General features: G+C 42.5%; 1 protein-coding gene across 4 annotated transcripts; it reads right to left on the bottom strand.

Annotated features, from left to right (window-relative positions):
- Positions 1-69,039: 69,039 nt before the first annotated feature.
- On the bottom strand, positions 69,040-129,309 carry UPP1 (uridine phosphorylase 1). Of its 4 annotated transcripts, none has more exons than XM_033930473.1 (8): positions 129,199-129,309; positions 122,231-122,291; positions 107,899-108,016; positions 96,648-96,806; positions 95,962-96,076; positions 86,875-87,084; positions 73,517-73,663; positions 69,040-70,786 (listed from the first exon to the last, which is right to left on the bottom strand). In XM_033930473.1, exons 2-8 carry the CDS (start codon positions 122,281-122,283, stop codon positions 70,638-70,640), a joined length of 951 nt encoding a protein of 316 aa, XP_033786364.1. In that variant the 5' UTR covers positions 122,284-122,291; positions 129,199-129,309; the 3' UTR covers positions 69,040-70,637. The 4 variants fall into 4 exon arrangements, with proteins under 4 accessions (XP_033786364.1, XP_033786365.1, XP_033786367.1 ...); XM_033930474.1 differs by lacking the exon at positions 129,199-129,309 and adding an exon at positions 113,106-113,107 and having other exon boundaries at positions 122,231-122,247; XM_033930476.1 differs by lacking the exons at positions 122,231-122,291; positions 129,199-129,309 and adding an exon at positions 117,841-117,859.
- Between the last annotated feature and the right edge of the window lie 14,870 nt (positions 129,310-144,179).

Raw genomic sequence — 144,179 nt, 5'->3', positions numbered from 1 at the left:
ATCAAATAATTCATATTATTATGATTTTTCTGTACATATCTCATTTCCCTTAAATTAATATGTGAAATATAATACCTATTTTTCCCATACATCCCCTTCTCAAATCCCCCTCCCTCCTTTGATCCCTTAAATATTCTTTTCTAAGATCCCAAAAACCCTTCCTAATTCCCTCCCATACCCCCCCCCCTTCTTCTATTACAATAACTTGAAGACATAAAATCAGACTGGTAGCCCCTACCCACCCCCAAGCATCTTACTTCAATATTTCCTCTAAACTATAAAAATTGATCAATCTATATAATTAAAAAAATTTATCCCTAAATATATAATCTTATTTAAGAAATATAAACCCTTTAATTCCCCCTTTAATATGACATTTTATCAATTTTGATTCTTATTAATCTGAATAATTCATAAGTCTAAGAAATATATTATCCCCCTGTTCATGAAATATAATTATCACCCCTTATATAATAATATTTTATAAATATTTTAGTTTTATCTATTCATATAGAAAGGCTAAATAAATAAAAACTATTACATTAGTAATTAAATAATCAATTGTCTGAGAAATACATCCAATTCATATTTATCTTCATCATATCTTCACCATATATATTAAATTAATGAAATATTAGAGATTTAAAATGAAATAAATAAGGATTCAGCACAGAGACAGTCCTAGGCTCTATCCTCAACCACCTATACGATCTCTTTAGTAAAGGTACCAGCGCTCTGATCTTACAACTAGATTTTAGCAGCGCATTTGACCTAGTGGATCATGAAATAATGCTGAATTGCCAAGACGCAATAGGTTTCTCGGGAAGAGTTTGGAACTGGTTCCAGGGCTTTTTAACCAAACGATCTTATCAAGTGGTCTACGATGGGAAATACTCTAATTCTTGGAAAAGCCCTTCAGGAGTACCTCAGGGTTCCCCTCTATCTCCCACCTTGTTTAATATTTACACTTCATCTTTAGGTCACCTAATACAAAAGCTAAACCTAAAATACTATCATATATGCTGATGACATCTCTGTCCTAATTCCTCTGACCAACGTGACCAATGAAACGACTATAAATTTTAAATTGAAACTAAACACAGAAAAGACAAAAATTTTCTTGGCAAGCCCAAAGGACAAAATCACCATAACATCAATACACCTAAATGGTCACGATCACCCAATATCAAAAACTATAAAAATATTAGGAGTCACCTTAGACACCCACTTGACCTTGATTGAACACACGAACTCGGTGACAAAAAAGTGCTTCTCCACACTTTGGAAATTAAAAACCATCAAAAAATATTTTGACCCTCAATCTTTCAGGCTAGTGGTACAGTCATTGATTCTATCCACCCTAGACTATTGCAACATCATTTATGTGGGTATACCTAAAAAAAACGTGAGAAAATTAAGAATAGTGCAAACACGGCTGTCCGCTTAATATTCGGACTAAAGAAAAGCGATCATATTAGTCCCTACTACAAACTGCTACACTGGTTGCCAATAGAGGCACAAATTTTATTAAAGTTCTCTTGCTTCTGCTATAAACTGGTGTGGGGAATGGCCCCCACCTATCTCTTACCTCACTTCGAACTATACACCCCCACAAGGACAACCAGAAATTGCAACCTCTTTGCCTATCCGAAGATCACTGATTGCAAATACAGGACCTTTCTGGACAGAACTTTTAAGTTTCAAGCTGGTAGACAGCAAACCTGGCTAGGCAATTTCATCGATAGAGCCAGGTCAACCTATGGCGCTTTTTGGAAAGAAATTAAGACCACTCTGTTCAATAGATTTATTTCCTAGTCAGACAACTCCCACCCCCCCCCCCTTTTTTTAAAAACTATTACTCAACATGTTGATACTGCGTATTCTCACTAATTGTATTCTGTATTCACTGACTGTTCAGTGACTTCTTCACCATTTGTATTCTGAAATTCGCTGGCTATCCTGCCCCCTTCACTGTAACATGTTAATATTATATTGTAACATATTAATATTATATTTCTTACTAATTTGTACTCTGTAATCACTGACTGCTCAATGACATCTTCCCTATTTGTACGCTGTAATTCGCTGATTGCACAGCTCTCTTCACTGTGAACCGCCTAGAAGTCGCAAGATTATGACGATATAGAAAAAAATAAAGTTATTATTAGTTAAGTTATTCATTAGTTTCTTTCCTTTTTTCCTTTCTTTATAATTATGACATCAGGAATTGTAATGTATTTCATATCATATATAGAAAAATATCAATATTTTATTTTATATTTACTATGACATATATCCATTTTCTTTTTTTTCTTTTTTTTTTTGGTTGGCTAATCTGGAAATTTTATTTTATTTTTTTAATTCTTTATTCATTTTTAAACTTTCAACAAGTGTACAATATAAGTAATACATAGATTTACTAACATCACTTGATAAATCTATCAAGATAATAACAAATGTATATATATTTAAACCCTTCTCCCTCCCCTCCCTTTCCATACAATTATTTAATTGAATCAATCTTTGTCATATTTCTTTTTTACATTTTCTTTTCATTTATATAAACCCTCCCCTTTCCCCTCCAATCATTAATTATGTTAAGAAAATGGTGTTTATTCATTACAAAACAATGTCAATGGCCCCTATATTTCATTAAACCTTTTATAATTTCCATTTTGTATTGCTATTGAATGTTCCATTCTATATATGTGACATAGTGAATTCCACCAGAAATTAAAATTAAGTCTTGTGTGATCTTTCCAATTTGTAGTAATATGTTGCATGGCAACTCCTGTCATAATTAATAAAAGTTTGTTATTACTTGCCGATATCTGACTCTTTTTTCTCATAGACATGCCAAATATCACAGTATCATAAGTTAATGCTACAGGATTATCTAATAAAGAATTTATTTGATCCCAGATCGAATTCCAAAATGCTAATATAAAGGGACAGAAAAATAAAAGATGATCCAAAGTCCCTACATCAAGCTTACAATGCCAGCATCTATTAGACAATGAACTATTTAATTTTTGTAATCTAACAGGGGTCCAAAATGCTCTATGCAAAAGAAAAAACCAAGTTTGTCTCATAGATGCTGACAAAGTACATCTTATTCTCCAAGACCAAATTTGTGGCCATTGAGATGCCAAAATTTGATGCTTAATCTCAATGCTCCAAATATCCCTAAGACCATTTTTAGGTTTTTTATTAACCAATTCACTAATAACTTTATACCACTGTGCGGCCTGGTGACCCAGAAAATCTGCCTGGAAGCATAAAAATTCCATGCTATATTGAGAATTTAAAGTTTTCCATTCAGGGAACCCTGCCTGAATGGCCTGCTTCAATTGCAACCATTTATAAAATTGTGATTTATTTAGTCCAAATTTATTTTGCAATTGTGTAAACTCAAGCATTTTTCCATTTGAAATAACATCATTTAAAGTTCGTATTCCTGCATTTAACCAATGCCTCCAGACAATCTTAGTTCTGCCAATTTGAATCTTGGAGTTTAGCCATATAGATTGATTTGTCGATTTAAAGGAATTTCAGTTAAATTACTTACATACCTCAGAGTTTTCCATGTATCTAATAAAAGTTTATTTTCTTTATACAATCTGGGCATCTTGATACTGAGTATGTGACAAAGATGTAAAAGAGACAGGAGTCGCCATTCCAAGTATAACCAATCTGGAGTGTATTCAATGAGATCTGGGAGGACCCAATACATACATTGACGTAAAATATAGGCCTGATGATACCTATAGAAATTTGGAAAATTTACCCCACCCTCCTTAATTGATTTCTGTAAAGATACCAAAGCAATTCTAGGTGTTTTGCCAAGCCAAACAAACTTAATAATTATTGCATTCAATTTTTTATAAAAAGAGTTCTGAAAAAATACCGGAATCATACACATTTGATAGCAAACCACAGGCAATATCATCATTTTTATGGTTTGAACTCTCCCCCACCAAGATATATGTAACGGATTCCATTGTTCACATAATTCCGAAACCTTTTTTAATAAAAATTTTTCATTTTCTTTTATTGTATCCTCTATTGAATTTTTAATCCAAATTCCTAAATATTTTAATCCATCCTCTTTCCAAACAAAAGGAAATGAATCAAACATAGATTTTATGCAATGCACATTAAGCGAAAGAGTTTCAGATTTATTCCAATTAATTTTATATCCTGAAAACATTCCAAACCTTTCAATCAATTCTAACAAACATGGTATAGTTGAACCTGGATTACGCAAATATAATAAAATATCATCCGCATAAGCAGATAATTTGTATTCCCATTCTTTCAGGGGAATACCCTGTATCCCCTTTGTCTGATTAATAGCTATCAATAAGGGTTCTAAAACAATATCAAACAGCAAAGGAGATAATGGACATCCTTGTCTAACTCCTCTATGTAATTTAAAACTTTCAGATAAATTATTATTAATATATAGTCTTGCCATAGGGGAGCTATACAATGTTTTAATTATTTGAATAAAACCAGGACCTATACCAAACCAATCCAAAGCCTGAAACATGAATGACCATTCTACCCTATCAAAAGCTTTTTCTGCATCTAATGAAAGAGCAAAAGCTGGTTCATTCATCATTTTAGTTAAATTTAAAGTATGAAATGTCAATCTTGTATTGTTAGAAGAATGTTTGTTAGCAACGAAACCCGTTTGATGTACATCAATTATGTAAGGGAGAGCCTTTGCCAATCTTAATGCTAGAGCCTTAGCCAATAATTTTCCATCCACATTAATTAATGATATTGGCCTGTAATTTGAAACCATAGTGGGGTCTTTATTTGGCTTTGGCAAAACAATCACCACAGATTCTGCCATAGTACTTTTAATACAACCTTTATTAAGTTGAAATTGATATAAATTTAGTAAATAGGGTAATAAAGAATTTTGAAATGTTTTATAGAATTCCACAGTAAAACCATCCCCACCTGGAGCGGATCCAACTCTAAGAGACTTCAATGCTGTTTCTAATTCTTTTAATGATATAGGTTCTTCTAAACTTCTTTTTATATGATCAGGAAGTTTTGGACCCTCAAGAAGATTTAAAAATTCCATACCTTTTTGAACTTTATCATCAGAAGACTCGGAAGAATACAACTCTTTGTAAAAAGCCAAAAATTGATTTAAAATACTACTAGTTTGATTATGCATATTTCCTTTCTCATCTTTTATTGCAATTATTTTTATTCTTCTCTTTTTTGCTTTAAGATAATTTGCAAGTAAATTTCCTGCCTTATTAGATTTTCCATAATATAAGGTTTGTTGAGAAAACAAATCTTTCCTTGCCATTTTTGAAGAAATTTCATTATATTTACCTTTAGCCTTTAATAAAGTTTGCAAATTTTCATGATTCCATTCATCTATTAGTTTGGATTCCAGTAATTTAATTTCTTTTTCCAAATCTGAAAATTGTTTAATAAGTTGTTTTTTAATATATGCAGAATAAGAAATAATATTACCTCTTATAGTAGCTTTAAATGCATCCCATAAAATTTCCGCATTAATATCTGTTGAAGTATTTATTTGGAAAAATTCCAAAATTTTTAATTTAATTTCTTCAAAAAAAATTGAATCCGAAACCAATGCATTATCAAACCTCCATAATGATCTATTATATTCATTATTATCTAGTGTAAGTGTAATCCACACTCCTCCATGATCAGACAAAATAATTGGATCAATGGAAGCTTGTGTCACTTGTTGCACTATGGAATTTGATACCAATAAGTAATCAATTCTTGAAAAAGATTTATGAACTGGTGAGCAAAAAAAGAATTCCTGATCATTAAAATGAAGAATACGCCATATATCTTTCAAATTACAAGTTTTCAACAAATTATCTATCCCTAATGATTTTATATTTTTGCTTGGTTTTTTATCCAAAAAAGGATCCATAACAGCATTAAAATCTCCAGCTACTATTAAATTAGAAGCAGCCAGTGGGAGTATTAATTTTTGTACATTGGTAAAAAAATCATTTTGATTCGAATTTGGGGCATAGATATTTAGTAAAGTCAAAGTATTATTTCCCATTCTCATTTCCACTTGTATCCATTTCCCTAAAGGATCAAAATCTATCATTTTAAATGAAGCTAAACATTTTTTGTTCACTAATATAGCCACTCCAGCCTTTTTCCCTACTGCAGGAGCGAAAAAACAGTATTTCACCCAATTATCTTCTAGCTTTCTGGATTTAACCACTGACAAATGTGTCTCTTGAATATAGTACACATCAGCCTGTTGCCTCTTTAAAAATGCTAACATTTTTTTCCTCTTTACTGGATGATTAAGGCCATTAACATTGAGTGAAAAGATTTTAATCTCCATCAATCCAAATAATTTTTACAAAATCTCTTCCAATTATTATAACTAAACCAAAGTCTGAAATCACTTGAAATGAAGAAACACCATTTTCATCTGTAACCCACCCCATAAGATCTCTATCCCAATTCTCATATTCCCTTATACCCCATCCCAACCCTCCCTTTCCCCCTCTTAATATAGACTGATATAACCTGAAACTGCACATATAAGACTAAGTAAAGCAAATAAAGCTCTATACAGACCTCAATTATAAACACTAATGTCTGTAATAATCATATATACGTTCTCATACATTAAATGTGAATTCTTTAAATATGGAAATCAAAATAAAAACCAAAATAGAGGACTTCCATTTTCAGTATAATAATAAAAGATGATGTCAATCTCAAATATATTTGTTAAAGAATTAGATTTATAATAAACCCTTAAATAAAAATTAAATATTACTAATGTATTTTCATTTTTTTTTCCACATTAGTATCTTATCTTTATAAATAAAGTTTTCTAATAATATCTTTATAAGATATATAAAGGATATGAAAATAATTTTAGCTTAACAGCCATTTTTTAAGAACAAGATATTAAAGGCTCTCAGAGAAATAAACTGTCATCTGCTTCAGTGTTCCATTGTACCGTTATCATTACCATTCAAATAAAACATAGTCAAACTGTCAATATAAAGAATCTCCATTAAATCAAGGATAAATAAACAAATAAATTCAAAGATAATGAAAGAGAATCCTTTTCATGAAGGGAATAGGTTCACTTAAACTGGCATTGGCTGTTCTCTTTGATTTAGATACATCTCCAACTTCACAGGCTCATCAAAGCTCATAGATTTATTGTCAATAGTTATTTTCATAATCGCAGGGTATATCAGCCCGAATCTAGCTCCGATGTCTCTCAGTTTCGGCCTCATGTCCAAAATTTTTTTCCTTTTATCTGCCGTTGTTTTAGCAAAGTCAGGAACAATGTGTACTTTGGCATCCTGACATTTTAAATTTGCATGCTCTTTAGCCATTCGTAACACCTCTAAAACTTGTTGGTGCCTTAGTAACTTGAATATTATGGGGCGAGGACCTGTTAAAGTATCAGGTCTTCTCATTGGTATGCGATGTGCACGCTCAATTTCTATCGGGTATTTAGATTTGAGAGGCAGGACTTTCATCAAAAAGTTTTCAACGAATGAGACAGGGTTGTTTTTCTCCACCCCTTCCGGTACACCCAAAAGTCTCAGGTTACTCCGCCTCATGCGATTCTGGCAGTCCTCCACCTCCCTGGTGAGTGTAAAGATTTTATCTCTATCCAGTTTATATTGCCTTCTTTCATTTTCAAAACTGTCCATTCGCATTTCTAATTTTGTTGTTTTAATTTCCAGCACTTCGGTTCTTTTATTTAAAGTTGTTACTTCCTCTTGTATACCATCCAGTTTTTTAGCATTTTTCAAAAGAATATCTTTTATTTCTTGTAGTTCTTTCCATAAATCGATGTCGTTTTTTTCCCTTGACAACGGACATTTCGACGGTGTCGCCGGTTCTGGCTTAGATCTCTTGACACTGCCGGTATTTGAAACCACTAAATCGGATTTACTCTGTTTTCCTGAAACCATCTCGTTGTTAATTTCTTCTTTTTATACTTTAATTGAAATTTTTATTTTCGTATTTTATGTCAATAATGTCTGTTAATACGGAGCCTCTGCCTTACCCGTCCATTCTCGCGCACTCTCAAGCCACGCCCCCCCATATATCCATTTTCTACAAAAGCATAACTCAACCATATACCTCTATATAAATGGATATAAAGATACTGCACGAAAAGTTGTATACCACTCTCTACACCAACTTTTGTCATTTCTGCTGATTACTTTCATCTGCATTAGAAGTAAGGTCACATGCATTATCGCTGCAACTTTGAGTGTGTCCCACCTTTCTAGTCTTGATAGGTTTCCTCATCTCTACCTTTGGTCTGCTTCTGTCGGAGCTGTGACACTTATTTCTGAGCCAGTATTACACACATTTTCCTAGAGAAATGGCTTTTGATAAAACTTCTCATTTGCAAATACTTGTACCCAGAGTCTTTAGAGATACTAGTTGGGGAGGCAGGTAGATTTTCATTTCTCTGAAAAAGCTACCCACATATCCCAGCAGATGTAATAAATCTATGTGGGTAGCTTTCAAAGGGAAAGCTCCTGTATACTTTATGCCTACCACACTCCACCGCACTGTAGAATGTCACAGCACACTGCGAGCATGCACCCTCCGCTAGCTGCACACAACTGTATCCAGCTTTGATGTGAGCAGCAAGGAGATGAGCGGGCTTGGTGTCTGTAGCCCGAGTCCCTCCTTATTGCCATATGCAGAAGATGGCCGGCTTGTTTTCTGTGTCACTAGTTCTACCGTGATCCAGACAACTAGGGAGCTGCAGGACTTGGCTGAGAGCATCTCATGGATAGGTTCAAACCTGATATCCCAGAGGGCATTGTGCAGCTGTAAGCCATTGAAGTAAAGGCCATGTTTTGGGACAAGCATTGAAAGGAGACCTCGCTGAATGATCTGAGCCTGGATACCAGAGAATCTCGGAGAGCGGGGGAACTCGAAAGCCTTGAGCATGCACAGATGCTCAAGGCCCAGCAAAAAGAAGACGGCAGATCTTCGGGCACTGGCACAGGCATGTCCTGTGTGTTGGTACCGGTGCCGGTGCCGGTGCCAGATGGGGTAAGCAATGTGTTCGGGTGGGTGGATGGGTGTGTGGGGGATGTCAGATCGTGACAGGGGAGGGGCAACGCGAGCGGGGAGATGCCGGATCATGGAGGGGGGGGTGCCGGATCACGGGGGGGCTCTCGTAAATTGAGGCAAGCTCGGTTTCCAAGGCGCTGATTTTGCAAATGTTTTGCTCGTCTTGCAAAGCACTTGCAAACCGGTGCACTCGTAAACCGAGGTACCACTGTATAAGCAACTCTACAATCTATTGACCTCGACCACAGACTACAGAACCTTCAAAAAAGAAATAAAACCCCTTCTATTCAAAAAACACATAAAACCAAACTAACAGTCAGAATGGTCCCAAGCATCACCTGCAACTACTCCTTATGTACCTCTAATTCTAATATCATGACAATTCAGATGTAATCCTTAGAAACTTAAAAAAATGTACAAACAACTCCTTATACACTTCTAATGTCCTGACAATTCATTTGTAATCTGCCTTGAACTGCAAGGAAATGGCAGAATAGAAATCACTAATGTAATGTAATGTAATGCAAATACAGACTTTCTTTTTTTTTTTAAGAACTGTGACTATATAAAATTTAAGGGAGACAGGAGAATAGGAAATGTTATGCGGAAAAGGATTTTATGTATGAAAAGATGGGTCCTAAGTATCTTTTTACATTTCTGTAATGTAGGTAGATTCTTGATGTAAAGAGCGAGTTCATTCTATAATTTTGGATCGACCTAATAGAAAGCAGAGAATCTAGAGCAGGGTTCTCAACCCTGTCCAAGGGGACCCCACAGCCAGTTGGGTTTTCAAGATATCCCTAATGAATATTCATTTTATAAACCATGGAGAGCACCTTAACAGTTGCAACACATTTAATCATTTAAAATTTATTTCTCAAGTGTAATTTCAACCACACCTATCACAAATTTATATGAACCTCACTAGCACCATTGATTAATCACATAAATATTTCTAATAAATATATCTAATAAATAAATGTGAACCCTTCCCCTCCAATAAAAGTTCATGTCAAACTTTCATCATTGTCCATATACTGGATTTCAATATCTTCAAATACTTTACAAACTTTTCTTTATCCTCGGTTTATTTATCCATTAGATTGTTACTCCATACTCCATGCAACAATGCTCTTCACAATTGAACCACTGTGCCCAACACAAGACTGTGTTTCGCCCATCAGCGTCGTCAGGGGCTGAATAATTCCCAGCTTCAATTAGATTCTGTATTCTGTAATATACAATATATATTTCACTATCCTAATACAAACAAACCTATTCTTATTCCCATTTATCATATATAAACAGCATAATCTCAATTAAAAGTTCATACCTTCTCATTCATTATACAATGTATGTTAGCCTCACACCGTTGGGAGCATTCCAAACCATGATCTCTCTCCATCTAAAGCCAAACCGGAACTGAAAGCTTATGGGATATCTTAGTCCAGTGGTTCCCAAACCTGTCCTGGGGGACCCCCAGCCAGTCAGGTTTTCAAGATATCCCTAATGAACATGCATGAGAGAGATTTGCATACCTGTCACTTCCATTATATGCAAACCTCTCTCATGCATATTCATTAGGGATATCTTGAAAACCTGACTGGCTGGGGGTCCCCCAGGACAGGTTTGGGAACCACTGTCTTAGTCCCTGCCCACTTATAACCATTGTAACCAGCTGTCAGTCATTATAGTGAATGCCATTCAACTTATTTATTTAAACCATAAGGTTCTACAGTACCCCAGGAATATATCAATCTTTGTTCTTTCTTTAATAAAATGTCTGAAACATTCCATCCACATTCTAACTGAACAGTGATTTATACTATAAACAAGTAAAGGGTGTAGCTATGGGTGCCACCATAGCGCTATCTGTTGCCTGTTTATATATGGCATGATTTGAGCAATTGTTTGTTTAGACCAGCCAACATTGGAATAATGTTATAGCTTAGAAGAGGTTTATAGACAACATTCTGTTAATCTGGTCAGCTGATAAAAGAACCCGACACTGGCCATGTTTCGGCTAAAAACATCTTCCTCGGGGATTCAAGATATAATAAACCAACTATGACAATTGTGTAAAAAAGCCTTGTCAGGTCCTTTTATGATATATGTGGTTTAGTCTGTATCATTATTACTGCTTTTAACAAGGAAATTCTTGAATAAATTATATCCAAAAATCCAAGAACATTGTGTTTCCACAGTTTTGTTTGTTTGAACTTGTTCTTCTTTACCTGTGGAAATTTGGGTCTCCTCATTTTTGTTTTCTCAGTGATTACTATCCAGAACTCACTATCAGATAAGGACCAGAATATTAGTCTGAGAATATTTATCATACTTGACTTATTCTGTGTTATTTTTCCTGTTCTCTTAACAATTTGCTTTTCAATGAAAGACAGCCAAAATGGTAAAGGCCACTGCAGCATGCTTAAGAAAATGGCATGTGTTTTGTTTTGTTTTTTCTTCAGGGTGCCCCTTTTCCTTTTCTCCTTCTGACAAGAGTCACACATAACCTTTTCAGAAATGCTGTCTGGACTATTTCACCTCATTATTCCTGGCATGTTATTGAATAGATTTACAATACATACACAACATATCAACTTACAAGGCACTGAAAAAGGGCAAATTACTACGAGCAGTATATTGATGCTTTTCACATTTCTTTGAGGCCTGTGTGCAATGTGGTTAAAAAAAAAAAAAAAGCAAGCAGGATGCTAGGAATTTCAGTATTAGGAAAGGGATGGTAAACAAGATCGAGAATATTACGAGGAGCCACTGAAATGTTCTCAGCCCAACCAAGAAGAAAATGGTGTGGAACCATGAAGCTTGCAAGTTATTCCACATTTTTCTTGACACTTTTTGTTTCATTTCATATCATAGAAATGAAAAGTATCAAAAAAAGTGTGGAATAACTTGTAAGTTTCATGGGTCCACATCATTCTCTCTTGGTTTAGCTGAGAACTTTTCAGTGGCCCCTCATTTTGTGATGTCAGCTCAGCGGCCCCTATTCGGAACTTATATCTGTTTTGACGACTGGGCAAACTCGTTAAACTTTTGGTTATACTTGCTGTACGACTATGTCTAGGTCAGCCTACCACCCACCCTTTCCCCTCCTCCAAAAATTCCTCTTTTCGCTCTAGGTGTTCAGAGGCAGGGGAAAGGCTTAAGCTGGTTTTAGAAACATCTAAAAACAGCTTTGATTATCGATACTTGGACGATCTGTCTTTTTGATCATCCAAGTACCGATTTAGGCCAGTTTTTAGATGTGCTTTTCTTATTATGAGCCCCATACTGTTCATGCTTGGACCCCAGCCTTCCCTCTGATGTACTCCTACCAATGCAGAAACAGGAAGTTGCATCAGAAGGAAGGTTCGGGGGCCAACGCAAGCAGTGTGTATCAGTCGTTGCCAGCGAAGATCTGCTATTTAAAGAGATATATGTGAAGGAGAGTTGTTGGGAATTTTCAGCTAGCGGGCTTGGGTGTTCCCCCCAGCCACATTATATGGCTAGGCCTGGGCCTCCCATGGTTAAGTCACTGCTATGCAGCTGCATTTATTTATTTAAAGACTGACCTATCTCTAGAGGTCTTAAGAAGAATACACTAAAATATTTGCCATATAAATCACATAAAACAGCATTAAAAAAAACAACATTCAAGACATAACAATACAAATATCCATAAAAGCTTCCAAATGAAGCACATAGACTGAGGGAGCACACTTCAACCTAGCAACTATACTGTATAAAGCAACTAGTGTGTATTTTAGTTCGGCTCTTTTTTATTTCTGGCAACACCAGCCAATGATAGTTTTCTGTGCTCTAGAAAAGCATCGTTCATTTGGGCAGTTGTCCTGCTCTCTATGAGGGTCTTTTTGTTAAGGCACGCTAACTGATTTAGCGCGCGATAAATGCTAAAGTTTGTTGAGTCTTTGAGGCTGTTTTTCTATATTGTTATAAATATATAAAACACCCTCAGCATTAAAGGAAAATAATAAAATACACATTAGTTGCTTTAAATAAACATGAAGCCCCATTTTAGACAGAATATAGGAATTGGAATTGAAACATCCTTGTCAGCCTGTTTATTTATTCTAACATTTTTATAGCCCGTCCTCCCCAGGAGCCCAGAACGGGTTACAGTAGTAGGCATTAGGTGCTTAAAACTTCCCAATCTGTCTAAAAAAGGCTCACAGTCTAACTAAAGCATCATATTAAACATTTATTAGCATATTAAACATATTAATATAACCAAATAAATGAATTAAAAAAGAAAAACATATAAATAAAATGAATTAAAAAATAAGAAAAACAAATGTAATAAGAAAAGAAAAATTAAATAAAACAGGTAGAAAAAAGTAATTCTTTCAGAGAAAGAGAAAAATAAAGACTTAGTTCAGACTATGTAAAGTGACTATCATACAATCTCCGAGGATGGGAGAGCAGGTTGGCCACAGATGACCTCCCAATGCCAAGCTCATCATTCCAATAATATTACTAGAGCCTAATCTAAAGTACATGCAGGATTGGACATATATATACACACCACTTATGTGTGTCAGCAGCATTCATTTTACAAAATGTGGATAACATCAGTGGAGGAAACACAGCTACAGAAACCCATCTCTGTATACAAGCAATTATGCAGCAGCAAAGCTTCTACTGGGAGGAAGCTTTAGTGATCGGGTTAGCCCTCTACTGGTAAAGCTTCATTTGTTACCAGTAAGGGTGAGAATTCATTTTAAAGTACTGTACTAATGTTTGTTTTCAAGATTTTTTATGGCCTGGCTCCCGATTATTGCCATGGAATGATCTAATCTTACTTGGCTCCAAGGAAGCTAAAGTCTGAACAGGAAATTAGATTAATTATCCCTTCTGTAACCACCTTTTACAAAAGAAATTCCAGTTGTCAGTCATTAATTGGCATAAGACCCTATGGGATAGATTCACTAACCTGACTTCCGTGGCCGATTCCAGCAGGCCTGACCAATTCACAACAGCAAAAAATTCAAATGAGGGCGATCGTAGGAACGCCCCTCTCTGACCGCACGGATCGTTAGTGTGTGATCCTGACACATGCTTTCTCTGCAGATGGTCTGCGCATGCGTTTTGCGTCCATTTTTTTTTTCCTGGGGGGCGGGTTTCCGGGCCCCGGCAATCCTGCTCTACCTGATCAGTCTGTCAAATCCTTCCTGGGCTTCACCGAGCACAGTGCAAAGAGGGCTCCCCTGTGCCATCTCCTGGGCTGGAGGCTGAATGGGCAAGTATCTGGGGCTTGCAACTGCCTCTTTAGACTTGCACCCAGGGGCGAAATCTTCACTGTTTCTCTCGGCTTGAGACCTAACGAGTTCCCATTGTTTGGGAAAGATTGTGGCAGATCCTGCTTTCTCCTGTCAGCCTGTCAAACCGCATAGTTTTGATGTGGTATATAAATTTTTTAATAAATAAATAAAGAGTTTTACCTCATGCAAAATTGTCATTTCTTTACTAAGACATTAACTATTTTTTTCTGAGGCCCTCCAAGTACCTACAAATCCAAAATGTGGCCTTGCAAAGGATTTGAGTTTGAGACCACTGGGTTAGATAGACCATTGTTCTGACCCAGTATGGCTATTGTTATGTTCTGTTCCCATGCAGTGGCATAGCGAGGGTGAGAGACACCTGGGGCGGTGATGCCCTCCCCCGCCCTCTTCTTCTCCATCACCACCACCTCTACATGCTCCTTCCCCACCCCCTCCTGCCATGCATACACTGCTTCCCTTCCCCTGTACCTCTGTAACATTCCTGATATGAGCAGCAACTCCCAAGCCGCTGTCACGCCAACGTCGGCTCATCCTCTGATGTCACTTCCTAGGCACGGGTCCAGGAAGTGGCATCAGAGGAAAAGCCGACGCTGGCGCGACAGCAGCTTGGGGGTTACTGCTCACTCCAGGAATGTTACAGAGGTATGGGGGAAAGAAAGCGGCACGCACGTGCGGAAGTGGGGGATGAGGAAGGAGCGATGGGGCAGATAGGAGGACAGGGGCCTGTGCCCTCACCAAAATGGTGCCTGGGGTGCTCCCCTCCCCCACTACGCCACTGATCAAGTGTAAAGTCTGTGTATAGCGCCTACTGAAACTGAAAACTCTCCAGGATGGTGAGGTTCTTGTCTGCTTGCAAGATCACAGGAAGATGGTCTCTGAGCCTTACTGAGGAGTCAAGATTTTCACTCAATCTTTGATTTTTAAGTTTTCTCAACTTTGGAATGATCTCCCGCTCCTTTTAAGGAGTTCCGGTTCGCTTCATCTATTTCGTAAATCTTTAAAAACCATTTTATTTGCTAAACACTTTGAAAATTAATCTCCCGAAACTCATGTTTTTTATTTGTTAAGTTAACTATTGTAAACTGAGTCGAGCTTTCTTGGACTGATGTCTTGGTATATAAAGCCAAGCCTTAGATTAGATTAGATCACATTCAACAGAGTGTTCAGGGAAAGTGAGTTTCAGACAGGATCTTCACTTTACAAAAGGGAAAAAAACCTATGACCATAAAACAAACTGACAAGACAAGATTTATTCTCTGTCACCCACAGAGCTCTGAGGAGGTGCTATGAGCAGAGAACATGAATCAATTTCTCCTTGGAAAAAGCCAGAAAACACTCAAGGGTCCTATTGACTAAATTGCAGGAACACTAATGCAGACATTTATGCACATTACACGCTTGTTACCACTTAATGAACATTAAAGCAGAATTAACAGGAACACTTTTGTTTCCATCAGTGCGGGAGCTTTGCATTAAAACTGAAATGAGCTGATCAAAATGCAAAATGATTCTAATCAGCCAATTTTGATGTCATGCGGATGGTGTTAACATAACAGTCTGTGTTCATGCCTCTGTGAGGCTTGCAGAGATTGGACATTAAAAGTACACAGTAACAACTTTTTTTTCCATCAACAGCCAGGACTTGAGTTAGGCACACAAGTGGGGTGATGTCATCTGATGTCGCCAGGAAGGAACCACTCTCCCAGAGCTCAGAATTTTAAAATCTCCTCATCTCCTCAGTAATGTTTTTTTTTCTACTCAGCTTAACAGAGGTAAAGGTTCTCCCCTCCTATTGTTTTTTTTTTTTTTCTACCCTGTTTCCTCATATTTATTCTTTGTAAAAGACAGAAGGCCATCGGGATGATTCTATAACTTGAGGCCTCAAGATAGGTGCCTCAGTGTCGTGTGCTGCGTGCCAGTTCCATAATGTCATTTCTGAATATGCTGATTTTATTATTGTCCCACATTTAGGTGTGAGTCAAACTAGAGAAAACACAAAGAAAAAGAACCAACCAAATCTGCAGTGGGAGATACGAAAGCAAAACAAAAAAAAACTGCAGAAACACGTACAATGATGCAAAAGCGGTAAAAACAACATCTTAAAACACACCAGGGGACCCGACACGGTCCGTGTTTCGGAAAACATGCCTTCATCAGGGGTCCCAGATAAAATGGAAAACTGGAAATCAATAGAAACCACCAATAAACTGTAGCCTGTGGAAATGACGAACGCCAAAGGGCAATCTGTATATTGCCTGCATCATTGTACATGTTTCTGCAGGTTTTTTTGTACACATATAGGCGTGACCATTTACACAAGATCTATGGCTGGTGTAAGTTGGTGCACCCAAATGAGCCAAGATCTTATAATATTCTCTAATCCCCCTTTTACGAAGCCTCATTAGCTTTCTTATCACCGGCCGTGGTGGTATTAGCTCCAACGCTCATACAACCCCATATCTAATGAGTACCCTGACAGTTGGTAGTTTAGCTACGGGTAGCTCTCTGCCTGATCCCACCAAATGATGTAAATGAGTCCAAAACTGCAGTCTTGTTTTTCTTTTGGCCATTTTCAATATTAGATTATCACTATGATGATGCTATGTTGAAAACCTGTGAAAGGAAATGAAACTGTGTGTTAATATGGGAAAATAAGATAAATTGATAATTGATGCACAAAAGCCATTAATATGCAATGCAAACATATTTTTAAAAACTATTATCAGAGCATTTACACATATTTCAGTAATTTGCATATTTTTGCATAACTTCCTAGAAATTCCAGGTAGTTAAATTATACATTACACAAAATGTAAAGCTAATAGTTCTGCGTTTGTATTTCCGTCATATTAATGACAAGTTTTTGGGCTCTAATGTGCAAATTTTTCCTGATTTAGCCCAAAAAACCCAGAGACGTAGAAAAGAATTCTTGGCTTTAAAACCAAGAATTCTCGCTCTAGGTGCTACGTTTCTTGTTAAATTTCCTGCAAATGCTATGTATTATTTCAAAATAAGAATTTTCTATTTTTTGAGCCCTAACAGCTTTTAGAATTTATTGGTTCTAAAGGTTTGGTAACCATGACTAATGAGGTATGACCTTCCATCTTGCTGTGGGATCTGATGTCTTTACTCTAATATAGGGCTGCCCAAGTCCGATCCTCGAGATCTACTGGCAGACCAGGTTTTCAGGTTATCCACAATGAATATGCATGAGAGAGATTTGCCTGCACTGCCTTCTTGGTTTGCAAATCTCTCTCATGCATGTTCATTGTGGAATTCCTGAAAACCTGGCCTGCCAGTAGATCTCGAGGACCAGACTTGGGCAGCCCTGCTCTAATATAATTTACAAGTTGATTTGAAGTTTATTTCCTCTCTTGAGCTCATCTATTGTGGGCTAAATAAGAGCAAATATTACTCATTTATATATTGTTTTTCTTTTGTTAATGTTAAATGTTTTTACTAGTGCATTTCAAAATTATGTTCTCTCTAAAATTTACACACCCTAGTAAGAGAGGCATATGGGATCTCTTAGGGGAAGAGATAGTGGATGATATGGATGGGCAGACTAGATGGCCCATATGGTATCTGCCATCATTTTCTATATTTCTCTGTTTCGTCTATGTTAGATTATAATTATTTGATAAAATTATTACAATTTTAAACATGAATATTAATGAGTTGCCCATGTCATATAAATCAATCATATTGTGTTCCTCTAATCCAGATATACCAATACCACTGTTATATAAAAAAATATTTTATTTCATGATTGCCTTAGCTATCCACCATATTGTTTCCAATTGGAAAGACAATTCTAGGTTTAATTTTTACGAATGGTGGAATCACCTTTGTGTCATCAGAAAGTATGAGGAAATAATAACATTCAAACAAAATAACATAGCCAGATTCACAAAAATTTGGGCCCCTCTTGATGAATATGTAAGGACTCATGTATATCCTAATTAACTTTACTTTGTATATTAACTATATTATATTTTGCATATTATTAGGTATATTTTGGTATCTGCAGCTTATTGTTTTGTTTTATTCTTATACTTTTGTATTTGTAAAATTTCAATAAAATTTCAATTTAAAAAAATTATTATTATTATTATTGGAATGATAGTTATTAGTTGAATGATGGGGAGTGTGTGATACAGTTAAAGCTACAGCCTCAGCACCCTGGGGTTGTGGGTTCAAATCCTGCACTGCTCCTTGTGATCCTGGGCAAGTCACTTAATCCAAAAACACAGGCTCTGTGCAGGAAACCAACAAATCAATAACAAAAAATACTCTCTGCACACACAATCTTTTTATATTTATACCCTGTTGTAGCTTGAACATAGGTATAACAGTGCAATTGCTGTATTGGAAGGAAAACCTCAAGCCCCCGTTTGCCGCTAGCTATTTTGATTTAGCTTGCAAACTATAATGAGACAAACATCATTGGTTTAAACCTGCCCCAACCATTTAAATTATAGCTCTTAGCTTCTAGACTTCTGAATTCTTTAAAAAATATATATATCATACAATTTTGGTACTTAGCTTTAGCTTTCGTGTCGGGCTATTGCCCTTGTTATAAAGTTAGTGCTTTTTAGTCAGCTGTTTGTTGCTGATAAAGGCCGCCCATGTTTCGCTCTGCTGCGTCAGGGCTCCAGACAGAACCAGCTAACTAAAACAAAAAACAGAGAAAATAACATTGAATCTCTGTTTCATGAAAGCTATGTTAAAGTGCTATCTCTAAGTAAAAGATACTTACTTCAAACTGGCAGTTATTCTTCTCTGCTCATTCCGTGATGACCGTTGGTTAAAGTTGCCTCATTATGAACTAGAGATCCACTTAACTTTATTGACTATGACAAGTGTACACTGCTACTTAGATACTACTATAGAATCCTTCTCTGTTCCTACGGTGCTATTTCATATAAAACTTTAAAGAATTTTAATATTTATGTGTACTCTATCGTTTTTGATCGTTTTTATAAATGTTTTTATGATTTTAAAATATTTTTAAAAACTTTTTATAAACTAATTCATGTTCTAAACCCATATCCTCTTTAAAAGCTTTCATGTTTTGTAGTGTAGTAATATAATAAACCTCCCTATGTGATGTCCATATTTAAATGTATCCATAACCCCACCCATACTATGCTTATTTCATTATGCTGCTCTTTCAAATACATAATAAAATTTAATCAGAAAAAATGTTTTTTGCATTGAAATTGGTTTTGCTAAAACAACCTCAAAGATAAGACTTTAAAGAAAAAACTTTAGATTGCTCAATAAAACAGGTGTCATTCAATTTTAAGGTTTAAATCATTAGGTTCTCTTTACAAAAACACAAGTTTTCTATCACCTCCTCTAGTACTAAATGGCATTTGGTCAATAACCCAACACTTCAAAGTTGAAAATTGATGATCATTTTGTATGCAGTGTTGTACTAATGGTTCATCAGTTTTCTGGCAAGAGATGCTGCTTCTGTGCTCACCAAAGGGTCTCGTTGTTTGTCCTACATATGCTTTTTCACACAGACATTTAATGAGATATACCACATATGACGTATCACATGAGGTATTATGCTTCAATCTAAACTTCTTTCGAGTTTGTGAATCCACAAAACTCTCAATCTGTTCTTCTGTTGAGCTACTTGTTTTACCCTTCCCACATTTTGAATGACTACCTTGTACATCATTTCTTGTATAAACTTGCGTTGTGTTAGCTAGACATAAAGGGCTCCTTTTACTAAGCCACATTAGGGCTTTAACGCTCAAAATTGCGTGCACTAGACCTTAATGCCAGCATTGAGCTGGCATTAGTTCTAGAAGCGTAGCACGTGGTGTAGTGTACAGTAATTTCCTGCGTGCGCTAAAAAGGCTAGCACACCTTAGTAAAAGGAGCCCAAAATTTCCTTGAAATTTTGGCTTCTCGTATATGCTATCCTTAGATGTTTGTCTGTAAGCATAGGCATTAACTGCATTACTGACTGTTTATCACGCAAAATCTTTGCAATTCTTCCAATCCCACTTCCAAATCTCAGAACACAAGTTGGGTTCCATTCTCCTTATGTTCTTTCCATATTCCCAAACAGTAGATCACTATTTATGCATTTTGCTCTAGTGTATGAATCTCTCACCACATGCGTGGGATATCCCTATTCAACAATTTAACTTTCAATTCTTTAGCTTGCTTCCTATAAGCTTCTATAGTAGAACAAATCCGCCTATATCTCAGGAATTGGGAGAAAGGAAGGCTCTCTTTTAACATCTTTGGATGACAGCTTTTGAAATGTAGGAAAGTGTTACGGTCTATTGCTTTATGATACACCCGAGTTTCAAACCTATCCTCATGTTTTTCAATTATCAAATCCAGAAAAGCTATCTTCTGAGCATTACTTTCTTTGTTAAACTGTATGTTGGGATGTCTCGTGTTCAACCACAATGTGAACTCCTCTAGTTCATTCTCTGTCCCCATCCACAATACGAAGATGTCGTCAATGAACCTAACCCAAATTTTGATGTTCAACTGGGTAAGATCTTTAAAGATCCATTGGTCTTCAAACGCTTTCATAAAGATGTTTGCCACCGAGGGTGCCATTGTTGCCCCCATGGCAACCCCGATACACGTTTAAAAATCTGATTACTCTATTGAAAATAATTATTTTTCATGGCAATCTCTAAGAGTTGTAATAACCTACAATAGGGACCCTTGGTGTCTCTTCATCAGTTAACATAGCCATCTCATGCTTGATGACCATCAATGCCTCGTCTTGCGGAATAACTGTGTACAATGATTTCACATCAAAAGTGACAAGCAACATGACTTCTGAAATATTTGTGATCTGTAATAGTTTGAAAATCAAATCTGCTGAATCTTTCAAATATGAGAGCCCTTTGCTGATTAATGGGTTAAAAAAAAATCTGCAAAGAGTGATAGGGGTTCTAAAAGGGAACCCCAACTCGAGGCTATTAGTCTACCTGGTGGATTTACCAAAGGCTTATGAATTTTTGGTAACAGGTATATCACGGAAACTTTAGGAGAAGATACATTCAAAAATTGTATATCACGTTTGTGAGGATCCCTTTTTCAAAAGTTCTGTTGTGTATGTTTTTATATGTTGTTGTAATTCTGTTGTGGGATCTTCCGTTAACTCTTTATAATCTGATTCTTACAATAACTACCTGAACATTTCCTTCTCATAATCTTGTCGATTAAGAACCACAATGGTTCCACCTTTGTCTGCCCAGCGAGCAATGATAGTCTTCAAGCATGGAATTCCTCTTCCGAGATGTTGCTGGTTCATTTGTGATTGATATTTCTCCTTTCACTCTCCTCGATCGCTTGTAGAACTAATTGCTTAAAAGTGGATAAAACCGGTCCCATGGGGACTGGTGGGACCCATTTAGACTTAAGGCTTTAGACTTTAGACTTTACTAAGCTGCGCTAGCATTTTTAGCGTGCTCTGAAGATTAACACGTGCTAGCCCCCACGCTACAAGGAAAATACTAACGCCAGCTCTATGGAGACGTTAGCGTGTAGTGTACACAGCAATGTAGCGTGCACTAAACCCGCTAGCGCAGCTTAGTAAAAGGAGCCCTTAATCTTTATTTTGCTCTTTTGGTCTTCTTGGATGGTGTCTAGAGTAGCTGTTCCAAAATATTCCTTTAAATGGAGCACACGAAAAAACTTTTCCAAATCTGTTCTTATTTGAAATTCAGTAACCTGTCTAAAGGGGACAAAATAGGGTCCTCTTTGCAATACTTGAACTTCTGCTTTAGAGAGATTGTGTTGTGACAAATTAATTACTGTTGAGGCGGCATTGCTTGAGACCTTATCGCCAGTCTGCCTTGATACACATCGTTCCTTGTTCATCCTCTCCCCCTTCTGGGTTTTCTTTGATTTCCTCTTCCTAAAAAACTATCTCTAGAACCTGAAGTATCTGTTGAATTTGAAGTAGTGTCAAAATCCAATCTCCTCCCTCGATTAGTATTCTTCTGTAGTGTAACATATTCAGGATTCAACCACGGATATACTAATACTAATATACCTTCATCTCGCTTGAATTTTTTGACCTTTTTTGATCTAGAAGCTAAGAGCTATAATTTAAATGGTAAGGGGAAGTTTAAACCAATGATGTTTGTCCCATTATAGTTTGCAAGCTAAATCGAAATAGCTAACAGCAAATGGGGGCCTATGGTTTTCCTTCCAATATAGCAATTGCACTGTTATACCTATGTTCAAGCTACAACAGGGTATAAATATAAAAAGATTGTGTGTGCAGAGAGTATTTTTTTGTTATCAAGTCACTTAATCCCTCAATGCCCCAGGTACATTAGTGTGAGGCCACTGGGACAGATAGGGAAAAAATGCTTGAGTACCTGAATAATTTGTAATCCACATAGAATTGTGAGATATAAATAATTAAATAAATAAATAAATTTCTAATGGTAGTTGCCCTGGAGACTTATATTGAGAAAGTTGGTAGGCGCAAATGACACAGGGCTAACCCTGGCTTTGGAGATACCTATTAATCCAGAGAATCAGAGAGTTTCCACTGATCTAGCCAAGGAACCAATGCTTGCAGCGAGTGCAGGATAATGATGTCACTCAAGAAAAGAAATAAGAAACAGTGCCCATTTTGGCAGGGACTTTGAGAAGGGAGAACTACGTTTTATTTTCCAGGTTCTGACCTACCTAATCTCAGAGCCTCTGATGTTGGTTTTACCACATGTGGGTGTGCCAGCTGCTGTGGAAAAATATGTCCTTTTCATTTGGAGGAATCTGCAGTATTTTTCATGGAAGTCATCTGGCTGGCAGTTGATGAATTGAGTCCTTAGCTGAACAGTTTTCACTAATATTGCAGAACAGAGAAAGGATAATCAATAAGAACAGTATCAGGATATAACCCAAATTGACTTCTGCATTCAAATCTACACAATGTCTGGAAAAAAAGGACTCACAAAGTTTTTCCAAATAACCCAAAATCAAACCTATTATTATTTTTTAAAAATTCTACTATCATTGGCAGGTTTTACTGCAAAATGCTATAAAAATTGGTTGATCCCTGTTTTCAAAATGACATCATTTAGGAATTGACCATTAAGATCAATTTTAGGAAAATGGTGTTTAGCAAAGCAACTAAACTTGCAATTGCATTTTTACGACATAATAAGGCATACAGAGCAAAGCTCAGGCAGTCTCTTAATAAAGGTTGGATTTATGTATTTTCAAAAGTCATACTAAGGAGCCCTTTTGATAAGCTGTGGGAAAAACTAGTGCATATATGGAGCGTTCAGGTTAATCAGTTATTGCAGTTATATTGCCATGTGCTAATGGATTAGCATGTGGTTAGCGCAGGAGCCCTTACTGCCTGCAAAATAGGTAGCGGCAAAGACTCGCCTGATAAGGAAATTAGAGTGTGGCCATTAATAGGAAATGCAGACATTTTACACCTACACTAACTCCCTCGTCTACGAAACTGTGCTAGCGGTTTTTAGCGCAGAGAGCCACGCTGAATGGCAACTGCTTCCGACGCACAGTTTCGAAGAAGAGGGGTAAAAGTGACCTCAGCCCTGCGTTAATAACAGCACAGGCCATTTTTTAGCATATCTTAATAAAAGGGCCTCTAAGGGTTGAATTCCTATGTGATGTATCATGCACCAAACACTAAGGGTTAGATTCACGAACCTTCCCGATCGGGACCGACCCATGCCTGGTCCGGGCAACTCCGATGGATTCTTTAAAGTTCAATATACAGATGGGGGCGATCGGAGGACCGCCCCCCCCCCCCCCCATCTGCAGGCACGGATCACTGTTATGTGATCCCCACGCATGCGCAGACCATCTGTAGATGGTCTGCGCATGCCCGTCCGAGCCACGACTTTTTAAAAACTTTTACCTTTTTTATTAGTTTATAGCCCAGCGAGACAATGGTTTTAACCCGCTGGTAAAAACTACGGGCTCACAAGGAGGAGAAGGGCAGGAGAAAACCGGGGCGGTGATGCGGCGATTCAGGGCGAGCAGGCAGGAGAGATCTGGGCAGAGCAGGGCGGCAATGCGGCGATTCAGGGCAGAGCAGGCAGGAGAGATCTGGGCAGAGCAGGGCGGCAATATGGCGATTCAGGGCAGAGCAGGCAGGAGAAATCTGGGCAGAGCAGGCAGGAGAAATCTGGGCAGAGCAGGCAGGAGAGATCCGGGGAAGAGCATCAGGGCGGCAGGCAGGGAGCAGAGCAGAGAGCAAGGCTTCTATGGAGCTGGAGAGTCGGAAAGACATTTTTGACTGGTCCCCAGCAGTCGCTTCTTGGGTTGATTGGCCAGCCCAGTCGGTTTGAAAAATTTGGTTGGTGAATCGAATCCCTGTCCACTTTGCATTCGTTTCTCCTCATTTGCATGCACGGATTCGAAGCGGATCGCAGGAGAGGTTAATGAATAGTGCCGGAGGGAAATCTGGTCGCATAGGGGTCGCAAACTGATCGGTACACAATCGGTTTGCTTTGTGAATCTAGCCGTAAGACACCCATAAGAATATAATAGTCATCTTAGCATGTAGTGCACGCTAACATGGTTAGCACACATTATATTGCTTAGCACCAGTTGATGAATTCCCCCTCCTTGCAATTATTTTTGAAGTTTTCTAAGGGGTCTCATTTTTTTCTGGACACCATGTAATATGGACCTATTGGAAAAGGGTAATCTTATTACACACTAAATTGAAAAGTACTATAGAGAATATTTTAAGGTGGAGAAAAGTGAAACTGATACTCTTAAGTCTGATAGAATTTCGACGGCAGATAGGTTTAAAAGCATCTTTTAGAAAAGCTGAAATTTCCTCTGGAGGCAACTTTGGCAATATCTAGAGCCTACTACAATGTTTGTAAATTTGTCAGATAGCTTTGTCTTGACTGCCGTTCTTGAGACTTCTGCCTTGGGGAAAATTAGACATGCAACTTTAGCTCTGAATGTATTCTTGGACGTTGCTAGAGACTGGATCCTCTAGCTCTTTATCAAACACATGAAATAGCATTTTTGGTCAGAAACTCTGATTTTTCTTGATGTAATGAGAGCAACCCCAAAAAATCAGTGAGCATTTTTACTTCTTCACCCAAGAATGCTTTAGATTAGTGCCTTTTCCCCTAAATGTACAGATAATTATTCTACTACTAATCGTGTTCTTTATTTCTTCCTAATTAACACTTGGTTACTTTTACTAAGGTGGCTAATGGATTTAGCACTCATTAACAATTAGCTTGTGCTAAATGGATGTTAAGTCACTCTATCCACAGCTACACTCAGCCCATTATTCTGATCTACCCATTAGGCTTATAATTAACCAACAGGAAGACAGAGCAAACCATATCAAGGTAATCTCAAACAACGGAAGACATCAACATACCCCCAAAAATAAAAGGATAAGGGAAGTAAAACCTACCAGAACCACTACGTCCACCAAACCTATCACATCTACTTCCATTCCCTGTGCATATCTTAACACCAGATCTGTCAGGAACAAAGCATTTTTAATTAAAGATTGGATCATCAACAAGCAAATAGCCTATCTTTTCCTAACGGAAACATGGCTACTGTCTGAAGATGACCCAATAATAAATGATCTTCTACCAGATAATTTTAAAATTCACATGCTAAATCATGATGGAAGAAGAGGGGGAGGATTAGCAATTGTCGCCAAGGAAGGATTTGTAGTTGAACTATTGGATTCCAAAATGACCAACCAATTAGAAATATTAGCCTGTAAAACTAGCAATAATAATAATAACAGCTTATATACCGCAGTCCGTGAAGTTCTATGCGGTTTACAAAAGATTAAGCAAAGGTACAAATTGACTGACTTCAAGAGGGGTAGAAGAAAGAGAATTAATAGGACAGGAAATTCTTTGTTGAGGAAAAAGTGATCAATAGGACAAGTTAATCGCTATTGAGGGGAGAGAGATGAGTGGATCAGTTGTCTAGATGCTGTAGGAACAGGTGTGTTTTTAGACGTTTCCTAAATTCCTCATAAGTAGTGGGCGAAAGTAATTGTTTTAGGTCTTTACCCCATGATGCTGCTTGGTGTGAGAGAAGGTGTTCATGGTGTTTTTTCAGTTTGTAACCTCTCACTGGGGGGCAACGAAGTTGGAATGAGAGCTTCTCTTGTGTCTGTTGGCTGAGAAGGAGAAAAGATCAGAAATGTATTTAGGGGCAAGTCCGTATAATGCTTTAAAGCAAAAACAGGCGAATTTGAACTTTACGCGTGCCTCCATCGGCAGCCAATGCAGCTGCCGGTAGTAAGGTGTCACGTGGTCAAATTTCTTTAGTCCAAAGATCAGTCTAACTGCTGCATTTTGCATCAGTTGTAGGCATCACATATTCTTTTGGGAAATTGCTAAATAGGCGATGTTACAGTAGTCAAGTAGACTCAGTACGAGGGATTGGACTAGGGTTCTGAAAGCCGATGTATCAAAATAAGCTTTAATGGATCTGAGTTTCCAGAGAGTAAAGAATCCCTTTCTGATTAAGGAGTCTACCTTATAAGGAACTAGAAGATTCCCTTTCTTGTATATTATTCTATGTTCTGCCGAAAAGCTGGCCAAAAGCTAAAGAGGACTTCTGCAAATTTGTCCTACATAACTCCAATCACTTCATCACATAATCTAATTGTGGGAGACATAAACTTACATCTAGATGAAATAGACAATCTAGAAGCGAAAGATTTTAAAAACTTTCTTTCTTTACTCAATTACAATCTCCCTTCACCCACTCAAATACATGAAAAAGGCCATCATTTAGACGTGGTAGCGATGTCCATAAAGGAGATCATAAATACTCTCATCTCTCTTTCGGACGGTACTTGGTGTCATGATATCTGGTCTGACCATTTCACTTATTATTTCAATCTATTCTGGTCTCAGCTAAAATCTAAGACACGCCCACGGACAAAAAGAGAACACCTCACAAGAGGCCATATCAACCCAGAGGAATATTGATCACAATATGATCTACAAGCGAAGATAGAAGAAGGAGTTGATTTCTATGATCACTGGATGAAAACTAGCACATCCATTTTAGATAATATTGCTCCTAAACAAAATAGTAAAAGCTGCTCAAACAAATACAACAAATGGTTTGACATCGAACTCCTAACAATGAAACAATCAGTAAGATGATTAGAAAGAATCTGGAAAAAAAACGGGAAAGATATCAGACCGGGATAACTGGAGATCCAACATAAAACTCTACAAACAACAGATAAAAGAAAAACATAAAACATTTTACTCATCCAAAATTAACTCATCAAACACTACTAGCTCAAAAGGAACTAATACTAAAGAACTGTTCAACATAATTATGAATTTATTTGACACCACACGCTACACTCAACCCATGCATAACATCAAATTACCCTCAGCAAATGATCTAGCACAACATTTTGATTCAAAAATTAAAAACCTAAGAAATAACTACTCAATAATTGCCGAATAAGAACATCAATCAACTGATATACAAAGAAATGAAATACCAGCAGACATGATTTGGAGTTCCTTCCACAATTTAGAATGGAATAACTACATCAAGTTATATAACAAATACTCTAAATCATATTGTGAGTATTTGTTATATACTGGACTCATGTCCCCAGAAATTATGAAAGCAGCTCCATTAGACTTTAAACTATCTCTATTGAATTACCTAACCAATAACCTAAACAATGGAAAATTCCTCACTAATAATGGTCATATTATAATAACCCAGATTCCAAAAAATCATAAAGAATCACCAACCTCAGTAATCAACTATAGACCAGTAGTATCCATCCCATTTATTGTAAAAATCATGGAAGGAATGGTACACATCCAACTGATGGAATATCTCGACCAGTTCTCTCTCTTGCACAAAACTCAATCTCGTTTTAGGTCTCTGTTTAGCACTGAGACAGTAATTGCGGCTATCCTGGACAATGTGCGCCACTTGTTTAGTAAGGTCCTCAATGCCCTAATCATGCAATTTGACATGAGCTCTGTCTTCGACTTGGTGGACCATGGGAAACTATTACAATGCTCAGACGCTATTGGAATCAGAGGAGAGGTATTAAACTGGTTTCAAGGTTTCCTTATATCACGCACCTACCAAGTCCATTTTAATTACGATCTCTCCAACACATGGAGCAATCTATCTGGCATGCCACAGGGATCACCATTATCCCCACTGCTCTTCAATGTTTACATGGCCGCATTGGATGCGCAATTGTCCCAACTGGGGATAAAACTATTTAGCTATGCTGATGACTTCACGATAATTATCCCATTTACTACCTCTGTCTCAGAAGTCACCCCCAAAGCAACAGAAGCACTAAATCGGATGGAGCAATGGATGACTGAATTCAGACTAAAGCTAAATTCAGAGAAAACAAAATTTTTTATAGCATCACCATGCCCACTTGACACTAAAGCATCATTTTGCATCAATAACCTTAGTTATCCCATTCAACCCACTATGAAGATATTGGGAGTAACACTGGACCAGAGCATGACCATGAAATACCAGGTAGACTCCCTGATTAGAAAGATCTTTCTCACCCTCTGGAAGCTTCAGTCCATCAGAGCTTACTTCGATGTCTCATCATTTAGAATTCTGGTACAATCCCTCATACTGAGTCAACTCGTTTATTGTAACATCGCCTACTTGGCACTCTCCCAGAAGAACATGCGGCGATTGCAACTGGTACAAAATGCAGCGGTTAGGTTACTTTGTGGACTGAAGAAGTTTGATCACGTGACACCTTCCTATCGACTTCTGCACTGGCTGCCGATGGAGGCACGTGTGAAATTCAAGTTCAGTTGTTTTTGCTTCAAGGTACTTTACGACTTAGCCCCTAAATATATAACAGACCTTTTCTCCTTCACAACCAACAGATTCAGGAGAACCTCACATCCGAACTTTGTTTCTCCACCGGTTAGAGGTTGTAAATTTAAAAGTCATCACCAACATCTTTTCTCACATCAAACAGCATTATGGGGTAAAGACCTGGAACAACTGCTCGTACCTACTACTTATAGGGAATTCAGGAAACACCTAAAAACACATCTGTTCCTGAAGTACTTAGGTAACTGACATATACAATCTTAGTCCTCAACAAATGATCTTTAGAACTGTTATTCTCTAACTCTGAATTTTGTTCATTCCACTCGATCTGTAATACCTTTTAATCATTGAAAACCGCATAGAACTTCACGGTCCTGCGGTATATAAACTGTTATTATTATTATTATTAAATTATTATCATCTTTTCCTATGTTCTTCCTTTCCATTAGTGTACCTTAGCAAAGAGAGGCTATTATTTGTAACTGATATGTGCGTATTGAATTCTAAAGAAGATATTAGTTTGAGATCAGGAGCTGAGCAACCGTCTGTTGAACAATTAATTCTCTCCATTAAAAGAGAAATGCCATGTCTGGCATATTCATCTATTTTTTTTTCTTCTTTGTTTAAATATTACTAGTTTCCAGATAGCTCCCTCCCTCCCCCCCCCCCTCTCTTTCTGTGAGCTTTGATATGGACTTTTTAGGTTCAGTTCTTTGATTTCTTTTCTCTCTTGAGATGAAGGGTTCTTTAGACTGATATTTTGTTTTGTATGACCTATTTTCATTATCACTAAAGATGTACATCTTTTGAATTTATGGCAACATCTATATATATAAAATCGGAGGTATGTATGTGTGTATGTATGTATGTGCCGCGATCACGCAAAAACGGCTTGACCGATTTGAACGAAACTTGGTATGCAGATCCCTCACTACCTGGGATGATATGTTCTGGGGGTCTCGCGGCCCACCTGCACACGTGGGCGGAGTTACAAACAGAAAATCAGATTTCACCCATTCATGTCAATGGAAAAAATGTAAAAAGCTGCCATTCTCACAGTAATTCAACGATTTGAACGAAACTTGGTATGCAGATCCCTCACTACCTGGGGTGATATGTTCTGGGGGTCTCGCGGCCCACCTGCACACGTGGGCGGAGCTACAAACAGAACATCAGATTTCACCCATTCATGTCAACGGAAAAAATGTAAAAAGCTGCCATTCTCACAGTAATTCAAAAACGGCTTGACCGCTTTGAACGAAACTTGGTATGCAGATCCCTCACTACCTGGGGTGATATGTTCTGGGGGTCTCGCGGCCCACCTGCACACGTGGGCGGAGCTACAAACAGAAAATCAGATTTCACCCATTCATGTCAATGGAAAAAATGTAAAAAAACTGCCATTCTCACAGTAATTCCAACTACCTGGGGTGATATGTTCTGGGGGTCTCGCGGCCCACCTGCACACGTGGGCGGAGCTACAAACAGAACATCAGATTTCACCCATTCATGTCAATGGAAAAAATGTAAAAAGCTGCCATTCTCACAGTAATTCAAAAACGGCTTGACCGATTACAACGAAACTTGGTATGCTGATCCCTCACTACCTGGGGTGATATGTTCTGGGGGTCTCGCGGCCCACCTGCACACGTGGGCGGAGCTACAAACAGAAACTGAGATTTCACCCATTCATGTCAATGGAAAAAATGTAAAAAGCTGCCATTCTCACAGTAATTCCAACTATAAAACACTTTCTATGACACTATAACCACTAGAGACATCGTTTCTATTCTACCACGGACACCATACATATAGAGTTTGTATGTTCTAACTGTGTTTGTAACTGTTTCCTTCATGCACCCCAGTTCATAATGTTATTACATTACATGAGTACTCACATATGCTGAACTAGGAACACAGGTTCCATTCTGAACCGGGAAAAAACTGCATGCAGTTTCTTTTCAACCTGAGTTTCCACATATTGAGTTGTTTAAATCAATACTGAAACTTTTGGATGCCACTTATTCCAACAGATCTTCCTTTTCAGTTTAAGAGATTGCAAATTCCAGTGAGACTTGCATTCTCTATCACAATCAACAAATCGCAGGGACAGACTATTACATACTGTGGAGTGGATTTAAGATCCCCCTGTTTTTCCCATGGACAACTCTATGTTGCTTGAATTTATATGTTCTTGCTCTTGGAGGTGAAACTAAAAATTTTGTTTATAATCAAGTTTTGTGTTAGTTGTATTGTATTCATTTTGTCAAATATTTCACATTATAATTTGAATATTGTACTTTTTATAAAGCTGTTAAAAATAATTTCATTCACCACTATAAAGTATCTTTATTTGAATCCATTTACAGTGTTATTGCTATAATTAAATACCCGTGCAACGCCGGGGCATCAGCTAGTTATACGTAAAATGTATGCAAGTGCACTTCTAGAGTAAGCATGCTTAGGAAATACATTTGGATGTATTGTGGGTGGCATCATAATTTATGCATGAACTTAATAAAATCCATGCTAACAAAATGTGGGTACTCACAATCTAAGTTCTATCTCTGCATATTAGGTACTAATATTTATAAAGACACCTACCCCCTTGAACAAAACTGCGCTAGTGGCTGCTGCGCAGCAAAAGCCCCAAAGCCCTTTAAATCTCTTTGAGCTTCAGGGCTTTGGGACTATAAATCCCTGCCTGTGCTATCAGCTTTTGTTAAAAAAAAAAAAAAGGGGGGGTGGTAGGTGCCTATGGTACTCATTTTTGAAGCAGATGAACATTTTGAAAGGGCCAAAAAATGTCTATCTGCCCTAAACATCTAAATAGCAATTTTGGAAAAGCAGAAATAGAATGTTCTACACTCCAGCACATCCAAATAGCAAAAGGGCATGTTGGAGGCGTGTTTTGGGTGGGACTAGGGCAGAGCCCAAATTAAAATGTCCAACAACGATCATGATATAGGAAAAAACATCCACAAGGGGAAAAAAGGACATTTTTATCTAGACCTGTTTCAGTCTTGTCGCCGTACATGAAGAAGGACACGGTACTACTCGAAAGGGTCCAGAGAAGAGCGACTAAAATGGTTAAGGGACTGGAGGAGTACAGTAAGAGATTAGAGAAAATGGGCCTCTTCTCCCTTGAAAAGAGGAGACTGAGAGGGGACATGATCAAAACATTCAAGATACTGAAGGGAATAGACTTAGTAGATAAAGAAAGATTGTTCACCCTCTCCAAGGTAGGGAGAACGAGAGGGCACTCTCTAAAGTTGAAAGGGGATAGATTCAGTACAAACGTAAGGAAGTTCTTCTTCATCCAGAGAGTGGTAGAAAATTGGAACACTCTTCTGGAGTCTGTTATAGGGGAAAACACCCTCCAGGGATTCAAGACAAAGTTGGACAAGTTTCTGCTGAACTGGAACGTACGCAGGTGAGGCTGGATTCATTTAGAGCACTGGTCTTTGACCTGGGGGCTGCCGCGTGAGCAGACTGCCGGGCTGGATGGACCACTGGTCTGACCCAGCAGCGGCAATTCTTATGTTCTTATGATTGAGCAGTAGATCACTAGATGGATTAAAGTGTGGCTCACATTTCTACCCAACGATACTATAAATAGAATGGGATTTGGACCTTGTCCCCTTTTATATAGTTCACTGCATTGACCACTAGGCTAATCCTGGAATCTGCTTGCTACTTTGTTGGGTATACTCATGTTACCTGAAGCTGTCATAAAGCCTGCTATCCCCTTTCAGTTTCACTTCTTGGGGGGGGGGGGAACAGCATCAATTCTTTTTAACATTTTTATAAGTGATATTGCTGAAGGGCTATCGGGTAAGATTTGCCTCTGTGCGGATGATGCTAACATCTTTAATAGACACCCAGGATGGTGTGAATAAAATGAAGAAAGACCTAGGGCTCCTTTTACAAGGATACATACACAGAGTTTTCAGGAACAGAGATACGTATGTTATAGAGTCAATAACATGCTGCAAGATCAAGCTACAGAATCAATAACTTAGAACTTATAGAGAATGTGACTAAGAAACACATGCTTTGCAGAGTCTAAGAAAATAAAACCATAGAGTCATGAATGGGTATTAACATATCTGCAGATATTATTTTTTAGTATAAGAAGCAAGTTTGGGGGTAGAGAATAGGCATGCCCTGTTCTCAGTTGATTAGTAAAGGGTGGAGGTGGGCAGACCACCCTAAGCACCTTCTTGGTAGGGGCACCGGCACCTCTCCACCTCTCCCCCATGCCATGCTCATGCCCTCCTTACCCCGCACCTCTTTAAATGTTCACCAGCAGCACCACCTTCTCCGCCCTGCTGCTCACACCGGCCTGGCTCCCCTCTGAAATCACTTCCAGGTCGCAGGGCCAGGAAGTGACGTCAGAGGCAAAGCCAGCGCTGGTGCGAGCAGCAGGCCAAATAAGTTGCTCATGCTGGTGAAGATTTAAAGACGTACAAGGGGACACGAGAGCGCAAGTGTTGCATGGGGGGCTTCAAAATACATGCCATGATGTGTTAGGACATCACTTGACTGAAAGTAATTTCAGTTTTGTTAATGATAGCTGTCATTTACTATAAATATTTTTTCCTAAAACTATATTTAAATTTTAAGGCCCCCTTTTATGAAGCTGTGTTAGGGTGGTTTTTGTTTTTTTTAATTGCTTGCTGCTGTGGTATAAGCTCCAAAGCTCATAGAATTCCTATAAGCATCAGACACATCAGACCACAGCGGCTGGTGATTAAAAAAAAAAAAACAAGCCCCTAACGCAACTTCATAGAAGGGGGGCCTAACTAATACTGTCTAATACTGAACTAATACTGTCAAAAGTCACCTGCCACATAAATCTCATCTTGTATTTATCTTTCTTTCCTGCCAATTACTTCCTGCTTCTTTACACTTCTAGTTTAATCTGAAACAGACCTGAGATTTGCCTCCATGAGCCTTCAATCACAAGCACCCATGGATTTCCCCCTCATTTTATATCTCTCCTCACCTCCCATTATGTAGTCTGGTCACCTGTTGTGTCAGCCCTGAGCAGAGGGATATGCACCAGGTTCATTCCAAGAGTATGCAATTACATGTCAAGGCCCCTCCATTTGGAATTCTTTGCCACTGTTTTTGAAAACAGAATCCTGTCATTCAGCTTTTAAATTATAGTTTATTATTTGCAATACGTCCGTATCCAGAGTGAACAGTTAAATATACATAATAAAAATATAATACACTGAAACAACACATTTCAGACATACTGTGTATTAAACAAATACTCCAGCAGGCTGCCTTACAATAGTCCAGCACAGTTTCCAAAACAAACGTCAATCAGTTCTATGCAAAAGTCTCACGTAGCAGTCATCAAATCCCTGATCTAGCCTGAGTATCCCTCCTGCCGGTGATCTATGGAGGGGTAGTGGGGTTGCCGGGCAGGACAGACTGGGCATCCCTCCTGCCGCGATCGTTACTGTTATAATAATCAAGACTGCCAAAAAATCATGGTTGAAAATCAGACATTGAAATTAGAGGTTTCAATCTTCTCAACAACTGAAGCTTGAAAAAAGGAACTTTGAAATAAGCCCTGGATCTGTGGTTGAAAACTAAAATTAGAATCTAGTATAATACTCAAATTCCTCACTTGCTGTGTAATTAGCATTAAAAACATTTTTATTCTGTGATGCATTTTCCGATTAGTCTATGTCCCTTATTAAGAAGAGTAGTTGTCCCTAGCTGTGCGTCCTGGAGATCAGGTTGAGATTTGCCATCATAATTACACCTGGATTGTCCCTAAATATTTTAAATTCTCTTGTTCTTGAAAACTGTATTTGTAACAACCTGTTGACTAAGGTCTACTGGTATCTCTGCTTATGCTTTATCTATTCTGTCCAAGACTAACCCCCTCTTTCACTAAGGTGTGCTAACATTTTTAGCGCATTCTGCAGATTTGCGCGCACTGCTACGCGCCAAAAACTAACGCCAGTTCAATGGGCTCCTTTTACTAAGCTGCGCTAGCAGTTTTAGCGCACGCTTAGTGCATGCTGAATTGTAGCATGCATTAGACGCTAACGCCACCATTGAGCTGGCATTAGATTTTGGCGCCTAGCGCTGGGGGCAGCGCGCGCTAATCTGCAGCGCGGCTAAAAACGCTAGTGCACCTTAGTAATATAAGCTGTGCTAGTGATTTTAGCACACGCTGAATTGCCACACGCACTAGACGCTAACGCCACCATTGAGTTGGCGTTAGTTTTTGGCACGTAGCGCGGGGGGCAGCATGTGCTAATCTGCTATGTGCGATAAAAACGCTAGCGCATCTTAGTAAAAGAGGGGGTAAACCTGATCTATTCTTGAGAATTGTAGTCCCTTTTCTATGGCTTATGGTATATTTTATTTAATATACCACCCTTCCTTATACAATAACAGAGCAATTTACAAAATTTATAAAACATACAATAAAATTATCTGTTTCTCAAAACAGAGCAAAAGAAAAAAAATTACAGAAAAATTGAAATAAAGTTAAGATTAACACTCAAAAAAAATTCCTACTTCTTATTACATTATAAATTTATTTGTAAACCGCTCAGATAGTTCACTCATGAGTGATATATCAAAAAATAAATCAACCTGAAACTGGTCATCCTTATGCAATGAGTGTGACTCCTTTTCTACTGCATCCCAGGGCTTGTGAAAGGTGCCTCTACAGCAGTGGTTCCCAGCCCTGTCCTGGAGGACTCCCAGCTGTTCAGGTTTTCAGGATAACCCTAATGAATATGCATGGGGCAGATTTGCATGGCTGTCACCTCCAGCATATGTGAATCTCTCTCATGCATAGTCATTAGGGCTATTCCGAAAAGCCGACTGGCAGGACAGGGTTGAGAACCACTGCTCTACAGCAATGGTTCTCAAACATGTCAAATTTTCAGGAAATTCACAATGAATATGCATGAAAAAAAATTTGCATATCATGGAGAGAGTAAGCATGCAGATCTGTCTCCATTCTATGTTTCTTTTATGTACAGGTACACCACTGACTTTCCGGCACCCCCAGTTCCAAACCTTTGCTGGATTAACGGTTTTGCCAAAGGTGATCACCTTCAAAACATGCTCTAACCTTGGCACCTCTCTTCCTCTTCCTCCCCCATATACCTCTTTAAGTCTTCACCGGTGGCGACCAGCAACTGCAACCTGATGCTCACACCAGCCTCGGCTGTCCCTTTAATGTCACTTCCTGGAAATAGAGGGAGAGCCAAGGCTGGCGCAAACAGCAGGTTGCAGATGCTGCTTGCTGCCGAGCCATCCATTGCCAGAAAATCAGTGGCGTACCTGTATTTTCATTAAGGATATCCTAAACTTCTATTTATTATGATAGGGGTTGCCATTCAGCTTATTTTAAGGAACTGGAAAAACTGGGATAGACTGAACTATACCTTTTGGTGGGCGTCTATATGTCATATTTTTAAGATTAAACGGAGTATGGCTATACATCAGGGACATTATAAGAAGTTTCTGAAGATTTGGGAGCCAGTGACAAAATTTTGCAAAGAGTGATTGGTGATTATGCCCTTTGGTCATACACGTCAAAGGTGGGTTGGAATGTATTTTTCAATTTCTCAATTTGAGTGTATTTTTTTCAATATAATGGGGGGGGGGTGATATATCTATTTATATGATTGTATTATATCCTGCACTTAATCATGGCTTTAAAATGAATAAAGAAATTTTTTTTTTTAAAAAAAAAAAGGATATCCTGGTGGCATCCCAAGTCAGATTTTTGAACCACTGCTCTACATTTCCTCAGTCCCTGCCAACCCAGGGACATTCCATATGGCAGTGAACAGAAATCACCTCCTTAGCTGACCCCATTCTTTGCTTTTTCAACATTTAGAAGTGTCAATACTGGAAGTATTTTTTGTCTCCTCATGAGTATCCCATAAGCATGCATGACAACTGTGAAATATCAGCTGATATCATTAACTTTATGCATCCCTGGAAGACATAAAAATATGCAGCAATCACAAAGACTTATTATCCAACCCATTGATTCTCAACACAGTCATCGGAACACACCAAACCTGTCAGGGTTTCAGGGTATCCAAAGTGAATATGCATGAGGTAGTATGTATCCATTTTATTCAAACCCCTGATCTAGCCTATCTAATTTGTGGATTCAAAATACTATTATGATTTTTTTTTAAGTGGCAAAGTTGAGTTCTTTTTCAGCTTCCAGTTACTTCTATAATTGTCAAATTCATTTTTTATGTTCATTTCATTTAAATTACATCATCATAAAGTAGGTATTCCCTGCATCTTAATCAGAGGCAGTCTGGCTTAAGGCTCAGACCAGCAAACAAATGTCTCATACAAAAGTCAATAAAAATAAAACAGTAAAATCCATATATCCATATTTTTTAGACTAGCAAAGTTAATTACCAAGAACTGTTGCTTTCAATACCAAAACAGCTGCATCTCACTAGAAGCAATCAATAACTTCAGCCCAAAGAAATTATTTTTAATCTCTCCTTCACAAGGATCTGAACCCTTCTCACCTCTTCAAGATTCTTTGACAGGTCACCGTTTCCTCACAGGGTCAATTTTCAGCCTTGATTGTGAATGATCTTGCATTTGTTTTTCACAAGAAAATTTCATATATTAAGGCTTCTATTGTCCCTCCTCCTTTGCATTCACCTCTATTTTTGCAATCTGAAAATGATGCTGTTCCCTGCAGGGCTTTTTTTTTTTTTTTCTCTCTTTCAATTACTATCACAACTTGAAGTTTCTAATTTAATCTCTTCTTTGAGCTCCTTACTGACCCTATTCCCAATTACTTTTTGAATCAGGATTTGTGATTCTTACATTTCTTACCTTCATGCTATGGTTACTACTAGTCTCAGTTCTCCTTTGTATCCAAACTTACAGAATAAAATATGACCCAGTAACTTATATCCTTTCTTGAACAGACAAATGCCTTATATCCCTGCCAGAGTTTCATCAACACTTCTTCACTGAACATGTCTTAATAGCTCTTTTTGATTATGTTCATCATACTGAAGGTAGCAGAGCAAACAATACAATGGGCCTCCAGATGAAGGTAATCAACGTTTTATTGAGAAAAGACCTGACACGGGCCGTTTTGGCATCTCTGCCTGCATCAGGGGTCTGTTAGATCTATAAAATCAATGCTAATGTTTCACACAAAAAAACATCAAGTTTCAAGTTTATTAATATTTTGATATACCGACCATCACAAGTATCTGGTCAGTTTACAATAATAAGAAATAAAAATTATAAAAAAGTTATATATAAAAAACAAAATAAAAATAAGGGGGATAAGGTCGATACAAAGACTTGATTACGAAAGATATGAGACAAAAGGGGAGGAAAGGGAAGGGAAAGTTTATAAATTACATGAAAAAATTGCAGCTATACTCACTCGAGGAACGCAGAGAGAGGGGGGACATGATCGAGACGTTCAAATATCTCACGGGCCGTATCGAGGTGGAGGAGGACATCTTCTTTTTCAAAGGCCCCACGGCAACAAGAGGGCACCCGTGGAAAATCAGGGGCGGGAAACTACACGGTGACACCAGGAAATACTTCTTCACCGAGAGGGTGGTTGATCACTGGAATAATCTTCCACTGCAGGTGGTCGAGGCCAGGAGCGTGCCTGATTTTAAGTCAAAATGGGATCGCCACGTGGGATCTCTTCACAGAGAAAGGTAGGGGAGGGTTATTGGGGTGGGCAGACTTGGTGGGCCGTGGCCCTTATCTGCCGTCTATTTCTATGTTTCTATGTATAAATAAAAATAAAATGAGGAGGGGAGGGGAGGATAAAACGAGAGGAAAAAATGGGGCATCGCTTCCTGGAAGCGTTTTTGTTGTCCCTTTTTTATTTGGGAACTCAGTTGGAATTTCGATAAGCGTCTTTAAAGACAAATGTCTTAAGGAGTGTTTTGAACTTGTTTAAGGAATTTTCAGAACAAAGATTTGATGGCATTGCATTCCAAAGGAAGGGCGCGACTACAGAAAAAAATTGTGTTTCTGGTATAGTATAAATCTTTGATTGGAGGGACTGTTAGTAAGTTTTGATTAGTGGACCTGAGGGCCCTGGAAGGGGTATGTGGAATGAGATATTTATCAAGGAAGGCAGGCTGATGAGAAATCTTGATCTTAAAGGCTAAGAGAAGAATTTTATAAGTTGTTCTATGAGAGACTGGTAACCAGTGAGATTCTCGGAGTAGGAGGGTGACATGGTCAAATTTTTTTGCTTTATGAATGAGTTTGATCGCTGTATTTTGAATTAGTTGTATTCGATGAGTTTCTTTTTGGGTTATTCCATGATAGAGTGAGTTACAGTAATCTATATGTGAAATGATCAGAGAGTGGATTAGGATTTGAATAGAGGAAGGTTCTAAAGCTGAGGTTATGGAACAAATTAGGCGGAGTTTATAAAAATAGTTTTTGGTCATGGAGCTAATTTGATCATAATAAGTGAGATATTTATCAAAGGTGATTCCTAAGAGTTTGAATTTGGACTCGATTTGTAAAGGAACAGAATGGATAGATATTTGTCCAACTAGAGAATCATCTGAACTATCAAGTTGCAGTTTAAAATACAATCTCAAGTTCTCCTAAAATAAACTCAAGGGTAAAAAAAGCTGCTGCAAACTGAATCAAAAAAACTGAAAGGGGGTAGTTAACATCATTGTTTCAGGATTTCAGACAGATGGCTAGTTTTCAGAGGTTAGGAAATATACTTTATTTCAGGCAATATTTTTATAATTGTCAGATCCAGCAAAAATTAATCATATCATGCTACATCTTGAAAACCTTTGTGATTAAATTTTTCATTAATGTACAGTAGATCATGTCCAATTATTGCTTCCCCTTGAACTCAGACCTCACATGTAATTACTGAGATTTCAAATAAGCTTAACCAAGTCCCTGATTGGATTGCACTAAATGGACTGAAATTGAATCCAGCTAACAGTGTTGCTCTAATTGTCCCTCTAATGCAGTGGTCTCAAGCCCACGGCCTACCAGGTACTATTTTGAGGCCCTTGGTATGTTTATCATAATCACAAAAGTAAAATAAAACAGTTTCTTGATCATATGTCTCTTTAGCTATAAATTACAATATTATTATTAAGACTTAGCCAAAAGGAAAGATATATAAACTATAAAAAGTTTTACTTCATGCAAAATTATCATTAAGGGGTTCATAATAAAAAAAAAAAAAACATCTAAAAAGTGTCCTAAATGGCTACTTGGACGATCAAAAAGCCTGATCATCCAAGTACCCATAACCAAAGCTGGTTTTTAAACGTATCTAAAAACAGCTTAGGCCTTTCCCCTGCCACTAAACGCACAGAGAGAAAAGAGGTGTGTTTAGAGGAGGGGAAAGGGCGGGCAATGGGCGGGAGGTGGGCCGACCTACACCTAGGCATACAATAGGTATAACCAAAACATTAACAGGTTGCCTAGTTGGCACTTAGACCTTTTTGACTTAGACGAAGTCAAACCAGGTCTAAGTGCCGAAAAAGGGGCCGCTGAGCTGATGGCCGCTGGCGCCATCAGTTCAGGGGCCGGCAACCTACCCACCGCAAGCATCGTGGCAGGAGAGATGCCTCATCTCCCCTACCGTGATGCCATCACTCCTCTACCCGAACTGCCGCGACCCGCCCTATCTCTTCTGCCGTGGGTCGCAGCAGCTCGGGTAGAAGAGTGATGGCATCGCGGTAGGGGAGATGAAGCATCTCTCCTGCCACGATGCTTGCGGTGGGTAGGTTGCCGGCCGCTTAACTGATGGCGCCAGCGGCCATCAGTTCAGCGGCCCCTTTTTCGGCACTTAGACCTGGTTTGACTTCGTCTAAGTCAAAAAGGTCTAAGTGCCGACTAGGCAACCTGTTAATGTTTTGGTTATACCTGTTGTATGCCTAGGTGTAGGTCGGCCCACCTCCCGCCCATTGCCCGCCCTTTCCCCTCCTCTAAACACACCTCTTTTCTCTCTGTGCGTTTAGTGGCAGGGGAAAGGCCTAAGCTGTTTTTAGATATGTCTAAAAACCAGCTTTGGTTATGGGTACTTGGACGATCAGGCTTTTTGATCGTCCAAGTAGCCATTTAGGACACTTTTTAGACGGTTTTTTTTTTTTTGATGCATCACCCCCACACACACACACACAACATTGGGGCAAGAGGGAGTTCAAGCCCTCTTGCCCCGCCGACTCCCTGACTCTCCGACGATATCGGGGAAAGAGAGAGCCCAAGCCCTCATGCCCCGCCGACTCCCCGACGATATCGGGGCAAGAGGGAGCCCAAGCCCTCTTGCCCCGCCAACTCCCCGACTCCCTGACGATATCGGGGCAAGAGGGAGCCCAAGCCCTCTTGACCCGGCGATCGTGCCCCCCCCCGACTCGATCTGGCCAGGAGGGAGCCCAAGCACTCCTGGGCCTGGCGACCCCCCCACCTCCGATTTAAAGGGCCAGGAGAGAGCCCAAGCTCTCCTGGCCCCGGTGACCCTCTACCCCCCACCCCCCACTATATTAAGGTCAAGAGGGATCCCAGGCCCTCCTGCCCTCGACGCAACCCCCCTCCCCCTAACGACCTCCCCCCAGAACCCCCAATTTCCCCCCCCCGCCGACCCGTGACCCCCCCAGCCGACCCCATGACTCCCCCACCCTCACCCTCCTTCCCCGTACCTCTTAAAGTTGGCCGGACGGACGGGTGCCAAACGCCAGAATGGGCCCGGATTGGCCCAGCCATCCCAAAGCCCCGCCCTCAGGTGGGGCCTAAGGCATCTGGGCCAATCAGAATAGGCCCGGGAGCCTTAGGCCCCTCCTGTGGGCGGGGCCTTAGGTACATGGGCCGGGTTGGGGAGTTGGGGAGTCGGGGAGTCGGCGGGGCAGAAGGACTTGAGCTCCCTCTTGCCCCGATGTTGTCGGGGGGGGTGTCACAGTTTGACATGGCAGGAGGGCTTGGGCACCCTCCTGCCTGGATTGTTGGGGGGGGGGGATTCTGTAACCGGTGTTGTTTTTTACAAATACCGATTACAGAATCCAGCTTTTAGGCGAAGGACTGGATTCTCCTTCGCCTAAAAGCCCTTCTGTTGGACGTTTGGGGCTTAGGCGTTTTTTTGGTTCATTATGGCCAAAAATTGTAGACGTCCTGGGGGTGTACTTTTAGACGTTTAGTAGAGGCAGGCCATAATCAAAACAAGGACGTTTGTTTTGGTTATGGACACTTTCCCTGCTTCTGCTTTGAACGTTTAAGGACTTAGGCCAAAAGGGAACTTAGACGTTTTTTTTTTTATTATGCCCCTCCACCTATTTTTTCTGAGGCCCTCCAAGTACCTACAAATCCAAAATGTGACCCTGCAAAGGGTTTGAGTTTGAGACCACTGCTCTAATGGGTTCCCCTAATTTAACATGTACACATACCTCCACCCCCCATGATTCATGGTGTGCAGGTCCTGCTTAAGGATACAACAAAGATTCTTGGAGTTGTAATTGACAACAGTCTAACATTCGCAAACCATATTTTCTCAGTGGTTAAGAAATCCCCTTTTTATACTGAGATGGATCTGGATAGCTCATTCTCTTTTTTTTCCCGCAACTTCTCTCACTCTTTAGTCATTTCACACTTAGATTACTGTAATTCTATTCTCCATGGTGTATCTCAATCACTGTTCCCTCTAGGCCAGGGATTGGCAACCTGTGACTTGCGACTCTTCTGCCATGTGGCTGCAGCTCTCTAGGCCCTGACTCTTTTATCTCCCTCCCAACCCCTTGATTTCTCCTGCTCCCCCGGGCCTACCGAGGTACCTGGTGGTCCAGCAGGGGTCTTTGTGGCAGGAGTGCAGTCCTCTTGATCCTGCTTCCTCATGGCTGCCTTTTAAAATGGCTGCTGTGACCTCTCATGGCAGCTCACGGTACTACAGGAAATGCCACGAGCAGCCATGAAAGGTCGGGCAGTAATTTTAGAAGTCAGTCACATGGAGGCAAGAGTGAGAGGGTTCCTGCCATGAAGACCTCCAAAGGACTACCAGGTACCTCGGTAGGCCTGGGGGGTCATGGGGTTAGGAGGGTTGAGAGGGAGATTAAAGGGTCAGGGCCTGGAGAGGGGTGAGAACCTTTGCTCTGGGTTGGAGGGAAGTGAAGGGAATGGGGACTTGTATATTGCCTTTTTGTGGCTTTGGCATTAAAAGCTAACTTTCAAAGTGGTGGGCACTGGAGGATTAAGTGACTTGCCCAGGGTCATAAGGAGCAGCACAGGGATTTGATCTCACAACCTCTGGGTGCAGAGACAGCAGCTTTACCAGTGAGGACGGGCAGGGGCAAGGACAGAGGAGGGAGGGAGGAAAGAAAGAGGGGAGAGAAACTAGACCTTGCAGAGGGAAGAGAGAGTGAGAGACCTGGAATATCTCAAACTCACTTCTCTACTCATTGTGGCTCTTTGTAAATGTTGGGTCAAATTTTTAACATAAATTGGCTCTGTGCTTTAAAAAGGTGGCCAATTCCTGCTCTAGGCTAAGTGGGAGTCCTCTACCTACAGTTCTGCCAGTGGAGGAGGGGGTTCTGTTGCACTACCACATTTTCAATAATGAGTGACAGGCAAGCTATGTCAGATTCTAGGAAACCTGCCTGCCCTTAGTGATTAAAAATACAATGTTGAAGCCCTATTCCCCACTGGCAGCATTACACCTGGATAACTCCTGTTTAGCATAGAGGGAACAGTGGTCACAATACCAACTTTGTTGTTTACAACGTTTTCAAAATACTGCTCTTAAACTAATCCATGGCGCAAAGAAATTTGATAATATAGCCTTTATCCTTACAAGCGAATACCAGCTTACCATTTATCACTGAATTAGTTTTAAGGTTTTTGTTCTGACATTCCAAATATTTCATTCTTGATTTCCACAATTGTTATATAGATCCCTTATCCTTTATTCCCTGATTTGGTCTTTATTTTCTTTCCAACATTTACTAAATTTAGGGCTCCTTTTACTAAGGTGTGCTACCGGTTTTAGCGCGCGCTACAATACTTCACGCGCTAAATACTAACACCTCCATAGAGCTTGCATTAGTACTTTTCATTTAGTGCATGGTTAGCGTGCTATACAAACGCTAGCGCACCTTAGTAAAAGGAGCCCTTAATGTCCCATCTTCAAGTTTCTTCACATTCTGCTAGGACATCCTACTTTAGCTCCTTCACTCTGGAACACCATTCTTATTGCATTATGACTAGAAACTATCATTTCATAGTAGCATAGTAGATGATGGCAGAAAAGACCTGCATAATCCATCCAGTTTACCCAAGATAATTTATGCTTACTTGATCTTGAGCAATCCTTGCCATTTTCAGAGCATAGACTATAGAGGTCTGGCTGGCACTGGCTTAATGTTCAACTACTAGAGTTACTGCTGAAGCCCTTCCCAGTCTAACCATATCTATCTAGCCATGATCAGGACACAGACTGTGGAAGTCTACCCAGCACTAGCCTTACTGCCCAACTACTGGATTTGCCACTTAAACATAGCAAAGTTGTTTTGATCAGCACAGAAAAGAAAGAAAAAACTCCAGCAAAGTATCGAACAAGAAGACAAAGAGTAGAGATGACCGAAGTGATCAAACTGATAGCAAAACTTTAATCAAAGTCTCAAATATGCATCAAACTGAAAAGGGAACCCGGCACAGGCCGTGTTTCGGCAAACTGCATCAGGGGTTCAACAAGATCTATAAGAACACATAAAATCACTCCTCCACCCTTTTATCAAGCCATGCTGCCAAACAATACAAGCTAAATGCCAAGCTGACCATTCTATTCCAATGGGAGGCTCAGCATTTGGGGCTCCTTTTACTGAGGTGCGCTAGCGTTTTTAGCGCATGCAGGAAATTACCGCGCGTTACACTGTGTGCTTTGCTTCTAGAACTAACGCCAGCTCAATCCTGGCATTAAGGTCTAGCGCGCGCAGCAATGTAGCACGCGCTATTCCACGTGGTAAAGCCCTAGCACACCTTAGTAAAAGGAGCCCTTAGTTTGCAAATCTCCTATCATTTTTGTTGCTTTTCTTGAACTGCTTCAATCTTTTTATGTCCTTAACAAGATATGGCCTCCAAAACTGAAAAACAATACTCCAAGAGGCATCACTTATAACTTGTAAAAGGACATCAACACTTCCTTTCTTCTCTCAGTGTTGCTTGGCATTTTTATGGCTACAGCCACCTCTTTGTCACATTGTTTTGCCGCCTTAATATCCTCAGAAAGTATTATCCCAAGGTCTCTCTCCTGAGCTTTGGTTATCAGTCTCTCATCTTCAGTCTCACATATCCCCTTTGGATTTCTGTAACCCAAAAGCATCAGTCTTCAGTTTTTCAAATTAAATTTTAACTGCCAAACTTTTGACTATTCTTCAAATTGCTTTAGGATATCTACTCTGTTAGCAATCTTCATGGTAATTATTTTAATTGTTATAAGAACATAAGAATTGCCGCTGCTGGGTCAGACCAGTGGTCCATCGTGCCCAGGAGTCTGCTCCTGCAGCGGCCCCCAGGTCAAAGATCAGTGTCCTACCAGAGCTCTACCTGCGTACGTTCCGGTTCAACAGGAACTTGTCTAACTTTGTCATGAATCCCTGGAGGGTGTTTTCCCCTATAACAGCCTCGGGAAGTGCGTTCCAGTTCACCACCACCCTTACATTTGTACAGAATCTATCCCCTTTTAACTTTAGAGAGTGCCCTCTCATTCTCCCTACCTTGGAGAGGGTGAACAACCTATCTTTATCTACTAAGTCTATTCCCCTTCAGTATCTTGAATGTTTCTATCATGCCCTTCTCAGTCTCCTCTTTTCAAGGGATAAGAGGCCCAGTTTCTCTAATCTCTCGCTGTACGTCAACTCCTCTAGCCCCTTTACCATTTTAGTTGCTCTTCTCTGGACCCTTTCGAGTAGTACCGTGTCCTTCTTCATGTACGGCGACCAGTGCTAGACGCAGTATTCCAGGTGAGGGTGTACCATGGCCCGGTACAGGGGCATGATAACCTTCTCCAATCTGTTCGTGATTCCCTTCTTTATCATTCCTAGCATTCTGTTTGCCCTTTTTGCCGCCGCCGCCACACATTGCGTGGACAGCTTCATCGACTTGTCGACCAGTGCTCCCAAGCCTTGGACATCCTGTATTCGTGTATAAGATTTTTGTTACCAACATGCATCACCTTACACTTATCCACGTTGAACCTCATTTGTCATGCTGCAGCCCATCTCTCTAGCAAGTTTATGTCACGTTGCAGATCTTCGCAATCCTCCTGCATCTTCACTACTCTGAATAACTTCGTATCGTCTGCAAATTTAATCACCTCACTCGTTATACCAATTTCCAGATCGTTTATAAATATGTTGAAAAGCATGGGTCCAAGCACCGAACCCTGAGGCACTCCACTGGTGACGCTTTTTAAGTCCAAGTATTGTCCATTTACCCCCACTTTGTTTCCTATCTGCCAGCCAGTTTTTAATCCACGTGAGTATTTCACCCTCGATTCCATGGCTCGCAATTTTTTTAAGTAGTCGTTCATGCAGAACCTTGTCGAACACCTTCTGAAAATCCAAATATACAATGTCGACCGGGTCACCTTGTCTATCGGCCTGTTTACACCCTTGAAGAAGTGCAGCAAGTTCAAGCAAGATCTTCCTTTGCTGAAGCCATGCTGGCTGGTCCTCATCAGATTGTGTCCGTCAAGGTGCTCAATGATGCGGTCCTTTATCAGTGCCTCTACCATCTCTCCTGGTACCGAGGTCAAAATCACCGGTCTGTAGTTTCCCGGATCACCCCTCGAACCTTTCTTGAAAATTGGCGTAACATTTGCCACCTTCCAGTCTTCCAGAATTCTTCCCGATTTGATTGACAGATTGGCTATTAGTTGAAGCAGTTCAGCTATAGCCCCTTTCAGTTCCTTGATTACCCTTGGATAAATGCCATCTGGTCCTGGGGATTTATCATTTTTAAGCCTATCAATCTACCTGCATACCTCTTCTAGACTGACCATCAACCCTGTCAGTTTCCCGTCTTAATTTCCCACGTATAGCCTATCGGCATCCTGTATCTTTTGTATATCCTCTTCGGTAAACATAAACGCAAAAAATGTTTTCAGTTTGTCGGCGATGGCTTTGTCCTCCTTTAGCACTCCCTTTATTCCAATGGTCCCACCGCTTCCTTCATGGGTTGTTTCCCCTTAATATATCGAAAGAACGGCTTGAAGTTTTTCGCCTGCTTGGCTATTTTTTCCTCGTAGTCTCTTTTGGCCCCTTTTACCGCTTTATGGTACCTGCGTTGATGTTGTTTGTGCTTATTCCAGGCTCTATCTTCTGATCCATATCCCTTCCTCTTTTATTTAGGTCTCCTGCATTTTAGTTGGTTTCTCTTATAAAACACTACTCCTCCACCTTTCCAGTCTTCCCTATCCTTCCTATAAAGATTATAGTCTGGTATTGTTGCTTCATGTGTCCCATTCATGGTGAAGGGGTCAGCAACCTCTATTATGATTAGAATGAAGGGGTCAGCGACCCTCATTATGATTATAACTGAATTACTCTGCCTGAAGGAATGTGGGCCTTGCTCATTATTTTAGGATAAGTTTCATTTCCTTAATTTGCTCATTATTTTAGAAAACTGGCTGTGCATAAGTTTCATCTCCTTAGTAGGTTGCCTTTTCTGGGAAATCACATGTTGCATTCCTGTTTCTGCTGTAAGAAAGTGATAATGGTATGCTTTGTATTAGGACCAATCATGAGTTGTAAAACTGTCAATAATTAACCCCTTGTAGCATCCAATATGTATATGAGAATGGTATAAAGGAACTTGCTTTTCCTCATTTGGGCACTTCTGAGGCAGAACCTTTATTGCACAGGAATCCTGCATATGCTGAATAAAGATACTTTTGTACTTCCTTCACGTCTCTGGTTTTGTGTCTGACCAAGAGACCTTTCAATGGGACTCATTGAACCATGTTTTGGTGATAACAACAATATTCAGTATCAAAAGTATGAGGCAATTCTTGCATTTCCCACTAAAACCCAATGTTATTTAGTACAATTGCTTCTACTACCATGATCCGTAGCAGCAAAATTTCACTCTATTCTGTGTCTGCCTCCGCCTTCCTCCCTAGTATACTTTAGAGTAAACTTATACCTATATATTTAGCTATTGTTGAACTTAGAATAAATTTATATCTATATGATTTGCGATTGTAACTTAGCCCTCCTCATGTTTCTCCCCACCACCACCACCACCATTTTTATTCTAATTAATTATTTTGTGTAAACTGCTTAGATATTCTTTATTTGCAATATATTCAATAAATGTGAAATGTGAAGCAAGTTCATAAACAGTTACAAGGAGCAGGATGTGCCTTGCCCATAAAATGACAGACTCATAACTCTGACTTATAGTATGTAATCATAATTACAGCCACAGCTTTTTGCAAAAGGTGAGCTCCAAGATCAACATCATTCTTTCAAAATTCTGCTTTTTCATAACAGAAAAATATCTACTGTTGTAATGGAATTTCAGCGACATCTGGTGGCTGCTTTATTAATCATCCCATTAAAGAAAGTGCCTGAAAGAGTTCTAGCTTTAAACTATAATAAATATGATTTAGCACTTGTCAAATATTTAATGCATTGATATACTCTTATACCATAAATTATAATGACAAGGCATAACACTACCCTTAAATTTTCAGCAATCATTAGCTGTTGCTATATTATAACATTCTGATAGATTCACACATTTACCGGTACAACTACAGTAGGTAGGAAGTAGAAATAAAAGGGATCTTCAAAAAGTTTCACTTTTATATATATATATATATTTTTAAGACTATTTAATATCCCAAAAGCAAATTACATAATTTTTCCACACCAAAAGGAACCCCTGCTGGAACCCACTGGAGGCCTGTGTTCTGCTGTCCGGGAGTGCCTTAGGGCACCGATCTGCCACACTAGCAATAAGGTCATCTAGACTTTTACCAAAGAGCATTTGCCCTTTAAAGGGTAGCCTGCTCAAAGTAGCCTTAGAGGCCAAATCTCCCACCCATTGGCTAATCCAAAGAGTTCTCCAGGCAGAGATAGAGTAAGCTGATACTTTACTCATGACCCTAAACCTCTTATATAGATCATCTGCAACATAATCTATCCTTTCTAGTATTACCTGGGGCAGAGCGCCCTCCTCTGCACAGGGAACCTAATGCAGCACCTTATGGCAATCTTGTACCACATAAGACACAGACGCCACCACTCTCAGACCCAGAACCAAGGCCTTAAACTGTCTTTTAAGGACCAGATCAACTCTCCGATTCCTTGAGACTTGGAACCCTCAAGGAATCGGAGCTGGCATCAGCTGGCTGAGAAACACTTTTTCGCTTTAAATATGCTTCATATAGCAAATTCACAAAATCAGCATCAAAACACTGCACTGGACCCCCTTAACATCTCTGCAGGTTTATATCCTGGTCCTTCATCAGATCTGTGGTGTCTGTGTGTCTGCATTTTGCCTCGTTTGTTTTTGCAGGCTCTAGAAAGGATTTGAGTCCCAACTGCTGAGCTTTCTGCATCTCCAACTTTACGGAGGGACCTGAGGAAGCTGAGTCCACGGCTCTCGCCCCTCCTTCACATGCCCTGTGACATGTGGTGCACAGACACTCTTCAGTCACCCATCCAGAGCAAGTTTTGCATGATATAGCCATCAGACAGACTGGGGAGTCCATCCTGACTGATTTTAAGTAAAATCGAGGTGCTTTGGGGCAGTTAGTAGCTTTTAAAACAAATCGGGAAATCCAAGATGGCTTCCATGGCAGCAATTATGGTGCCAAAAACATCCTGTGGAAGCAGAAATAAAAGTTGAAAAATCTTCAAAAAGGGTTTTAGGAGGTGGGGGAGACCCTCAGGGATACCCCTAAAACTTAAGAAACCTCCAAATTCAGATGTGGTTTTAGCATTCCAATGATGTTATCAGTATCATCGGAACAAAAAAGTGTCTCAAAATCAGGAACAAGTGTGCTAAACTCAAAAAACAGAATGTTACATGCACAGAAAATTTTTTTAAAATATCCACAATCTAATTTGAATGCATTTTAACATATGAAAGAACAAATACACAAAAAATGATAATACATAATACGAAGAGGCCCGGATTCTCGATCTAGGCGGCGGTAGCTGCCCATACCTCCGTTAAAAACGCTATCCAAGTGGCATTATTAACTGAGATTTGAGGTGCATACCGCACTTAGAAAATCAGCTCCAATATTGCACCTATGTGCATGCTTTAGGCTGCCACACACCAAAGTAGGCGTGGCCAGCTCCGGAAGTGGCATTAGGGCAACCTAAAGTGCCTATGTAAGCGCGATTCACATGAAGATAGGCACCGGAATTGTAGGCCTGGAAAACCCTGGCCTACATTTTTGGCACTTATCTTTCACATCTTTGGCACTTATCTGTCACGATTCCAAAATCGCCACCAATGTATGATTGACACACAGTCGGTGGCTGATTTAAGACGACTGCTGATAATGGTGCCAGTCTGAGAACCTGGGCCAGAATAATTAGAATCATAATTAAGGCCCTCTATTGCTAAGCCACAGTAGAGATTTCTACCATGACCCAGGGTGCTAAATGCTATAACGCTGCTCCGACTCTCATAGAATTCTATGAGTGTTGGAGCAACGTCAGCGCAGCATCGGAATATTTAGCGCTCCGGGCTGTGGTAGAAACCTCTAAGAAAGGTAAAATAAAAATATATATATTATTGAGAAAAGACCCTGAGTTTCAAATTGGGGGGAAAGAAGCCCTCTGTATAGCCAAAAGCAGCATTGGTCATGTCTTACAATTCGAATAATGACATTATTCATACTTTTCTCCAGAAGTGGGATCTGTAAAGGATTTGACTTTCAGACTGACATCCAAACCATGCAATTCAAACAAGGAAATGTCCCCAGGTCTTATCCAGTCTCTGAGGCAACAATAAACTAGATGGAATTAATAAATCTTTTAAGATTATTTTATTATGCCTCTTAAAGGCAATTAAGAGCTCCTTATCTCTAAACTCTGATAAATTTTGAACAGTTGGCCAGTATTTTCTGAGTATATGAATAATCTCATATGATAAGTGGTCATGGTGAAGAATGTAAACAATCATATCCAGATTTTTTTTAGATTGAACTGTAAGAAGTTTGTCTCTTGATAAATTCTTCGCTCTATCTAGACATGCTTTAATCCATCTGACAGGATACCCTCTTTCCTGAAATCTCTGAGCCCTCATCCTGATTTGATCAGCCTCCATCGGTTCAGAGCATATCTCCTGACTCTTGACTGAAGAAGAGGCTGCATTTGAGAGCCTTGCTGTGGCAACTATCATAATTCAGTACTGTAGTTTATTAGCATCAGTTGGCTTACGATATATGGTTGTCTTAAATAATTCATTCTCTTTCTTAATCAAAACACCTAAAAATGAAACTTTAATTATACCATAATTCATTTGGCGCTTCAAATTTTTTTTATCTCTGGTATTTAATCACTCATAAAATTTAAGCAACTCTTCCTCACTACTCTTCCAAATCATAAGAACATCATTTATATATCAATGTCAGGAGAAAATAGTCAGTAAAAGGGCTGTTATTCATAAAAACCTTCTCAAAATTGGCCACATGCAGATTAGCCCTTAATCTGTTTATAGAAGGATCCTTCAAAATAAAAAGGAAGTACCGTGAGTTGCCATGAGAGATCACGGCAGATATTTTGAAAGGCTGCTGTGAGGGGGCAGGAGTGAAGAAGCTGTGCTTCTGCCCCCCAAAGACCCCCCCCCCCCCTCCATTGGACTATCAGGTATGTAGATAGTCCCAGGGGGGGGGTCTACCTACACTATGAGTAAGTTAGAGGGAGATGAGGGGGTCATCCAGGGCAGACTGTCATCGCAGGCCAGGAGGAAGGGGAGGGCAAGGGAACATGGTCAGTGGGGTTGGGAGTTTGATTTTTGTTTGATTTTTATTTTGTTAAAGTTTTGTGGGTGCTGTTCCAGCTTTTGAGCTATCCTAGATCTGGCCATTTCGCTATGAGGCTGCTGGTACTGAATGTGCCAACATTCGCAGAACCTGAGACTCCTCCACAGTATAGTCCCCAGTATTCCTCTGGAACTGCCCAATTTTTACTTGGGAGGTCTGAGCGGATATAACTAATGCCTTTCTCAAATTCCAAAGATTACTAATCATCGGAGACGTTAATCTCCAACTTGACGACTCCACCAGCAAGGACACGATAGAATTCAATGACTTCCTCATCTCCCTAGGTTTCTCCCCCCCCCCCCCATCCGCTCCTACCCATGAAAAAGGGCACACCCTAGACCTCATCCAGTTCCTCGACCTCACCGCTTATAAAACGTCTGCCGAAGACACCCGTTGGGAACACATCCCGTGGTCAGACCATCTCCTAGGGGCCTTCTGCCTCCCCATCTTCATGTCTCATCTCGGATCCCCACCCCAATCCCCCAATTCTATTACCTTCCGGAAAAAAATTTTGAGCGATCTGTTCTGGACCAAATTCCTCAACCTCCTCCCCTCCATTCCCAAGCTTGCAGACTCTGAAAACAATTGGAACAACCGGATCGCCCTTTCCAAGTCCACCTACCACTCCCTCGCCCCCCAAACCATTAAATCCATCACCTATCCCCATAAAGCCCCTTGGTACCTTCCACTCCATAGAGACCTGAAACAAAAATGTCGAGCCTTAGAGCGAAAATGGAAAAAATCCAAATCCTCATCTGACAGACAGGCCTGGAGAATCAATATCAAACTCTACAACTCAATATTAAAAAAAGCAAGGAAGAACTTCTATGGAGACAAGATCTCCAAATCCAAAAACCAGAATGGCACATTGTTTAACATTTGGCGCTCCCTAACCACTAAAAATGACTCCACCCTTCTTCCTTCATCTCCTTCAGCCGAGGTCCTAGCAAAATTCTTCAATGATAAGAATTACCTTAAGGCGCTCCTTCCCGCCCGCAATCTCCTACAATTCTCTGGTGCCCCCCGAACCCAACCCCACCCTAGCTGCTCTCAACCCCATCCCTGCCGACAGATCCTGGACTGTCTTCGAGCTCATATCTGATTCTCAGACCCTTAAACTCTGCCTCAAGTTAAAATCATGCAACTGCATCCTGGACCCATTTCCCTCCTACCTATTTGAGAAAATCCCTGCACAGGCCATCACATCTCTTACCAAACTCATAAATTCTGCCCTATTATCAGGCCTATTCTCCACTGAAATGGGACACATCGCATTGACCCCTTTACTGAAAAAAGCTGACCTAGACCCCTCCATACCATCCAACTACCGTCCAATAGCAAATATCCCTCTCCTCACCAAACTGCTCGAGTCTATCATATCTACCCAGCTCTCTTCCTACTTAGAAAGATTCTCCATCCTCTTACCTTACCAATATGGCTTCAGACCCAACTTCTGCACTGAATCCCTATTGGCCTCTCTAATCTCTAAGGTTCAGCAACTGCATTCTCGTAACAAGTTTGCTGTCCTTCTACAATTCGACCTCTCCGCAGCTTTTGACGTTGTCCACCACGACATTCTAATTTTCCAACTCTCCGAGATAGGCATTAGCTCCATAATTCTTGATTGGTTCTCCAAATTCTTGCGCTCCCGTTCTTACATGGTTAACATGAGCGGCACCTCATCCTCCCCCTGGACCCCGACTTGTGGTGTCCCACAAGGCTCACCCCTCTCCCCAATCCTCTTTAACATTTACATGTCCTCCCTGAAACTACTCCAACTATCCCCCCTTGAAACTCTTTACACTTACGCTGATGACATCCTCGTCCTCCTTGAGACCGACTCGAACCTCACTAACCTCTCCACGAACATATCCTCATGCATAAAGAACCTCCAATCCTGGGCATTCACAATGCATATGAAACTAAACGAGTCCAAAACAAAACTCCTTTGGCTTGGCCAAAAATTAGACCATCTACCTTCCTCCATCCCATTGTCCACCGGCCCCCCATTACAGCTCGAGTTCTCAAGCAAAATTCTGGGTGTCACCTTAGACTCTTCTCTATCCTTCAACGAACATCTCCAATCCCTGGTGAAGAAATGCTTCTTCAGCCTTCACATGCTAAGGAAAGTCAGACCCTATTTTCACCAAAAACACTTCGCAGTCCTAGTACAATCCATCATCCTCTCCAGATTGGATTATTGCAATTCTATCTACCTCAGCCTAACCAAGAAAAGCCTCCACAGACTTCAGCGGATTCAGAACACCACAGCTAAGCTTGTTTTCGCAAAAAGCAAATTTGATCACGTCTCACCACTCCTGTCTAAGCTCCATTGGCTCCCAGTAATCCCCAGGATCCACTTCAAATGTGCGTGTCTGGCCTACAAGATCCTACATGGCATCCTTCCTGCCGTTTTCCCTCTATCCTGGAACTCCCCAACCCCTACTTCCTCCAGATCCTCCCAAATTTTTAAACTATCCTTCCCTTCCATAAAAGGTATTTCCCATGTAGGCAAACTTGGGTCATCCCTCCCCTTTAGAATCACTGAGATCTGGAATAACCTCACCTCCCCTCTCCGAACCTCAAGCTCCCTCCAACTCTTCCGCAAACACCTAAAAACCTGGCTATTCTCAAAACTGTAACAGTTCCCCCCCTCTTAGGCCTCTCACCTTCCCCCTTTACACCTAACTCTTTAATCTCTCCACTGTAGTTCCTCTCTCATCTTTCTTCCTGTAAACCGTGCCGAGCTCCGCATTCGTGGAGATGGTGTGGTATATAAACCCAAGGTTTAGTTTAGTTTAGTTTAGTTTATATTCAGAGGCACTGTCCGGTTAAGTGCTGCTGAATATCCTCACTTAGGCATTAGCAGCAAGCGATTTAAGCAGAGAGGAGAGTTTCTTGCCCACGTAAATCGCTCTAAATATAGGACCCTTGGTGTCTCTGTGAACCGAGTAACAGAAAAGAAGAGGTAAATCCCCTGAAGGAAAACCCAAAAAGCAAAAGGAATGGGATATGAGTGTAATCAATTAAAATCTACTTCAGTATGTGCAGATTGCAGTTCATGAACAGCACAGATCAAACTCTAGCTTTAATAAAACCGAATAAAGCGTCTCTCAAAAATACCTTCATCCAAACTAGTGCCCAGAAACTGAGTAAATACAGATTCTCATGAGTCTTCCTGCTACTGTACCTCTGAACTTTTGATCTTTGCTTCTAAGATGCTCTTGATTGTTTCATTAGAGAGGTTGGTTTAAAAACGTAGTTATAAGTACAGAGAAAGAACATAAGAATTGCCACTGTTGGGTCAGACCAGTGGTCCATCGTGCCCAGCAGTCCGCTCACGCGGCGGCCCTTTGGTCAAAGACCAGTGCTCTAAATGAGTCCAGCCTCACCTGTGTACGTTCCGGTTTAGCAGGAATTTGTCCAACTTTGTCTTGAATCCCTGGAGGGTATTTTTCCCTATAACAGACCCTGAAAATATGTCTTTTTTGCTCCAGAGCAGCTTAAGGACTTTTTGGATACTAAGAAACTGGTCCAGGAAATTAAGGGGTGATTGAAAGAAAGATAGATGATGTGGTAACCTGTTAAACTTATTTCTTATTGTTAAATATTTCTTTAATGAAGATCTCCTTGTCATGTTGTATTCCCCCCTTAGTGTTTGTTTTGAGGTCTAAAGAAGAGATAATAATTTGTTTATATGATGGGATTTGTTTATTCCCTTTGCTTTTAATATTATTGTTATACCTTATTTTCTGTATTTCTAGATCAAGTTGGATACTTGTAAAACTTATTGTTAGAATGAACAAAAAAATTTAAAAAAATAACAGACTCCGGAAGAGCGTTCCAGTTTTCTACCACTCTCTGGGTGAAGAAGAACTTCCTTACGATGGCATGCAACAAAAAAAAAAAAGCACAAATGGCCTCAAGAACAAGGACCAAGAAGCTTTATTGAAATGACCCGACACAAAAAGCCTGCGTCAGAGGTCTGAAACAATGTCTAAGACTCGTGTTAAACTACATAAACATGACAATATGTTAAAAGAATAAATTTAAACATTAATATAAAAACATTACTATAAAAATATTAATATAAAAATGTGTTTTAAAATGTATTTAATTACAAGGAAAGCACATTCTGAACATTTAAAAAATTCATTTGTTAAAGAAAGACAGACATACCAAATCATACACTCTCATAATCAAATTAGATGGTATACCAAAAGAATAAACTAAGGGCTTCTTCTATTAAACTGTGCTAGCAGTTTCTAGCATGGGGAGCTGCGCTGAATGGCCCGCGCTGCTCCCGATGCTCACAGAGTTCCTATGAGCATCGGGTTCAGCGTGGGCTATTCAGCGCGGCTCTCTACACTAAAAACTGCAAGTGCAGTTTAATAGAAGAGGGGGTAAGATCCCCTTTTACAAAGCCGTGGTAAATGTACCAAAGCCCATAGGAACATTTTGGGGTTACTATAAATTCATTTGCATGGAAATAAGCTGAATGTATTTTGATAGAACCCAGATATCTTTGATCATATATATGGCTTAGGAGCATTTCTATAATAAGGTACAGTCAAAAGGCCCCTATTATATTTTTGATGTGAATGCCAAATTAAATAGGGAAGAATTATTCTCTCTTTTCAGTTTAAATGAAAGTTATGTTTACCTTATCCCAGGACTAACATTATTCACTGTCTTTTTCAGCATTATAAATATCCTGTTCACACATTTTTCAAAAAAAGATGATGAGAACATTATTTGCAAAAAGCTCTCTATCAACTCCTTTGTCCTACATGTGAATTGAGTTGCATTATCATGGCCATGGCTTTCAAACTGAATACCTTTTGAAGTAAAATCAATGACAATTTTCACAAAGTGCATTATTTCAGTGTTGGTTCCATTTGATCTCTCTACAAATGTGTCTATTTTATTGATTATGTTGGGCAATTCACTTTGCAAGGAACTTGAGGAATGCCAAGTAGCTCCATAACACGTGACATTTGAAGATGGCTATCTTTCCAGGCATTATGGAAAAGCTCTATAATGTCAGCAATAGTTTTGATAGTGTGATGTTGTCTGAGAAATGTTTTTAGATGGATTATCAAGTTGATTTTACAATAAAGTCCATATCAGGAACATCAATTCTCCATAGCACTTTTTTGTTGATTATTGTTGTTGTTGGATTTTTATTCTGCGGAGTCATTAGGGTCAATTTCATGTTTTGGTCTGAGAAATGTTTACATAATAAGAACATACGAACATAAGAATAGTCTTACTGGGCCAATTGATCCATCAAGCCCAGTAGCCCATCCTCACAGTGGCCAATCCAGGTCACCAGTACCTGGCAAAAACCCAAAGATTAGCTACCAATCCAGGGCAAGCAGTAAAAACATAAGAATTGCCGCTGCTGGGTCAGACCAGTGGTTCATCATGCCCAGCAGTCTGCTCTCGCGGCGGCCCTTAGGTCAAAGACCAGTGCCCTAACTGAGACTAATCTTACCTGTGTACGTTCTGGTTCAGCAGGAAGTTGTTCAATTTTGTCTTGAAGCCCTGGAGGGTGTTTTCCCCTATAAGTTTTCTACCACTCTCTGGGTGAAGAAGAACTTCATTACGTTTGTTCGGAATCTATCCCCTTTTAACTTTAGAGAGTGCCTCTCGTTCTCTCCACCATGGAGAGGGTGAATAACCTGTCTTTATCTACTAAGTCTATTCCCTTCATTATTTTGAATGTTTCAATCATGACCCTCTCAGTCTCCTCTTTTCAAGGAAAAAGAGGCCCAGTTTCTCTAATCTCTCACTTTACGGCAACTGCTCCAGCCCCTTAACCATTTTAGTTGCTCTTCTCTGGACCCTTTCGAGTAGTACTGTGTCCTTCTTCATGTACGGCGACCAGTGTTGGACGCAGTATTCCAGGTGGGGGCATACCATTGCCCGTTACAGTGGCACCATAACCTTCTCCGATCTGTTCGTGATCCCCTTCTTAATCATTCCTAGTATTCTGTTCGCCTTTTTGGCCGCCGCCACGCATTGCATGGACGACTTCATCGACTTGTCGACAAGTACTCCCAAGTGGCTTCTACCATGTCTTTCGCAATTAACAGACTATAGATTTTTCCTCCAGGAAATTGTCCAAACCTTTCTTAAATCTAGCTATGCTATTCGCTCTTACCACAACCTCTGGTAATGCGTTTCAGAGCTTAACTTTTCTCTGAGTGAAAAAAATATTTCCTCCTATTGGTTTTAAAAGTATTTCCCTGTAACTTCATCAAGTGTCCCCTAGTCTTTGTAATTTATGATGGAATGAAAAATCGATCCACTTGTACCCGTTCTACTCCACTCAGGATTTTGTAGACTTCAATCATATCTCCCCTCAGCTGTCTCATTTCCAAGCTGAAGAGTCTTAACCTTTTTAGTCTTTCCATATACGAGAAGAGTTCCATCCCAGTCATCATCTTGGTCACTCTTCTTTGAACCTTTTGTAGTGTGGTTATATCTTTCTTGAGATAAAGAAACCAGAATTGAACGCGGTACTCCAGGTGAGGTCGCACCATGGAGCGATACGGAGGCATTATAACAGTCTTGTTAACCACCCCTTTTTGTAATAATGCCTAACATCTTGTTTGGTTTTTTTTGGCCACCACCGCACATTGAGCGGAAGAATTCATCATATTGTCTACGACACTCATATCTTTTTCATGGGCGCTAACCCCCAAGGTGGACCCTAGCATCTGGTAACTGTGATTTGGGTTATTCTTCCCAATATGCATCATTTTGCATTTGTCCACATTAAATTTCATCTGCCACTTGGACGCCCAGTCTTCCAGTTTCCTAAAGTCTGCCTGCAATTTTTCACAATCCACATGCGTTTTAACAATTTTGAACAATTTAGTGTCAACTGCAAATTTAATCTCACTTGTCATTCCAATTTCCAGATCATTTATAAATTAAATAGCATGCAGTGGACCCACGAGCCTTCCCCCAACGTCATTTCTGAAAGGAAGTTCCGGGCAGCCATAGGAGGGGCCTTAGGTGCCTGGGCCAATCAGGCCCTAGGATCCTGTGGGTTGGACATGCGAGTAAGCCTGAGGGGGGTTTCTGGTGTGGGGAGTTTCATTGGGGGGGGGATCTGGGGTGGGAGAGTGGGGTGTTTTGATGGTGGGGTCCGGCGGGAAAGGTTGGGAACCCTCCTGCAGGTGATCTTCAGGGGCGGGGCCTACCGGCAGGAAGAGTTGAGCACCTTCCTGCTGGCGATCGTGAGGTTCTGTGGGCAGGAGGGGTTGGGCACCCTCCTGTCATGATTGTCAAGGGTGGGGTGAGGGGGGTCTACTGGCAGGAAAGGTTAAGCACCTTCCTGCTGGCGATCATAGGTTCTGTGGGCATGAGGGGTTGGGAACCCTCCTGCCATGATCGTCGGGGGGGAGAGGGGAGACTGGCGGTCATAGCCGCAGTCGCTGTACTAATCACGGCAGGGAGATCCCTTGCCACGATTAAGTATAGCTCTACTAGGGAGATGTGTAGGGCTGCCTAGGTTCGCCTAAGGCTACCGCCTTGCCTTAGGCGAGCCTAGGCGGGCTTGCGGGCCTCCCTAGGCTCCCAGAGGCACCTTCAATATAGGCCTGGGGAGCATTTTTTTTAGAAAACACGCCTCCCGATTGGCTGATTAAACAGCTGTAGGACACACTTTGCAGAATCAGGGCCATTGTTAAATATTTTATTATGGCAAAAAAAACATCCAAGTCATAAGTCCACCCTAGTCCGACCCACACCACACGTCTAATAGGACCCTCTTGAGATTTAGGTAAAGTACTGATCAGCAGCATAAATATCCGCTAGAAAATAGGTTTTGAAAATAGAAAATTGGAAGGCTTTGCCCCTTTATGTCACTTTTTGGACATTTTTCTTTTATGAGAATGAGCCCCTTAGAGTATTTATTACTTCCGTGTAATTTCCATAAGTGTATTTAAATAAGCTTTCTTTGGTTATCTCGACAAAGATTTGGGAGCTTCTTATCACTCTTTCCAGAAAAGATGAATTCAACTTCTTGAAGAAATGAAGAAAAAGACTGACCTTCTGTCTTTCAGAGGACCTTAGTGAATGGAATTCTCCCTCTGATACAGGCAGTGTCTATCTGTCATTTAGACTGATCAGCCATTGTGCAGTTTTGTTTAGCTCAGCCCAGAGGGGTTCCAAATTATTTATTACATCATTATTTTCACACATTTGCTAATACCAGAAGTACCATATGAGTTTGGTTTCCAGCAGGGCACAATGTCATTAAAGGCTGTACTGCAATCAGCAATTGTGAGTAGAGATCTTTATTATCCTGTGTTCTGAGTGCAGCATCTGTCAGTTATTTTTAAATGCTTAATTATGTTGTTTAGAACTGACACTTCTTCAGGCCTGAATAGATTTAGAGTATCACGAGCCAGACTAAAAATATGTGTAGTTTCTCTTGCTGTACTCACGGTCCCATTGTTTAATATTTCTATGAGCTCTAAAGCTATTTTTTCTCCAGATGTCGACATACAAGGGGGTGCAGAGACTGCCACACAGACATTCCAGCAGAGCAGTAAGGCATCATAGTAAACTTCATCTAAAACAGTGGTCTCAAACTCAAACCCTTTGCAGGGCCACATTTTGGATTTGTAGGTACTTAGAGGGCCTCAGAAAAAAAAATAGTTAATGTCTTATTACAGAAATGACAATATTGCATGAGGTAAAACTCTTTATAGTTTATAAATCTTTCCTTTTGGCTAAATCTTAATAATAATATTATAATTTATAGCTAGAGAGACATATGATCAAGAAACTTTTATTTTACTTTTGTGATTATGATAAACATACCGAGGTCCTCAAAACAGTACCTGGCGGGCCGCATGTGGCCCCCGGGCCGCAGGATTGAGACCACTGATCTAAAAGGTCCCAGATACATAACTCACCATAACCCTTTTAAGGTGTACGATGAGCCCTCCAAAATCCACTGGACCCAATTGTACACCACACCAATAGCCCTCAAGCCTGCAGGCGACACCTCACATGTGGAAGGCTCACAAATTCCACCATCAATGTAGTGGTTAGAGTGGAGTTCGGGTCTAAGCCCTGATCTCTATGGTTGACTACACTGCCCGCCAGGCTATTCCAGGAACCTGCTTGCTGTTCTAGTAGGACTGTCCATAACATCTGAAGCTATCATACAGGCATGTATGTACTGTTTCATTTACATCTATGGGGGATGGGAGGGGGGTCAATGACCACTGAGGGAGTGTGGTGTGTGTAGGGGGGGGCTGGGTTCATATTAGGCACGTAGGATCCGTTGGAGAAAGAGAATGGGCAAACTAGATGGGCCATTTGGCCTTTATCTGCCATCGTGTTTCTATGTTATATCCCTCCAGTGGACATCTGATCAGTTCGGCCACCTTTTTTGGCACTTATTCATTATTAAAACAGGTTTAGCCCCAGGTGTCTAATTTGTGCCCTGGACATATTCTTAAATGTTTATGGCAGGAAAACATCCAAGTCATAAGCCCACCCTAGTCCGACCCACACCACACCTCTAATAGGACCCTCTTGAGATATAGATAAAACTGAGAAGAGAGGTGGATTTTAAAAAAGTTTTGTATGTTTTTCAGTTCCCCTCGACCCTGAAGAAAAACCTTGTTTGAAACATGCATGTCGGGAGAGATGGCATTGATGAACGTTTGAGAGCTAACCTCAAAGCTAAGTAGCTAAGTAATAAGATTAAATTAGAAGAAAAAGATATTAAGTAAGGAAGTGAAGTGAACTAAAATGAAATACAATGAAGAAATAGTTATGGAGTTATGAAATTAAGAATAAGTATGAAACTAAATGAATTTTAGAGTTTTGAGTAAATAAACAATAAAGTGGACTGATGAAGACAAGAGATTGCTGGGCATTACTCATGATCCAGTTGATATCCAAAGGTGCATACAAATGAAAAAATGAAGAATTAATATATATATATACATAAACACATATAATGAAGTATTAGACCAATAATCTCTTTACAGTGTATATGGTGCCGCAATATGTAAATAGGCACCATATAGCTTTATTAGATTAGAGATTTAAAAGAGTACAGAGAATAGTTAGTGGTTCAGAGAGAAGTGACTAAGGAAAACATCTAAGTCATAAGCCTGCCCTAGTCCTGCCCTCACCACTCCACTAACATACCCCCTTGAGATTTAGATGAACTACTGATCAAAAGTATACATATAGGTTTCAAAAATAGCAAATTGGGAGGATTTGTCAAGAAAAATGACCATCTGCCCCTTTAAACCACTTTCTGGACGTTTTTCTCTTTTGAAAATGAGCCTCATAGACTCCTATTACAAATACGAGGACTAGAGGGAAATATATTACAAGAGTCAATTAGGTATTTAGATAGCGAAAGGGTAAGCATAGGTATCAATAGATTGTTGTCCCTTTGTAGATCACTGACAAATTAAAATAAAATGCAGTATACCACATAAAGCATCCTGCTTCCGTAGAAACCTTAAATAGTTAACTCAATGATATTAAAATTCAGACAGCAATTCAGCAAAGAGATGGGAGCTATCAAGTGTTTTCCATCAAGTAACACATTCATGATTATCAACCAGCTGGTTGTATGAGTATACTCAGTAGAAAGAGCTCCCGGCCTTTAGAGAACAAGTTTGATCTCTCATGCCTAGAATGCAAAAACTGAAGGAGCTGAGACAGACGGAGAGGTAGAAGAGACCTTCATGGACAGACTAGATAAGTACTACTTCCAGTCTAAAGCATAATTATGGTGTGGCAGAAATTGATCTTGGGACTATTTAATTATTTTCACTAGCTCATTAATCAGTATGCTGAGATCTCAAATCCTTTGATCAAACTGTTAAAGGATAAACTATGGATAACAGGACCCAAATAAAAGACAACCATGAATAATTTGAAAGATATTGAAAGCCAAATCCCTTATGTGCCATACCCAGAAGATGACTAAGAGGTTTTTTTTATGAAGTTAGGATTCACACAAATATGCATGAAAGCTGTCCTGTATCAAAAGTAGGACACAGACAAGAGAATTGTAATTTTTGCTAGCAAAACCTTGACAGAGATTGAAAAGAAATAATCTGAATATGAAGAAAGCATTGTGGTCTACTAACAGGGTTATTGAGTAAAGTTAATTGATGAATTTTTGGCCTGATCTAGAACAGGCCATGTGTCAGCACAATGCAGACTGGAGGAAAGGGGAGGAAATATAACGGCAACAAAGGGTCTGTGGGCATGGGGGACACTGGCAACCCTGGCTCTGTTCCTGGTAAAAAGTCTGAAAAGAAAATGAAAACTGTTCTCATGCACATCCCTATCTAGAAAGAAAAAGATGTTTGAAAGCTGCTATCGTCTGAGCTTGCAGCACAAAGAAGTCTGTTTACTAAGGTGCAATAAACTGGTTGCTGAGACTTTACTTCAAAAATAAGTTAAAAGAATTCTTGGAATTTAGAATACAAATGTTCCCGGAACTGGCACGAGATACCCAGAAGCATCGACGTGAATTTTTGATTTTGAAGCCGGGAGTTATTGCTTTTGGAGCTTCCTTCTTCTTACGACACCCATGTAAATGTGTTTATATCAAAAGCAAAAATATGTTTTCTTTGATCCTATACAATTGACAACCTTCCTGTCAGCTGCACACCTGAAAGCTGGAATAACAACATGAGTGCTCATTGATTAATTTGGTCACTTTCTTCAGTTGATTGTATCCCTGTTTTCCTTTCTTTATATTTCTATGTTTTACTCTAGTAGGCTCGCTGCTCTACTTCTTGGATCCAAGATTCGAGGACTTGAGGTGCAGTTTAAAAGATTATTTTGTCCTGATTGTGGTTAATGTTAATTGAAAAAATTTTATGTTTCTTTAATTAGCTCCGCCTTTCTGTACAAATGTATACTTGATATGTTCATGTTTATGAAAATGATAAATAAATAATTTTTTAAAAAGCACACATTAACGGCAAAAACTAATGCAAGGGAAATACAAGGTGCTATCAAAGGTGTGCATAGCATGAACCCTGCAGTCCAAGTAGCTTGGGATAACTTATCACTTGCTAACTGCAGAAGTGACAGCACAAGGTACAGAAAGCACCACATGTTAACTAAAATGTGCAGGCCGTAACCCACCCAATTCCTGCCCTGTACCATCCTAAGCAGTTAGTGCAGGATTTTTTTTGTGTACTGGTTGTTTTGGGCAAGTGCTAGCCATTACCGCCGACCCACATAAACAGTAGATGCTAAATCTCACCCAACTGTCCGGGGGTCCGGACAGTTTCTCAAAACCCGGCACTTTGTCCAGATTTTCAAAAGCTTCCAGCTAGCAGCGATGTCAGGACGACATCTGCGCATGCAACACAGTAATGTCACACGCATGCACCCGTGCCTGTGATGTCATCACGTCACACCAGCGCATGCGCAAATGCCCTCCCAGCAAGCAAGCAGGTTGAGGGGGGGGGGGGGCGGGGTTGGGGCAGAATAGGGCATGGTTCGGGTGGAACCAAAACTAGGCGGGCCTGGGGGGGCAGGGGCCATGGGTCCAGATTGTCGTTCCGGAGAATCTGGTAACCCTGAACAGGCCCTAGAGATCAATGCTTCTCTAAGCTAACATCAAATGAAACAAACTATGCCAACTCTTTTGTATTGGTACAAACTGTAACGCTTTTCTGTTTTTTCACGAATTATTTTCCAAGCCAGTCATAACAATATTACAGCTAATGTACATAATAGAGAATGACACGGTGACAAAATTCATCACCGTCCCCGTCCCCGCGGATAACCGTGGTAAACCATCTTCATGTCATTCTTTAAGGAGAGAGGGAAGAATCAGAGTATGAATGGCCACAACCACTGACCCGCAAGCTTTGCTTTGAAGAATGCTGGTGTAGAAGGACTGAGGTTGAAATAGACACTAGAAAATGACAGTCTCTGGTATCCAGATCAGATATTGTGATGTCATAATGCCTCATTCCACCAGTGCCTAAGAGCCAATCACATCAGTGATGTCACAATGGCTTCATTATCCTTGGCTCCCATAAGAATCAGAGTATGAATGGCCACAACCACCGACCCGCAAGCTTTGCTTTGAAGAATGCTGGTGTAGGACTGAGGTTGAAATAGACACTAGAAAACGACATGGGATTATTTCCCGCGGTTATCCGCGGGGACGGGGACGGTGATGAATTTTGTCACCGTGTCATTCTCTAGTACATAACTAAACCTTGTACAAACCTAGGAGTTGCACAGTGAGCCTCAGAAACAGAACCTTTTGTCATGTAAATGGGGCGTTTCCTATAAGCTATGCACTCAGTAATCAAAACAATTTCTCCAATTAACCAGAAACTACCTGAACAAATCATTCTAATCCCCTCCCCTCCAAAGAACAGGTAAATTATGTAGAGATAACTTGATGGACTGCTAGTCTGAGCCTTACTCCAAATCAGAGGGGTCAAAAAGATATAGAACTACAAAATGAGACCTGCTCTGTGTTCTCCAGACACATGTAAGGAATAGGGCTGACTAAACCATTTGAGCAAATATTCCTAAAGTGTTTAATGCAGAGTGTTACATCAGTAAGTGGGAACTCGTGTGAAAGGTTTTATACAAATTCACCAGGGTTCAATACCGCCAAAAAGCAATGGCGTGCCTAGCAGACATCACCCACCCACATCATTTTAAAACACTCTGTATACTAATCTAAAAATCTATCATTCATGAGTTCTTTTAAACTACTTTTTTCTTTTTTTTTTTAAACAATATTTAATTGCAAATGCTGTCAGTCACCCAAAACCCTGGTGTCTAAATAATCTAAAATGAGAATTTAAAGTACAAAATTCAATAGCGCTTCTAAATGGCGTTCAGTCTAAAGATCCTGAATTGTTAAACCTTATCAATTTTAAATCCTCAATAGGATGGCTAAAAAACAAGAACTTATCTTGATCTGCACCCCCGCTGTATTTTTTTCTACGAGGTGCCAGCTGATTGCCCTACATAGCCCCATTTCGTAACCTTCGTTAGGGGCAAACTCAGGGGCACCTCCCGATACAGTAGACATCAAAATGATGCCCATCCAAAATGTATTATGTTAAAAATTGGGAGGGGGAAAGGCATTCTGGGATGGGGCAAAAAGTTAATCAGATATCATTTGTATTCAGCTGCAGTCTGGATAGCTTTTATGCAGTTATCTTGGCCACACACAAAACTGTCCTAACAATTCAGCTGGTACCCCCATCCCTCTCACACTCACTACATAGGAATAAGGAACTGACTGTGATTGGTACGTTTGCTGACAGCTATGACCAATCAGTGCTCTAGTACAGTGAATAAATGAATATTAAGTGTCAGTACAAGTGAAGCTGTAAATATGTAGTTAATAACCCTGAGCAAAGTGCTATGATCCTAAACCTCCCACTGGGCTTTCAGTCAGCTTTGGTGATGGGGGGAGGGGGGAGAAGAAAGAAGGGCTGAGGAACAGCTGGTAAATCGTTGAGATAGGGTCAGGAGAAGGGATACTAGGCCAGGGCTACTTTTACCCCTGTGTTAGTGAGGGAGGAGAGATCAGGCACCTGTTTTGCCTCTACTCATTGTTTGCTTGTTTGTTTGTCATAATAGTTATCTTGAAAATTTTAGAAAGATCAATTAAGATGTGTATCTCCAGCAGCATTGTTGTCCAAATAACAGCCACTAAATATTCAGGTAGAATTAATTGGATAAAGTTATCCAGCTAACGTTTTCACTTTCTGGCATACTAAGGAGCTACCATTAAGATGGGTTATTTTACAGTTAACTCAGTGATTAGTAACTAGGGGCTCCTTTTATCAAGGCGCGTTACGGGGATTAGCGCGTCAGACATTTCATCATGCGCTAACCCCCGCGGCAAGCCAAAAAAATAACGCCTCATCAATGGAGGCATTAGCGACTAGCACAGCAGGCGGTTGAACGCGCGGTATTCCGCACATTAACCACCTACCGCACCTTGATAAAAGGAGCGCTAGGTCTCAGTTAATGATAAAACAAGTCTTAACTGTAGTCCACACTGATAATTATATCCCTAAACACTGACCTTAATATTTCATTGTCAAAATCATTTGACTTCCAAATTCAATTTCAGTGTATTCAGTACATAAAAATAAAATGGCTTTAAACATCAAGATATACATTAAGGTTTGCTTTGAATATAGAAAAATAACAAGTAGTACTTATAATCAGTACAAACAGTGGCATATCTCTTCAATCATAAAATGGCCAACTGGTGCAAAGCAAGACACAAAGCTGGGGATGGGATCTGATGTACTACCTTTCTGTGGTTATAATCAAAGCAGTTTACATATTATATACAGGTTCTTATTTTTTTTACCTAGGGCAGTGGATGGCTAAGTAACTTGCCCCCCAGTCACAGGAAGCTGCAGTGGGAATTGAACCCAGTTCCCTAGGTTCTCAGGCCACTACACTAACCATAAGAACATAAGAATTGCTACTGCTGGGTCAGACCAGTGGTCCATCATGCCTAGCAGTCCACTCATGTGGCAGTCCTCTGGTCAAAGACCAGTGCCCTGACTAAGAATATCCCTATCAGGGTACGTCCTTGTTCAGCAGGAACTTGTCTAACTTGTCTTGAATCCCTGGAGGGTGTTTTCTTCTATGACAGACTCCGGAAGAGTGTTCCAGTTTTTCACCACTCTGTGGGTGAAGAAGAACTTCCTTATGTTTGTACGAAATCTATCCCCTTTCAACTTTAGAGAGTGCCCTCACGTTCTCCCTACCTTGGAGAGGGTGAACAACCTGTCTTTATCTACTAAGTTTATCCCCTTCAGTACCTTGAATGTTTCGATCATGTCCCCTCTCAATCTCCTCTGTTCGAGGGAGAAGAGGCCCAGTTTATCTAATCTTTCGTTGTACGGCAGCTCCTCCAAACCCCTAACCATCTTCGTCGCTCTTTGGACCCTTTCAAGTAGTACCGTGTCTGTATTCATGTACGGCAACCAGTGCTGGACGCAGTACTCCAGGTGAGGGTGCACCATGGCCCGGTACAGCGGCATGATAACCTTCTCTGATCTGTTCGTGATCCTCTTATCATTCCTAGCATTCTGTTCGCCTTTTTCACCGCCGCCGCACATTGTATGGACGGCTTCATCAACTTGTCGATCAGAACTCCCAAGTCCCTTTCCTGGGAGATCTCTCCAAGTACCGCCCCGGACATCCTGTATTCATGCATGAGATTTTTGTTACTGACATGCATCACTTTACACTTGTCCACATTGAACCTCATCTGCCATGTCGGTGCCCATTCCTCGAGCCTGATTATGTCACGTTGCAGATCTTCGCAATCCCTCTGTGTCTTCACTACTCTGAATAACTTTGTATTGTCTGCAAATTTAATCACCTCGCTCGTCGTACCCATATCCAGATCGTTTATAAAGATGTTGAAGAGCACGGGTCCAAGCACCGAGCCCTGCGGCACCCCACTGGTGTCGCTTTTCCAGTCCGAGTATTGTCCATTCACCTCCACTCTCTGTTTCCTGTGCTCCAGCCAATTTTTTATCCACATGAGTATTTCACCCTCAATTCCATAGCTTGCAATTTTCCAAAGTAGTCGTTCATGCGGAACCTTGTCGAACACCTTCTGAAAATCCAGATATACAATGTCGATCGGGCCGCCTTTGTCTATCTGCCTGTTCACTCCCTCGAAGAAGTGCAGCAAGTTTGTCAAACAAGATCTGCCTTTGCTGAAACCGTGCTGGCTGGTCCTCATCAGACTGTGTCCGTCAAGGTGATCAAGACTACTGTTATGCTAGGTCCCCCCCTTTTTTTATCTGTTTTTGTTTGATTTGACCCTTTATCTTGCCAGTTTTAATATCTTCCTCCAGCATGGCATGAGAGTTGGAGAGGCAACCTCCTCCGATGTGTACTCTTCAGAATTGCATGACGGCTGGTGGGAGCTGTCACCATCACACCTTGGGCCTGATCACAACCCTCTGTAAGCATGCCCAAGCCCAACCAGCCCTTCTGGGTAAGAAGGGAAGTGTGATTCTGAACCTTTATCCTGACACCCTCCCCCCTCACCACAGTGCACAACACTCAGCCTCTCTATTTCTTTAACAACAGAATAAATAACTCTTAAAAGTTCTACTGCTGATATCTGTATTTCTATCTATATGTATTTTTGCTATGTTTGACCCAATGCTTGCCATAGATATGTCTGTACAACACTGGTTGGACTTTAATCACCAAGGCAGGACCTACCCACATGCACTACTGGTTACCTCTCCCAGAGAACATCCCAGCGTGCATTCAGACCTGGCATGCCATCTTCACATAAGTGGAATGTAAGCAAATTCACCATGGAGAATGGAGTGTAGCTTTATAAAATATACATTCAACATTTACAGCATTTTCACTGGTTCCATTTCCAGTTATTTGAAAGGAAAGGGGGACAAGAATACCTATAAGCACTTATCACAAAAAAATCACAAAACACCTGTTATACATTTCATAAAACTCTTTAAAATATATATTTCTATATTTGTAAATAAAATAGTATCTGTAAACATCATTTAATTTACATTTTGAGGGCGGGGAAACAATAAGCCTTTTTTCTATCTCTTGAGCTTCCAGCACATTAAAGACTCCTTCCCTGTCACTCATGCCAGGGGGAGAGAGATGTTTTGAGACACAGGAACTACGGACCTTAATATCAAGCTTCCCAAAGTTTCCATTTTTAATTCCATTCTGCCCAGTCATTAAAGTGACATTTCTCAACTGAGGATCATGGGAAATAGATCCCTCTGGAACAGTGCACAAGTACCCCTTTAAGATGGCCAGTAGGTGTCACTGTTGGATGAAAGATGGAATTCCATCTCTGCAGCGAAAGAACAGTGTTGATGCTCAGCCATCAGATCAGCCCACAACTCACATCTCTAACTACATAAGGATACATTTAATACAGAAAAGCTACAATCTGTCTGGCAGCTTCCCAAAGCGCACTGTTCTCAAATCTGTTCTGGGGAAGCAACAGGCAGCCAGGGTTTCGACAAATGAATATGCATAGTGTTTGCACGGCATGCTGTCTTCTCTCATGAATATGCATTGTGCACATCCTGAAAACTCAGCTGGCTGCTACTCTCCTAGGACGGATTTGAGAACCACTGCCATTGTGTATACGCAAGGAAGTGAATTTAAATTAAAACTGATTGGTTTGCAAGGTGATGGAAAGTGTCCGTGATATACATAGCACACTTTCTACAACTAATTAAGACATCTCTTCTTCATCCTCGGTGAACAGTTCTCCTCGTCTTTCCTTAGTAACCTTAGAGGGCCTTAGACTTTTCCAGGCGATTCTTGATGAAGCGGCTAACTAATTTTTGTGGTCTCTGCTGATACTCCACAAGCACGTCGTGAGAGCTCGAAATCTGGTCACCTTCCAGCCGGTTTAACAAGGTGACACATACCACAGCAGCTGAAAGAAAAAAGAGAAGACAAGGCTAAAGACACTGAGCAAGACTATGAATGTAGAGTAATTGCTGCCTATGTGTGAGGCTCAACTGTAGTCCTCAGAGTCCCATAACAGCTCGGGTTTACAGGCTGCCCATAATAAGCACTCATGTGAGGTCTAGGACAGTTCACTGTGGCCATTTCTTTGTGACCAGTTCAGTGCGGCCATTTCATCATGGCCCTTTCATCATGGCCAGTTCAGTGTGGCTGGTTCATTGCTGGTGAGCACTTACCTTGCTGAAGTTGCCGTTCCAATAGACAAATATTGTGGAGAAAGCAGGGGCATATCAAAGAAGGCGCCTAACAACCAAGTAGGCATGTTTAAGGGTGGAGAGAGACTTCCCGTATATACTCGAATATAAACTGGGATTTTTAGGCCAAAAAATTGGCCCAAAAATGGGGGTCCCGATTTATATTCGGGTCATCTCCCGATTTATATTCGAAACCCTCCCGGACTTCCTGCAGGCATGCCTTAGGCCGGGACAGGATGGATCCCTCCTGTCTCCAGCCCCAGCCGACACTAATAATTACCACCCTCCCTCCTTCCCTTCCCCGCGTACCTGTTTGTTCCCTGGTGGTCCAGCGTGTATCCCGCGCTGAAATCCACCAGAAGATTGTAAAGGTGAGTAGCCAGCGGCACATCCAGTCCGGCACGCAACAGTGAGCTTTTCATGCTGTTGGCCGGCCTTGCACCGCTCCTTGATAGGCTGCAGCGAAAACTGTGAATTCCGCGAGAACTTGTGGCAGCCTATCAAGGAGCGGTGCAGGGCTGGCCGACAGCATGAAAAGCTCACTGCTGCGTGCTGGCCTGGGTGCGCTACTGGCTACACGGGATACACGCTGCACCACCAGGGAACAAACAGGTACTTGAGGGAGGGAAGGAGGGAGGGTGGTAATTGTTAGTGTCGGCCGGGGCAGGAGATGGGAGGGATCCCTCCTGTCCCAGCCTACCACTAGGTGGTTTAAGTTAAGGGGAAGGGTTAATCTGCTGGCTAGGTTAGAGGGCAGAGGGGAGTACAGGACAATCAAGCCATTGTGACATCACTGACGAGGTTGGCTCTTTTTAGGGGGCAGAGGGGACAGGGAAGGAAGGTGGGACAGTGTTCAGAGCCTGGCAGGGAAGGGGGCTTGGTTCACAGCCCGGCAGGGAACAGGACTGAGTGCAGGGCAGGGAGGGAAGGGGGCTGGGTGCAGCCGCAGATAGGCAGAATTGGGGGTGGAACGTAGCTGTGCATTTAAACAGTTAAGCCTGGATTCTCTAAACGGCGTCAATATCAGCAACCGTCTAAAAAGTGGATGCTAATCACGTGCCAATCAAGTGACAGCTCCATTTAAAGAATCGCGCATCCAGGAAAGACAGGTGCCGGAAATGTAGGCCATGGTTTTCAAAGCAAGCATTTCCGGTGCCTATCTTTGCTGGGAATCACATCTACGCAGGTGCTTAAAGGTGCCTAATGTCATTTCCAGCGTTAGCCACACCTACAGTGGCTTTAGGTGCCGGTAGGCACCTCCAGATTACTGTTTTAAACTGCATTTCCCACTTAACATAGGTGCCTCTTAACAAATAAAATTGAAAAAGGAAATAAGGATGGTACCAGGTTGACTTTATGGTCTATGGTCCAGAAATATCACAGGAAAAAAAACAATTTAATTTAATCATGAATAATACGTATAATTATTGGGCAGATTGGTTGGTCGTTATTTACTATGTTAAAGTAATTGGTTTTTTTATTGGACTAATTTAAAACATTTTTTTATTTAATACATTTTTGAAGGTCAGAGCCTTCTTCTTTAGGTCAAGAATGAGCAAAGGATAACAATAGTAGAACATATAAGTGAAACATAACAGCATTTCAATGACAGTCTCATGGGAATAGGTAGGTGGGGAAAGAAACAGGAAGAGGTGGATGGGTGATCAGAGGGTGACAAACCAGTATAATGTTATGATTTATAATGGGATAGGAAACCCAGATCTTTGTTAAGACCTTATCCTGATGAGTTAATCTCTTCATAAAGGCAGTTAATAAATCCCAATGAATAAATAAAATTGATGGTGTCAAAATATTTCATCATATTAACTTCAAAGCTCTTATTCTCCTGGATTTGTTCAAAATTTCTTCTTTGTATTCTGAGCTTTATGGAGCTGTCCTCTATTCTAGTGGCATAACATTGGCGGGGGGAGGGGCTTGGGGGTCTGAGCTCCCCCACTTTGGGCTCAGGCCCCCTTCAAAGCTGCACTGCATCCATTAAATGGCATCTCCTCCAGCCAAAGAAATTCCCTGCTGAGTAGCTCCCTGCACTGCTACAATAACCCAAAAGTCCATCCACTACTGCCAGCGCTCCTCAAGCATGCTCTATTCTCTATGTATATTCAGCACTGGCTGCCACCGGTGATAAAGATATAATCATAATTTAAGCACTGGGTCCAGCGTTTTAAAAAATCACCCCAAGCGCAGCATTTAAATATCAGCCCTTTTAACTTTAGCTTTTATTACTAGAAGTTACATTTTCCAAAATCTTTTTCCATTGCTATCCCGGCTTCAGAGCGCTATAAATCTTTCTGTACCAGTATTACCGAAAACATATGAGACAGAGACAGAACAGTTTGGCAACCAGATCAGGGAGTCTTGGATAGACCAAAAATTTGTGAAATTGAAATTTTTTTTAATAAGATTAGCTGGGCAGCAATACATACCTTGGAGACCACTAAGATTACACATAGCGGCAAAAACAGAGGATTCCATCTCAATATTTCTGACTCCTGCTTCAAAGGCTGCCTGTAAATACTGCAGCTTTTCTTCTTCAGTATAAAAGCAGAAAGCACCATCAAGGCGAGCCTGGCCTGTTATCAGTAAAACAGAAATACAAATTAAGAGCTTTTAACATTTTTAGACTAGCAAACAGACTGCTTGTGGTAAAGGTGTGCGTTCATGTACACTAAGGCCCACGTGCCATAAACGGTGCCTTAAGTTAGGTGCCTATCTTACGATAAGTGGGAAAAGCCATTTAAAAACAATTAAAATCATTTTTAAAATAAAATGTAGGAGAGAATCGGAGCTGGAATTGTGGCTATAGAGGCGCTTTGCGATGCCTATTGTTATTGTAGGCATAGCTAATGCTGGGAGTGGCGTTAGACATCATAAAGCGCCTCCATAGCCGTGATTCATGTGAAAGGTAGGCGCTAGAAATGCAGGCCTTTAAACCCTGGGTCTACATTTCTGGCACCTACCGTATATATTCGAATATAAACCGGGATTTTGGGGTCAAAAAATTGACCCACAAATGAGGGTTCCAGTTTATATTCGGGTAAATGCCCCCTCCCAGAATTTTTTAAGGCTGCTGCGGCCAGGCTCTGCCCCCCTCATCCTCCCTGCCCTATCTTCCTACCTCTCAAATTCATGGGAGCCAGTAAGGAAGCTGCTCAGGGCTGAGAAGCAGCGCCAAATCGCGCTGCTGCTTGTGCCGCTGAGATGGACTAAGTGGATCCGCGCAGCCGGTTAGCAGCGGGGCAGGAGTTCAGAAAGTTTGCTCCTGCCCACTGTACCTCCACCAGCGATCGGCAGAGGACCTGCTGTACCTCCACCAGATTGGCAGAGGTAGGAAGATAGGGCAGGGAGGGGGGACAGAGGGCAGAGCCTAGGAGGAAGAGTGCACAGCCTGACAGGGGAGGGGAGGATGGAAGGGTTATGGGTGCAGAGCCTGACAAGGGAGGAGAGGATGGAAGGGTACTGGGTACAGAGCCTGACAGAGGAGGGGAGGATGGAAAGATGCTGGGTGCAGAGCCTGACAGAGGAGGGGAGGGGAGGATGGAAGGGGGCTGGGCGCAGAGCCTGACAGGGGAGGGGAGGATGGAAGGGTGCTGGGCGCAGAGCCTGACAAGGGAGGAGAGGATGGAAGGGTACTGGGTACAGAGCCTGACAGGGGAGGGGAGGATGGAAAGATGCTGGGTGCAGAGCCTGACAGAGGAGGGGAGGGGAGGATGGAAGGGTGCTGGGCGCAGAGCCTGACAGGGGAGGGGAGGATGGAAGGGTGCTGGGCGCAGAGCCTGACAAGGGAGGAGAGGATGGAAGGGTACTGGGTACAGAGCCTGACAGAGGAGGGGAGGATGGAAAGATGCTGGGTGCAGAGCCTGACAGAGGAGGGGAGGGGAGGATGGAAGGGTGCTGGGCGCAGAGCCTGACAGGGGAGGGGAGGATGGAAGGGTGCTGAGCGCAGAGCCTGACAGGGGAGGGGAGGAAGGAAGGGGGCTGGATGCAGAGCCTGACGGGGCAGGACACTTGAATATTAAGCTGCCCGACTTATATTCGAGTCAACCATTTTTTTTATTTTTTTTATTTTTTTCCTTTTTGGGGGGAAAAGGGGGGGTTTCAACTTGTATCCGGATCGACTTATATTCGAGTATATATGGTACCTTTCACGAACGCGTAATTCTAGAAACAGCGCCGTTGCATGATTGGCACGTATTCAGCAGCCATTTTTAAGGCGGACAACGGCACCGTATATAGAATCCAGCACTAACTGTCCATTATATCACTGTGAGCATTCAGCGGATTACAAACATATACTGTAAATAAGCAGACAACAAGAGCTGCTATCCATATAGAAAGCAATTTTATATCAGAACACTTTCATTTAGACAGCTAATAATGTGCGTAGAAAGCCTTGCCCAAGCATCCTTAGAAAATGCTAGTGTACATCTGGTATGTGCACCGAAATGTAGGCATGAACATGTACAGGAGATTTGTCAAATGATCTAACTAAACCTGATCGACCCTCCACAGACCCCGACGCATACTACATCTATTAACCATGGAAATGCCCAGGCCAACTCTTGTTGTAAACCGCCTAGAACTGAAAGGTATTGATGGGATAGAAGACACTAGTGTAATGTAATTTTTAACTTGCATAAATGTTTGCACCTAAATGTGACAGGAACACGCACCACTTATGGTATTCAGGAAGAAGCCTGCGTAAATATCAGCCTCGCCTATGCCCCACCCGTGCTCCTTCCCTGTCAACACCCCTCTAAGTTATGTGCAATACCATTGGAGGGGGTAAATATAGCATGGTAATGTGCCGTTTATATCTAACCCCTATAGATGGCACTGTTCTATTAATTTACACATACAATAGACCTATAAATGTAAGTGGCTTGTTATAGAATGAAGGGGTTAGGGACCTGATAAACAATACATAAATATACCTGGTAATCATCAATCGAAATCATACGCAGCATAACTATTACCGGAAAATCAGCAAGCAGAATGGTTCCAAACCTAAATCCTTCTCCCTCTATAATTTCTGTTTCTATCCAAAGTGTACATTCGAAACAACTTCTTAACATCAAACCCTTTGCAAGTAGATCATTCAGTTTCAGCTGAACAACCAGTTTCCCAGAGCAGTGTCCCATCCTGCCCAGATGTAAAGTACCATTGGTGATACCACTCTGTAAAACAAATCCATAGCATTAAATATTTTCTATGTATTAAAATTAATGAACTCCCCTTAACACACTGCTCCACAAACAGACATGACACATTTTCCTGCCCTCTCCATGGTCTACACCACAGCAATTTTTATGCCATACAATTGGGGCCCAGCCTTATTCAGGGCCCCTGAGCAGAACAGATGGAGGGACATTTTCAAAAAGACATTTAAGTCAGAATTAGGACATCCTGCTCAAAACATCCAGGAAAAAAAGTCCATCTCACAGCTGTTTATGAAAAGGGAAAACATCGATATTTCTTGTTCGAAAATACATGAATAGGATATTTTTGTGCTGAAAACATCCAAAATGAACAGCCACTTTGCAAAATAAAACATCGGCACAAAAACATCTGGCATCATTTGTATAAAGATGGCCACACAAACATTCCTGCAAAGCAGAGGAACAACCTAGAGATCAGTGAAATGGACTTTAAACAATGGGACCCTGGCACAAATCCCACCTTAATTCCTTTATATGTTATTTTGAGCCCTCCAGAAACTGATAAAAACCTATTATATCTAAAGGTACACCTCTAAAATAGTCATCTTACTTCCAGGTGTCTTATAAATTCTGGTATACTAAGCCACACCGTAGAGCAGGGGTGTCAAAGTCCCTCCTCGATGGCCACAATCCAGTCGGGTTTTCAGGATTTCCCCAATGAATATGCATGAGATCTATTAGCATACAATGAAAGCAGTGCATGCAAATAGATCTCATGCATATTCACTGGGGAAGTCCTGAAAACCTGACTGGATTGCGGCCCTCGAGGAGGGACTTTGACACCCCTGCCGTAGAGTGATACAAAGGCATGCTAACATTTTCATCTTTGTTTCCCATTCCTTTCCTGGTAATTCCTAACCTCATCATGCAAACAATGGATCATTTCAACTTTAATTTTGCTGTTCAGTGAATGTAGCCTATAAGAACAGCGGAGTTGTCTGTGTACTGTATATTGAACTGGTTACTGGTCTCCAGTCAAACAGAACAGTGATGACTGGGGCACTTTGAAGTGGAGATGAAGCTAAGGCTGGTAGCAATTCTTGTTGAACAGACATATGTCAAGTAGGAGTTTGTTCTAGAAAAGAAAGTAGGTGCCTACATTTCTTTATAGAACACTTTCATAACTAGATACAGTAAAACCTTGGTTTGCGAGCATAATTCGTTCCAGAAGCATGCTTGTAATCCAAAGCACTTGTACATCAAAGCGAATTTCCCCATAGGAAATAATGGAAACTCAGACGATTCGTTCCATAACCCAAAAACTTTAATACAAAATACTATATGTACTTGTATTGCAAGACCTCGCTCGTATAGAACAGTTGTTACACTTCTGCAGCGTCAGATAGAGAAGAACCATCGGCTCAGTTGTGATGATGCAATGCGTGTATACTGTATGTACTCATTTTGCAAGACTGCTCATTTAGAACAGTCACTACACTTGCAGTGTCAGAGACAGAAGAACCATTGGCTCAGTTGTGATGGTGTGATGTGTGTATACTGTATGTACTTGTATTGCAAGACCTCGCTCATTTAGAACAGTCACTACACTCCAGCAGTGGCTCAGATGCGATGATGTGACGCATGTATACTGTATGTACTCGTATTGCAAGACTGCTCATTTAGAACAGTCACTACACTCTTGCAGTGTCAGAGACAGAAGAACCATCGGCTCAGTTGTGATGTGTGTATACTGTATGTACTTGTATTGCAAGACATTGCTTGTATATCAAGTTAAAATTTAATCAAATGTTTTGCTTGTCTTGCAAAACACTTGCAAACCAAGTTGCATGCAATCCAAGGTTTTACTGTATATATTTGTGTACCATTTAGGTACTAGCACATAAGTCAGCCATATAGCTGGTGTAAATGCTCGCTCCTAAGTGCTAGAGATGCACGCATAATTTACAGCACTCTGTAAGTTATGTACATTAAGTAGGAGTCCTGCCAAAGCCCCATCCTGGCTCCATCCCTGTGTATGCCCCTCCCCCTCCGTAAATATATTCTATTCAAGAAAGATGCGCATTTACAAAATACCACCTAGGAGGAATATTGGCACCTACTTGAGAGAATATGCTAGCTTTCTGGACATTCTATAAACAGCACCTAAGCGCGCCTACATTGTAAGCACTGATCTACCAATCAACCACTAGGCGCCACTTGTAGAATCACACCCAGCAGAGTCTAAGTGGACTTAGGTGTCTCTAGATGCCGCTGAGGTGGACACCGGTACATTAAGCCAGGTTTTTACCAGGCCTAATTTACCTGCACCTGTTTCGCACACTTAGTGATACCTAAGTTTACCAGGTCTGTTCCCCACCCCTAACCATACTTACTTTTCAGGTAGGTGTTATTAAGGTGTCAGAGAATGCCTCGACTTAGACATCGCTAGATGCTGCATGGAATTCTGCACACAATTTTAAATTGATTTTTCAATTTTTTTAAAATGAAAGATCCGTGGAGTTGTCAATTACCATGCCAATTAAGCTTGTTAATTCAGTTTGGGTTGCACATAGAATTTACTCCCCCATCCTTTTACAATACCATAGCGTGGATGTTAGCGCCGGCCGCAGCGGTAACAGCTCCAACGCTCATAGAATTCCTATAAGCGTCAGAGATGTTACCGCCACGACCAGCTCTAAATACCGTGCTACAGTTTTATAAAAGGGATTGGGGGGCCTTTGTTAGGCATCGCTAGGTATCTGCGATAAGGGCGCCTAGCCTTGGCACCTTTATAGATTCTGGCCCTTTATGCGCATATCATATGAATAAATACTTGTGCCTATTTTACAAAATTTCTCCCTTTGAGTATTACAAGAACTCAGTGCCATCTTCCCCCTGGGCTGTCCCTTCTGGTTATATTCCAGATATTTAAACTACAGCAAATGCCACATGCAAATGAAAACTATTTGCCAGCCCCAGTACATACTCTCACACACAGTGACAGATTCAGGGCTGTGGTGTGAATGTGATATGTTACTATTTTTACAACCTGCAGAATCATGTAAATCTTATTTGTAGATCTCATGGATCTAGACAGCTTGATGAGGATGACGCTGCAGTGAGAAGGATGTGGCATACTACTGTGTATTTTATGGAGGGAACAGATATTTTAAAATGATATAATCCTAAAAGGATATCTGCCAATTAAAAAGTGACTCAATCAGTTCTTTTCACAACTTAAAAAGCGGCTCTATAAACATTTTTTCATCTTCCCCCGATTCTATATATCTTGACTAAAGCTGCATGTGCAAATCTATGTTTAGTCCAATTTGTGTGTGCAACTTAATTAGTTAATAAGCCAATCCACACCAATAATTGCTCATTAGTAATTACTGGCACAAATTACAGTTTGCGTACACAATTTTCTAAGCATATTCTATACAGTGGAGGTGTAAATTCTACTGCACAGATCTCAAAAAGGGGTGTGGCTAGGGTAGGGGCATGCGTGGGTCACAGGCATTTCTATAAGTGTACTGTTATAGAATATGCCCGATCTGAGCACAATTTAGGCTCAGGCATTTATGCCAGGTATTAGTTGGCATAAATGTCCATGCCTAAATGTTAGTCATGGGGATAGCTGCTACACATATTCTATAAACCGTGCTCTGGATGCAGTTTATAGAATACATTTCTCCCTCTAAATCAGTGGTCTCAAACTCTCGGCCCGTACTATTTTGAGGCCCTCGGTATCTTTATCATAATCACAAAAGGAAAATAAAACAGTTTTTGATCATATGTCTCTTTAGCTATAAATTACAATATTATTATTAAGATTTAGCCAAAAGGAAAGATTTATAAAATATATAGAGTTTTACCTCATGCAAAATTGTCATTTCTTTAATAAGACATTAACTATTTTTTCTGAGGCCCTCCAAGTACCTACAAATCCAAAATGTGGCCCTGCAAAGGGTTTGAGTTTGAGCCCACTTCTCTAAATTCACGGGTTTAGTACGTGAAACTTAGATTATTTGTGAGTTTCTAAACCCTGACCCAGTGGCGTACCTAGCATATGTAGAAAAAACTCTTTCAATTGGAGACTGTTATAGTAGAAAGATGTTACAGTTGTACAGTTGTGCAGAGTGATGTGAAGCCAGTAGATCTCAATGTTTGCTCAAAAAAGAAGGAAAAAGCCTCAGAACGGGCCCTCCCACCATCACAAAGGTGGATATACAGGTGGTTGAGCGGTAACCTCACAGGCAAAACCTTCGTTTAAAACTGAGCACTAAAACACTTGGGCAAAAACTGTGCTTCACAAACAAAAGATTTTTTGATAGAGGAACGAATCCCACTTATCTTAATGCTGATCGGCACACCAACGGAGGCCAGCGTTTCACCGACAGGCTACATCAGGGTGTGACCCGACCGATCAGTCTGCAAGAAAAAAAGAAGAAAACAGGAGAACATGTAGTTCCTCACTTAGTTTAAACTTCCTTACATAACAAATGAAAACATACCTTTGTAAGAGCGTGAAACAACGCTTCAAACAGTCCAGAAAAAAGGACTCCCATGGGGTGGCTCCGGGTGTCTGGTTTTAAATGATCCCGTAGGAAAAACGTCACCACCAGAAGTGCGTCAGAGAATGACATAATGGCTGAGACGTAGTTGATTCTAACAAAAACAGCTGACAAAAAATGACTAACAAGGAATGTGAATAAAAGAAAAAGAAAAATGTGTTGTTGCTCAGTGTACCAAAAAACAAGAAAAGGAAAAAGAAAACAAAATATGTAATATACTCTCAAACCCACACGTGAGTAATTTTTTATGTACTGTATTTGAATACTTTTGTTTGAAGTTTGTAAACTTTTTATCTTCATTTTTCTTTTTTCTTTTTATGTTGAAACAGGGAAAACAGGAAGATTTTAAGATTTTAAAATTTTAAGATTTTAAAACTTTAAAACCTAATAGAAAGCACCCCATTCCAGTCTCTGATTCAGCCCAACAGGCTCCTCGCTGTAGAGTAAGTGGATCCAAAATTGTTCAGCACGTAATAATTGAAGTGGGCGATTATTCACTTCCTCACCAATGTGATCGATGACAAAACATCGCAGATCTTCAAATGTATGGTTATACTCAAGACAGTGGACTACAAGGGGAGCTTGAATCTTGTTATTGTGCAGGCAACTTTTGTGTTCAGTAATACGCCTCCTAAATGTCCGTGTGGTTTGCCCCACATAGATCTTTAAACAAGGGCAAAAAATGACATATACCACAAACGTGGTGGAGCATGAGGTCAGATGTTTGAGCCTATAGATTTTACCTGTGCCGGGGTGTACAAAATTATCAGTGAGCTCTACAGTGATGGCACAGGTCAAACACTTGCCACATTTTGAATGTCCCATCGATTCAGTGTAAGGTCCCCTTGATTGGGATGAAACATAACTGATGTCTGTGGGACTGAGTAGTTTCTTCAGGTTCTTCTGTCGAGTAAAAGCGATCCTGAGATGAGTTTCAGTGTGCACTGGGTGTGCTGCCATAAGTTCCCAATGTCTCCTCAGAATCTTGGTGATGCCATTCATACTGGGAGAATACTGTAGGATGCATGTGGCTATGTCATCGTCCATGGATTTGTCTCTGGGAAGAAATAAAAAGTCCCTATTCAGATATTTAGCTCGTTTGTAAGCTTTTTTAAGGACATGCCTCGGATAGCCCCTGGTTCTTAACTTCGTGTACAGATGTTTACTTTGCAACTTGTAATCAGACAACTCAGAACATAAACGGCGGTATCTAAAAAACTGGGACGTAGGAAGGCTGCGTTTTAGCTGTACTGGATGGTTGCTCGAGAAATCAAGAAAAGTATTCCTATCGGTGGCTTTTCTGAATACAGCAGTATGAATCTTGTTGTTATTTTTAATGACCATGACATCCAAAAAAGAAATCTGATGTGGATGGCACGTCATACTAAATTCTATTTTAGGATGTCTTGAGTTGAGCCATGTATGGAAGGAATCAAGTTCTTCTCTTGTCCCTGTCCAGATGACAAAAATGTCATCTATAAAACGCAGCCAAATCACCATCATGTTAGAAAAGGAATTATGGACTATCCAGTTATTTTCAAAATTCTGCATAAACAGATTAGCAACCGAGGGAGCCATGGTCGCTCTCATGGCTACCCCGGAGACTTGTTGAAAATATTTATCTTGGAATCTGAAATAGTTCTTTTCCATTGCAAAGGACATCATTTTAACCAAAAAATCTACAGGAATCCAGGACGTCTTGGTGCTGTTCAAAAAATCTCTGATGATATCTGCAGCTTCCGCCTGGGGAATGATTGTATACAAGGACTTTACATCAAAAGTCACGAAAAAGGTTATCTCTTTGATGTTTTTAATTTCTGACAACTTCGAGAGAAAATGGGAAGAATCTCGTAAATACGAGAAACCTCTGGACACAAGAGGACGTAGAAAAATGTCGACGAAGGTGGACAGCGGTTCAAGCAGGGAGCCACGGCTGGACACAATAGGGCGTCCAGGGGGATTTCTGAGATCTTTGTGAATTTTCAGCAGAACATAAAAGACTGGGACTCTAGGTTCGATGGTATTCAGATATTCAAATTCTTTTTTATTTAGGATCCCCTTGTCCAAAGCTACCAAAGTGAAATCCCTGATTTCTGTGGCTAGATAGGGAGTAGGATCTTCATTCAATTCAAGATAGTCTGTTTGTTCTTGTAATAAACTCAAAGCCACCGCCTTATATTTGTCCATGTCGAGCACCACCACTGCTCCACCTTTGTCTGCTTTACAAATCCTAATGTTCTTGTTGGATTGAAGATTTTTTAGAGCAGTGAACTCATCTTTTGATAAATTGTAAGGTTGATATCTAGAGGTCTTTTTGTTAATAAACTTCCTGACATCTCTTGTGACTAAATCCTTGTAAAGGGTTTTTTTGTCAGCTGTTTTTGTTAGAATCAACTACGTCTCAGCCATTATGTCATTCTCTGACGCACTTCCGGTGGTGACGTTTTTCCCACCGGGATCATTTAAAACCAGACACCCGGAGCCACCCCATGGGAGTCCTTTTTTCTGGACTGTTTGAAGCGTTGTTTCACGCTCTTACAAAGGTATGTTTTCATTTATTATGTAAGGAAGTTTAAACTAAGTGAGGAACTACATGTTCTCCTGTTTTCTTCTTTTTTTCTTGCAGACTGATCGGTCGGGTCACACCCTGATGTAGCCTGTCGGTGAAACGCTGGCCTCTGTTGGTGTGCCGATCAGCATTAAGATAAGTGGGATTCGTTCCTCTATCAAAAAATCTTTTGTTTGTGAAGCACAGTTTTTGCCCAAGTGTTTTAGTGCTCAGTTTTAAACGAAGGTTTTGCCTGTGAGGTTACCGCTCAACCACCTGTATATCCACCTTTGTGGTGGTGGGAGGGCCCGTTCTGAGGCTTTTTCCTTCTTTTTTGAGCAAACATTGAGCTCTACTGGCTTCACATCACTCTGCACAACTGTACAACTGTAACATCTTTCTACTATAACAGTCTCCAATTGAAAGAGTTTTTTCTACATACATTGGTTTTCAATATATCTGTGTTGGTTACTGCTAGTACCTAGCATATGTGACACCTGGGGCCCATCATTTTTCGACACCCCCCCATCTATATCAAAAATATGATTTTTAGTAACAATCCACATATCGCACAACAAGAGTGTACCTAGGAAAAGGCAGCATCTTAAACACTGCAGTGAGCACTAGAACACCAATACATACATTGTAAAACTAAACAAGCCAGATCCCACACAGTCAATTGATCCTGTAGTCAATGCCAACTAAAAACTATGTCCTTTTCATACACACAGAACAGAGATACACCCTCACCCAATATGGAATAATCACAAACTAAAAATAGAAATATGTAGACAAAAGTTAAACTGAACCGCCAAGAAACCAGACTCTGCATACAATGCAACACTACAACACCACAAAAACAGTGACACATATCCCCTAATGCTGTGCAAAATATGAAGACAGTAGATGTAAATTTGAGCAGGGGAGCCGGCCAGAAGTGAAACAACCGCCGGAGGGAGCACAAGCTGGGAAGGACACTAATGTTTACAGCAGGGATGCCCACACTTTTTGGGCTTGCGAGCTACTTTTAAAATGACCAAGTCAAAATGATCTACCAACAATAAAATAAAATAAAAAACACAAAGCACACTGTACGCAGAGAAAATGTTAATTATTTATATTCTGGGTTTTTTTCAAAGAGGTCAAGGCAGATGACTCTATGCACTGTCACCTCAGTAACAACCATACAAAAATAGACAAATATACTCCCCTCCCTTTTTATTAAATCACGATAGCAGTTTTTTTTTTTTAAGTTCAATAAAGTTTTATTATTTTTGGTAATGAAAAATAGAACAGAAAACATATCAACAGTATCAAATACAGAAAGAGAACCGATGTCTGTGCATAAGCAGTTATATAAGAAAATCAGATCACAACATCAATGCCAGCGTACACTGAAAAACATAAGCATCATTATAGAGGAACATAAACAAATAATGTAGAATAAAATCACAAGTGAAGCAGCAGTAGAATGAATAATATCTATCCACAATAGAAGCAACCCAGTAGTAATAACACAAAATAGTTATTTCAATCATGTTTTGAGCAGTATTGCAACACAGGTTCCCAAATATCATGAAAGTGGGAGCACCTGCATTACAGACACAGCTGTCTACCTCTGAGACCATATTATTGAGAGCACTCCTATTATTGGCTGTTAGGGTCATCTTTTCCAATTGGAAAACTTTATCTAATGTTTCTCATGCTGCATGGTGGTCTAATATGTCTCTTATTATCAAATATGAACGTCTTTATGCAACGATAGCAGTTTTTAACGCTGGGAGCTGCGCTAAATGTCCCGTGCTGCTCTCAACGCTCATAGGCTCCCTGTGCTAAAAACCACTATTGCGGTTTAGTAAAAGGGGGCCATAGTGCAAAATATAGATAGCAGATATAAATTCTCAAAACGGACACATTTTGATCACTAAATTGAAAATAAAATTATTTTTCCTACTTTTTTGTCTGGTAATTTCATGAGTCTCTGGTTCTTCTATAAAGCCAATATTTATTTCTTTCTGCCTTTCTTTCTCCCCCTGGTCTCCCTCTTTATTTATGCCTTTCTTTCTCTCTTTCCCTGCCTGCCTGTCTTTCTTTCTTTCTCTCTCCCCTTAGCTCACACAAAGCCATTGCGCCGATTTCTCCCTGCTCCTTCCCTGAGCCAGGCCTGGTGCGTACAAGCGCCAGGCCCACAAGACTTCACCTCAGGTGTCAATTCTAATGGGGAGGAAGTTCCAGGCCAGCCAGACAGTGATTGGCTGGCCCAGAACTTCCTCTCCGATGTTAGAATTGACGCCGGAGGTGAAGTCTTGTGGGCCCTACACTTTTTCCCCGCCCACCAGCCCACCTCACCTTTTGCCTCCACCTACCACGCAGTGGGCTGGCAAAGCGCAACCAATGAGAGGAGACTTAGCTCACTTGCCCACCAGTGAGCCCGCACAATGGATTGGTCATGTTGCCGGCCGGGTTAAGTTCACCCTAGGGTTTGGAGATCGCCTCGCTGGAGTGACTCTGCGGGGGAGCCAGTGCCGGGATGCGGTGGTTAGACGGAGCGCTGTTTTGGAAGTGAAGGGAAGTGAAGTCTTGTGAGTCGGGGAAGCAGCAGGGAGAAACCGCTGCTGCTGGTTAAGGAAAGCAGCAGCGGCCAAATAGGGAGGGAAGCCGGCACCCGGAGTGGACCGCCCCCCACCCCGCTCCCCCCTGCCCCACTATCGCAGCTTAGTAAAAGGAGCCCTAAGTCAGTCCTATAAAAAGGTATTACCTTTATTCCTTTTGTTTTGTTTTATTTCTATGTATTTTCTCAGTGGTGGAATGTGCAACACACAAAGGCCCGGATCCTCTCACTGGCGCCATTGTCAGCGGCTGCCTTAAAAGCAGCCACCGATTGCGTGTCAATCATACGACGGCAACGGTTAGAGAATTGCCTCCAGCAAAGGTGGGCACCGGAAATGCAGGCCAGGGTTTTCCAGGCCTACAATTACAACACCTACCTTTGATGTGAATCGTGCCTCCATAGTTGCTTTACGGCGCCTAACACCACTTCTGCCATTAGCCACACCTTCAATGGAGTTAGGCACCATAAAGCACCTATGGAGATGATTCTGATGACAATTATTTAGGTGCCAATAAGCTCCTTGAAAATCAGTGGAAAAGGTTTTTAAATGGTGTTTTTCACTGAGCTTGGGCGCCTACTGGTGCCTAAAAATATGGTGCTGTTTAGAGAATCTGGGTCATAATGCTTTTACTTCACACAAACAATAGAAGAAGCAACCAATCTCACCTTGCTTTAAATTCTGCAGAATATGAAGTAGATTAGAGTTTTCATGGAGAAGATGAGTGCTGGGCTATGTTATTTGAAACAAAGGTCCAGACTTCTATGCAAATTTACCTCCAAACAACATGTTTCATAGGTCTGCTTTTCTGAGACAAGGCCCAGAATCTCACGTGGTTCTGTGGTAAATGCTGCTTTCCTGCTACTGTTTGCCATTCAGTGCCCTAAGTCTTACCTTCGTAGAAATCCAATGTGCACATGGTGCTTCCAACAACAGTCTTGAACTCCTGCATCTCTTGACTGCATTCCATAAGTTTCTGGGCTAATTCTCCGTCCAGTTGGGTACTGCGGACTACGGTCTTTCCCAGAATAATTTGCTCAAACTGGGGCTTGAATGAGGCGTCTACAGCTTGGCTGGTAATCACCACTGAGCCTGGCTCTAGACCTAAAGCATCGTTTGATAGTTAATATACTTTTAATTTCACATTTCAGGATATAAAATATATCTCTCTACATCTGTGCACATGCGTGGAGAGCACCCAACTTAAGTAATTAAATAAATATATTCAATAACGTGAAATAGAGCATTGCCAAATAACTACTTTACTAAGCTGCGATAGCGTTTTTAGTGCACGCAGAATTTTAGCGCACGCTAAACCCATGCTATGCGGCTAGAATGCTGGCGTTAGCGTCTAGCGCGGGCGGCAATTTAGCACACGCTAAGCGCGGGCTAAAACCGCTAGCGCAGCTTAGTAAAAGGAGCCCTTAAGTCACCACAAAGTTACTCATGAAAGGTCTCTTCGTAGACGACAGGAGCCAAAGAAAGTAGAATTGAAGCCTTGAATTTCCTTCTCATGACCCAGCTAAGATTATTTCAAAAAGCACTGTCACATCTAAATAGTAGCATTTGACATACAAATAGAAATGTGATTTCTGGAAGCTGCTATTTACGCATGGAGATTTCAAGAGGGTGTGGTGAGGGGCATGGCTCAGATGGCACTCCAAAATAAATTTATACTCCCCATTTTACAGTAAAAAAAAAAAATTTGCACATCACTCTCTGCACCTGTCCTGAGGTATGCTATAAATGCCAGTTCCCAGGTTAAACCAGAGGTCTCAACCAAAGAGCAGGAGCAAAAGCTGACAGAAACCCCCCTCTCACCAAAGAAATCAAACTCTACCCTAATGCCCCCAGCTACCCTGAGAGAAATCAAACTCTCCTCTAACATCTCCATGACCATCCCACCCCTACTTGACATGCTCCATCAGGTTTTATCAGTAGTATAGTGTGAAGCAAGAATGATCCCCGGTCACTCTTGCTCCACTGAGTACACAGATTCAACATGGTGCCTCTGACCCCAATCAGTAGTCTTGTAACACTATCACTAGGGGTCAGAGGTGCCATTTTGAACCCTGGCACTTGAGGGAGCATGAGCGACTGGAGATCACTCCTGCTCCCTTCTAGATCACTAGAGCAGCTCTTGTTAAAAGGAGAGAAGACTGCTTGGGGGTGGTTGTAGGAATATCAGGGGAAAGCTTGCTTTCTTTCAGGGGGAGGGGTGGCATTCTGGGAAGGGCATGGGGTGGGGGAGCCAGAGAAGAGTTTGGATTCTGTCAGGTGAGGGATTAAAGGATGGAAGGAGGTCTGCCACCTATCTCACCACTAGCCTCTTTTAGAAATAGCAGGCCCATCTTTGTAGGCATGATTTGGGGGTTTGCTATCTGTGCTCCTTTAGCCAAGAATTTGCATGTTCCTGGATGAAGCAAAACAAACATGCCGTACTTATTTCCAGGAATATTTTTGTGTGAAATTGCTGCTTCTACTGGATGTGCTGGCAAACATGTATGCAGTCTTATATGTCCTTATAGGTATTTTACAAGAGGCTCTATCAGGACTGCCCAAGGGACTATGGGCCTTAAGCCAACATTTGCATCATCCCCCTACCACACACACATACATAATCCAGTATCTCTCCCTCCCCCTTGCTAGTGATAAAGGGTACCAAATCCTGGATCCAGCATCTATCCTTCCCCAATTCTCACCTGTAAGGGAGAGAGGGAGAGATGCCAGACAGTGATTTGGGCATCCTTTATCACTGGCACCCTAAGCCAGAGCCTTACATGATCCATAGATTAAGCCAGCCATGGACTGGCAGAGCATTTCATCCACTACAGAGTAAATTGAGCACGTCCTGTCCTGGATATCTATGGCTTTGATAAGGTGGCAAGCCTAAGTGTGCCATTTGGTGGTGGTAATAATTTAGAGTGGGTTTAGTCTATATAGTCTGATTTTTTTTAAAATCAAAGTACCAGTTTAGGTGTAGTAGTTGACTTTCAGCAAGCCTTTTGTAAAACACCTTTCAAATTTGGAATACAATACAATACAGTGTCTTATATATGTTTATGTAAAGCTTCTATACCGCTACTAATGACTGGGGAGTCAATTCAGAGTGGTTTACATGAGCTTCTGTAAAGGTGTTACAATACAGAGTTAGTGTTTTCTGAGATAGCTTTCACATTTATACCATGGTCAAGTCATCCTACGTATATCTACTATAATAAAACGCTAAGCGTGCATGCACACTCCTACCTGCGTGTTCCCTGATCTGTATGTCTGTGGCCAGCAGGAGTGCGCATGTGCGCATACAACAGTCCCTCTCTCGTAGGTGATGTGCGGTCTTGCCGGCTCCATCTCCCTTACACTTCACGGCCGACGTTTATTTTTAAGTTCAAAGCCGCCGCGGCGACTCCTCTCTCAAGCTGCACCTGCGTCGGAGAAGGCTTCCGATGCAGGCAGGGATCGAGAGAGGAGCTGCCGCGGTGACTTTGAACTTAAAAATAAACTTTGCTAAATAATTAAGTAAGCCTTATGCTTCAACGGGGATGTACACCTACCCAGCCTGAGGGTATAAAAGTCACCGCCGAGCAGGGAAGCGTCCGCTGAGGTGGCCCGAGCGTGTGAGAGTAACAACATTATATGCCAGGAAGGGGAGCAGCAGAGAGGGCCGGAAGCAAAATCTTGCTCCCTCGACGGAGGGGACAGGAAAGGGGAAGATGGTAAAAGGAGGACTAGAGCAGGAACGGTGGATCAAAAAATTGGAGCGTGAGAGCCACAGAAGGTGAAGCGGGGTTGTAACTGTTCAGGTATGTGCTCTGGTACTTCCATTTGGCTTGAGAGTAATAATATTAGCTGTAATAAATTGTCCGAGATGTCCAATGTATCACATCTTGTTAAAGATGTATTCTATCTTGTTAAAGTTTTATCTAATATAATAAAACCCTAAGTCGCGTATGCGCACTCCCACCTGCGTGCTCCCGTTTTCTGTGAGCTGCAGGGCACCGCAGGTAGGAGTGTGCATGCGGCGAATCTCTCTCTCTTTTTCTCTCTTCCCCCCGAGGCGGATGTCGGCCGCAGTAGCTGTCGGCGGCTGCAGGCCCTGGCGGCTGTCGGCTGCCGGCAACTGCCGGCCGCGGCGGCTGAGCATGGAGCACGGAGCCACCAGCAGCGGGTGACGGTCAGCCCGAGAAACCCCTGACCTACAGGCCAGGCCAAAGTTTAAAGTACAGAGTGTAGGAGGGGCAGGAGAAGCTAGACTTAGGGAAAAAATGATGATGCACAGGGAAATGGAGGGAGAGGGAATGCTGCGGCTGCTGCACAGGGAAATAGGGAAGGAGATAGGAAGAAAGACACAGGGACAGGGGCAGGGGCAGGGAGAGAGACAGAAAGACAGACAGACAAAGGGGGCCAGGGAGTGAGAGAGACAGAAAGAAAGACAGCAGGAGGAAGAGAGACAGAAAGAAAAAGACAGGGGTAGGGAGAGAAACAGAAAGAAAGACATACATATATTCTAGCACCAGTGGGAGGAAGGGAGACAGAAAGAAAAGAAGAAAGACACAGGGACAGGGAGAGACACAGAAAGACAGACAGACAAAGGGGGCCAGGGAGAGAGACAGACAGAAAGAAAGACAGCGGGACAGAGAGAGAGACAGAAATAAAGACAGACAGACATATATTCTAGCACCCGTTAATGTAATGGGCTAAAATATTAGTAATATAATATATATTTTGATAATTTAATATTTTAAAATTTTGAAAGTTTTAAATTTTTTTAAAAAATTTCAAAAACTTAAAATATAAAGTAAATTGTTAATCTTTTACCCCAGCCTATCGTACTTTCCCTTTATGTTGAATCTTTTCTATAAAAATTGTAGTTCTCTCCCACTCCCCTATTGTTGGCAGTTGGTCCGTACGTCTTGTGCTTTTAATAATCAGATTGTCTTCCAGTTCCCCTTGTTTTATTTGTTTTTATAAAGTTATATGTTTTTATGTAATTCTGCATTGTAAACCGCTTAGATATTTGATTAAACGGTCTAAAAAATCTTTTAATAAACTTGAAACTTGATGTAGAGAGTGAAGCGAAAAACAACTTACCGTATTTTCGCGGATATAACGCGCACCATTGTAAAACGCGCACAGGGGTATAGCGCGCAGAAATCACGATGATATGTACAAAAACTTTTCTATACCGCGCTCAGGCATATAACGCGCATGCTGCCCGACTCTCCTCTGGCCACCCCGACTCTCCTTTCGCTCTCCCCGACTCTCCTCTGGCCACCCCGACTCTCCTTTCGCCCTCCCCGACTCTCATCTGGTTGCCCCGACTCACCCTGACTTTCGGTGCACTGCCCCGACTCTCCTCTGGTTGCCCCGACTCACCGTTCACCCGCCCTGACTTTCGGTGCACTGCCCCGCCTCTCCGTGCCTGTCCCCCTTGAAGTCCTGTCCCCCTTGAAGGTCTGCCTGTCCCCCTTGAAGATCTGCCTGTCCCCCCTTGAAGTCCTGTCCCCATCCTGAAAGCCTGATGCCCCCCCTCGACGTCCGATTCTTCTCCCCCCTCGGCAGGACCACTCGCACCCCCACCCCGAAGGACCGCCGACTCCCCGACAATATTGGGCCAGGAGGGAGCCCAAATCCTCCTGGCCACGGCGACCCCCTAACCCCACCCCGCACTACATTACGGGCAGGAGGGATCCCAGGCCCTCCTGCCCTCGACGCAAACCCCCTCCCCCCAACGACCGCCCCCCCCCAAGAACCTCCGACCGACCCGCGACCCCCCTGGCCGACCCCCCCACCCCCCTTCCCCGTACCTTTGGAAGTTGGCCGGACAGACGGGAGCCAAACCCGCCTGTCCGGCAGGCAGCCAACGAAGGAATGAGGCCGGATTGGCCCATCCGTCCTAAAGCTCCGCCTACTGGTGGGGCCTAAGGCGCGTGGGCCAATCAGAATAGGCCCTGGAGCCTTAGGTCCCACCTGGGGGCGCGGCCTGAGACACATGGTCGGGTTTGGCCCATGTGCCTCAGGCCGCGCCCCCAGGTGGGACCTAAGGCTCCAGGGCCTATTCTGATTGGCCCACGCGCCTTAGGCCCCACCAGTAGGCGGAGCTTTAGGACGGATGGGCCAATCCGGCCTCATTCCTTCGTTGGCTGCCTGCCGGACAGGCGGGTTTGGCTCCCGTCTGTCCGGCCAACTTCCAAAGGTACGGGGAAGGGGGGTGGGGGGGTCGGCCAGGGGGGTCGCGGGTCGGTCGGAGGTTCTTGGGGGGGGGCGGTCGTTGGAGGGAGGGGGGTTTGCGTCGAGGGCAGGAGGGCCTGGGATCCCTCCTGCCCGTAATGTAGTGCGGGGTGGGGTTAGGGGGTCGCCGTGGCCAGGAGGGTTTGGGCTCCCTCCTGGCCCGATATTGTTGGGGAGTCGGCGGTCCTTCGGGGTGAGGGTGCGAGTGGTCCTGCCGGGGGGGGGATGTATCGGACGTCGGGGAGTCGGCCGGGCAAGAGGGCTTGGGCTCCCTCTTGCTCCGATCGTGGATGCGGGTGCGGGTGGGAGCGCGTGCGAGCGGTCGTTCGGGGTGGGGGTGCGAGTGGTCCTGCTGGGGGGGTGAATCGGGCGTCGGGCGGGGTGGGAACTATGTTTAAAAACTTTTGTATACCGCGCTCAGGCATATAACGCGCGAGGGGTATGCGCGGTACGTAAAATCACGTATAACGCGCGCGTTATATCCGCGAAAATACGGTAGTAATATGGTCATCAAAATTTTCAAATCTGATGCGAAAAATTCTCCAGTATCAGCTCAGAAGGAGAATTTTTCACATCAGATTTGAAAATTTTGATGACCATATTACTACGTTGTTTTCTGCATCACTCTCTACATGTGATACATTGGACATCTTGGACCCCTGAGGAAGGAGTGTTTCTCTGAAACACGGACCGTGTAGGGTCCTTATTCCATGTATATGAGAGTCATTTTTAAAGGATTACAAATCTATATGGTTTTTAAATAAAGATTCCTGTCCTTGAACACTCCCATCTGCAGTTTCTTTCTTATTTTTGGTGTTCGCCTTTTACTGCAGACTCGTTGGATTTTTCTTTGTTTTGCTTTGCAGCACTTAATCAGGCAGTACTACCAAATATCAGCTCTGACCTCTGTAACATTGTCTGATTAATGCCTGGAGTGATGTGTGGGTAGAGCTTGAGCAGAGCCAGCACTTATTCAGTTAGCAGTGGTATTCAGTCTGCTAACCAATTAAATAGGCGCATTACGGGCTCCTTTTACAAAGGTGTGCTAGCAGTTTTAGCGCGCACTAGCCGCTACCGCCTCCTTTTAAGCAGGCGGTAATTTTTCAGCTAGCGCGCACTAATCTTGTGCGTGCGCTAAAAACACTAGCGCACCTTTGTAAAAGGTGCCCTAAGTAGGTGGGTAAACAAGAGAAAGTAGAATTAACACTCAAAGGGGAGTATGTGATGTGGTGGTTAGAGCTACAGCTACAGCACCCTGGGGTTGTGGGTTCAAATCTTGCACTGCTCCTTGTGACCCTGGGCAAGTCGCTTAGGCCCAAATTCTGTAACCGGCGCCTAATGTTAGGCTCCTATTTCGGAGGCCCCCAACTAGATAGGTGCCTATCTACATTGATTAACAAGCTCAATTAAGCTTTTTAATCATTAATAATTGAAACTTAGGCACATGTCAAGAAAGAGCGATTCTGCGACAAGGCGCCTCTAAAAATTTAGGCGGCCTCCAAAAAATAGGCGCTATGCACGTTAGGCATGGGCGTGGCTATGTGTTAGGCGCCTTGTTGCAGAATCGCTGCTCTTAAGCGTGCTTAAGCGATCAGATAGATGCCTGATTTTTAGTTGTGCCTAGAGCTGGCCTATTTATTGGGCGCCTCCAAAATAGGTGCCGCTCAGTGTGATTCATTAAACAGCACCCAATTTTACTTGAATCGCGCTGAACCGTGCCTAATTCGGCGCTTCTTATAGAATTTGCCCTTTAATCTCCCAGTGCCCCAGGTACATTAGACAAGAGTATGAGCCCACCTGGATAGATAGGGAAAAATGCTTGAATACCTGAATAATTTGTAATCCACATAGAATTGTAGGATATGCAGAATATAAATTATTAAATAAATAAATAAGTGAAAAGCACAGCAGTCAATACTATGGGTTCTTCTTTACCCATGTGAAATGCAATTCTAAAACCTGACAGCTAAATTGAGGCTCCAACTGCAAACCTACATTACATTGGCATATCCTGGGTGTGTCACCAAGCGATGCGGACAACTTATAGAATACACCAGCCATTGAAATGGCATATGTTGGCATGCCTAACCTTTGAGACACCAAAGCATCTTTGGATTAGCATTCTATAGTGGCTTAGGCATACCCAGAAGCCATTGTGGAACTGACGCTAAGTGCTTTCCATTGTGGTATCTTCATTTTTGACTCCGATGTATAAAATTTCCCCCATAGTGTACAATCACTCCCATTGGCAGAATTGGGTACAAGGAGGCAACTTGTCTGGTTTTGGATATGCAACCAATATGCATTGATTTGACTTAAATTACCTTCACAGAAAGGCAGACGCCAATATCTGGAGGGAGGAATAATCTAAGCAGGTCTAATCATGAGGTTTGTCTTTGACTATTGCAACAAACCGTACGAGTTAAAATTTATTTATTTAAAAATTGATATACCGCATACAACTATGCTTTTTCCATACCACATACCGGTACATAAAATCTTGTTTCCCTCCGATTATCACATATAACATAGACATGTCTAAAAACATCGTTAATCGTCCCTGGATAAAGCACAAATTCAATCAATTCAGAAATATAAGCAAGTTTTAAATCATACGTTGATGTCAGAAAAATTTTAGAAGGCAATTATCAACTAAAATATATCTTAGCATAAGAAGGCATTGGCAAATAATTGAGTTTTCAGCATCTTAAAATTCATCCTCCCCACACAAAACTGTAGGATATCAGGCAAGGAAATGTTAGGAAATTCTACTTTATGGAGAGGGTTGTGGATGCCTGGAATGCGCTCCCGAGAGAGGTGGTGGAGAGGAAAACGGTGACTGAGTTCAAAGAAGCATGGGATGAACACAGAGGATCTAGAATCAGAAAATAATATTAAATATTGAACTAAGGCCAGTACTGGGCAGACTTGCACGGTCTGTGTGTCTGTATATGGCTGTTTGGGGGAGGATGGTCTGGAGAGGGCTTCAATGGCTGGGAGGGTGTAGATGGGCTGGAGTAGGTTTTGATGGATATTTCGGCAGTTGGAACCCAAGCACAGTACCGGGTAGAGCTTTGGATTCTTGCCCAGAAATAGCTAAGAAGAAAAAAATTTAAACTGAATCAGGTTGGGCAGACTGGATGGACCATTCGGGTCTTTATCTGCTGTCATCTACTAAGTTACTATGCTACTATGTTAAGGCATTCCATAGTTCTACGCCATCCAGATATCACTGATGCTCCGATCCTAGCATGCATAGTCGACATTCTACCCTCTAAACTCAATTTCATCCCATTTACATCTCTAAGCTCTCTTCTCGGTTTATAGATCTCAAAGAATTCTTGTAAGATCTTTGGGGAAGCATGATACAACGTCTGATGTATAATCGCAACAATCTTAAACTGCACTCTTTATTGCATAGGTAACCAGTGTGATTTTTTATTTTTTTTCTATTTTTACTCTAATCCCACCCTGTTGTGTTTCTCCTGATATGTTCTTCCTCTACAATAACTATTGTACTTCCTCCCCTCTTCCATTCTGTACCAGTCCTGTCACTTGTATGCCTGTCTATTATTGTATATATGTATTGTATTGGCCTCCCATTTTAGATTTGTATTACGCTTTGAAATTTTATGACAAAGCTTGTACATCAAATTTTAAATAAAAACTTGAACAACTTTGCAACATCCAGGTGACTATAAACAATAAAGCACTAACATGCAGTTCCAGCTGTAAGAAAGAAACAGTTACCTATTCCCCCGGATGTGCCGATGCGAATAATGGTGACATCAGAGCATTTGGAATGGTACAGCAATTTGATCAGTTCATGCAACAGGATTGAAATTGAGGGAATGCCCATTCCATGCTGAAAACAAACCAGAATTTGAAGAAACTGTTAAGACAATGGAATTGGAAAAAGCAAACTATTCAGCTAACAAATATATACTGGGCTGAGAAAAAGTAGGTGAACTTCCCTAGGATGACCTATATTTTAGCACAATGCAAAACTGCGCAATCGTTGTCTCCCCCTGATTTAATCTCCTCCTGGGAATGGTCCTACTACAGTTGTGAAACAATATCCATGCTGCTGTCTGCAGAGCAAGTGATTTTCAAAAATTCCCGTTACCCCAATATCCATGTCCCTATTAGTGAAAATCATTTTGTCACCTACTGAAATTAAGCTTTTAAAAAACAATCTTCAACATGCTTAAGGTGGCCACAGAAGTTCAAGATTCCTTTCATTTGCTTAGTGGGTCACCATGACAAATAACAGGCAACATGTGGCCCAACCATGCACTGCTCACAGTTTCAGACAGTACACTCTAATATGCCTAGGATTTAGCATGAAGACCTAAAACTGTTCTTAGGCTCTTAGACATTTATTAAAAGAAAAAAAAAAAAGCTGTGGAAGATGCTAGAAAAATATCATTACTTACGCTGACCGATAACACTGGTCCTACTTTGTACATGGCATAACGGTCTGTTCCTGCGCAGATGTTTGGAACATCAGCGTTGGGATCGCCCAGTCCCAGCTCTCCAGTGATGTATTTGCTGAAAGCTTTCATTCGAGAAGGGCTGCCTCCAACACATACAAACTGAGATGGCAAGTATTCCACAAGGGAAAAAAAAGCAAAACAAAAAGCCAAATTATTCAGTGTATTGCACACCTTAATGTGAAACTGTAAAATACCAATGAAAGAACACTGATTGTATTAGTTCACTTTCTCTTCTTGCCTGACTCACTAATAAAAATTTTACATATATTATATATTTACCCTCCCTTTTATAAATCCGCGCTAGCGTTTTTTAGCACAGGCCGGCTTGCTGAAGGCTCCTCGCTGCTCCCGATGCTCATAGAATACCTATGTGCATTGGGAGCAGCGCAAAGCATTCAGCGCGCTGGCCTGCACGAAAAAACACTAGTGTAGTTTTGTAAAAGGAGGGGTTAATCCATTTTCTATCCTGTTTTCCACAAAAGAGCTCAAAACAGGTTACAGGTTGATATACATAATATACCATAGTTACAGTGCATGGTTTTTCAGTACACTAGGGACATACTAGGGATCTAATACCAATATATATAATATGCCTTTTTGGTAGGCGTAGACATGACAGCTTTAGCCCAATGCGTTGCTTTAGTCAAGCAAAACAGCAGGTTTTGCTCAGTTCCTATTCTAAGGGCTCCTTTTACTAAGGTGTGCTAGAATTTTTAGCATGCGCTAAAGATTAGCGCGTGCTAATCCCCACGCTACGCAGAAAATATTAATGCCAGCTCTATGGAGGCATTAGCATGTAGCGCGCGCAGTAATGTAGCATGCGCTACGCGCGCACTAAAACCGCTAGCGCAGCTTCCATTGTACAGGTGCTATGGAAGGGCTCCTATTTGAGACAGCAGCATTTAAACCTGTCTTTCTGGATGAGATTTCATCCCAGTCCTTGTGGTGGAGTGATGCTGAGAGGGATCTACCTGCTTGTTCATACGATGTTATAATCAGCCGTACTGGTTGGCAATGAAATGCCTCACCCAGAGGAAGCAGCCAAACATCGTGAAGGAGAAGAGGATGCACAGTACGATTATAATATTGGCCTCAGGACTTCTGCTAGTGCCAGTGCTGTGTTCGAGTAAAAGTGCTGTATGGTTTCAATTAAATAAATTACAACCGTTGGTGAAACCAGATGAATATTGTGTACAATTCTGGAGGCTGCACCTTCAAAAAGATATAAAAAGGATGGAGTCGGTCCAGAGGAAGGCTACTAAAATGGTGTGTGATCCTCGTGATAAGGCATATAGGGACAGACTTAAAGATCTCAATCTGCATACTTTGGATGAAAGGTGGGAGAGGGGAGATAAGATAGAGACGTTTAAATACCTATGTAACGTACATGCGAATGGGTCGAGTCTCTTTCATTTGAAAGGAAACTCTGCAATGAGAGGGCATAGGACGAAGTTAAGAGGTGATAGGCTCCGGAGTAATCTAAGGAAATACTTTTTTACAGAAAGGGTGGTAGATGCGTGGAACAGTCTTCCAGAAGAGGTGGTGGAGACAGAGACTATGTCTGAATTCAAAGGGCCTGGGATAGGCATGTGGGATCTCTCAGAGAGAGAAAGAGCTAATGGTTACTGCGGATGGGCAGACTAGATGGGCCATTTGACATTTATCTGTCATCATGTTTCTATGTTTCTAACTTACATTAGACTCTATCTGGACAGAGCTAGACTCCTTGCACTGGAATTATCCTCTTATTTTGGAATACCCTTAGAATTTGTCATTTGAGAAACACACAAAGATATAAGTTAGCCTTCACTTCCTTTAAGGGAATTAAATCTGCTGGGAAGCTCAGTTGATCTTTTGTTTTCAAGTTTGTAGAGATCTGGAATGAACATCCTGACGCCATTAGGCTTTTAGATCAGCTGCAATTATTTCATAAATTTATGAAAACTTTGTTGTGCTCGCAATTTTTAAATGGTTTAACCAGAGCCTCAATGAAATGATAACATTATAGTTATTTTTCTTATGCTTTTCTTAATGTACTTTAGTTTTTAATTAGTTCTTCCTTCTTCTATGTTTTCTGCTATGTACTCTAGTCTTGGGGCTCCTTTTACTAAAGTGCGCTAGCGGTTTTAGCGCGTGCTTAGCGCTCGCTACAATACTGCACGTGCTAAACGCTAATGCCTCCATAGAGCTGGTGTTAGTATTTTTTGGTTAGCACGTGGTTAGCGCGCGCTAAAAATGCTAACGCGCCTTAGTAAAAGGAGCCCTTAATTATATGTGAACCGAGTCGAGCTCCACTGGGGGATGACCCAGTGTATAAACCAAAGATTAGATTAGATTAGATTGTTCAGGATTTTTGAATTCAATGCTATAATAGTCATCTAGGATTCTAGCTCTGGAGGACCAATCAATCTCCCAGATGCATAAAATTGATAATTTGACTAGCAGTATTATTCAGACTAAAATGGTGCAAACTCGAGAATGACATGCTGACAAAATTCATCACCAGTCCTGTTCCCGCAGGACACCATCTCCATGTCATTCTTTAAGGAGAGAGGGAAGAAAGTGGACACAGCCACTGACCCTCAAGCCTTGCATGGAAGTATGCTGGTGTAGAAGGACTGAGGTTGAGATAAACACTAAAGAATGACATGGGATTGTTTCCCGTGGTTATCTGCAGGGACGGGAATGGTGATGAAATTTGTCACCGTGTCATTCTCTAGTGCAGACAGCTTTAATATGAGATTAAATGGCATACATATGCCAGTACATATGCAGTCGGTGTCAGGAACTGGAAAGCCTGAGGATGGAGGTCGGCAGATTGAGGGTCAGGGTCCAGGAACTGGAGGGACTGCGCACCACAGAGGAGACGAGCTGGTCAACCCAGAACACAGACGGAGCAGGCCCCATTGTGGACCAGGTGAGAGACCTCGAGAGATTCATCGAGGAGGCCTATAGGAAGATGGAGGAACGGGACCAGCAGCTGCACAGACGGATGTCGGCAGACGAGACCCAGGATCCACAAGGCGACACCGGGGAAGGACCTAGCGGAGGAACCACGCAAGAGGAGGAGACCGCGACTCACCGGGACCCCGAGGGAGAGACACCGCACTACACCAAGGACACGGACCTGAGGCAGAGGAGGTTGCTGAGGAAAGGGAAGTCTGCTATTGTGGTGGGAGACTCGATCTTGAGAGAGGTAGACAGTCACGTAGCTGGAGGAAGGGAGGACCGGCTAGTGACTTGTCTCCCAGGGGCCAAGACACGAGACATCACTGATAGGATCGAGATAATCCTGGACGGAGCAGAGACAGAGGAGACTGCGTTAATAATCCACGTCGGAACGAATGAAGTGAGCCGGAGGAACTTCAGCATGGCCACACTGACTGACCAGTTCAGGGTCCTGGGACGAAAGCTGAAGCGGAGCACACGGAGGATAGCATTCTCAGAGATCCTGCCTGTACCGAGAGCAGATGCAAAGAGGCAGGCAGACCTCCAGGCTGTGAATGCATGGTTGAGGAGATGGTGCCAGGAGGAGGGCTTCCACTTTGTGAGGAACTGGACGTCCTTCTGGGGAAAGAGCAAGCTCTACCGGCGGGACAGCCTGCACCTGAGCACAGCGGGAACTAGACTATTGGCAGCCAATGTGAGGAAGGAGATCGAGATGGCTTTAAACTGAGGAGAGGGGGAAAGCCGACAGCTGATCTGATGTTGACGCTTCGGACAACAGTATCCAGAACAGATGCTGAACGGGCTGACTGCAGGGAGGAAGCAGAGGGACCGGAGGATCTTATGATCAGACAGCGAGGGAAACATCAGGTAAAGGGAGCTTGCTGGGAGAAGACTAAGGGGCATGGAGACACAGGGGGACTGGGTGGCACGAAGGCGAAAGCTGAGGGCAATATAGAGGTACCACAAGGTGAGGGGGATCAAACAGAGGCTCAAGGGATGATAGCCCAGGAGGGGGCCGGTAGGACTAGAAAACCCAGAGGAAAAACGGGGAAGTGGGGTAGCAGGAATGTGGGGAAGCTGAAAGCTAAGAGGGTAAAGGCTGAGGGCAAAGCAGAAGCACAGGGAACGGGAGAACTGCCCGAAATCCAAGGGCAGGCGGCCCAGGTAAATGCAGAGGTGGAGGAAAAACGACGGGACCTGCGGTGCTTATACGCAAATGCAAGAAGCCTCATGGCCAAGATGGGTGAACTAGAAGTCGTGGCCAAGGGGGAGGACCTAGATATAATTGGAATTGCAGAAACCTGGTGGACAGAGGAAAATCAATGGGATGTGGCGCTGCCGGGGTACAAGCTCTACAGGAGGGACAGGACCCACAAGAAGGGGGGAGGCATAGCACTATATATAAAGGACTCTATCCACTCGGTCGGGATGGTTATGGCAACGAAGGCAGAGGGGCTGAAATCGCTATGGGTCAAATTGCCGGGAAACAAGGGTGCAGGCATAAAACTGGGGCTGTACTATCGCCCACCTGGTACGCCAGAAGGAGTCGGACACGACTTGGAAGCGGAATTGAGACAGGAATGCAGGACTGGAAGTGTAACAGTGATGGGGGACTTCAACTACCCGGGAATAGACTGGAGTACGGGTCACTCCAACTGCACTAGGGAAACAGGATTTGTAGAAGCTGTGAGGGACTGCTTCATGGAGCAACTAGTCAAAGAACCGACGCGAGGGGGTGCTACTCTTGACCTCATCCTAAATGGATTAGGGGGGCCTGCAAGAGGGGTAGAAGTGGGAGGACCACTAGGCAACAGTGATCACAACGCGATCAGATTCACATTAGAAAGGGGGACACCCATAGTAAGGAGGACCGCAACAACTGCGCTCAACTTCAAGAAAGGGAACTATGTTGCTATGAGGGAAATGGTGGGGAGGAAGCTCAGAAACATCTTTAGGATGGAGACTGTGGGAAGCGCCTGGACCCTATTCAGGGACACCCTGCAGGAAGCACAAAGAATGTACGTCCCCAGTTTCAGGAAAGGCTGCAAGAACAAGCGATCAAAGGACCCGGTTTGGATGTCAACTGAAGTAAAGAGGGCAATAAATGACAAAAAAGTATCCTTCCGGAGATGGAAAAAGGATCCAACGGAGGAAAATCACCAGGCGCACAGGAAATGCCAAAAGGAATGCCACCAAGAGGTTAGAAAAGCGAAAGGGGAATACGAAGAGGGGCTGGCCAGGGAGGCGAAAAACTTCAAGGCATTCTTCAGTTATGTAAAGGGGAGGCGACCAGCGAGAGAGGAGGTGGGGCCGTTGGACGATGGGGATAGGAAGGGAGTGATTAAGGAGGATAAAGAGGTAGCTGAGAGGTTGAACACGTTCTTCTCGTCGGTTTTCACGAGCGAAGACACATCTAATATACTGGACTCAGAGGAGCTCATGAGTGGGGAACAGGCCGAAAAATTGGAGCACATAGAGGTAAGTAAGGAGGATGTCCTCGAACAGATAGACAGGTTAAAATGCGGTAAATCACCGGGCCCGGACGGGATCCACCCAAGGGTTCTGAAGGAACTAAGACAAGAAATAGCGGGCACAATCCAGCATGTTTGCAACCTATCCTTGAAAACTGGTGAGGTACCAGAGGACTGGAAATTGGCGAATGTCACACCTATCTTCAAGAAGGGATCGAGGGGTGACCCCGGGAACTACAGGCCGGTGAGCCTGACTTCAATTATAGGGAAGATGGTGGAAGCTATGATCAAGGACGGCATTTGCGAGCACATCGAGAGGAATGGCCTACTGAGAACAAGCCAGCACGGATTCTGTAAGGGAAGGTCGTGCCTAACGAACCTTCTGTACTTCTTTGAGGGAATAAGCAGTCGGGTGGACAATGGGGAACCCATAGACATCATTTACCTCGATTTTCAAAAGGCTTTCGACAAGGTGCCACATGAAAGGCTGCTTAGGAAGCTGTGGAACCACGGGGTGGGAGGGGATGTGCACAGATGGATCAAGCACTGGTTGTCGGGTAGACTGCAGAGGGTCGGAGTGAAGGGCCAATATTCTGACTGGCGGGGAGTCACGAGCGGTGTGCCACAGGGATCGGTGCTGGGGCCGTTACTCTTCAACATATTTATCAATGACCTGGAAAAGGAGGCAAAGTGCGAGGTTATAAAATTTGCAGATGATACCAAACTGTGCGATAGAGTTAGGTCCAGGGAGGAGTGTGAGGACCTGCAAAGGGACCTGGACAAGCTGGAAGACTGGGCAAACAAATGGCAAATGCGCTTTAACGTGGAAAAATGCAAGGTCATGCATATAGGGAAAAAGAACCTGTTGTTCAACTACAAATTGGGGGGGGCATTGTTGGGAGACAGCAGACTTGAGAGAGACTTGGGTGTGCTGGTGGATGCATCACTGAAGCCATCTGCACAGTGCGCAGCAGCCTCGAAAAAAGCCAACAGGATGCTGGGCATCATAAAGAGGGGCATAACAACCAGGACGCGGGAAGTCATCATGCCATTGTATCGAGCGATGGTGCATCCACATCTGGAATACTGCGTTCAGTATTGGTCGCCACACCTCAAGAAGGACATGGCAGTACTTGAGAGAGTCCAAAGGAGAGCAACGAAACTGGTAAAAGGGCTGGAACACTGCCCATACGCCGAGAGGTTGGATAGGCTGGGGCTCTTCTCTCTGGAAAAAAGGAGGCTCAGGGGAGATATGATAGAGACCTTCAAGATCATGAGGGGCATAGAGAGGGTGGATAGGGACAGATTCTTCAGACTGAAGGGGACAACAAGTACGAGGGGGCATTCGGAGAAACTGAAGGGAGATAGGTTCAAAACAAATGCAAGGAAGTTTTTTTTCACCCAAAGGGTCGTGGACACTTGGAATGCGCTACCGGAGGAAGCGATCAGGCAGAGTACGGTACAGGGATTCAAACAGGGATTGGACGGATTCCTGAGGGATAAAGGGATCGTGGGATACTGAGGGAGGAGCTGGGATGTAACACAAGTATAGAAAGCTAACCAGGTAATAAGTATAGAAACCCAACAGGTCGTGCATGTGCAAGACCGGAGGGTTAGGACTACGATGGGAAGATAGGACTTCAATGAGAAACCAAGGTGGCAAGGGAGCCCCTTCTGGTGATTCAGACAGGTCGTGACCTGTTTGGGCCGCCGCGGGAGCGAACTGCTGGGCAGGATGGACCTATGGTCTGACCCGGCGGAGGCACTGCTTATGTTCTTATGTTCTTATCCCATAGGAAGCTGGAAAATTTAAATAATAATAATAATAATTTTATTTCTTATATACCGCTGTACCGTGAAGTTCTAAGCGGTTTACAGTAGAAACAGAAGAAATGAAATAAGTAAGATTAATTAAGATGAAGAGAGAGTACTTAGAGTTCCCTGACTGTCCCAAAGGCTCACATTCTTGCTAAAGTACTTGAGAAAAATAAATTAGTTAGGTTATAAACATAGAGTAGAAGAAGGTAGGAAAACAGTTCATAGGAAAATTAATTTTGAATACATTATACATTATATATTGTTCAAGGCGGAATACAAATTATAGGAGATTTGGACATTACCAAAAGAATTGCGTAATAAAGATTATCTAGATAAATTACATAAGCTGTCGTATAGTTTCTTAAGACGGGTTCCATTATTAGGTGGGAAGGTGAATAGGTTTTAAGTTCTTCTTGATCTGGATGAGAGGTAGCGGTTTAGGCGGTTGTTTAGGTAACAGGGGGCAGTTCCATGGGTTATCTTAAACAGCAGACAATAGAACTTGAATTGAGTTCTTGCTTTTATCGGAAGCCAGTGAGAGTCTATATAGGCGGGAGTGATGTGGTCAAATTTGCTGAGACAGTAGATGAGTCTGATGGCAGTGTTCTGAACTGTCTGTAGTTGTTTTATCATATTGTTGGAACATGTTAGGTAGAGGCTGTTGCAGTAATCCAAGTTACTGAGTGTGAGGGATTGTACAATGATCTTGTAGTGTTCTTTGGTAAAGAAATTTCTTATTTTTCTTAGGTTTCGCATGGTGAAGAATGCCTTCTGTATGACTTTGTGTATCTGTGTCTGCATAGTGCAGCGTCTATCTAATTGTATTCCTAGAATTTTTAGAGTGCTCTGTATGGGATATTTGATTGTATTTACTTCCAGTTCTGTTAAAGATTGCTTTTGTTCCTTCTCTAGTAGTAGGAATTTGGTTTTCTCTGCATTCAGTTTCAGTTTATGGTTCTTCATCCATTTATCTACAGTTTCCAGTGTTGTTATCAGGCGTTCATTGGAGCTGGGGTCTTGTATGTCAAATGGGAGAATAATTAAATAATTACTCTATCTATTTGAATCTGGACCCTGTGTGAAATGAGTTGGATGAAGCTGAAATTTGCAACATTTGTACCACGGCCAACGTGAAACAACTGGGTTTCTATTCTCAATAGAGCACTCTTGGTGCTTCCTTGTCTGTTGACATATGCCATAGCCTTGGCATTGTCTGAGAAAACCCTGACAGCCTTTCCTTCCAGGGCAGTCTCGAAGGACTGCAGTGCTAACCGGATGGCTCACAGCTCCAATCTGTTGATGGACATTTCACCATTGGTCCTAAACTGGGTGACCCTCACAATGACCCCACCAGCCATAAAGACTGGCATCTGTCATCAGAATAACCCAAGAGGAGATGCAGAGAGGCAAGCCTTTCAACAGGCACTCAGTCTGAAGCCACCAGTGCAGACATGGATGTGCCCCCAATATTCAGAGTAAGCCTCTTCCATCCGGAACCAAGGCACTTTCAGCACTGACTTCAGATCCAGAATTGGCCTTCAGTCGTCTGAGCCTTTCTTAGAAATGATAAAGTATATAGAGTATCTTCCCAAGCTCAACTCTCTAGTGGGAATGGGTTCTACAGCCAGAATACCAAGAAGCCGTTATACCATGGCTAGGACCCTGCTCGCCTTTTCTGGGGCAGGGGGAAATAGTATTCCAGCTTGTAGCCCTCTTGAATGATGTCCAGCACCCAGTGGTCTGAGTAAATCCTTGCCCAGACTTCCCAGTAAGCTGACAACCATTCTCCTATCCAGGGGAGGTTGGCTCTGGCCTGGCATCATTGAGACTTCTTGGAGGCTGCTGCTTGGTGAGAACCTGATGTTGGATCTCCCCTGGAGCCTCTGAACCTCTATCTCAGTCCAGAGGACCCCACTGAACATAGAGAGCTTTCACTACATAATCCACCCCCAACAATAGCAACTAGGGATAGGTGTCCTCCACAGTCAGAGCCTGATATAGGAAGGTAAGGATGGTATGGCAGGCGCATGCAAAAAAGGAAGCCACTGCCATCACCTTGAGCTCCAGAACTAAGGTCTCAAATTGCCTCTTCATGACTAAATCCATCTTCCAATTTTGCACATCCTTTTTAAATTACTCCACCTTCACTAGGGAGAGAAGTACATGGTAACCTGTGCCATTAGTGAATCCACTTTAGGTGGGACAAACAGCTCTTGGAAATCCGGAACCAGTGGATACAACTTTTCCATAGTCCTGGCAACCCACAAATGGCCCTCTGGAGTTTCCAAATGCTCTGTTAACATTACTGTAATGTCCGAATGTGAAGGAAAAAAGGTGGTCTGAAACTTAGAATTGCTCATGACAGAACACTGAGCAAAGAAGGTCTGCAGGGGCTCAAGTTTTTAAACTCAGACGGATTCAGTGATCACCTCCAGCAAAACTGCCGCCTTAATAAGGTGGCACACCATTGGGTCTTCCCTCTGGTCCAGAGCCATCACAGACCCCTGACTGGAGGCTCCTATCTGAGACTTCATTGAAGGGAGTAAAGGCATAGAATATGACTTCCAGTCATCTCAATCATTCTCTGACTGGACCTGCTGTTTCTGAATAAGAACCATTCTGTGAGGGAAAATCCCTATGCGCAACAACCAGCATGACCCCAGACAACACATTTAGGTTCCCAGAGCCCTTATAAGCTTCAAACATAAGTCAGACAAAATCAGGAGTGAAACCCTGGATAGGATACCTGCAGGGACTCCCCTTGTCTCCTCATGGGCCCAGAGAAGTCTGTGCATCTGCGCTTCACTGGTTCCAGGGGGGATTTTTTCCCATAAACTAAGCCACCTGAGACTCTATCACTTTAGAGGGACCAGAGGGAACTATGTCCATGGCTCTTGCCCCCCTTATGTATCCTGCAGCACGTGGCCATCCAGCACAAATCTAGCATAAGGAGTCCATTTCTAATGATTTTAATCAAAACTGAGGTGTTTTATAATCAGATTGAAAAACCCAAGACGGCCACCATGGAAGCATTTTAGCACCCAAAAAACAGCCTAAGAAAACTAAATAAAAATTCAAAAAATGTTGGAAAGGGGTTTTGGAGGTAGGGGATCCAAACTCAAGCCTCATAAACCCCCCAAAATGCAATTAAAAGACACCCCCTCCCAGCCCGATGTCTCCCATACATTACAATAGACTATACTCACAATTCTGCTGGTGCTGTTCCTGCTTCAGCTTAAACAGTAACTGGGAAATGGTGAAGACTCCTGCCTCAAACAAGCATACATTTCTTCATGCTTAGTTCTTCGGGCTACCAGTGACACTGACTTAAAATCTAATACCCCAAACCCTCACATGCATCTTTTTTTTTCGGGGGGGAGCGGGTGGACACAGCTGGCAACCGATAAAGCTCTCAGGACCGACATAGATGCCTGTGCTCCAGTTCCGGTAAAAACTGGAGTGAGCTATGCTACAAGGGGAACGGTCGTCAAGCCACTAAAATATTAGTGCAGGCTGGCTAGGTAAGTGCCCTTCAAAAGGGTTTCCTTCCAAACTACATACCTCTGACATTGAGAGTCTATGTCTCCACCTAGGCAACCTGGGGACCTCTGTAGTACTAAATAAGCCTCTAAATAAATCATAAATCCCATAAATAACAAACTGAGAGAAGAGCATATCAGAAAGACACCTTTAACTCGCGGGTAGAAGGAAATAAAATGAGGGCATGTGCATAGAGAAGAGACAGAGAAGGCGGAGCCGAAAAAAAATACAGTAGATGATGCTTTTTACATAACTTGCGATTACAAGTGAATAACCCACTGGCTCAAGGCTCATATGCCTTTTGCATTAGAAGTATGAATTATATATTATTTATGTTTTTAATGTTGCCTGCAAAGGTATATGCAGAATAGAAGTTTTACAATACATAAATAAAAATAAATGTAATATTCTACCTTTATATCTCCAAACAAGGCTGGAAAGTCATGGGTGCCTGTCCCAAGATCAAGATGGTATAAGATATCTTCTTTCATTTTCTGAAGATGAGGGTTGGAGAGGTGAACACACGAGTTTCTGTTAATAGGAGGAGAACATCGATTGTTGAATGTAACAGACAAGACATAACAAAAGGGTTTCCTTTTTTAGGTTTTAAACAATCATAACCTCACTGTAGTACAGTTTTATTTCTGAGAGAACAGAAGCATTAATGACCAGAAAATGCTTAAACTGGTCCTGAACGAGAGTTGCAGTTGTGTTCTTCACAGGGGCAAAGTGAATACCCAGCCACTTGTACAAAGTATATAATTAATAGGCCTATATGAAATTAAAACAGTTCATTTATTTTATGATAAACAGTGGAACTCAGTATTCCTTAGTTTCAGGACTGTGAGAGATTCTCATAAGAACAGAGAGTGTGGTGAGCTCTCACATACAGAGATGAGCTAAATAGTGGCATAACTAGCATTAGCCCTAAGTAGACTACCATATTTTTCGCTCCATAAGACACACTTTTTTTCCACCCAAAAGTGGGTGGAAATGTCGGTGCGTCTTATGCAGCAAAGACACTTTTTTTTTTTTAAAACACCCCATTTCCACCCCATCGTACTTTTTTAAATGCCCGCGCCCAATAAGGCTCTCCCTAGCATCGGTGAGTGCCTGCCTGTCTTCTTTGACTTCCCCCACAGCGTCCTCCGGATTGCCCCCTTTAAAGCTAATTAAGCTGCCAGATCTAGCGTCCTGCCGAGGCCCTTGCGACAGTCCTCCAAGCTGCTTCCCGCAGCCAGCAAGAGGTCGTCTTCTGCACTGTGACTGCCGCTAAGCTAATTACGGCAGCCTGGAGAGTGAACCTAGCAGGCTGCCATTGGCCTCCGAAGCACGTTGCCTCTGCCACGGTCCCGCCCCTGACGTCAGAGGAAATGTGCTACGGAGGCCCCGGCAGCCTGCTAGGTTCACTCTGCAGGCTGCCGTAATTAGCTCAACGGCGGTCACCGCTTGGAAAACGACCTCTCGACCTAAACAGTTATTGGAAAAGTCTTCTGCATCAGTGAGCTGATCGAAACATCAGAGACACCTGGTGACAGGGAAGACAGTAAGGGAGAGCTGTGTCTCCCCCGATCTCCTGCCCCAGGTAGCAAGCAAGAAATAGCAACTGCTAGGGAGGCAATAAGAACCTGCCAACTCCGGAGCATGCATTCGGATCCAGGCAGAAGCTGCAGCTCTGCACTGTGAGGGCTTCTGCCACCCATCCCAGCTCAGCCCAGCACTATCTTGGAGCCGGAGAAGACCTCGCAGGAAGCAGCGGAGGTGAGGTAAGGCCCCACCCATCGCGAGGACCCCGGTGGGACACTGGATCTAGACACGGGGGGGGGGGGTGGAGAGACAGACAAAGACCTCTTTTTATGATGTTCACAGCAGTGCCCTCTAAGGTGTCCCACTGCTCTATTGGCATGTCTATGAGGCTGGTCCATTAGAAGATTGGCCCCTCCTACGTCTAAATTCAGACAATCTAGACCTTTCCAACTTGGGACTGTTTTAAATCAAAAATCAGGTATAACTTTGGACGTTTTGGTAGCCTGAATGTCCAAGTAGATGATTTTCAAAAAACAATTGTAAGTCTAGTGGTTTGCCATTTGAAAATGGCTGTTTGGACGTTTTATGGGAAATGTCTAAAGTCAGACTTAGATATCCTCTCGAAAATAGCCCTCCACATTTACATTGCATATAAACCTCTGACATGATCTGAGTTGCTAGTTTTAAAGCTTTGCTCCCAGAGCTTAGGGAGCAAGGTTAAGCTCCCCCTGGAAAAGGAGAATGAAGAGGTTAGAAATGCTACTTCATGAACTCTTCCCTTTCCCAGAAACAGTCACTAGAGAATTAAGCATTTAACAAGTTATTGTGCTCCTCCTATTAATTATCTCCATTTGGTTCTAATCCCATTTAATTTGTTTTCTCTCTTTTTTTTTTCTTTCTGTTTTGCTCCCTAACTGCTGCAATCACAGCTTCCCAGGAGAAATGGTGCATCATAATAGGGCAATTTGAAAACAAACCACTGTAGGGCTTCCTGATGCTGAAAAATGTCACAACCCTGGAAGGTGAGCAGGTGACTTGTTTTCATCACTGCCGCTACTGGTGCAAATTAGGACCACTGAAGAGGGAGGGATAGAGAAAGACACTGGGAGTGGAGGGGAGAGATGCTGGACTAAAGGAAGAAAGGAGACAGAGGTGCCAGACTATGGGGGAAGGGGAGTCAAGAGAAAGTGAAAGATGCTGGCCTTTAGGCAGGGGCAGCAGAAGAGGCAGCAAGGGAGAGAGAGGTGAGACAGTGTGGGAAGAGAGAGAAGCTGGACATCGTGATGAACTGGAATACAGAGAAGAGATGCAGGGTAGAGAATGACATTGCTGAAACAAGGCTGCCCTGTGAACTTCTAAAAGCTAAGTTACTCAGCATTTCATATTCTGCTCTTTTCACTGGTTTTCAGCATTATATCTGCTTAATTTCTCTTCTCCTCCCTGTTTCTTACTAAAAAAAAATATCAAAAAGCACAAAAAAATAAATCCTTCTCTTTCCTCTGTTAAATCTTATTTCCTCTTCCTGCATTTTTGTTTAAAATACTGTGTTTTAGGTGGTATAGAGCCTATATTTCTGGTGCCTGTGGCTCAGGGTGACTAAAGTAGGGAAAATCTGTTATAAATCCTGTGTTTTAGGGTAGCACTGATAGAACCTGCAGTTTTGTTTAAAATACTGTGTTTTAGGTGGTATAGAGCCTATATTTCTGCCTTACTTGTAGTCTTACTTATAGTCCCACCAACCCCAGGGACCACTATTCATATATAGAGACCCATATAATCAGGACTACTCAAATCAAGTCACTTCACAACCAATCAAGATGACCTTTATTCTATGCAATCACTGTGGTGCTTTAATTCCAAGACATACTATTTGGAGGCTTAAGGCTTGCCCCATCTGTCTTCAACTTGCCAGTATTAAGGAGGAGCTCTGCAAACTTAAACATGAATTGAATACAATTAAAGCAGCTTCCATCACTCCACAAAATCATACCAACTTACCACCTCTACCTCAAAGAATAAAACAGCCCAGGAATAAATGGGTCACAGTAGGCTCAGGAAGTCTGCGACATGTAACACAGAAACATCCACCTTCTCTAATATTACCTCTACAGAATTCCTTCGCTCCACTAGTGCACTGCGATACTCAGGAAAACAGAAGGGAGGTGGGACTTGAACCAATGAAGGAAACTCAAGAGAACAAGAGCACCCTAAGTACAAATAAAAAAGCCAAAAACAGAAAATTATTACTGTTGGGGGATTCCATCATCAGAGGCATTAACCTTGGAACACAGGGCGAGGAGACCAAAATAGTGAAATGTCTTCCAGGATCCTCAGCTACCAGGAGTTCCAGGCAAATACTGACTATAATTAAGGAAGAAACTAAGGATTTTAACACTGATGTTGTTATCCATCTGGGAACAAATGACCTGGCCAACAACTCCACACTTGCAGCACAGAAAGCTTTTCGGGAGCTTGGTGAGGGCGTGAAACCTTTTGTAAAGACTTTAGCTTTTTCTGAAATACTGCCTGCATATGGAAAAGGAGAGCAAAGAGTGAAAAACACAGAGGACTTTAATAGATGGCTCAGAGCCTGGTGTGATCAAGAAGGCTTCAGGTACATAGGAGGATGGGGAAATACATGGAAGGACAAGAAGCTATATTGTACTGATGGGCTACATATTACTACAGCAGGAAAAAGAAACCTTGCAGAGAAATTTAGACAATATTTTTCTAGGCATTTAAACTAGAAGGTGGGGGTGGTGTATGTACGAAGCACAATTATAGAGACCACCCCCGGCAAAAGAAAAGATGTGATAGTAGTAAAGGCTGCAACATAAGCAATATCAGCAACTCATTTCTTAGTATTGCAACGGAAAGTGAAACGACACAAAAATCCATACGAAAAAGGAGATTATCGCTGAAAAATAGCTGGAAAGCGATGACCACAAATGCTCGCAGTCTAAGCAACAAAGTTCATGATCTGCAAGCCCTGATATTAGAGGCAGATCTAGATATTGTTGCTATCACAGAGACATGGTTCAGTGAATCACATGGATGGGATGCAAACATACCGGGATATAATCTTTTTAGGAAGGACAGAGATGGTCATAAAGGTGGAGGAGTAGCTCTCTATGTAAAGATCAATATCCAAGCGACCGAAATGCAAGGGACCTGGGGAGAGGAAGAAGCGATATGGATTGCTCTGAAAAGAGAAGATGGAACTTCTATCTATGTGGGTGTAGTCTACAGACCTCCGACTCAATCGCAGCAAATTGATAAGGATCTGATTGTGGATATCCAAAAGTTTGGAAGGAAAGAGGAGGTTCTGCTGTTGGGAGATTTCAACCTGCCGGATGCGGACTGGAATGATCCGTCTGCGGAATCGGAAAGAAGTAGGGAGATTGTGGATGCCTTTCAAGAGGCTCTGCTCAGACAAATGGTGACGGAACCCACAAGGGAAAAAGCGATATTGGATCTGGTCCTCACAAATGGAGAGAGTATCTCTAATGTTCGAGTGGGTGCTCACCTGGGTAGTAGCGATCATCAAACGGTTTGGTTTGATATAACGGCTAAAGTGGAGAGCGGCCGCACGATACTTAAAGTCCTAGATTTCAAACGTACGGACTTTAATGCAATGGGAAAGTACCTGAAGAAAGAGCTGTTAGGATGGGAGGACATAAGAGAAGTGGAAAGACAGTGGTCTAAGCTGAAAGGAGCGATAAAAATGGCTACGGGCCTTTATGTGAAGAAAATCAATAAAAACAAGAGAAAAAGGAAGCCGATATGGTTCTCCAACCTAGTGGCTGAGAAAATAAAGGCGAAAGAGTTGGCGTTCATGAAATATAAAAAAAACCAAGAAGAGGAGAGCAGAAATGACTACAGGGTGAAACTGAAAGAAGCCAAGAGAGAGATACGTTTGGCGAAGGCACAGGCGGAAGAACAAATGGCTAAAAATGTAAAAAAGGGAGATAAAAATTTTTTCAGATATATTAGTGAAAGGAGGAAGATAAAAAATGGAATTGCTAGGCTAAAAGATGCTGGGAACAAATATGTGGAGAGTGATGAGGAGAAAGCAAATGTGCTAAACAAATACTTCTGTTCTGTGTTCACAGAAGAAAATCCTGGAGAAGGACCGAGATTGTCTGGCAAAGTTACACGAGAAAATGGAGTAGATTCTGCGCCGTTCACGGAGGAGGGTGTTTATGAGCAACTTGAAAAACTGAAGGTGGACAAAGCGATGGGACCAGACGGGATCCATCCCAGGATACTAAGGGAGCTCAGAGAGGTTCTGGCGAGTCCTATTAAAGACTTGTTCAACAAATCTCTGGAGACGGGAGTGATTCCTGGGGATTGGAGGAGAGCGGATGTGGTCCCTATTCATAAAAGTGGTCACAGGGATGAAGCAGGAAACTACAGGCCGGTGAGCCTCACTTCAGTTGTTGGAAAAATAATGGAAGTGTTGCTGAAAGAAAGGATAGTGTATTTCCTTGAATCTAATGGGTTACAGGATCCGAGGCAACATGGCTTTACAAAAGGTAAATCGTGCCAAACGAACCTGATTGAATTTTTTGATTGGGTGACCAGAGAACTGGATCGAAGACATATGCTAGATGTAATTTACTTGGATTTAAGCAAAGCCTTTGATACAATTCCTCATAGGAGGCTGTTGAACAAACTTGAAGGGCTGAAGTTAGGACCCAAAGTGGTGAACTGGGTCAGAAACTGGCTGTCGGACAGACGCCAGAGGGTGGTGGTTAATGGAAGTCGCTCGAAGGAAGGAAAGGTGACTAGTGGAGTCCCTCAGGGTTCGGTGCTGGGGCCAATCCTGTTCAATATGTATGTAAGTGACATTGCTGAAGGGTTAGAAGCAAAAGTGTGCCTTTTTGCAGATGATACCAAGATTTGTAACAGAGTAGACACCGAAGAGGGAGTGGAGAATATGAAAAAGGATCTGCAAAAGTTAGAGGAATGGTCTAATGCCTGGCAACTAAAATTCAATGCAAAGAAATGCAGAGTAATGCATTTGGGGATTAATAATAGGAAGGAACCGTATATGCTGGGAGGAGAGAAGCTGATATGCACGGACGGGGAGAGGGACCTTGGGGTGATAGTGTCCGAAGATCTAAAGGCGAAAAAACAGTGTGACAAGGCAGTGGCTACTGCCAGAAGGATTCTGGGCTGTATAAAGAGAGGCGTAGTCAGTAGAAGGAAGAAGGTGTTGATGCCCCTGTACAGGTCATTGGTGAGGCCCCACTTGGAGTATTGTGTTCAGTTTTGGAGACCGTATCTGGCGAAAGACGTAAGAAGACTTGAGGCGGTCCAGAGGAGGGCGACGAAAATGATAGGAGGCTTGCGCCAGAAGACGTATGAGGAGAGACTGGAAGCCCTGAATATGTATACCCTAGAGGAAAGGAGAGACAGGGGAGATATGATTCAGACGTTCAAATACTTAAAGGGTATTAACGTAGAACAAAATCTTTTCCAGAGAAAGGAAAATGGTAAAACCAGAGGACATAATTTGAGGTTGAGGGGTGGTAGATTCAGGGGCAATGTTAGGAAATTCTACTTTACGGAGAGGGTGGTGGATGCCTGGAATGCGCTCCCGAGAGAGGTGGTGGAGAGTAAAACTGTGACTGAGTTCAAAGAATCGTGGGATGAACACAGAAGATTTAGAATCAGAAAATAATATTAAAGATTGAACTAGGCCAGTTACTGGGCAGACTTGTACGGTCTGCGTCTATGTATGGCCGTTTGGAGGAGGATGGGCAGGGGAGGGCTTCAATGGCTGGGAGGGTGTAGATGGGCTGGAGTAAGTCTTAACAGAGATTTCGGCAGTTGGAACCCAAGCACAGTACCGGGTAAAGCTTTAGATTCTCGTCCAGAAATAGCTAAGAAGAAAAAAAAAAAAAAAATTTAAATTGAATCAGGTTGGGCAGACTGGATGGACCATTCGGGTCTTTATCTGCCGTCATCTACTATGTTACTATGGTGATTGTTAAGCCGCAGCTAGCTGTGGGTAACCCACCGAACAGGGGAAAAAATCAACTGCTTGCCACAGGTACGGGGACAAGGCCATTCACCGCCCCATGGAGCGATGAATGGCCTTGTCCCCGCAGTAAAGGATCTGTTGCGAGTTGCCTCCGTTCCTACCCCTCCAGGTCAAAAGCACACACCCCCTCGCGAGTCCAGCAGTTACCCTCCCTCCCTATCACGGGTCGAACAATCCTGCAGCCAATACGTTCGCTGTCACCGCCAGGGATCCCATTTATAAACATGCTTCCTTCCTGCCCTCCAGCTGCATGCCCCCCTCCACTGAAGCTGACCCGGAAAGCTTTTCTCCACTGTCAGAGCTGACGTTGGAGGAAAGCCTTCCATGTCAGCCGGGGATCCCAGTTACCTTACTCAACATTCTTCCTTCCAGCTGGGCTGTTCCTTCCTACTTTCAGCCGAAAGAACATAAGGACATAAGAATTGCCGCTGCTGGGTCAGACCAGTGGTCCATCGTACCCAGCAGTCCACTCACGCGGCAGCCCTTAGATCAAAGACCTAAGTAGCATGTTGGGACATGGGAGGGCCTCGAATTTGGGATAGTGGATGGGGATATTTGTGCAGGGGAGGAGAGACGGGGTTTTGTTGATCCTTGCTCTGTAATATTTGTGTTTATAAAATGACAATTGTACAAAATATTGTTTCTTTTTATACTTTAATAAAATAAATTCTCAATATAAAATCCTAACTATTCAAGGCTTGTGCAGATGGGATCAGACAGTTTGCAGGGACGGGGCAGAGACAGGAACCGAGTTTGAGGGGAAGGGGCGGGGACGGGAACAGAGCGGGAATGGGAATGAGCTCACGGGGACAGGGACAGATTTTTCCCCTTGTCATTCTCTAATGCAGGGCACAGATGGAGCATAGGGAATAGGACACAGAGGAGAAATGCTGAATTTGGGGATGGGAGGAAGGAAAACTGGAACACTGAGAAGGCAAATGCTGAATATGGGGGAAGAACAGAGTCAGGGACACAGAGAGGAGATACTGGGGAGAATGGAAAGTGGGGAAAATGGAAAGGGAGTGAAAAGATGGACAGAGGGGAGTCATAGGAGAAGGAAAGAATGTGTACAAGGATATAAGGATGGGGAAGAAGGTACAGGGAGTTTGTGAAGCCACATGGTAGGAAGAAAGGAAGCAGAGGGTGGGGATGAGTCATGGGAAGGGAGACAGAACACTAAAGAGTATGGAGAGGAGAAGAGCAAAGGGGGCAGGATAAGATAAGTGAGAGGGTCAGAGAAAAAATGGTAGGAAGAAGAGGGAGGGCAGAAGGGACACAAGTGGAGAGAAAGAATGAGTTTACGAGCATGGGAGTTAAGGGGTACAGGAGAAAAAGGTGAGAGAGAGTGACATTGGAAGAGAAGGATAGAGTGAGGAAGAGGGATAATTTTAAGGCTGGAAGGGTTATGGAAAGAGCAGGCAGACAACTAGAAAGTAGATAGCTGAGTGGGAAAGAGACACAGAAGAGACAGTTGGGAATGGGGTGATGAAGTAATGGTGACAGAAGGGTGAGAGGTTAAAAATGAATTAGATGCAACAGCAAGGCAAAGAAGAGAGGTATGAGGAGGTGTAATAGGTAAGTGAACAATCCAGCTGGAGGGGAGGGTGACTCATATGTGTTATATCTATTAAACAACTCGAAATGATTTCCATGCAAGCATTCTAATCCCTTTTCCAGTAAAAACACTCCACCCTCCATTCTATAACCTTAAACAACTTCCCCAAGTGAAATACAAGTTGCCAAACAAATCTAACCCTTCCAACCCTCGACCACCCTCCAAAGCGATCACCTTCCCCTCTCCTTGTGCTGTCAAGAACAAAGCTATATCTCTTACCATTTATTACAATTTGCCTTACTGCATTACCACAGAGCAAGTTAAGACAGCTTACAATTACAAAATGAGATTAGTAAAAGAACTCCATTTTCCATAGTAGGAAAGAAGACAGTCTTTCAAAATATAAATACATAACAGCAAATTCACGCTGGGTTTTACTACACCGCGGAAGAGCGTCTTACCGCAGGCCAGCAAGGTTTTTGCTCTGACACTCACAGGAATTGAATGCGCGTCAGAGCATTTACCTCATCAGCCTATGGTAAGAAGCTTCCACAGTGTACTAAAAGGAGCCCTCAGATTGTAGTGCTCCTTTCCTGCCACCACTTTTCTGGGCCTCCACGTGTGCGGATCGCCGGACTTGATGGCAGTTCTTATGTTCTTAACCACTAAATGAGATAAGGACATGAAAATTAGGCCTCTAGGCTCCTCCAAAAGGCAATTTTAAAAATATAAGTTTTAATGGCTGATCAGAATTTCCCAGATGAATTTTCTGCACATAATAGGAGGGATAAGTTATTCCAAAGGATTGGCAAAAAGAGAAAAAAAAAAGGTGCTGTTCCTCATAGATTTCCAGCTGGTTCCTGGGAGGACAAGCCTATGGTAATTCAGAGAGCATAAATATCTTGCAATTTCTAATAAACCTCTCATACAAGCCTGTACAAAAAAGACCCTCACACTCCTCCATATCACCTTCTTAATTCCCCCTGAATACCTGAAAAAACAACCAGACCTTTACCAAATTCCTGAATCTGAGGTAGCCTGAACACCTCCTTATATATATATATATACTAGTCTTTAAGCCCGTTACATTAACGGGTGCTAGAATACTGTTCACCCTCTATGTTGCCCCTTCCATTCACCGCCCTCTCTTCTCTTTCCATCTCTCTCTCTCTCCCATATGGCCTCTCTCCATCTCCTCCTTCCTTTTGCCTTGGTCTGGCATACCTTCCTCATTCCCTCCAAGCCATTCTCTCCCCCTCTGCTCCCTTTCCTCATTTAACTACTTAATTGGTCAGCAGCAGCATTCACAATTTATTGCTGTTGCTGGCTTCAGGTCTTCCTCTTTGGCGGGTCCTGTCTTCATGAAAACAGGAAGTAGGCAGGACCGGCCAGAGAGGAAGGCCTGAAGCCGGCAACAGCAGTGAATTGTAAAAGCTGCTGCTGCCTGAAGCACCCGAGGCAGACGCTTCTCTCTGCGAGCCTCCCAGCAAGATGACTTTAAGATCAAACCTCCCTCCAGCGTTGGCAACCGCAGCACGCTAAACAGGCTGCTTTGGCTTTCATCTGCCGTTGAGTCTATCTGTTGCGTCATTGATGACATCATCGGTGACGCGGCAGAGGGACTCAACTGCAGGAGAAAGCACGAAGCAGCCTGTTTAATGTGCAGCGAGTGCCAACGCTGGAGGGATGTTTGTACCGGTGCAGAAGCGATAAGTCTCTCCCCCTCCAGTACCTGAGCAGCACTTTGCTGCGGCACATCCTCCCATGGGGGGGGGGGGTTTGCACAGTGGGAGCCGGGTGAGAGCGGCGATCTCCAGTTGGGGGGGGGGGTTTGCACAGTGGGAGCTGGGTGAGAGCGGCGATCTCCAGTTGGGGGGGTGGGGTAGCACAGTGGGAGCCGGGTGAGAGCGGCGCTCTCCAGTTGGGGGGGGGTTTGCACAGTGGGAGCCGGGTGAGAGCGGCGATCTCCAGTTGGGGGGGGGTTTGCACAGTGGGAGCCGGGTGAGAGCGGCGAGCTCCAGTTGGGGGGGGTTTGCACAGTGGGAGCCGGGTGAGAGCGGCGATCTCCAGTTGGGGGGGGGTAGCACAGTGGGAGCTGGGTGAGAGCGGCGATCTCCAGTTGGGTTTTATTTTTTGTTTGTTTTAAGTTGAAAGCCAGCGCTGCAGCTCCTCTCTCGATCCTGGTGCAGTTCGAGAGAGGAGCCGGTACCATTCACAGTGAGAGGCGGGGTTAAGGAAGGCCGCCGCAGCTGTGTAATTTTTTTTTTATTTGAAAGCCGCCGCGAGCAAGTGGTGACGTAAAACCCGTGCATGCGCAGTCGTGTTTCCGCGACGGGATCAGGGAACACGGTTTTTTTTAGTGCGCATGCGCGGCCTATCATTTTATTATATTAGATATTCCAGCATGCCAGTACAATTACAGACAAAGCACTCCCCCTAGTACATCTAAGCCATGCCTCCCCTCTCCCAGTGTTTACCAGCAGTCACCTAACAGCTGACGGATGGTATATCTCGAGCACGGGTTGAGGATATTTAGGTGCCAGCCATAATGCTTTAAAAGTAAACAGGAGAAGCTTAAATTTATTTATTTATTTATTTCGATTTCTATCCCGTTCTCCCAGAAGCTCAGAACGGGTTAGAGGTAGACATTCACAATCGTTTGAAAATTGTGCTCAGTTCCTAACTGGCAACCACTATAATGCCTTTGATGGAAGTATAACATGGTCATTGTATTGAAAGCTTATAATTCTTGCTGCTGTGTTTTGCACAAGCTCGAAATGCCTGGGACTCGATATTCAGTTGGCAGCGATCAGCGTTTTGCTGTCCGCTGCTGGTGTTAAACCCAGAAATTCAATGCCGAGCCATGTCTGGGCCCCAGCATTGAAATTCCTGGTTTCCAGAGCCTACTAACAAATGGAGGAGCATTTTCGATATGACGTCTATATCTGAGTTTGAACTTTTTGTAGCTCCAGCAGCAAACATGGCTATTTTCAAAATGTCTTTTTGTTTCAAAAATGGCCGTTTTTTAGATGTGCATCATTCTTTTTGAACCATTTTTTTTTTTTTTTTTTTTTTTAACATATCCAAAACAAACCACTGGGATATAGGAGGGGGCCAGCATTTTTAGTAGACTGGCCACACAGACATCCCAGCAGAGCACTTGGGCAACCTAGGGAGCACTACAGTGGACTTCACTAAAATGGCCCAGGTACACATCTCGACCCAGAAACATAAGTATGGAAGGTAAATATAATACTAAATACAACACCCCCAAAATAGATGGTTTTCAATTCAGTGCTAACTGATTATTATCGGTGGCAATAACCAGTTAATTGCCACTGAAAATTAGTGATTAGCCCAAAGCAAGTGATTTAACTGGCCAGGAGTCATTTCTTGCTAATTAAATTGCTCTGTCAACCCCTTGATGTTCTTTTGAGGTAATCTGATGTAGTCTTGATAGCACCAAGGCACAGCATAGGGTCAGCAGATCTGACAATTTTTTTTGCATTTATATATCACTTATAGTCTAACGGCCTCTTTTACAAAGCCATGCTAGCGGCTGCTCTGCGCTAATGGCCCCAAAGCCCATAGAGAATTAAAGGGCTTCGGGGCTGTTTCTAGCGGCAGCCGCTAGCACGGCTTTGTAAAAGAGGCTGTAAGTGGTTTGCATTCAGGTACTCAAGTGTTTTTCCCTATCTGTCCTGGTGGGATTACAATCTAATATACCTGGGGCAATGAGGGGATTGAGTAACTTGCCCAGAGTCACAAGGAGCAGTGTGGGTTTGAACCCACACCCTCAAGGTGCTGAGGCTGTAGCTCTGACTATTGTGCCACGTGTTTCACTAAATAGAAAGTAGGTATAGCTGGTGAACTAATTTCAACCTCCAAATTGAAGGGGCAATGGAAAAATAACAGGGAGATGAAGGAGAATTCGGGAGATTTGGAAAGAGAAAGCTCTGAGAAATGGGCATTAAAACGAATTCTGTAATTTCAGAATTTAATTTGAAACACTGTACCTGATTATTTGGCTTTGGCTGTTTTAAATTATTACATAGGCACAGATTTTTTTGTTTTTTAATGCCACGCCATCTCCACACCAAATACCTCATTGTTGGTCTGTTGAGACGTCAGTTTCATAGGTCCTTATTGGTATTTTCTTCTTTTCCCTATGTTTGATGGCCATGGAATAGGCAGTGGGCTGCAATTTACTGATGACCACTAGAGGAGCTAAACCACATATCCTCCCCCACCAAGCCTACACTTCCAAAGTCAAAAGAAGAGGCATGGCCATCTGGTAGCTTGCAGTCCTTGAGTTCAGGCCCTGGCAATTGTCCAATGTATATTTGAAGAGCTAATCAGATGTTTTTGCACGATAGAAGCTCCGGGGGTATGAGGGGGAGAGAGGCGAGTGCATCTGCAGCAGAGGAGGCATCAATAGCTAGAAGGGTGGGATGAAATGGACATTATTAATAATCACGTTGGAAGAGGGGGTGAGGGTGCCAAATGCTGAGGTTGCACAAGGAAGCCAGGAACCTTGCATTGGCCATGCTGCTACTATTAGGAGATACCAGTTACATCTTGCCACTGGCAGATCACTCTGCATTCATTTATATCTATATATGAAAGTGGAATGGTCTGCCTGCCAATTCGTGTCTAAATATATCAAACTATAAATAACAGAGAGAGAGAGAAAAGGAGAGACAAATGTTCATTCATTAAAACAGCATGCAGAAAGAATACCTGGAAAAAGATCACGCCACCAAAAAGATGAGAAATTTGATATACTGGGGTGGCTTCACTGTGGGGGAGTTTCATTGCTGAAGTATGCAACAAGCTAGTGGATTGTGGCATGAGGGCTTAGGAGAAATACAGTAAGTGTTTGAGAAGACAGACACAAGCAAGCATGACAAATTACACTGGCACAGTCCAGTACTATTAGTTAGTTACCCTCCCCCCCTTTAACTAAACCGTGATAGCGGTTATTAGTGCAGGAGGCTGCGCTGAATGCTCTGTGCTGCTCCTGACGCTCATAAGCGTCGGGAGCAACGCAGCTCTCTGCGCTAATAACCGCTATCGCGGTTTAGTAAAAAGGGGTGGGGCTATTTGTTTAATCTTCTAGCCTGTCCTCAACAGGAGCCCAGAACAGGTTACAGCGATACATTCACAAAGTTTTTCAGGCATATGAAAAAGAGAACATTCACATTATATTGCCATAGGACTAGGGCATATGCAGGGCAGGTTTAACCAATAGGCCAAGTAGGCACGTGCCTAGGGCCTGAAATGGTCAGGGGGGCCCGATGAAGGAAGGCATCAACATTGTTGTTGCCAAACGGCGATGGGCCCCTCCAGCATCGATCGGCAACGTGGACCCCACCTCGATCAGCAACCCCCCCCCCCCCATCGACGGAAAGTAAGACAAGCAAGCAACGCAGGTAAGAAAAACAACGGGAACTGCTTGCCCAAAGCTTCCCTCTGACGCAGCTTCCTTTTTCCACCTGGGCGTATGGTGGGGTGGGGCGGGGCAGTAGGCCCCGTGTACTTGTGTGCCTAGGGGCCCTCGACGAATTAATCCTCCCCTGGGCATATGAATAAGGGCACATTATATACTCCTTACTTTGAGGAAGTTGACCCATCCTCTCTCTTTTCAGTAGTGAAACCTGGTGTCATTGTTGCACCTTTAAAAGAAAGCAAAGTACAAGCAAACATCAACATAAATGGTTAACACAAGAGCACCATGACATTTTAACACATATAAGAGACTCTAGGCCACCATTCTGAGGACTATCTAAGTCAGCAGAGACTGAAAGACATTACCATCTGGCAGTTCATCAGTGGCCTCCCAATGCTTATCTCAGTACAGAGCTCAGTAGACAAGTCTCCTGAGCCCCAAAATCACCCCCCCCCCCCAAACTGGTGGTATCTGGAGTGTGACCATCAATGATGAAGGGAAATCAATTAGTCTTTATCCCTTGTCTTTTTCTTTTCCGAACTGGAGTTGTGGCATCCTGGCATAAATTCTGCCAAGTTGTCATTACTGGAGATGAGTTTGTCAATAAACGCACTGCAAGATTAAAGTAGTATATGTATTTTGGTTATTTGAAGATTAAACCAAAAAATTGCCAATGTTAAACGGACAATTCAATAACTGGGAATCTGCATTTAGACATCCAGAGCACACATGGTAGAAATCTATTCTATTATAGAATCAGATACCTTAATTCTGTTCTGGCAGTCTAATGCAAACTGTGTGCCAAGGCAAAGTAGTTTGCCGAGGTGAGATTACAGGTGTGCCGCCCCATCTGGAGGGCCTCTGCGCGGACATCAACATGATGCATTAGGTGATGCAGAGCTGCCCTTCACATGTGTAATTTTATAACAGGCTGCTCACGTGACAAAGTTCAGAAAGGCGCTTATTTTAAGCCTAGAGCTGGAAGACAACAGGGGCACTTTATTTATTTATTCAATTTTCTATACCGTTCTCCCAGGAGAACGGTTTATATGAGTTTATTCAGGCACTCAAGCATTTTTCTCTGTCTGTCCCGACAGGCTCACAATCTATCTAATGTACCTAGGGCAATGGGGGGATTAAGTGACTTGCCCAGGGTCACAAGGAGCAGCGTGGGTTTGAACCCACAATCCCAGGGTGCTGATTATTAAATTGACTCCAGTCTCACACCACACAAATACCCACACACAAATGTACACCTGCTCTGAAACAGGTGTAAATGTGCATTGCCACTCTCTGCGTGTAACCATACATAGAATCTCATCTCCACCTCCATTCCCTACAAACGCCACACAGAGATCACATACAGATGCACTCTTTCTGCATATCTGTTTTTACACATGTATGTGGTCATATAATTGCATAAAAGAACTTTTCTACAAGCAAACCAGGCTTTACATGTTCTCTTAAACTCGCTGGCGTCATGATTGTTGCAGTTGTCCGAGTGTTATTTTCTATGTGTGGGGTTATATCCCATCTAATCCTCCTAAGCGGAGTTTGGGGCGGGTTACAGTAAGTAGTCAAAGTAACCTGATCATTGATATAACAGTAATCAGTACAATTCTAGCAACCAGTTGCCAAGTCATTTGAGATTATATAGGGAGTTAAAATCTTTTAAAAAGGAATTGAAAACTTATTTGTACGAGGTTTTTTCAAGTGCGAAATGTGAAATATTCTTTTCTGATTATAATGTCTTTGTGAGATTTTATGTTTGAAATTTTAGAAGAGGGAATGATGTATTAGGGTTACTTATTGCAGTTTGTTTTGTTGTGAAGATAATGTGAAATATTCTGCATTTGTTTTATTGTAATCCACCTAGGTTGTAGGCGGAAAAGGCAGTTTTAAAATAAATAAATAAATCTTGAGTTCTGATATGGTACAGTCGGTCAAAGTAATAACAGCAGCAGTGCAATTGGTCAATGAAAATAACAGTAGTGGGCGGTTCAGTGTTAGTGACATGCAGTCAGTGTAGATTTCTTCAGTGCTTGTGTTGTAATTATTTCTTCCTTGTGTCGGTGTGGTGTAGTGGATTGGATTGGTGTTTGATATTTTCACATCATTATCCTGTGGCTGAAATGTCAGTTCCAATTATTCAGATGTGGCAAGACCTGGACAACTGCAACAATCAGAATTTACATGTTGAGAAAGCTTCATAAAATTAGTCCCTGAGGGGACCTAGGTACCAACACTGCTGGCACTATTTTCCTGCACAGCTTGTACCATAAGCAAAAGTACTGATAATTTTCCAGAAGAAAAATTGCAGATTGTAAGCTCAGTCAAGCAGGGATTGTCTCTTATGTGTTTAATGTACAGTGTTTTGTATGTCTAGGAGCACTATAGAAATGATTAGCAGTAGTAGTCAGGAGTGTAACCAGACACCCAATTTTGGGTGGGCCTGAACCCCAGTTGGGTGGGCAGAAGATCCCATATTTCCCTCTCCCAGAGGAGTGATCAGACCCCCCCCCATCCCGCTGCCACTGCTTATCTTTTGAAGAGCTGATCTTCTTGACTGATACACGCTGCTCACACCGGCCCCACAGCCTTCCTTCTGACACAACTTCCTGTTTCCAAAGAGGCGGAGTGCATCAGAAGGAAGGCTGTGGGGCCTGCACGAGCAGTGTGTATCAGGCTGCTCATGGAAGGTGAAGATTGTCCATTTAAACTTTTGCAGGGATCTCAAAGTCCCTCCTTGAGGGCCGCAATCCAGTTGGGTTTTCAGGATTTCCCCAATGAAAATGCATTGAAAGCAGTGCATGCAAATAGATCTCATGCATATTCATTGGGGAAATCCTGAAAATCCGACTGGATTGCGGCCCTCAAGGAGGGACTTTGAGACCCCTGATTTAAAGGTATGCTGGAAGAGAGGTTTGGGGACATTTTAGCTGGTGGAGTTTGGGAAGCCCCACCAGCTACCTCATAGATATGCTGCCAATGGGTGGGCCTAGCCCACTTGGATCCATCTGTGGCTATGCCATTGGTAGTACTAATAGTAAGAATATCTAGTTTGGTATAATCAAAATCATATGTCCCCTCATTTTGTATAGTGCACCACAAATTAGGCGCAAATTTGGCAACTAACCTTAGGCACTGAAATAGTAATTATATACCAAAACGCAGGTGAAATGGCAGATAGGCACCTGAGTGCACCTACTCTCTAACTTGGTGCCTAAAAAGGGCATTTTCAAAAAACATCTAAGAAGTGACTGTATTTGACCTACTGTATTTGACATCTGAGGCTGATCAATTTTTAAGCACTCCCTCCTCTACATGAAAATATTGTTTTTAGTAATAATCCATGACTCACTCGACAAGGGCGTACCTAAGAAAAGGCAGCATCTTAAACACTGCAGTGAGCACTAGATCACAACACCCATTGTAAGTCAGATAAGTACAGGTTGATCCTGCACAGTCAATGCTAACAGAAAACCATGTCTTTCATACAAACAGAACACAGAAACACCCTAAACCAGTATGGAATAAATAATCACATCAATATGTTCAAATGTTAAACTGAACCACCAAGAAGCTAGAGATTCTGTATACAATGCAACAGCACAGAAACAGCGAAGTAAGTCCCCTAATACTGTGCAAAATACAAAAATAGCAGATGTAAATCTGATTAAAAAAATGACAGATAACAATCAACAATTTACAAATAGAAATGAAACAAAAAAATGAAAAATTTGATAATACCATTTTATTGGACTAATCCATTTTTCAATTGGCTTTCAGAGGCCAGAACCTCTTTCCTGTCCTGACCTGAGGAAGGAGGTTTTGGTCTCCAAAAGTTAATCAAAAATGTATTTAAATTAAAGCAATAAAAGTCCAATTTCTTTTTATAAGTATTTATCAACATAGCTACAATACTACTTTATCCTAAAGAAAAAAAGAGAGAAAAATGTCTTATTTCTACCTATGTCATCTATGGTTTCTCCTTTCCTCATGTTCTCTTCACTTTCTTCCTTGCATCCATTGTCCATGCTCTTTCTCTGCCCCTTCCATTCAACACCAGCCCCCTTTCTATTCAGCCTGTGCCTCCTTATCTCTTTTTTATATGATGTATTCCATCCTTGCCCCTCCTTCCATTTTTATCTTTCTCATTCTCTCTCCACCCTCTCTACCCTCAAACTATGACATCTCTCTCCTCTCCTTCCCTTCCATCTCTCCCTCCCTCTCCCATTCCATGCTCTGGCATCTCTCCCCTCTGCTTCCCTTCCCTCCCTCTTTCCCTCATGGTGTGGCACCTCTCTCCTCTCTCTTCCCTACCCCCTTCTCTGATCTTCCTTTGCCATCCCAATTTGGCAGATTTTTCCCTTCCCCTCCAATGGGCACCTCTATCCCTCTTCTCTCCTCCCTGCAGGCTAACGCTTGTACTCTTCAGGTCGCCAGCAGCTCATTCTGCTGAACACACTGCCTCAGACATTCCCTCTGCTTTAATTTCTTATCTCTGCAAAGAGAAAGCTTCCGGACCTGCCGTGGATGTTAGCGGGGGTTGGCGGCAGGAAGAGGTGGGCCTATTGGGGATGTTAGCGGGGGTTGGTGGCAGGAGGGATTGGGCATCTCTCCTACCAGGGATGTTTGGGGGAGGTGCCGGCAGGAGGAAGTGGAGGGTGGTAGTGGGGGAGTGCCAGTTGGAGGGAGTGGGAATTTCTTCTGCCAACTGACTTGCAGAGGGGTTTGGGGGTTCCCTGCTGCGGCCATTCTCAGCCGATTGTGGCAAGGAAATTCCCCTTCCTCCATTAACGGAGTGGCAGGGATTCCCCAAAGCCATGATTCTGTAACTGGCGCCCAAACTTGGAGCTCTGCCACTCAGCTGATGGGGGGGGATTACAAATATAAAACACCTCTGCTAAAAATATTTATTTATTTATTTAATAAATTTCTAACCCGCTTAAACCTAAGCAGTTTACAAAATACAAACGTGGTCCTAATCTGACATACAAACATTTAAAATAATAACATATAATTTAACTAACTTGAAGATACTTGAATGATACCTGATATACACAGTGTACTCATATTTTATTAATTAATCAGTGCCACCAGATTATAACTGGATTTAATATCCAGATTTAACTTATAATACCAGGTTTTGAGGTGTTGTCTCAACTGAAAAAAGTGAGTAAAATTTCTAATATTTCCTGGAACATCATTCCAGATCCTTGCTACTACCAAATAAGCAATCATAATGATTCTTTTATATATATTTTAACCCCCTTTTCCACACAGAAAATGAAGTAACATCTGATTGCTTAATCCTTGAATATTGCTAAAAGATGGTAAGGATACCAATGGAAATATATTTCAGGGTGACTGATCATATAAAATATAAAAAACATAATACATAATTTAAATAGTACATGAGCCTGAATAGGCAACCAGTGTGCCTTCTTAAACAAGGGCTGTAACCTTCTCAAACCTTGTAGTAAAAGGGCACCTAAAGTTGGCACTTTTTTCCCGAAGAACCTATTTTTATGTATGTATATAGTGGGCTAATCTCATAAGCACCTAATTGACTGTATACAGTGCTGTTCTATGTGGTTAAGTTGCTAATACTCCCCCTTTTTTTTTTTTTTTTTTTTTTTTTTAAGAAGCCACAGTGGTAAAAGCTCTGATGCTCATAAGAATTCTATGAGCGTCGGAGCTTTAACCATCACAGTGGCGTCATAAAATGGAGGGAGTGGGAATTACTCCCAAATGGAAGTCCTCTGAGCATTTCACACAGTTTACACTGCAGTTCAATGTACTGTAAAAAATGTTGAGTACCATATAAAATATACACATGCTTTTTTGCCAGTCTAATGTATTACATACATATAGGATGATACATAGATTATTGTTCTCTGAGTTTAAATTAAAAAAAGGAACTGGCATTTTTTTGAAAACCAGCATCTTTTTCACTTCTGAAATGAGATTACTTGAGTGAGATGCCACCCATCGAATCTATGAATGAGACTTAAAAAGAAACACTAAGCCAGATACTACTATGAATGCCTAGTGATGCAAAAGCAATCCTGACTCTACCCTATATTTATAGAACATGCAGATACAGCAGGAGGCTTATCTTGGTAGCCTACTTGAATGTGTGCAAATAAAGGTTATTAAAACAAAATATACCGTGTGTATTTTTGTTAATCTTTTATTTCTGTGCACCAAATTGCAGAGAGATGTTAGTATCCAGATTTCAGAATGATGATTAAAGATTGAGAAACAACAGCTAGCAGCACTCTTTCCAGGAAACCTACAATTTCAAGAAGATACAGCAGCTTCCTTTTTTAACATTTTATAGCCTGCAGGCTTTTTATTGTTCATAGAATTTATGTTCAAAGTTTAGGTAAGATCCAAATCTAACTCAAAGCTCTGGTTAATGATTCTACTGCTGACATATTTTGCTCTTAAATTAATTCTTTTCTTTCAAAGTGACCTTGAAAGAGGAGGAAATCCGGGGAGCTGAATATTCCCACACCCATCTCCAAACTGCCTCTGCAACTGGGAACAAGAGACCCTGTGCCCACCTTCCAGTGTCACTGATCAGTTAATAAAATATGAGTACGCTGTGTATACCAGGTATCATCAACCAAATATCCTTGGTTGATGATATAGATTGTCTAATAACCTCATTTGTACGATTTTTTAAATAGATAATGCAGGAGACAGAGTAAAACTAAGATTGTTCACACTTGTCTTTTTTAAAGACGTCCATTTTTCACCTATTCGATCTATTTCCTTGTGAAACGAAAGCAACTGTAAATATCCACATACTGTACTTTCTGCACCACCGGCTCAGCCGCAATGGATGATAAGGTTGCCTATTCACTTAGTTATCCACAGGGGAAGGAGAACTTGGAGGGCTACCGGCTTTCTCTGGAAAGCTGAGATGGTAGAATCCCTAGCAAGACACCTATTTTGATGGGAACACTCTGCAACCCTCAAACCCCACCCAGCCGTTGCCTTCTCGACTACTCTTTGAGCAGCTTCTGATGTTACCGATCTCCCTTTCTCCCTCTCTAGGGCTAAGTCCTTCTTTCTGTCACCTTCGTTCACCCCCGGAGTGGATATCAGCCTTCCCCTCTTACCTGATTCTCAGCGCCTTAAGCCTACACGGTTGCTGCAGCGTATTTGCAGGCTGCGTCCCGCCAACCGGCTAGTACAGTCTGGAGTGGGCACCCTGTCCCTCAGGCCCCGCCCACTACTGACAGGTACAGTGAGGATCCCCCGGTAGGGTGGGGAGAAGGGCGGGGCGTGAGAACCGACGTACGGAAGCCTGGGTCTACGTCTACCTTGTCCCCTCCCTTCTGCATGTCGCGCCTGATGTCTGTGACCCAACAATGGCGTGCCGCGCTGATTGGCTGCAGCTGTCCCTGCCCATTATTGCGGTTAGAATTTGTCTCGTGCTCTCGTCTTGTCCGCTTTGCGTCAGAGGCGGCTTAGAAACTTTTCGTTACGGTTTGCTGAAAGTTTGAAGGGGACTGGGAGGAAGCGAGCTGTGCTGCTGGGAATAGTGGCTCTGCATCCTTAGTGCTAAATAGAACAAGCAAATTGTTGCTTTCCGCTTTTTGTGTGTGTGATGCCGTAGCATGTTTCCTGGTGTGTCGTGGTTTATGTACATGCACTGTTCTTACAGTGCAGGCGGGTGCGCCTGGGTTTTTCCAGAATAGGTGGGGTAGGAAACTCTTTGTTTCCGAAGACTAACGTCAGTAAGACGCGGCTTCCCCTTCCCTCACCCTCAATCAGCCATGGAAAGTTAAGGTTTTCTCACGGTAGTAAAGTGGTAGTAGCCGGGTTCACTTTTAAAGGCAATACGTACAAATAAAATTAAATAAGATGATACCCTTTCTATCGGACTTAATTTTTGATTAGTTTTAGAAGGCAGTGCCTTCTTCAGATCAGAAATTCAAGAAATGAGCAAACCATGACATATCAGAATATACTGTATATGCAGTGGCGTACCTAGGGTATGTGGCACCCGAGGCCCTTCATTTTTTGACACCCCCCCCCCCCCCATGTAAAAAAATATTTTTTGTAATGACCATGAAACGGAATAAATGGTCAGAATAGAAACAGGCAGTGAAAATTTTCTTATATTCCAAACATAACATAACAAAAATTATGTCTGAATTGTCATGACATCAGATTTCCTAAAGTTTTTAGTTTCCTTTGTATATTCCCCTTTCCCGAGGGGTTTTACTTTCATCTTGTCTCTTCTCCTTAAGTTGTGGACTGTATTATATGATTTATATGGATGTTTAAATTTCAATTCTTGGTATGTAATATGACTAAGAGAATAATATATTTCTGTATTTCTTTAAACATCTTGTATAGGATGCATTAAAATGATAAATAAAGAAAAAAAAAAAAAAAGAAGTACATATGGAGTAGTTGCAGGTGATGCTTGGGACAGTTCTGATTGTGTTAGTTCAGTTTTATGTGTTTTTTGAATAGAAGGGTTTTTATTTCTTTTTGAAGGTTTTGCAGTCTGTGGTCGATGTCAATTGGTTGTAGAGTTGGGGGTCGAGTGTTGCAGCTCGAATGGCTAGGAGGTTGTCAAACAGTTTTTTTCTTTTGACGTTTTTGGTTGGAGGGTGTGTGAATGGTGCGTGAGTTCTCCTATGTCTGTTTGAAGTGGATTGAATTATTTAGCTGAAGAAATTAGTTACCCCCTCATCCCACATTAATTCTCTTCCATTTTTGTTCCCATTATAAAAAACACTGATAAGTTCCCAGAAAAAAAATACATTAAAATAAGAAGTGAAAACAAAGGCCCCTACAGATGAGAACATAACATAAGAATAGCCTAACTGGGTCAGACCAATGGTCAATCATGCCCAGTAGCCCATTCTCATGGTAGCCAATCCAGGACACTAATACCTGGTCAAAACCCAAAGAGTAGCGACATTCCATGCTACCGATCCAGGGCAAGCAGACACTTCCCCCATGTCTTAATAACAGATTATGGACTTTTCTTCCAGGAATTTGTCCAAATCTTTCTTAAAACCAGCTACACTATCTGCTTTTACCATAACTTCTGGCCACTTCATTTTAAGTTTAGATCTTTCCTTTCAAACAGAGACCTTGCTAGATGTCAAATACAGCACAAGGTAACTTCACATGGACTTAGCTGTGCAGGAAATGTGAATCTCCTCATACACCCACCATATAGTGCAAAAATGTGCAAAGGTCTGTTTTTTTCTTTCGATCACTACATAGCCTAATGCCACACAAGCAGCGCTGTTACAAACATATTCTGTAGGTCAATGCTACGGATAACAAAGCTTCCTTCCTTGGACCAGAAGGAGATACTGATAAACCACTGGAAGAGATCCCAAAACAACACCCAAAGACCCACTCAGTGTGTGAACCAGTTGAGTGAAGTGGACTCACTGGGGGGTGGAAATGGGCCCGGAGTTTGCTCAGCAGAATTTCCCAGACCACTTCCTCTCAACACATTGACACGCTGCACCACCACTACTAGAAACACCTCACTGGGTAGGCCAGCTATGCTATAAACTTTATAAAAGACATTATTATATTTTCTTATAAAGCACATATTTTAACTGAACTCTCTGACATCCTCAGCCTTTCCATTCACAAAAATAGAAGGAAGAAAAGTTCCCATTTCCTGCAGTCTGATGCCCCCGGCCTATACAATATTTTTTTTCTGCAGACCCTTCAAAAGTCTGACCAAATCCTCGTTTCACTTGCATTATAAAGTACTGAGGATGCCATCTCTCCCCAATCCCAGGTCCTAAAGTTTAAGACAGTAGCGCAAACTAATGCTGCCAGATTCAGGAAAAAAAATTTTGATTCGATTCAGCCTATTGAATTGGTTTTTCAATTTGATTTTCCTGCCCAGTTGGGTGATTTTTTTCAAAACTCCTGGTGGGTTTTATAGATTTTTCACCACCTTTGGCTTCTCCTAACCACACTGGCGCTGTGGTGTAAATAAAATAAAGAAACAAAAAGGACTTTTCCTCTCTCTGTTAAATCCTAGCTCACGTTTGCAGTCCAACACCAGCTCTGGCAGGATACACATTTCAAATCTGACATATTATAATCACAAAACAGAAAATAAAATTAATTTTTCTACCTTTTGTTGTCTGGTTATATTTCAAATCTTGTTGGTCCAAGGCTCTGGTTTTCTTCTGATAACTTGCTTGCCAGGGTCTCCTTTCTTCTTTCTGCATGCTAACCATCCATCTGCCAACTCTGTCCTCCCTTTCCATTTCCCCTCCCTCCCCAGGAAGTCTGGTATCTTTCCTTTTTTTCATCTCCCTCCACAGATCCACCTTTTCTTAACTACCCTTTCATCCGGCATCTCTCTCTCCTTCCCCACCACCCCAGAGTCCACCATCTCTCCCTTTCTTTTCCCAATTACTCTCCTATCCAGTATCTCTATCCCTCCTCCACACCATCCCTTGTGTCCAATTTCTCTCCCTTTCTGTTCCTTCCCTCCCTAAATCCCATGGTCCATCATCTTTCTCCCTCTCCTCTATTTTCAGACCCATTATTTCTTCCTCCTCCCCCAAAGTTTGGCATATGCACGTCTCTTTGAACACCCCCTTCCCTCCGTGTACTTCTAAACCAGGGTCCACCCCAAAGGCCTGTCCCCCCTTAAAGGTCTGCCTGTCCCCCCTTAAAGGTCTGCCTGTCCCCCCTTGAAGGCCTGCACCCCCCTTGAAGGCCTGTCCCCCCCTTGAAGGCCTGCATCCCCTTGAAGGCCTGCATCCCCTTGAAGGCCTGCACCCCCCCGAAGGCCTGCACCCCCCTTGAAGGCCTGTGCCACCCCCTTGTACGCCTGTCCCCCCCTTGAAGGCCTGCCTGCCTGTCCACCCCTTGAAGGCCTGCACCCCCCCTGAAGGCCTGCACCTCCCCTGAAGGCCTGCACCCCCCCGAAGGCCTGCACCCCCCTGAAGGCCTGTCCCACCCCCTTGTAGACCTGTCCCCCCCTTGAAGGCCTGCCTGCCCCCCCTTGAAGGCCTGTCCCTCCCCCTTGAAGGTCTGCACCCCCCCGAAGGCCTGTCCCCCCCCTTGAAGGCCTGTCCCCCCTTGAAGGCCTGCCTGCCTGCCTGTCACTCCCCTCCCCCTTGAAAGCCTGCCTGCCTGCCCCACCCCGAAGGACCGCTCCCCCCCTGGCCTCCCCGCACCACCTATGAAGCAGCACTACCTATACTCCCGGCCTTGCCGTTCTGTCCCCCTCCCACCACCCCCGAAGGACCGCTCGCTCCACTGACCTTCCTGCACCACCTATGAAACAGCCGCAGCAGGATCGCGACGTCAGCGATCCCTGCGCTGCTTAGGCGCTGCTTCCTGCGCCGCGGTCCCGCCCCTCCTCTGACATCAGAGGAGGGGCGGGACCGCGGCGCAGGAAGCAGCGCCCAAGCAGCTCAGGGATCGCTGACGTCGCGATCCTGTTGCGGGCTGCTTCATAGGTGGTGCAGGAAAATTAGTGGGGCGAGCGGTCCTTCGGGGGTGGGGGGTGGGACTGAACGGCAAGGCCGGGAGCACCCCCTCAGGGCTGGCACCCAGGGCGGACCGCCCCTCCTGCCCCCCCTAGGTACGCCACTGTGTATATGTGAAACACAAAATCATTCCAATATCGGTCTCATGGGGAATGATAAGGGGAGGTAAGAAACAGAGAGAAATAGATGATTAGAGGGTGACAAAGAAGTATTGTATAATTTTATGTCTTTTGCAATAAGATAGGAAGCACAAATCTTTGTTTAGTCCCGGCTGGGGGTGTCAAAATATTTCAGCATATTAACTTCAAATGACTTATATTCCTGGATTACAGTATTTTAAAACAAGATTTTTGAAATATTTTGAGTGCAAGTACTGAAATTTAATGTCTGAAACCTGTGGTCCACAAATTACTGCAGACATATACCAGTCAATAAATACTCTTTTTTTCCTTTGTTATCTGAGCATTGTTTTTCCATGTTTTTGGTCTGTGTCTCTTTGCTGCCTCTCTCCATTTTTTCTTCTTTTCAAGGTACTCTTTACTTTTTCTGTCTCCCTCCTCCTCTAGGTCATCTACATAAGAACATAAGCAGTGCCTCTACTGGGTCAGACCAGAGGTCCATCATGCCCAGCAGTCCGCTCACACGGCGGCCCATCAGGTCCAGAACCTGTATAGTAATCCTCAATCTATACCCTTCTATCCCCTTTTCCTTCAGGAAATCATCTAATCCCTTCTTGAACCCCAATACCGTACTCTGTCCTATTACACCCTCTGGAAGCGCATTCTAGGTGTCCACCACCCTTTGGGTGAAGAAGAACTTCCTAGCATTGGTTCTGAATCTGTCCCCTCTTAATTTTTTCGAATGCCCTCTTGTTCTTGTAGTTTTCGAAAGTTTGAAGAATCTGTCCCTCTTCACTTTCTCTATGCCCTTCATGATCTTGTAAGTCTCTATCATGTCCCCTCTAAGTCTCCGCTTTTCCAGAGAAAAGAGCCCCAGTTTCTCTAATCTTTCAGCATATGAAAGGTTTTCCATATCTTTTATCAATCGTGTCGCTCTTTTCTGGACCCTCTCGAATATCGCCATATCCTTCTTAAGGTATGGCGACCAATACTGGACACAGTACTCCAGATGCGGGCGCCCCATCGCCCGATATGGTAGGATAACTTCTTTCGTTCTGGTTGTAATACCTTTCTTGATAATATCTAGCATTCTATTCACCTTCTTAGAGGCCGCTGTGTAATGTGCCGACGGCTTCATTGTCTTGTCCACTATTGCCAAGTCCTTTTCTAGGATACTTTCACCCATTACCAGCCCTCCCATCGTATAGCTGTACTTCGGGTTTCTGTTGCCTACATGCAAGACTTTACATTTCTCTACATTAAACTTCATCTGCCATCTCGTTGCCCACTCTTCTAGTTTGTTCAGGTCCCTTTGTAAATCCTCACAGTCCTCTTTAGTCCCAACTCCACTAAATAGTTTGGTGTCGTCTGCGAATTTTATTACTTCGCACTTCGTCCCTGTTTCTAGATCATTTATAAATACATTGAACAGCAGCGGTCTGAGTACCGACCCCTGTGGAACACCACTCGTGACCCTCCTCCAGTCAGAGTAGTGGCCCTTTACTCCTACCCTTTGCTTCCTACCCACCAACCAATTTTTGATCCATCTATGTACATCTCCTTCCACCCCATGGTTCTTCAGTTTCCGTAGTAGGCGTTCATGGGGTACCTTGTCAAAGGCTTTTTGGAAATCCAAGTATACGATGTCTATGGGGTCCCTTGTCCATTCGTTTGTTAATTCCTTCGAAGAAGTGCAATAAGTTTGTTAGGAACGATCTTCCCTTGCAGAAGCCATGTTGGCTTGTTTTCATCAGTTTATTCCTTTCTAGATGCTCATCGATGCTGTCTTTTATCAGCGCTTCCGCCATTTTCTCTTTCCATCTCCCTTCCCTCTCACTGAGTATATATCTCTCCTTTGCTCAGTCCCCTAAATTCAACATCCCTTCATTGGGCTTCCTTCCTTCCCTCTCTTCTGCTCCCAGGTTCAGTATCCCTCCATCTGGTTTCCTTCCATCTCTCCCATTGTTGTTTATCTCTTTCAAACTCCTCTGGCCTCAAGTTTGATGCTCCCTACCTTAAATCAATGGGCATTGCTCCCTCATTATAATTCTCCAAGGGTCTTTTGACAAATACCAGGAACCTACTAACTGCCTTAATAAAGCAAAAAGGGAAAACAATTTCCCTCTGCCCTACTACCAGTCTTCAACTATGTAGTGCTCTGGCTACCTATGTGGTCTTAGTTATGCTAGGGATCTAGACAGGAAAGATGCAATAAAACTGTTCTAGATCTCTCTCTGAACCAAGGTAGGTGCCATCGACTCATGTTCGAGTCCTAGCATCTTGATGAATTACAGATCTAAAAAGAAATTGGTTTTGTGTTGAACTAAAAGGCAATCAAAAGTGCATTTTTTAATGTTTGGGTTGAAAATTGAATCTGCAGAATTTCATTGTGCAAAAAATGTAACTGGTGTGCCTCTCCCCTCAAACAAAAGTGGGCCACAGTTTGGCCTCACCTTGTCCTCCAAAGAAAATGGGCCTCACTCTGACCCACCCCAAACAAAAATGCCACCACCACCCTACCTACCTTAGAAACCCTGGTGATCTAGAAGCTTTGTTGGGGAAGGAATGATCCCTAGTCATTTCTTCCCATGCCTACTCCATAGTCAAAATGGCTGTCTTAACTTCCTGTAGCAGCCTCCCAAGACTACTGCAAGATGTCATGGTAGCCATTATGAGACTGAAACCAGCACAGCCATTTTGAGATTAGTGCCAGAATAGGCAGGAGTGGGAGTAGAGGTATTCCAAGACTGATATATTATGCATCCATTCTGATTAATGGTTGTACATGTTTTTGAAAGATATGGGGGGAGGGAATAAGTTAGGACATAAGTGGTTTGGTCAAAGACAGATACAGAGAGGAAATCTCCCACATTTGTATGATGTTAAGAATTCTGTGAAGGGGCACTTTCATAGCCTTTGGAGCTGGCGATTGTGGTGGTAAGGAATTGGAAAATGTTCACTTTTTCTTTCCTGGGCTCCTCCCCCATCTCTGGAATGATGAGTTATTTCCTTTACAAAATTAATAAATGAGAACTTGTGTGGTGGGGATTTTCATCTTTCATGAGGTGGGGAAGGATCTGACAAAAATCCAGGGGAACCCTCTTCAAAGAACACCTCTGAATCATATTTGGAATGCCAGATTGCTCAATGTCCAACACAAAAATATACTCCAGGGTCTCTGCCTGTCTTGACTTGCTGACATTGGAGTCAGGCCTCAGCCTTGGACATCAAGACACCAGAATCTCTGATGCACTGATGAAGCTGGATAGACTGAAGATCTTTACTTTGACGCTCCCACCATGAGACTGACAAACCTCCACTCTGAGGCCTCCAAAAACAGCAGCGGTGGCAGCACTCTGAACGGATGCTTTTGCGGCCTTCCCCACTGAGTCTCTATGGGTGCCACTTTTGCACCATCAGTTGTGTGAATTTATATGAATTGATTCAAGAATTTGGTTTTTCAATCACCCTTTGCAGAGAAAATGCATACTTGGGTAATATATAAGAACATAAGCAATGCCTCTGCTGGGTCAGACCTGAGGTCCATCATGCCCAGCAGTCCGTTCACGCGGCGGCCCCACAGGTCCAAGACCTTTGCAGTAATCCTCTATTTATACCCCTCTATCCCCTTTTCCAGCAGGAAATTGTCCAATCCTTTCTTAAACCCCTGTACTGTACCCTGCCCTATTACTCCCTCTGGAAGCGCATTCCAGGTGTCCACCACTCGTTGGGTAAGGAAACCTTTCCTCTGACAGCAAGATGACATTTGTGGATCGCCTGGTTAATGTGTTCTCATCACTGCTTAGGATGTCCGAGCCATGGTAAGTTGAAAATAGGTTTGCCTGCAAAGGGAAATGTTATAAGAGCTAATAGGAAAAAACTAGGACCTTATTAAAATGAGCAAAGGTGGGAGTTGAACCGGGGAGTTTCAGAGGTCAGAACCGTGTTGAGCATTACCGTGTTGAGCTACAAATGCTTTCACTGAGCCCCAAACCCATATTCCCAAGTGTGCTTGAATGCATGTGAGGTGGAGCTCCGTTTTTCTTACACGCTAATCTTCATTCTAAGCACTGTACTAATGCATATAGGACTGTAAATAATCTGTTCCGTTTAGGCGTTATTTGTGCTGCAATTCTTTAATACATATTTGATATTTGTTTTCTACTTGAAAACGTTCCAAATCTTTAGGCATTCCTTTGCTTAAACTTATTTGAGTTCATCCTGATATCATACCTAATGAAGCACGGACAGCTCAGTCAAACAGCTGTAGCACTATGGGTTAGGAGCCAGCCTTTGCTCCTAACATCCAGAGGTTGTGGGTTCTACACCCGGCGCATCTTTTAATTGTGGCATATTACATTGGAAGATGCAGATTGATGAGGTCACAATGAGGTCAGTTTTGTGCAACTGAAGACCTCCATTTTGCAATGAGGGAAGCTGGAATGTTAAGGTGTGTATCTGTTTATTCTCTTTTTAAGTGCTGATAATGTGTGCTGGTTTTTCTTTGCTTTCAAAAGAGAGCCGATTGCAGTGCTGTTTGTTGTTCACTTTTGTTTCCTTGCATCCTAACAGTTCTCAGAAGTGGTGGAATTTGCTGTTTCTCCTCAGCATTCTGCAGCTACAGGTGCATGAGATATTTTCATTTGCTCCTAACTGCAAGCCATTCTAGTAGGAATGTGTTTCTTTTGATGCAATATAGGCATTGGGCAACAGCTATGAGTTAAATCAAACTTCAGAGGGCTTGGACAGGTGTTGAAGAATGATCCAGTTAGGGGGGATGTTTTTGGTGGGGGGAGGGTGTTCAGCATGAGAGAGAACAGGTTGCATTAAATATTAGACAATGGGCTGCACATAATAAAAGCTGAAGCAAAATATTGATATGTAAAGGCAAGGCTAAAGAGTTACCAGGTGTCCTGGCTGAGAAATGAATATAACCTATTTGCTAACCTTACTCAAGACTTGAACCCCCTGATGTATGGAAGATGAAAAAGCAATGCCTTAAGGCATAGAGCTATAGAGGTAACTTTGTTTAGAACATAGAGCTTAGAGATGTGAAGGAAATTACTACAACGTCACTACAGCTGTATATTGCAAAACCACATCCAATGCACATCCAATTAGATTTGAATCCTAACGGTTTCTATGACGTCAGCCGCTACTTAGGCGTGCTTAGTATATAGAAAGCTTTGGCACAGCCATTTTTCCTATGTAAGACCCCCTCATGTGAGTTGGTGTTTGTGGTGTTCCGTTTCCTCAATGATGAAACTTTGTGCTATGACTTGCCTGTTCTCCTTTATACTCCCTTCTGCCTTTGACACTCCTCCCCACCCCCATTATCTGTATTTCTTTAGTTTATGGATTTTTCTGGGTGTTGGTATGAGGGATTGTTGAGGACTTAGGTTTTGTGTTAAGTGTGGAGGGGAATCAATTGTTAGGGAAAAGAAGGGGCCAGGCCAGGTTACACACAGATGCCTACACCCACCACTCTCCCTGCTTTCATAATGTCATGGTCTGCCCCACTTCCATTTTCCATATCTGCAACTCTCCATGCAAGAAATTCGATTTCCGTTTTGGAGCCATGTTGTAAAGGTGAAGATATCTTTTCAGGCTACTTGTAGAACACGTTCAAACACACCCCCATAGGATAGCCAATGAGGTGTGATGGGCGTGGTTAGGAAGCGGGCCAAGGAACCGCACCCGAACGGTGCCCAATACGCATTGAGAAACTTTTCCCGTCCTACTGACGTCAGACGCTAATTAGGCGTGCATGGGTATAAGAAGGTCCAGGTGAGCAGTGTTTCTTTTCTATTCTGTCCTATTCCTTATGCAGATGTTTGAGACTTTACTCTGTCTTAGTCTTTTACTTTTTTTTTCCTATCTCTGTCTCCCATTTCTCTCTATTCCACAGAGCCATTAACAAGCTACATGTCATTCTAATATGTTGTTTTATCTTTTCTAGAAGCAGCTCAGATAGTAAGTCCAGGTGAGAATGATATTTTGTAAGCTACTTAGGTGTCCTTATGATAGAACTAAAGAAACCAACCAGCAAAAACTGACTTCTCTTTATGGGCTTTCATTGTGTGCAATTGTTTATAATAGTTATTTTATTTCTGATATCTCTTACTCTCCATTCCACAGGGCTGACAAAAATGACTGAGAAGACTGATAAAGACCATGGTGGTAGATATTTTACAGGTAGAAATATGGATATGTAAGTAAAATGGATGTGTTCATACATCTGAGAGGGTTTACTCATAGAGGTAAAGTTAATTCTTTGTAGAATCAAATTACAGGCAAGTTAAAATCAGGTGAGGAATGGTTCTGTGTACTAACTCATTGATAAGAATAGGTTGGGTGTGTTGGGGGGGGGGGGACACACTGCCATTCAATGGACATCCAATCAGTGTACATGGTTCAGGTGGAAAATTCCTAATGAGTGGCTAATGGCTGCCATTTTTAATAAGGAGTCTAAAGGTATGTTAGCACCTCTGTTACTTCTAGGTGTGTGTTCTGCCACAACTTCAGTGTTTCATTTTGGAGACATAGGTCTTTGTTAACAGTTTCTCTATTCTTCATTTCAGGTTAACTATGCTCATCAGCTCAGCACACCAGCTTGCACCTAGCCAAACAGTTGTAGGTGAGAATGATACTCTACTATTCTTCACTTGAGTCACTCTTCTGATGAGTGAAATAAATGTTTCACACTTCTATTGTTCTCTTCACACAGGTATCCTTGATGACTTTCAGGAACAATAGTAAATTGATAATGTTGGCCTCATAGAACACCATGGCACGCATTCCTGCTGTTATATGCACACAAACTTTTTGTTTTCAGTTAGTCTATTCCCTCACATGAATTCTAAACAGTAGCAGTGGAGGATTACAGGTGATATTAACCCACACCATCAGCGAGTTAAGGCTTTAACAACTCTACCACGGTGACATCTAAGCAGCTCAACATAAATGAGGTTAACACATTGCTTCAGGGAAGGGAGGACAGATATGGACCTTGGGGGTTGAACCCCCTGTTTGTGAACCTTGTGTAAACCAGCTTCTCTTTTCTGTTTTCAGGTGTCTTAGACAGGCAACTGCAGTATTGTCAGATGGAGTTTTGTATTACTGAGAGCAGTGCAGCTGTGAGCATCTTTGTGGTTTCCACACCTGCTTAACCAAAATAGTGCAGCTCAAGAACCAGGAGGATAGATTGAGGTATGTGGCCTTTACTTCCATCACCTTCCGTGAAAGGAAGAAAAACCCACATGTCTCATTTGGATTCTCCTGGTGTGGAGCCAACTCTTAGTAGCAGTAACCCTATTCCTTAACAACCAATCTACCACAGTGACTTATATTCTCTTCCTTATGTAGCCATTTACTTTGGAACAGGGACTGCCTTATTTTGCACATCATAGCTGAGATGTCGTCATCTACCTACAGTTGCATATACCCTTGCATTCACTTACTTTTTTCCTAGATTCTGCAATGATTTGACATCAGAGTGGCTAGCAGGTAATAGAATGAATGACAGACCCCAATAAAGATTGTCAAACTTTCTATATGTCACCTTGTTATATTGAAAAGGGCCCATTCAGCAGTCCCTCCTGAACCCCTATCTACCTTGGAATCTGTCCACTAAACTGCTGATGCTACAAGGTTAAAACCACACAGGAAAGTTTAAACTATAAAAAAATTTTTTATTACAATAGAAAACTTTTTTTAAAATGTAAACTTTAGAAAAATATAACTATTTACATAACACATAACGCAGGGAAAGAGGGTTGGTGCCCCCCAAGAGCAGCTTGAGCTACCTCAGGCGAGGGGGGCGGAAGAGGTGCAGTTATTGAGAGGGTGTATGGCTGCTGGTACCATGCCCTCTTTCGGCAACCAGCTGCAAGAGGGCATGTTCCATCCTGTCAACACACCCTCTCAATACCTGCACCTCTTCCAAGATGGAAGAGTAGGCCTCCATATCCCTGCCTGCCCCCTCCTGAGGCTGGTCGGGCTGCTCCTGGGGGGGGAACAGCAAGGAAAGGGGGTGGGATGGGAACAGGAAGGGCAGGAGAGTGAGGGGAAGGGCTATGGGTGGGGGAAGGGGAAGGTCCAAAAGGGGATGGTGGTGGTGGTCCTGGAGGTAGTGGTGGGGCAGGCGGTGGGGGTCCAGGGGGCAGTGGTGGGGCAGGCAGTCCAGGGGGCAGTGGTGGGGCAGGCGGTGGAGGTCCAGGGGGCAGTGGTGGAGGTCCAGGGGGCAGTGGTGGGGCAGGCAGTCCAGGGGGCAGTGGTGGAGGTCCAGGGGGCAGTGGTGGTGTGGGCGGTCCTGAGGGCTGCCAGGCCTCCTCCTCCTCCTCTGCTGAGGACCAGGGTGGGGCTCCCTCCATCACCTGCGGGGCCTCCTGAGGGGGTGCCTGCGCTGCTGCTTGACAAGAGAGAAATAGGATACAGTCAGATATGTCCACAACACTTTTGAACATGACATTATTTACTACGTTATTTTCTTCAAATGCTAATAACAGGATGCAAAGCACCTACACTGTAAACATCAAAATGTAGCGTAAGTGAGGCAAGTAGAACACCATAAAGCCATTGTGACATGATATCACAATAGCAGCTTTACTGCAGATTTTATGATTAAGAATGGTTGACAGCTACTCAAGCATTTTCATCTTTATTCTGGTAGGCTGATCACAAAGAAACACACGCTGGACTCATTACTCACCGGCTTCAGCGCGCAATTCCTCCCTCACCCCCTCAAGGAAGGCCCGCTCCTGGCGCCTCAGCAGCCGCCCCCTTTTCCTGAGATCCTCAACCTGGATAAGAGAGAGAGAGAAAGAACAGAGAGGGAGGGATATGATGAGTGCCATCTAGCACTGTGGCATAACATGTTTACTTAAGTATTGACCTCTATAAGCACATAAAAATGGAGTACGCTGCCCTCCAAGAGCCCCTATCCGCTTTGCTGTCTGCCTCCACCCCCTTCTGCCACATGTTTTACATGAATGTATTCACGTACTCCAGCATTTTCACCTTTCTGTGCTGGAGGCATCGCTATCTCTCTACTGTACCTGGGACAGTAGGGGGGGGGGGTGAGGTGACATGGACAGCATCACAAGGAGGAGTGTGGGATTGAACTCACAACCACAGGGTGCTGAGGCTGTAGCCTATCAGCACTGCCCCACATTACAGCATGTCCTGGTGAGCTTACAATCATGCAGCAGGGGCAATAAAATAGTTTGGTCAGAAGGAGCAGCGTGGCTTGAAACCCCTGATGTCAGGGTACTGACGCTGTCACTTTAAATGTCATGCCACTATCTCCCTAGACCAGCAGATTGATACAGGAAAGTTGAAGGTATTTGAAATGACATAGCAGCAATTTGGCAAAGTTGATTTCAAGATGTTTCTATTACAAATGCGAAGCTTGTGACCCAAAAATTAGTTGTGTGCATGTTGTGAATGGAATAGATGCCTTCTAGGAGCTGAATTTGTCATTTGAAATCCTACTACTGCTTCTTTGGGATGTGCTTTAATTTCAGTATTCAATGTAAAAGATTTATTATGCACAATTGTAGTTTTTAAAAGGAATCAAAATTTACCCACAAAAACATGAACAATTTGATTGAGACAGGTTTCCATCATTACATTTTACATGATTATTTGTGAGGGCCTGACTTGGAATACTTACTTCCCTGGGACAGGAGGCTCTACGATTGAACCGCCGGGTCAGGCGGGTCCAGGAGTCCCTGAACTGCAGGTATGACCTGCGATGGCCTGCCACTCTAAAATAGTGGTGCTCATGCCCTAAAAAGAGCCTGGCCAGCAGCCTGGAGTCCTCTGTGGAGAAATTTGGCTGTCTCCTAGCTGCCATTTTAGAGGAAATAACTGCGTATGAAGAACGGGCGATTCTATGATGTCACAACACAAAAAAACGCGATGACGTGTTTGTGCCGCTTGGGCGTGCTTGCGGCGGCTGTTCCGCACTACATCAACACTGTTGATTACATCCTAAACCACGCCGATATCGCTGTTATACAAAAAAGTACAGCAGAATGAACTTCACCTCCCCCAAACACAATGACAAATTAAATAAGTGAAGATTGGGAAGTGAGGTTCACATGCTTAGCTATGCATGTTTGGGTGGGTGAAAAAAAAAAATATTATGTCTTTGGTAACCTTAGTCAGGACTTGAACCCCTGACCTTTGGAAGATACAGGCAGTGCTTTTAAGCACTGAGCTATGTTGGGGACTTGGGAATGGGAGTCTCCAGAAATGGCTTTAGGTACAAGCTTAGAAGCTTACCATGTAAACCTAATGAAACTTCACCTCCCCCAAACACAATGACGTTATAAATTAAATAAATGAAGAGGTTCACATATTTTAGCTTAGCTATGCATGTTTGGGTGGGTGGGGAAAAAAAAAATATTATGTCTTTGGTAACCTTAGTCAGGACTTGAACTCCTGACCTTTGGAAGATACATGCAGTGCTTTTAA

This window comes from Geotrypetes seraphini, chromosome 2 (genome assembly GCF_902459505.1).
Source record: "Geotrypetes seraphini chromosome 2, aGeoSer1.1, whole genome shotgun sequence".
NCBI classification, from domain to species: Eukaryota; Metazoa; Chordata; class Amphibia; order Gymnophiona; family Dermophiidae; genus Geotrypetes; species Geotrypetes seraphini.
Note: the sequence above shows the minus strand (reverse complement) of the source record. Positions and strands in the feature narration are given on the sequence as shown.

Coding starts and splice junctions, on each gene's coding strand:
- UPP1 (XM_033930473.1), bottom strand. CDS start 122,283: ATGACACCAGGTTTCACTACTGAAAAGAGAGAGGATGGGTCAACTTCC. Junction 108,017..122,230: donor GATGGGTCAACTTCCTCAAA/GTAAGGAGTATA, acceptor TCCTATTAACAG/AAACTCGTGTGTTCACCTCT. Junction 70,787..73,516: donor TAATCTTAGTGGTCTCCAAG/GTATGTATTGCT, acceptor TTTTTCTTTCAG/CTGCTGTGGTATGTGTCACC.